This window comes from Capricornis sumatraensis, chromosome 3 (genome assembly GCF_032405125.1).
Source record: "Capricornis sumatraensis isolate serow.1 chromosome 3, serow.2, whole genome shotgun sequence".
In the NCBI taxonomy this organism is placed as follows: domain Eukaryota; kingdom Metazoa; phylum Chordata; class Mammalia; order Artiodactyla; family Bovidae; genus Capricornis; species Capricornis sumatraensis.
In genome coordinates this window covers 15222700-15360057 of record NC_091071.1, presented here as the reverse complement: position 1 = coordinate 15360057, position 137358 = coordinate 15222700, and the positions used below count along the sequence as shown (strand labels likewise).

The 137358-nt window shown below is 47.5% G+C and overlaps 8 protein-coding genes and 2 non-coding genes across 11 annotated transcripts in view; 7 read left to right on the top strand and 3 right to left on the bottom strand.

Moving 5' to 3' along the window:
• Positions 1-7154: 7154 nt before the first annotated feature.
• LOC138075937 (zinc finger protein 689) lies at positions 7155-12427 on the bottom strand. Its single transcript, XM_068968051.1, has 3 exons — positions 12223-12427; positions 11899-12012; positions 7155-9993 (listed from the first exon to the last, which is right to left on the bottom strand). The coding sequence occupies exons 1-3, from the start codon at positions 12425-12427 to the stop codon at positions 8810-8812; spliced, it is 1503 nt and encodes a 500-aa protein (XP_068824152.1). The 3' UTR covers positions 7155-8809.
• A 16458-nt stretch (positions 12428-28885) lies between these two features.
• PRR14 (proline rich 14) lies at positions 28886-33713 on the top strand. The gene is made up of 12 exons (XM_068968151.1): positions 28886-28969; positions 29733-29805; positions 29930-30098; positions 30666-30787; positions 30859-31048; positions 31334-31377; positions 31579-31688; positions 31989-32577; positions 32734-32803; positions 32887-32978; positions 33238-33309; positions 33400-33713. The coding sequence occupies exons 2-12, from the start codon at positions 29783-29785 to the stop codon at positions 33680-33682; spliced, it is 1764 nt and encodes a 587-aa protein (XP_068824252.1). The 5' UTR covers positions 28886-28969; positions 29733-29782; the 3' UTR covers positions 33683-33713.
• Positions 33714-36325: 2612 nt separating this feature from the next.
• On the top strand, positions 36326-47044 carry FBRS (fibrosin). Its single transcript, XM_068967773.1, has 18 exons — positions 36326-36781; positions 37073-37252; positions 37991-38026; positions 38145-38174; positions 39237-39285; positions 39377-39677; positions 41041-41342; positions 41548-41753; positions 41867-41911; positions 42130-42225; positions 42461-42529; positions 43310-43339; positions 43714-43785; positions 44096-44216; positions 44313-44393; positions 45246-45329; positions 45471-45678; positions 45773-47044. The coding sequence occupies exons 1-18, from the start codon at positions 36326-36328 to the stop codon at positions 46347-46349; spliced, it is 2943 nt and encodes a 980-aa protein (XP_068823874.1). The 3' UTR covers positions 46350-47044.
• Positions 47045-81146: 34102 nt separating this feature from the next.
• SRCAP (Snf2 related CREBBP activator protein) lies at positions 81147-111560 on the top strand. The gene is made up of 34 exons (XM_068967226.1): positions 81147-81242; positions 82675-82748; positions 83306-83568; positions 84742-84993; positions 87056-87241; positions 87479-87619; positions 88391-88613; positions 88729-89006; positions 89640-89730; positions 89871-89960; positions 90449-90637; positions 90728-91056; positions 91160-91337; positions 92205-92341; positions 92561-92730; positions 92986-93178; positions 94681-94817; positions 94906-95092; positions 96111-96280; positions 96650-96915; positions 97131-97418; positions 97963-98127; positions 98402-98587; positions 98806-99072; positions 99407-100911; positions 103802-104067; positions 104204-104406; positions 106181-106350; positions 106509-106705; positions 106802-106916; positions 107125-107244; positions 108329-108523; positions 108674-108757; positions 108866-111560. Exons 3-34 carry the CDS (start codon positions 83515-83517, stop codon positions 111554-111556), a joined length of 9723 nt encoding a protein of 3240 aa, XP_068823327.1. The 5' UTR covers positions 81147-81242; positions 82675-82748; positions 83306-83514; the 3' UTR covers positions 111557-111560.
• On the top strand, positions 89423-89553 carry LOC138077313 (small nucleolar RNA SNORA30/SNORA37 family). The gene has a single exon (XR_011144761.1). It is a non-coding gene; the product is annotated as a small nucleolar RNA SNORA30/SNORA37 family (small nucleolar RNA).
• An 863-nt stretch (positions 111561-112423) lies between the features above and the next one.
• Positions 112424-115577, top strand: TMEM265 (transmembrane protein 265). Its single transcript, XM_068967227.1, has 3 exons — positions 112424-112536; positions 113574-113744; positions 115157-115577. The coding sequence occupies exons 2-3, from the start codon at positions 113577-113579 to the stop codon at positions 115316-115318; spliced, it is 330 nt and encodes a 109-aa protein (XP_068823328.1). The 5' UTR covers positions 112424-112536; positions 113574-113576; the 3' UTR covers positions 115319-115577.
• Positions 115578-118994: 3417 nt separating this feature from the next.
• On the bottom strand, positions 118995-119101 carry LOC138077365 (U6 spliceosomal RNA). Its single transcript, XR_011144802.1, has one exon. It is a non-coding gene; the product is annotated as a U6 spliceosomal RNA (small nuclear RNA).
• Positions 119102-120838: 1737 nt separating this feature from the next.
• Positions 120839-130061, top strand: PHKG2 (phosphorylase kinase catalytic subunit gamma 2). Of its 2 annotated transcripts, none has more exons than XM_068966955.1 (10): positions 120839-120923; positions 121254-121366; positions 124777-124925; positions 125207-125261; positions 126419-126484; positions 126568-126731; positions 128888-128978; positions 129079-129232; positions 129305-129430; positions 129528-130061. In XM_068966955.1, the coding sequence occupies exons 2-10, from the start codon at positions 121272-121274 to the stop codon at positions 129819-129821; spliced, it is 1194 nt and encodes a 397-aa protein (XP_068823056.1). In that variant the 5' UTR covers positions 120839-120923; positions 121254-121271; the 3' UTR covers positions 129822-130061. The 2 variants fall into 2 exon arrangements, with proteins under 2 accessions (XP_068823056.1, XP_068823055.1); XM_068966954.1 differs by having other exon boundaries at positions 124777-124952.
• A 145-nt stretch (positions 130062-130206) lies between these two features.
• CFAP119 (cilia and flagella associated protein 119) lies at positions 130207-133910 on the bottom strand. The gene is made up of 9 exons (XM_068969212.1): positions 133707-133910; positions 133346-133377; positions 132707-132772; positions 132359-132528; positions 131766-131836; positions 131455-131571; positions 131305-131374; positions 131138-131227; positions 130207-130385 (listed from the first exon to the last, which is right to left on the bottom strand). The coding sequence occupies exons 1-9, from the start codon at positions 133908-133910 to the stop codon at positions 130207-130209; spliced, it is 999 nt and encodes a 332-aa protein (XP_068825313.1).
• A 542-nt stretch (positions 133911-134452) lies between these two features.
• The window catches only part of RNF40 (ring finger protein 40), a 12542-nt gene continuing 9636 nt past the window's right edge, over positions 134453-137358 (top strand). Inside the window, exons 1-6 of the mRNA XM_068967270.1 lie at positions 134453-134487; positions 134596-134799; positions 135214-135381; positions 135800-135941; positions 136584-136790; positions 137316-137358. The exon at positions 137316-137358 is cut by the window's right edge and continues 79 nt beyond it. Of these exons, the coding sequence (XP_068823371.1) occupies positions 134668-134799; positions 135214-135381; positions 135800-135941; positions 136584-136790; positions 137316-137358 (692 nt within the window). The 5' untranslated portion in view covers positions 134453-134487; positions 134596-134667. The remainder of the gene's footprint in view (positions 134488-134595; positions 134800-135213; positions 135382-135799; positions 135942-136583; positions 136791-137315) is intronic.

The window sequence follows — 137358 nt, the reverse complement described above, 5'->3', positions numbered from 1 at the left end:
TTTTTGCTTTCTGCCATAAGGGTGGTGTCATCTGCATATCTGAGGTTATTAATATTTCTCCCAGCAATTTTGATTCCAGCTTGTGCTTCCTCCAGCCCAGCGTTTCTCATGATGTACTCTGCATATAAGTTAAATAAGCAGGGTGACAATATACAGCCTTGACATACTCCTTTTCTTATTTGGAACCAGTCTGTTGTTCCATGTCCAGTTCTAACTGTTGCTTCTTGACCTGCATACAGATTTCTCAGGAGGCAGGTCAGGTGGTCTGGTATGCCCATCTCTTTCAGAATTTTCCAGTTTACTGTGATCCACATAGTCAAAGGCTTTGGCATAGTCAATAAAGCAGAAATAGATGTTTTTCTGGAACTCTCTTACTTTTTTGATGAATCCAGCGGAAGTTGGCAATTTGATCTCTGGTTCCTCTGCCTTTTCTAAATCCAGCTTGAACATCTGGAAGTTCACGGTTCATGTATTGCTGAAGCCTGGCTTGGAGAGTTTTGAACATTAATTTACTAGTGTGTGAGATGAGTGTAATTGTCCAGTAGTTTGAGCATTCTTGGCATTGCCTTTCTTTGGGATTGGAATAAAAACTGACCTTTTCCAGGCCTGTGGCCACTGCTGAGTTTTCCAAATTTGCTGGCATATTGACTGCAGCACTTTCACAGCATCATCTTTCAGGATTTGAAGTAGCTCAACTGGAATTCCATCACCTCCACTAGCTTTGTTCGTAGTGATGCTTCCTAAGGCCCACTTGACTTCACATTCAGGATGTCTGGCTCTAGGTGAGTGATCACACCATCGTGATTATCTAGGTCGTGAAGATTCTTCTTTGTACAGTTCTTCTGTGTATTCTTGCCGCTGCCTCTTAATATCGTCTGCTTTTGTTAGGTCCATACCATTTCTGTCCTTCATTGTGCCCATCTTTGCATGAAATGTTCCCTTGGTATCTCTAATTTTTTTGAAGAGATCTCTAGTCTTTCCCATTCTGTTGTTTTCCTCTATTTCTTTGCATTGGTCACTGAGGAAGGCTTTCTTATCTCTCCTTGCTATTCTTTGGAACCCTGCATTCAAATGGGTATATATTTCTTTTTCTCCTTTGCTTTTCATTTCTATTCTTTTCTCAGCTATTTGTAAGGTCTCCTCAGACAGCCATTTGCTTTTTTGCATTTCTTTTTCTTGGGGATGGTCTTGATCCCTGTCTCCAGTACAATGTCACGAACCTCCACCCATAGCCGTGTTGGTGCATATATATTTATAATTGGATTTATATATATATTTATAATTGAACTCTTGATCGTTACATGTAGTGTCGTTATTCCTCTTGAAATCTTAAGAAATCTAAGTGATAAAAGCAATCCTATCTTTAAAATTAGTGTGAGAATGTTGTTCAAAATTTGATTAGGTTATATTTATCATTTTTGCAGTATCATTGGGTTGTATTTTTCATGGAACATAAGGATAGAAGGAGGCTTAATGGTTTTTTAGTGTAATTGTGCTTCTGCTTTGCTCTTTTTTTTACCATTGTTGATGAGGTAGTGTTTTTCCTCTTGGTGGAGATAGTTTAGTACTTCAGTTACAGTATGTTGTGCTTGTAGTATATTGTTTATATTATATATCATCAGTAAATGTATATGTGTAAGTACACTATGATAATAGGGTTTTACAGTTATGTATCTTGTCATTTATGGCAAATTATGTTCCAAGGTGACTCATTTGCTACTGCTTCCTAGGTCAGGAACACCCTTACTGGTGATAGCATTTTTCTTGTGACAAAATGAGAGCAAGTCATTTTATGAGTTCAATGCATTAAATTCCATTCAATGAACATTTTTTGCATAGTGGCAAATTTGGATGTGGCATTTCTTCTGTAAATGTCAAGGGCTAGATATTAGTAAACTCCCCTGGTAGGAAAATTTGTGTTAGAGAAACTTAAGACTGGATAGAGTGTAGAGGGGGCTTCCCAGATAGCTCAGTTGGTAAAGAATCCACCCGCAATGCAGGAGACCCTGGTTCAATTCCTGGGTCGGGAAGATCCCCTGGAGAAGCGATAGGCTACCCCCTCCAGTATTCCTGCCTGGAGAACCCCCACGGACAGAGGAGCCACAGGGTTGCAAAGAATCAGACACAACTGAGTGACTAAGCACATCCTGTTAAGGAAAACTTGCCTCTAAATTTCAAGCTGGAAAGTCACTGGAATAACTGTTCAGAAAATAATCACAACTAAATGATTTTTTTAGATTTTTAGTATGTACCTTAAGAATTGTGTACAAATTGAAACATCTGTGTATTGATCCTCAAAACAACCAGTAAAATCTCAATTATAGAAGAAAAGGAAACAAAACAAAAATGAGGATAGTTTAAGGGACCATTGAAGGAACATCAAGCAGATGAACATTTGCATTAGAGAGGTCCCAGAAGGAGGAGAGAGAGAGAAAGGGACAGAAAACCTATTTGAAGAGATAACGGCTTAAAACATCCCTAGTTTGGCAAAGAAACCAGACAACCAGGTCCAGAAAGCAGTGAGTCCCAAACACGATGTCCCCAAAGAGACCCACACCAAGACACAGTTAAAATGTCAGAAGATCCCACATGCTTCATGGCCAAAAAACCAGAGTATAAACAACAGAAGTGGGCTTCTTGGTGGCTCAGTGTAAAGAATCCGCCTTCCAATGCAAGAGTCACGGGTTTAGTCCCTGGACCAGGAAGATCCCACGTACCTTGGAGCAACTAAGCCCACAACTATTCAGCTTGTGCTCCAGAGCCTGAGAGCTGCAACTACTGGAGCCCGCATGCCCTGAAACCTGTGCTCTGCAACAAGGGAGGCCACTCCAGTGAGAGAGCTGAGCGCGGCAAGTAGAGAGTGGCCCCTATACCGCACAGCTAGAGAAATCCCACAGAGCATGGAAGACCCAGCATAGCCCCCCGCCCCACCCCCCCACGAAAGAATTGTGATAGAGGGTTGTCTTTTGTTTCTAGAGTGCTGACAGATTGATTCCTGTTTTAAGTGCTGGATACTCAGATGTATTCAGTTTGTGAAAACTGAGCTGTACACCTGTGATATGTGAACTTATTTGTATGTGTATTATGCTTCAGTTTTTCACCAAAAAAATCTCTTCTCTAGTGTTTTTCCCATCCCTTGAGGCAACTTCTATAACCGGTTTCTTGTGTCCCTCCTGAGTTATTTTAAGCATATAAAAGCTGACATCTTTTTTTTTTTTCACAAGTACCATATGAATCACACTTCACTGCTTTTTTCCCCCTTTCACTTTATATCTGTTTTGAATTGCTCAATTTCAGCACATATAGTTTTGCCTTTTTTAATGGGTCTGGGAGCATCCTCCTAGCTCTGAATTCAAAAATTGGAGGTTTAAAAGAGAAGCACTTCTCAAAGATATCATGCTGAATGACAGAAGCCTTAGACAAAAGAATACATGTTCTGTGATACCAGCTATATGAAGTTTTATATAATGGAAAATGAATGTATGGTCAGGACAAAATTACAAGAGTAGTTGTCTCTGGTGGGATGTGGTTGGGATTGACTAAGCAAGGGCCTGAGGGAAATTTCTAGGATGATGATAATGTTCTGTATCTTGATAGGGGGTTGGGTTAGACAGATGGGTGCATTTGTCGACACTCAGCAAAATACACTTAAAGTTTGTGCATTTTATGTAAGTTTGACTCAAAAATATGTAAAACAGATACTCAGCTCTAGTTGACGACATGCATGCTGAAATGTTTAGGGGCGAAGTGTACTGATGATGACAATGTCTTTGAAATGCATCAGAAAATAAAATGGACTGGTAGATGGGTAGTTATGTGATAAAGAATAGTAAAGAATAGAATAGTAAAATGCTAATGGGTAGAGAATAGTTGATGAGTATATGGGTGTTCACTGAAAAATTCTAAAAGTAAAATGTTGGGAGGAAAAGAGAAAGAGAAAGAGAAGCAAGCTGGGTATTGTCTGGACAAAACATGATTAACCATTTTAAAGTGTACAATCAGGTAGCATTTAGTGCGTTCACAATGTTGTATAACCACCACCTCTCTTGTTTCAAAGCTTCATCACCACTGAGACTTTGATTCAGGGTTACATTTATTCCTAAGTATTCTTTTTATGCTATTGTAAATGGAGTTGTTTTCTTATCTTTTTGGATTGTTCATTGCAACTGATTTTTGTGTGTTGATTTTGTATCTCGAAACTTTGCTGAATTCATTTATTAGCTCTTAGTGTGTGTAATCTTTAGGTTTTCTAGATATAAGATCATGTTGTCAGTGAATAGAGATAATTTTACTTCTTCCTTTCTAATCTGAATGCCTATTTCTTCTTCTTGCCTACTTGCTTTGCCTGGAACCTCTAATATAATATTTACTAGAAGTGGCAAAAGCAGACATTGTTCCTAATTTTAGGAGGAAAACTTTTAGTCTTTCACCACTGAGTGTGTTATTAGCTATGGGTTTTTCATGTATGGTTTTTATCATAGTGAGTTTCCTTCTGTTTCTTGTTCATTAAGTGTTTTTATTGTGCAAAGATGTGGAATTTTGTCATTCTTTTATTGCATTGAGATGATCTGGGTTTTTTTTCCCTTCATTCTATTAAGGTGACATATCACATTGATTTTTTGTCTGTTGACGCATTCTCAAATTCCAGGAATAAATCCCACTTGGTCATGGTATATAAACCTTTTAATGTATTGCTTTGGTTTGCTCATATTTTGTTCAAGATTTCTATGTCAATATTCACAAAGGATATTTGTAATTTTTTCGTAGTGTCTTTGCCTGTCTTTGGTATCAGTGTAAAAGTTTTCAAAATATATGCTGGATGCAAATTCCATTTCAGATCTGTGATTTGCAAATACTTTCTCCCAGTCTGTGATGGATTTTCATTCTCTTCAAGGTGTCATTTGAAGCACAAAGTGGTTTTTAAAATTTTGGGGTTTTTCGGCTGTGCTGCATGGCTTACGGGATCTTAGTTCCCCAACCAGTGATTGAACCCAGGCCACAGCAGTGAAAGCACTAAAGTCCTAACCACTGGACTACCAGGAAACTCCCCCCAAATTTTGATTTTGATGATCAGTTAATCAGTTTTTTCTTTTATCACTTGTGCTTTTGGTGTCATAGCTTAGTATCCATTTCCTAATCCAGAATCACAAACATACTTATGTTTCCTTTGAAGTTTTATATAGCTTTTACGTTTAGTTCTGGGGTTCATTTTGAGTTAATTTTTGTATATGATTAGAGGTCCAACTTCTTTCTTATGATGTCCCAAGACCATTTGTTGAAAAGATTGAGACTTGAATTGTTTTGGCACCTTTGTTGAAAATCAATTAATCGTAACTATTAGGGTTAACTTCTGGAAGAACATTTTCTCTGATTTAATAAAATTTCTCTCATTTGGCTCTCAAGCATTAGAACCCTGAAAATTCTAGTTACTTTCCTTCTCCCATGCCCAGCCATCCTGGTAAATGGGTGCAGGTATATTTGGTAAAGAGTAGGAAGACAGCATGTCTTTGCCAATGTAACAAGGTCCTTCATCACGGGGACCCAACCTCCTATCAAAAGGCTCCAGCTCTGGAATTGACACAAATCTGACAGGACCTTGCATTTTTGCATACTCAACAAGATGTGTTGCAACATGAGAGTCCCAAGGAGGAGCATTTCCTAACACTGGCTTTATGGAGTTCTTTTAAGAACTACAGACAGGAATGTATATAAAGTGCTTAACACAGTACACAGCACATCATAGATGCTCAACAAAGTGGCTAGAACACTATTGCAATGGGCCAAAGAACAAACAGAGTAGATACAGTGAATGTAGACTACTGTTTCAAGAAATTTAGCTGAAAATAGGAGATCAGGACAGAGGCCAAGGGAAATTTATTGTTTTTAAAGACAGATTTTAGCATGTTTATAGGTTGATATGTATGTTTCAAAAAAGACTCTGAAACTAGGACTTCCTGGTGGTCCAGGGGTCAAGACTCCACTCCCAGTGTAGAGGCCCCAGGTTCAACCCCTGGTCAGGGAACTAGAGCCTGCATGCACAACTAAAACCTGGTATAGCCAAATAAATAATGAATTTTTTTTTAAGGTATGTTTGTACCTTTAAAAAAAAAAACAAGACTCTGAAACTATAAAACCTAGAGAATAATAGATGGAGCAAAGTCCACGAGGGGGCAGAAGTAGAGGAAATCCAGGCATACCTGTACTGGGAAGCACTGTATGAGGGGCCTCCCCTGACATCAACTAGGAACAAGTGATCACACAGAACTTTTGGAGTGACAATATAGTGGAATGTTAAGCAAGTTCTTATTTGACACCCTGTTTTCTTAGTGAAAGAGAAGGCAGTCAGTGGTTTGGGACCTATGAAAGACAGTGATGTTGAAAGTTCAGCTGAGGATAAAGTGGAAAGGCTGGCTCCTCTCAGCAGCATTGTAATTGTCTTCCTTCCTAGCCCACACATAGGCATAAAGACAGATGGGAGACAGACCCATAATGGCGTTGTAGATTATTTCATTCTTTTAGTCACAAGTAACAGACTCTTAACTATCAGAAGCAGAAGAGAGAATTACTTGGAAGAATACTGGGAGCAACAACTGACTACAGGGACTTCCCTGACGGTCCAGTGATTAAGAATCCAAGCTTCCACTGCAAGGGTTATGGGTTCGGTTCCTGGTCAGGGAACTAAGATCCCACAAGCTATATGGCACAGCCAAAAACAAAAACTCTCCCACTGGCTAGATCAACCAGCTCAAGTTGGGATCCTGGGACTGATGAGGTAAACCTAAGAACTTGTCTCCTCTCAGCCCTCTACAGACCACATACTGGGACTGCCTACCAACAGCTCTGAAATTTTATGAGTTACAATTGAGGTCCAAAGAAATTTCTAAAATTCCTAGGAAAGGAAATAGTTGGGTTAGCCTGGTGATAAAAGCAGGGAAAATAATCAGTTCTACAACAGAAGGTGAGGCAGAATTCTAGTAGGTCTCTGCTAGGGAAGGGCAAGGTTTCTATTAGAACTATAAAAATGTCTCCTCAGTCAAGGAACTAGATTTATATTTTATAAACAATAATTCCACAGGGAACATAGTCACTCATCAGACATTTTAATGAATCCCAATCTGATATGACCTCTGCTTTGGGGTAGCCCATCAATCCAAGAAGAAACAGTTACAATGCAACTTGCTAAAAACCAGAACAGAGGTAATTACAAACACTCTGCCCCAGCCACACACCCTTGGGGCTGATGGCAGAAGAAATGAGGGAAGAAGCAATGGATAGGAGGATGAAAGACTCCAAGGGTTGGACTATACATCATGTTTGGAAATTCCAATTTGGTGCAGTTCCCCAAGGCCAGGTGGTAGGCCTTGTTTAATTAATTCAGTAAAGCTTTACTGAGCACCTACTTAGGGATGGGTGCCATGAAGGCATATCAAAGGTTAAAACATGTTGCTGCTGCCATATGGAGCTTCTGTGAGGGAGGCAGGCATGAACACAACTTGATGACTAGACTTCTGCTTCATATTCAATTATCTAACTTTCTAACTTTCCTGAATGGCGTCGCCTCATTTCACGAAAGATGCTGACAGAGGAATCGACAGAAGGTTCTGTACTAGTGTTTCCTTATTCTCATGAGAATCAGGGAGTGAAACCCAGTTCCCAAGAAATTCAGATCCACCAGATAAAGTACAAGCTGGTCCTGGTTTTACTTCTTGCTGCTAGACCACAGCTCCCCCACCCTGCTTTTCCTTAAAATCAGTCTCCCAAAGCTCACCTGTGCTTATGTCCCAGACCTACCTTGAACCAAACTTCCAAACACAGGGTGCAGAAGACTTAAGCATGTGGTTTAAAAAAACAAGCTTAGATATATAGGTGTCTGCAACCCAATAAAGCCCTGGTACACTGTCACCACCTCCAATCCAGTACAATCTAGACCTCTTCAAACAAGTCCAGACCAAGGAGGTATAGTGCACACTATGATGCTGGCTTATTTTGTATGACTCTTTTAAAAAGACATCGAAAAACCAGGACCTGCCTGGGAGAGATCACGTGTGGGAACTGAAAGCCTGTCTTTTAGGAATGATTGACCAAATTAATGCTATTTAACCTGAAAACAAGGAGGCCTGGCGTGCTGCAATTCATGGGGTTGCAAAGAGTCAGACACCACTGAGCAACTGAACTGAACCTGAAAACATGGAAACATATCTGTGATTAAGTTTTCTGAAGGGCTGCCACGTAGATTAAGTTTTAAACATATTCTGGGCAAGGCTTCCAGGGAAGGAGAATGTAGTACCTAAAGGCCTTCTAAAGGTCAGAGCTATGCCACAGTGAAAGGACCCGCCTTGTGAGGTAGTGAGCTGCATTAAGGGAGGTTTTAAAGGGCAGATCACTTGGCAGGAATACTGTCAAAAGGGGGCTAAACCAAGTTTGTTTTAAACCTAGCAAGGAAGAAGAGGCAGAGGAGGGGGAAGATCTTGCACCCCATGAATGGGATCCTCCTGACTGCATGCACAAACTAGAAAACACAGCCCCTAAATGAGATGGGGAGAACCTTTAGCCTGATACCCCACACAGAGCAAGTCCTTTAGGACAGGGCAGGTTGGAAAATTTTTACCGCATAATGTCCCCTCTCCTTCCTGAGGCTGTCTGTTCTAGATACATGTATTAAGGCAGCCAGCATGGTAGAATACACTAAACTTCAGCTCTGTATAGCAACAGGGTTTAGTTCTGACTCTGATCTGTATGATCAGGGGGCTCCTACCCTTTTCTGGGCCCCCTCCATGAAGTGAAATGAACTTACACAGTCCCTCCCCTTCTAAAGGGCCTGGCCTTTCTGGCTAGGCACCCCTATGGCAGATCTAGGGCCACAGTTCTGGACGCTGGGGCTACACTTGTGGACCGCCAGAGACCACCTCTGGCGGAAGCAGCGGCCACACTCCAGGCAGGGGAAGGGCTTCTCCCCCGTGTGCAGGAGCTGATGCTGAGCCAAGTGGCTCCACTGGGCAAAGCGCTTGGAGCACAGGTCGCAGGCGTAGGGCCGCTCGCCCGAGTGGACGCGCCGGTGACTGGCTAGCAGTGAGGGGTAGGCGAATCGGCGACCACAGTCATCACACGCGTGCAGCTTCTCCTTCTCCTTCGTGTGTGTGCTGCGGTGGATGGCGAGGGAGCCGCTCCGTCGGAAGGCGCGGCCGCAGTCCGGGCAGGGGTACGGCTTCTCTCCCGTGTGCAAGAGCTGGTGCTGGAGCAGTGTGCTGCGCTGGGAGAAGCGGGCTTCGCAGTGCTCGCAGGCATAGGGACGTTCCCCAGAGTGCACCCGCTGGTGACTGACCAGGCGAGAGGAGGACGAGAAGCGCCGCTCGCAGTCCGGGCACGGGTAGGGCTTCTCGCCCGTGTGGATGCGCTGGTGGATGACCAGGGCAGTGCGCTGGCGGAAGCGCCGGTTGCATTCCAGGCAGGGGTAGGGCTTCTCTCCGGTGTGTGTACGCTGGTGGATGGCGAGCAGGGAGGGGTAGGCGAAGCGACGCCCGCAGCTCGGGCACTGGTGGGGTTTTTCACCCGTGTGCGTGGTCCGGTGATTGGCCAAGGACCGACTCCTCCGGAAGCAGCGGCCACAGTCAGGACAGTGGTAGGGCTTCTCGCCTGTGTGGATGACCTGGTGCTGGGAGAGGTTCTTGCGCTGGGAGAACCGCTTGCCGCACTGGTCACAAACGTAGGGACATTCCCCAGAGTGTGCCCGCCGATGACTGACCAGCAGGGACGGGTAGGAAAAGCGGCGCCCACAGTCCGGGCAAGGGTAAGGCTTTTTCAGATTCTGGGCACACTTGTGGCTCTGCAGGGCTGGGTGATCGGGAAAGGTACAACCACAGTCAGGGCAGATGGGACTTCCTGAGGTCTGCCGGGGAATCAGGCGGGGTTTGCTGGGCCGCCGACCACGCTTCCCCTTTCGGGGCGCTTCCTTAGGTGGGAATACTTCCTTCTCTTCATTCTTCTTTCTGGTTTCTACAGGGACACAAAGGAGAAATTAACAAATACTGGGCTTCTACTCTTTCCTATTAGTGTTACAGGTTATAAAACAGACTCAACACCATCTTCAAGGAGTGTTAGTGACACAGACAACCAACCAAGTGAGACATACCACTCCAGAATATGGAGGGTACTACTGAAGCCCCTAATCCAGCTTGGAGAAGTCAGGGAAGGTTTCTTGGAAAGATTAACCTGACTATAAAAACTAAAAAATTTTTGAAGAGGTTAAATTTAAGGCAGGAAATGAAAACAAATGAGGTATGATCTGGCAGTAACTAGGTCATAAGGCCCTCTAAGTCCATGCTTCTCAAATTTTATTGTGATCCTAATCATTTGGAGGGTTTAATGAAACACATTAGGGCTTCGCAGGTGACGCAGTGGTAAAGCTGCCTATTAATGCAGGAAACTCAGGAGATGAGGGTTCAATTCCCAGGTTGGGAAGAACCCCTTAGAGGAGGAAAGGGCAACCGAATCCAGTATTCTTGTCTGGAGGATCCCATGGACAGAGTAGCTTTGCGAGCTACAGTCCATGGAGTCGCAGAGTTGGACACGACCCAGCGACTGAGCATGCGGGTATGAAACAGACTGTGGGGCCCTACTCCCAGTTTGGGATTCAGCAGGTCTAAGGTGGGGCCTGGGATTCTGCATTTTCCCATACACTCCCAAGTGATGCTGCTGCTGCTGCTGCTGGTTGTCTGAGACCACACTCTGGGAACCAAACCTAAATATACAGCCAAATCAACTGGGGCTATTGAAAATACACACACACACATGCACACACATCTATATGAGTAAATGAATAGTTCTGGGATAGGGTCCAGAAATGTGTATTTTCACCAAATTCCCCAATTGAGTTACATATAACTGCCAACCATTTGACAACTGCCTTGGCAAAAACTGAAAAGTTTTAAGCAAGGAAGTATGTCAAAACTTAGAAAAAATCCCTGCTCTTAGAGAACCTGGCAAAGAAACTCCAGTTACCTGAATGGCCTTAATCAGAGCCTTACTTCATCCTGAGGGCTAAAGATTCCTGCACTGATCAGGGTCACTTGGCCAGAAGGGCAAAAAGAGGCCAGTGCATGCCAGACCACTCTTCCCTCATCCTTTCAATCCAAACCTGGAAAACTCAAGAGGTATAGGTACTCTCAGTGTTAGCTGCTCAGTCCTGTCTGACCTTGCGACTCCATGAACCACAGTCCACCAGGCTCTTCTGTCCACTGAATTCTCCAAGCAAAAATACTGGAGTGGGGTGCCATGCCCTTCTCAAGGGAATTTTCCTGACCCAGGGATTGAACCTGGGTCTCCTGCATTGCAGGCAGATTCTTTACCTTCAGAGCTTCCAGGGAAGCCCTATAGGCTGTCTTAGAGCCCAATTTAAAACAGGCTGGAGGCAGAGTCCTGGGAAGGAGGCAAGAGGGTGTTGGAAGTGGAGGTTTAGTTGCTCAGTCATGTCTGACTCTTTGGGACCCCATGGACTGTTGCCGACCAGGCTCCTCTGTCCATAGGATTCTCCAGGCAAGAATACTGGAATGGAGAGCCTTTTCCTTCTCCAGGTGATCTTCCTGACCCAGGGATCCAACCAGGGTCTCCTGCGTTGGCAGATGGATTCTTTACCACTGAGCCACCTGGGAAGCCCCAAGAGGATGGTAACTCTTATTAAAAGTTCACTGATCCATTTACACAACAGACAACTGCATGTGGTCAGTTCAGAAATTGACAACAGGGATTGGACACCATCACAGAGAAAAAAACTCTGAAGTTGTGAAAATAAATACAGTAAATGGAGCATTCCAGCTTGGGTCATAGCTACCCCTCGGCACCGAAAAACTCTGGACTGAGTCATTAGAGGCTGCAAGCCCTCCAGAGGCATTTTCCACTCACTTCTTTGGACTGCTACCCCTTTTGGGCACTCCTGTGGATCCAGGGCAGCCGTTTCCCAATCATCAGTATTTCGTTCCAACCAGGAGATGAGGGCTGGTTTGGGACCTGCGCAGCCTGAGGGAAGGAGAACCAGTCAGGCCCAGCTCATACACAATCCTGGGTAGATTGATCTACCCGGTGGCATCATCTGCCCAGCTCCCGTCCTCCTCCCCTGACACAACGTGGTCGCAGGCCAGGACCCTGGACCTCTAGACTCCCTGCTTTCTCCCACCCCCAGCTCCTCCATCCCTTCGGGCCGCGGAAGCAGACTGGGTCGGGCCTCACCGAGCGCGCCCAGGTGGCCGTAGGTCTCCTGCATCACGTCCCGGTATAGGGCCCTCTGCGCGGGCCGCAGACACCCCCATTCCTCCCGGGAGAAGTACAAGGCCACGTCCCCGAACTTCACCGCCCTCGGTCTCCTTCCCCTTCTCCGGCCGGGTCTGGCCTCTCCTGGTCCCCGCACAGGAAGCGGAGGCGAAGGCCGCGCCATTGGACCCGAGAAGCCGGCACCACGGCCTTGCCCGTCCCAGCGTCGGCCCCTGGGCGCTGGAGGGGCCGGGGATTTGGGAGCCCCCGCCGGACCCGTGCGGAGCGTGCCGGGGAGGCCCGGCGGGAACCGGAATCAGCCGCCTGCGGGGCTAACGGAAACCTTTCGCTGTTATTCAGGAAACTCCTGCCCGAACTTGGGTGAAAGGCACCGGAAGATGCCTTCGGGGAAAATGGCGGCGCCGCTACTGCACCGCCTTTGCCTGAAACACAGGCAGCTTCCAGCTATCGATTTTATTGACCGGAGCGCCATGCCGGCTGCCTAACCTCTTTGCCCTCAAGTGTGATGGCGCTGCGATTGGGCTTCACGCCCTTTTTTCCCCCGTTCCACGCGCTCATTGGGCAGCGGCCGAAGATCGACCATTCTGATTGGATGATGCCGAAAGCGGCCTGTTTAAACGAAGCCAAGGGAAGCGTAAGGGCAGATAAGCTGGACCCTCGGGTCGGGTGACTGCCAGGAGTCTTGAGGTGGAAAGGGGCGAACCCGTCGGGGTCAGGAACGGTCCCCTGTTCCCTAGAGGTGCAGCCCAGCCGAGGCAGGGAAGGATTTCAGCGACGGAGCCACTCTGGCCAACCGGGGCCCGCGATTTCCCTGGGTTGTTTTTCCTGGCTTTCTCTTCTGATAGTGGGTTAGTTCCTTATTGCCCTTTGGGGAAGGGAATTAATATTCGTGTTTCCTGTACGCAGGTACCACGCCCAACATATTACACATTTCAACATTTATTTTTTGCTACTTCTGTGTAAAGTGATGCTTATCATCCTGGTTCTACCGATGAGGAAAAAGTCAGAGGGTACTTGCTAGTAAGCAGAAGGAACAAAGATTTTGTGATACTGAAGAAAAACGCACCAGCCTGAAACTTGCGAGTTGAGTTTTATTCAGGGACCTTAACTGAGGACTATATTCTCTCCGATAGCTCTGAGGAACTGCTCCGAGGAAGGAGCCAGTATATATAGCAGATTTTGTTGGAAATAATATTTCCACAAAAAATATGTGTTGGAAATAATCAAAAGATTTTTGCTGATCACAAAAAACCCCGACATTTCAAATTAATGATACTGTACTTTTCTCTGTTGGAAGAGCATCGGAACGTGTTGAAAATGTTCTTTAGATATGCAACTTATTGTAACTATAGCCCAGTATCTAAAGAATAGAATGTTTCCTGTATTTTTCCGTCTTGAATTCACCTCAGGGTGCCCATTAGGACAGGGACAGGGGGACTTGGCGGTTTTAGTGGCTGATGGCGGGCAACATTTGCGGTTTATTAATTCATTAATTCATTATTCATTTATTCATGCCAACATTATAGCATGAATAGCAGGATATCTTCCCTCTCCATAGGGCCCCGCCCTCTTGGTGTGCGGGGGTACCCCCCTAGGCTTGTAAGATCTCAGTTCCCCCATCAGGAATTGAACCCTAGCCACAGAAGCGAGAGCCTGGAATCCTAACCCCTTGGCCACAGGGATCTCTCATACAGGGTCTACCCCACCCCCCATACAGGGGCCCCTCTTGGTCATAAATTCAAGTTAGGTTTAAGAGGCATTTCATAATCAATTTGTCCCATGGCACCAGGAATTTTCATTTCTAGGTCAGAGGAGGATTTTATTGATCAGCCACCCAATGTGCTATTTTTGGATTAGGACCAGGAAATGTTTTCCCCTGTTGCTTCTTCATACCTAGAGTCACACTGTTAGAATTATTTAATATAGAGTTATATATATGATCAATTGCCTCAAGACATTTAGACACCATTAATTCTGTTGGAGGCCTGGTTATACATTAGGTAATGCAAGAAGTGAAGTGAAGTCGCTCAGTCGTGTCCGACTCTTTGTGACCCCATGGACTGTAGCCCACCAGGCTCCTCCATCCATGGGGTTCTCCAGGCAAGAACACTGGAGTGGGTTGCCATTTCCTTCTCCAGGGGATCTTCCTGACCCAGGGATCGAACCCAGATCTCCTGCAATGCAGGCAGACACTTTAACCTCTGAGCCACCAGGGAAGCTGGTTATACATTAGGTAATGCAAGAGGCAACAATCTTATAAAATAAATAGGCTATAAGTAATACAGCTAGTAATATTAATAAGATTATAGTACAGCAGAGAGACACAGGGCTTCCCTTGTGGCTCTGTCAGGAAAGAATCTGCCTGCAATGAGGGAGACCTGGGTTCGATCCCTGGTTTGGGAAGATCTGCTTGAAGAGGGCATGGCAACCCACTCCAGTATTCTTGCCTGGAGAATCCCCATGGACAGAGGAACCTGATGGGCTGCAGTCCATGGGGTTGCAAAGAGTCGAACATGACTAAGCGACTAAGCACAGCACAGCAGAGAGACACAGAGCATACATAATTTGAAAACAACAAAAAGCGAACAAATTTCAATGATTAGTATAGCTAGTTGTGATTTGGTTATAAGAAGCCATCAAGTCCAGAGGTGAACTAGCTATGCTCAGTCATTCAGTGTGTCCAACTCTTGTGACCCCATGGACTGCAGCCTGACAGGCTCCTCTGTTCATGGAATTCTCCAAGCAGGAATACTGGAGTGGGTTGCCATTTCCTATTCCATGGGATCTTCCCGACCCAGGAATCAAGCCCCCATCTTGTGCATCTCCTGCATTGGCAGGCAGATTCTTAACCACTGTGCCACCAAAAACAGTATAGCTGTTCCTCTGAAATTGAAAAATATAATTTATTACCCAGCAACTCCTCTTTGAGTATATACTCCAAAGAAGTCAAAGCAGGGTCTTAAGGAGATATTTATGCACACACATGTTTATAACAGCATTATCCACAATAGTCAAGAGGTGGTAGCAACCCAAGTATCTGTGGACCAATGAATGGATAATGAAAATGTGGTGTTTACAAACAATGGAATATTAACCAGTCAAAAAATTAAGAAATTCTGCAACATGCTACAATTGAGATGAAACTTGAGGACATTATACTAAGTGAAATAAACCAGTCACAAAATGATAAATACTGTATGGCTGCACTTATATGAAGTATCTAAAGTAGCCAGTTTCATAGAAACAAAGTAGCATGGTGGTTGGGTGATTATCATGGGCTGAGGAGAGAGGAATAGGAAGGTGTTTTTTTTTCTTTTTTTTTTTTCCTCTTGTTTTCTTTTTTGTTGTTATTCTAGTGGGGTTATAGAAAGGATTATATACCATGATTGGATGGGAGTTAACCCAGGGGTGCAAGGTTGGCATGACATCTGAAAATTAATTCATGTAATACATCATGTGTCAATAAAATAAAGACAAAGACCACAGAATCATCTTAACAGATGTGCAAAAAGAATTTGACAAAATCTTTTACATTTCCTTTACATGCAGTGTCCAGAAAAGGCACATCTACAGAGACCGAAAGCAGATTAGGGTTGCCAGGAGCTGAGGGAGGAGAGAATGAGGAGTGATAGCTGAGGAGTTTCTTTCTGGGGTTATGAAAATGTGCTTAGTTGATTGTGGTGATGGTTTCATAACTCTAAATATACTAAAAAAAAAAAATAAAACCCACAACCATTGAATTGTACAGTTTAAACGGGTGAATTATATGGTGTGTGAATAATATCTCAATAAAGCCGTTAAAAAACAAAACTATGTCTTGCCTGGAGAATCCCAGGGACGGGGGAGCCTGGTGGGCTGCCCTCTCTGGGGTAGCACAGAGTTGGACACGACTAAACCGACTTAGCAGTAGCAGCAGCAGTCATAGACATAGCAAGATGATCGTGGTAAATAATTATAAAAGGCTTCGTAGACACTCTAGGACAGCCCCTCCCCAAGCTTCAGCTCACTACGCCCTCTGTTCCTCTCCCCTTCAGGCATTTTGCCCGGTTTGAGTAATCCGCTTCTGCGGCTCCCGTCTAAGAACTCGCTTAATTAGGTACGCTGTGAATAGACGAATAAAGGGAGGAGACCACGAAAGGCCCTCACAGAGTGCCCCCAGGTGGCCATAGGTCTCTACATCACTTTCGGTAAAGAGCCTTCTGCGCCTCAGATTTCACTTCTCCAAGAAGAAATACTCGGCCGCGGCGGTAAAGCTAAACAGCTCACAGCCTCCTTGGCGGGATCCAGGCTCTGGGCTTCAACTGCGGAACGGTGCTGGTGCGGCGCTTGAATTCTTCCAGTCCCCAAGTCCTGGATGCCCCAAACCAAGGGCCACTCTCTTTTCCGAGCCAAGGAGCACTGCCCTGCTAGACCCGGCGTCTGAGTCGGCCCGGATCTGGCTACACGTGGGGCCAAGCTGCGGCCAAAACAGAGGAATCATAGCGTCGTGAGTCACTCTAGGACTCAAGAGTGAACAAAGGCATCGGAAAATGCCCTAAGAGAATATGGCGGCGACTGCCTTCACAACCATCATTCAAATACAGTCGGAAGCTAGTCATTCGTTTCCTTCAGATGATCTTATCAAATAAGAGCCAGCTCCAAATATTTAGCTCCAGCTCTTAATACTCCTAACCCCTCATTGGTGCTTGCGGAGATTAGCTTGAGGACGTGTCTTCTGACAATGCCCAGTGATTGGAATGTTTACATCACTGAAATAACGAAGTCCACGCTGATTGGCCTCCTGGGCCAGACTCCAGGACGCTGTTGCTAGGTAACGCCTGACAGAGGGCCAGGTTCGCAGGTCTGCAGCAGGAGTCCCCAGGAGGTTACTAATGCAGGGAGCCCGAACTGATCAGCGCCCTCTGGGAGATTCTACGTCAACTCTTTCTGTTCTGCTGACCCCCAAGGCCTCAGAGAGTGCGTCCTGACAGCAAAATGAACTGGGTTCATGTCCTGAGATATGCCGGTTTTATGGAACTGAGCACCTTTATGGAATTTCTACATTGTTCCAGGTGCAAAACAGTCTTCTCATTGGAATCATCTAACTCTGAGCAACGCTCCATGTGAGGTCAGGGAGTGTGGTCCCTATTAAAGACTCTTTGCAACCCCAAGGACTGTAGCCTGCCAGGCCCCTCCGTCCATGGGATTTTCCAGGCACGAGTACTGGAGTGGGTTGCCATTTCCTTCTCCAGGGGATCTTCCCAACCCAGGGGTCGAACCCAGGTCTCCCGCATTGCAAGTGGACGCTTTACCGTCTGAGCCACCACGGAAGCCCTATTTAAGAATAAGATTTTTTTTAAAAAAAAGAACATTGAGACTGGGTGACTGGTACCCAGGTCTATCTGGCTCCAAGTCCAGTGCTCTTTCTGACCTAATCACTAGGGCTTTTCCTTCTGAGACATCTTGGCCCTGAGACTGTCCATTTCTTGACAGTCTTGTCATAAAGTCCCTGACAGATTAGCTGGACTTCAGTGACTTACAGAAGAGCCCCCTTCCCTTTTCTCCACCGCTCTGACAGCTGAGTGGGCAAAGTCAGAATTTAACCTGAGCATCTAATAACTATAGTGAAACAAGAAAAACAACCCACACCATGTGCCAGCAGTTGTGCGGTTTGGTGGTTTAGTCGCTAAGTTGTGTCCGACTCTTGCGACCCCATGGACTTTCCGAATGGGGGCGCTCAAGCGCAGTCGAGTTAGAACCTCTTTACTGTAACATTTGTGTGTGCTATGTCGCTTCAGTTGTGTCTGACTCTTTGCGACCCCATGGACTATATAGCCCACCAGGCTCCTCTATCCATAGGATTCTCCAGGCAAGAATACTAGAGTGGGTTGCCATTTCCCTCTCCAGGGGATCTTCCCGACCTAGGGATTAAACCTACGCTTCATGCGGCTCCTGCCTTGCAGGCAGATTCTCTACCGCTGAGGCACCAGGGAAGCCCAACACTGCTAAATTAAGGAACAGCAATAGAATCCAATGTATCTGATTTTGAAGCCCATGTATCCTAACCATTCTGCTGTACAGCTACTCCTGGCACAGCAATTTCTCAAAAATATTGAAATAATGGGGAAAAAATTTGTTTGCTTTCCCCTTCTTACTGGCTACTGGGCTACATTTTCATCACCTGTCCACCTAGGACAAATTCATGCCAACCAGGTTGTTGTCCTACTGATTTGCTAAAGGAATTCTCTCCAAGTCCTGCCAACCTCTTTGTTAAAACACTCTGCCACTTTCCTCCAGTGGCTTCTGAATCCCTTTTTGTTTTGTTGGTTTTATTTTTCAGTTCATCTTTCTGTTTTCTTTGTTACATCCCTTATTTTTAATGTAAATTTCCCGAAGTTTCAGGCATCCAACTGCAGTTGAGAAATCCGCCTCTAGGCCTGCACATCTAACTGGCTGCTAAATATTTTCACATATTTGTTGAGTCGAAAGAGCTTGTTGTTTTTCCTAAACATTTTAGTTGATTATTCAACTATACTTCATTCACGTTGCTAGTATATCAGACCTAAAACCCTGTTATCCTAGTCCTGCCTTCTCATGGCTTTTCCCTGCCAGTTCCAGTCTATTCTGTATCCTATAGTTTAGGATAAATCTGTGGAAAAAAACAGGCAAAGGTCCTCTCAAGATGCTTACATTCCACAGTGGGAGAATGGTCCATTTCTAATAAACATAGATAAGGGTGGGCCCAAGGGTATCAGTTGTCTTGCTCAGAACCAGATAGTCCTGCTCAGTGAAAAACTGTCCTTTGTTCCCCATCATTATCAGAATGCTCCATGGACATTCATGTAGGTAAAAACAGGTTTGTGATTGTCTGAGTACAGAACCTGAATCTACTTTATGTAGAAGCACAAACTTACAAGTACAGTTTTAATCCTGACATTTCCAGGAAAGCCTGTGTATATGGAGGGAAGATTTTATTTTGTTTAGTTTGGAATTTTGCTGAGAATTGTTTGCCATTTTGGAAAATCACAGCATAAATGGCTACACTTGAATCTGAATCAGCAACAGAACCCATCTGTGACAGCCTGAGTTTGTAGCTACTCAGTTTAGTTCAGTTCAGTTGCTCGGTCGTGTCCAACTCTTCGACCCCATGGACCTCAGCATGCCAGGCCTCCCTGTCCATCACCTACTCCCAGAGTTTACCCAAACTCGTGTCCATTGAGTCGGTGATGCCATGCAACCATCTCATCCTCTGTCATTCCCTTCTCCTCCTGCCTTCAATCTTTCCCAGCATCAGGGTCTTTTCCAATGAGTCAGCTCTTTGCATCAGATGGCCAAAGTATTAGAGTTTCAGCTTCAACATCAGTCCTTCCAATGAACACTTAGGATCGATCTCCTTTAGGATGGACTAGTGAGGTCTCGTTGCAGTTCAAGGAACTCTCAAGAGTCTTCTCCAACACCACAGTTCAAAGGCATCAATTCTTTGGCACTCAGCTTTCTTTATAGTCCAGCTCTCACATCCATACATGACTACTGGAGAAACCACAGCTTTGACTAGAGGGACCTTTGTCAGCAAAGCAATGTCTCTGCTTTTTAATATGCTGTCTAGGTTGGTCATAACCTTGCTTCCAAGGAGTAAGCATCTTTTCATTTCATGACTGCAGTCACTATCTGCAGTGATTTTGGAGACCAAAAAAATAAAGTCAGCCACTGTTTCCCCATCTATTTGCCATGAAGTGATGGGGCCAGAAGCCATGATCTTAGTTTTCTGAATGTTGAGATTTAAGTCAACATTTTCACTCTCCTCTTTCAGTTTCATCAAGAGGCTCTTTAGTTCTTCTTCACTTTCTGCCATAAGGGTGGTATCATCTGTGTATTTGAGGTTATTGATATTTCTCTCAGCAATCTTGATTCCAGCTTGTGCTTCATCCAGCCCAGCGTCTCTCATAATGTACTTTGCTGCTGCTGCTGCTGCTGCTGCTAAGTCACGTCAGTCGTGTCCGACTCTGTGCGACCCCATAGACAGCAGCCCACCAGGCTCCTCCATCCATGGGGTTCTCCAGGCAAGAACACTGGAGTGGGTAATGTACTCTGCATGTCAGTTAAATAAGCAGGGTGACAATATACAGCCTTGACGTACTCCTTTTCCTATTTGGAACCAGTCTGTTGTTCCAGGTCCAGTTCTAACTGTTGCTTCCTGACCTGCATACAGATTTCTCAAGAGCCAGGTCAGGTGGTCTGGTATTCCCATCGCTTTCAGAATTTTCCACAGTTTATTGTGATCCACACAGTCAAAGGTTTGTAGCTGCTGTGTTCATAGAAATTCTAGGGAATTCCTTGGCAGTACAATGCTTAGGAATTTCACTGCTGAGGGTGCTGGTTCAATCCCTTATTGGGGAACTAAGATCTTGCAAGCCACTCAGCACAGCCTAAATAACTAAATAGCATTTTTTTTTTAATTTTTAAAAATTAAAAAAGTTAAACAAAAAATCCTATATGTGAAGTGTTAGTCACTCAGTCATGTCTGACCCTTTGCAACCCCATGGACTGTAGCCCACCAGGCTCCTCTGTCTGTGGAATTCTCCAGGCAAGAATACTTGAGTGGGTCGCCATTCCTTCCTCCAGGAGATCTTCCCAATCCAGGGATTGAACCCAGGTTTTCCCACATTGCAGGCAGATTCTTCACCATCTGAACCAGCAGGGAAGCCTTTTGTGTAGGTGCAAGCATATTTCTATATGAACACTTCACTAAATCCTTTGGCAAAGCCTTACCCAAGCATTTACATATTGAGATGTACATTTTTTTTTTAAATTTAAAGCATAATATACACAAAGGTGCACAAATCTTAAGTGTAAGCTCAATGAATTTTCATAAAATGAACACACCCACACAACCAGTATCCAGATCAAGAAACCAAAGCATTTCCTAGAAACCTCTTATGCACCTTCTAGTCGCCACTTTTCCCAAAGATAACCACTAGTCCAATTTCTAACATTACAGATTAGTTTTGCCTCTTTTCGAACATAATACAAATGGAATCTTTTTGTATACACACACACACATTTTAACATCTACCTTCTTCTGCTTCAAAATTCACTCATTGTTGCCTATAGCTGTAATTTTTATTCTAAGTTATGTATAGGTTACCACTGGATACATATTTTTAAGTTAATGATTTTGTCCTTTAAATTGTATTAAGGGTTAGTGATTTTCAGAAAATAGGATTGTAGATGGGTTATTTCTCTACTCATTTATTTTGTCACAGTAAAAGGAGCATATATTCAACACATTTATTCTAAAAGGTGTGCATTAGTTCTTTTTAAGACATCTTTTATACATTTATATTTTTTAAAGATTTATTTATGCTATTTTTGTCTGTGTTGCTTCTTCATTGCCATATGCAGACTTTCTCCAGTTGCCATGAACAAGGGTTATGAGGTTTATTGTGGTGCACAGGCTTCTCATTGCAGTGGCTTCTCTTGTTGCGGAGCTCGAGCTTTAGAACTCAGGTTTATTAGTTGTGGCACATGGGCTTAGTTACTCCTCAGCACGTGGGATCTTCCTGGACCAGGGATCAAACCCATGTCCCCGGCGTTGGCAGGCAGATTCTTAACCACTGGACTGCCAGGGAAGCCCGTGTGCGTTAGTTATGGAAGGCTGACACTCAAAAATTATTTGCAGCCTTCTGAGTTTACCCTCTGCCCCTCTGCACAGTTGTACTGACCCATGTACAATCTTCTCCTTCCCCCAAACCCTTTTCCTTCAGTTCTTAGATGATTCATCACTTTTTCTGAGAATTGCTCTAGCTCTGCTTATGTCCTTTTTGGGAATCTGTATATAAGCTGAGTTTAGCATTTATGTCACTATTCACCATTCTCTTTGCTTCTCTCTGTGGACAAGGACTCTCATTGTCTTGCTTGCCACAGTATTTTTTGTGTGTCTGGCATGTGGTTGGCGTTTTAAAAATGTGTTGAACAAATAGATGGACATGTCATCTCATATTTAGAGCCTTTTTGACAAGCCTTGGCCCTTGCCTCCTTCACCTAGGCCTCTTTCTCTAGGGCAAAGGTCTTGGCATATGAGTGTGGTTTTCTTTTTTTTCAATATGTACTTATTTATTTGGCTGCGCTGGGTCTTAGTTGTGGCTTTTGATCTTCATTTTGGCATGCAAACTCTTAGTTGCACCATATGGGATCTAGTTCCCTGACCAGGGAATGAATCCAGGGCCCCTGCATTGGGAGCATGGAATCATAGCTACTGGACCACCAGGGAAGTCCCCGTGAATGTGTTTTCTGCGTGTCATGGACCTTCCTGCCCCAGCACTGCTACTGATACCACTATCTCTCTTTCTTCCCACCTATAATGTTGGGTGCACCCATTTCTAGACTTGTATTCTGAGTGTTGTCTAGAGCTGGCGGTCACCTGAAACCACAGAAGGCCAGGAATGGCTTTGAGACAACAGGGCAGCTGTCCAGCACAACATCCTCCACTGCGGTTGAGTCAGCTTCCTCACAGGCACCATCTGTTCTCATTTTTGATTCTTTTTCAGGTGTGATAGGAGTATTTAAAATGCCTTTAAGGAATATGTCCGCAATGAAGATTTTAAACCTCTGTCAAAAATGGCCTACTCTCTCTGAAATATTTTCCTATTAATTGCAGTAGGAACTTTCAAGATTTGGATATTCCATTTTCTTTAGTACAAAAACACTGGTATTTTTGTTAGTGATGGTGCAAGTCTGGGTGCAATTGGGAGAAAGAATCCACACAGCAATTTCAACAAGGATGAATTAATTATCAGGAATTCCTTGGTTGCCTGGTGGTTAGGATTCTGGGCTTTCACTGCTGTGGCCCAGGTTCAATCCCTGTTCAGGGAACTGAGATTCTACACAGCCAAAGGGGCAAAAAAAAAAAAAAAGAAAGAAAGAAAGAAAATCAACTATAAAAGTGAAGTGAAAGTCACTCAGTCGTGTCTGACTCTTTGCGACCCCATGGATTGTTATAGTCCATGGAATTCTCTATACCAGAATACTGGAATGGGTAGTCTTTCCCTTCTCCAGGGATCTTCCCAGCCTATGGATGGAGTGAACCCAGGTCTCCTGTGTTGCAGACGGATTCTTTGCCAGCTGAGCCACAAGGGTAGCCCCAACTATAAAAGGGAGTTAGAGAAATGAGGAATTGGATTATATATTAGTTTCCTAGGGCTGCCATGACAAATGACCACAAACTGAGTGCCTTAAGACAACACAAGGACTTTCCTGGTGGTCCAGTGGTGAAGAATCCGCCTGCCAATGCAGGGGACGTGGGTTCGATCCCTGGTCCAGAAAGATTCCGCATGCTATGGGGCAACTAAGCCTGTGTGCCATAACTACTGAAGCCTGTGTGCCCTAGAGCCCGTGTTCCCCAACAAGAAAAGTCACTGCAATGAGAAGCTCTCCCATCACAACGGAAGACTAGCCCCTGCTCTCCACAACAAGAGAAAGCCTGTGGGCAGCAATGGAGACTCAGTGCAGCCAAAACTAAAAATAAATAAATAAAAATTTAAAAAGACAACACAAATCTATTCTCTTCTAGTTCTGGAGACTGGAATTCTGAAATCAAGGCATCAGCAGGCCTATGCCTGCTTGGAGATCCGAAGTAGAATCTTCCCTTGCCTCTTCCTAGCTTCAGGGTCTGCTGGCAGTCTCTGGCCTTTCTTGGATTTGCAAATGCGTCACTCCAGTCTCTGCCTCTGTTACCACGTGACATTCTTCCTACGTGTCTCTCTGCCTATCTTCACATGGCCTTCTCCTTTCCGTGTGTCTCTGTTCAAATTTCCTTCTTCTTACAAGGACACCAGTCATTGGAGTGAGCCCCTCCCCCTGCCCCAAATCCAGTATGACCTCATTGATTATATCGGCAAAGAGTCTTTTTCCAAACAAGGTCACAGTCAAAGGAACTAGGGGTCATTTGGCAGCGCTAGATCTTAATCTCAGCTCGTGGGATCTTCCAGTTGCAGCACACAGGATCTTTAGTTGGGGCACATGGGATCTAGTTCCCTAACCAGGGACTGAAGCCAGAGCCCCTGCATTGGGAGTTCAGAGTCTTAGCCACTGGACTACCAGGGAAGTCTCTTGAACATATCTTTTTGAAGGACACAATTCTGCCCACTAGAGATAGTAAGATGTAAAGAGAATTCTAAAGAATACAGGAAGAGTGGGTCTGAGAGCAGCCACTAGGGCTTCCCTGGTGATTGAGTGATTAAGAGTCTGCCCTCCAAGGAAGTGGACTCGGGTTTGATCCTGGTCATGGAACCAAGATCCCACCTGCTGTGGAGCAACTAAGCTCATGCACCACAACTGCAGAGTCCAGGCACCTTAGAGCTGGCATACCACAACTAAAGAGAAGCCAAGCATGGCAACTAAGACCCGACATAGCCAAGTAAATACATAAATAATCCTTTTTTTTAAGAGTAGCCATTGTCCCTCAGCTGGAGATATTGCACCCAAGAAAGAGCCTCTATCTGGGCCTCCCAGGGGCTGAGATCCAGGATTTTAAAAAAATATTTATTTATCCTCCTATGGCTGCATTGGGTCTTCACTGCTGCATGCCAGCTTTCTCTAGTTGCAGTGACTGGGGACCACTCTCTTGTTGTAGTGTGCTGGTTTCTCATCCTGGTGGTTTCTCTTGTCGCAGACCTGGGGCTCTAGGGTGTGCAGCCTCAATAGTTGTGGCGGACAGGCTTTGTTGTCCCTCAGCATGTGGGATCTTCCTTGAGGGATCAAACCCACATCCCCTGCATTGGCAGGCAGATTCTTTACCACTGAGCCACCAGGGAAGCCTGGAGATCCAGAATTTTTTGGAGAGAACACAGAAGTCACTGGAGTGCCACTCTGGTGGAACTTGCTGGAAATCTTCCCTCTAGGGTACCAGGGAAAACTGTTCATGGGAATGTGTCTCACAGAGGCACTCCACTACAAACTACCCCGGGGTGTACCAGGGGAAGTTGCTGGTCACTGGTTGCTGCTGGCTGCTATTCTCAGCGGGAACCCAGAAGCAAAGCCCTTTCTTCCTGCAATGTTTCCCCAGCTCTCTACTGATAAAATTTAGTAAGATGCCAGCTGGCAAAGAAAAAGTAGTTCTAGGGTCCAGCTCCATTTTCATAGAGCAGGCCAAAAGAGTGACATTTTTTTTCTGAGATGTAATAAATGAATAACTGTCACAGTGTTATATGTCTGTTTCAGATACGAATAAGCAGCTTCCTTCACCCTTTTTTTTTAAATTGGAGTATAATTGCTTTACAATGTTGTGTTAGTTTCTGCTGTACAATGAAGTGAATCAGCTGTATGTATACATCTATCCCCTCCATCTTGGACCCCCCTCCCACCCAGCCCCCATTTCACCCCTCTAGGTCATCCCAGAGCATCAAGCCAAGCTCCCTATGCCATACAGCAGTCCCACTGTCTACTTTATACACGGTAGTGTGTATCAGACTTAATCTCCCAATTCATCCCACCCTCCCCTTCCCTCTGTGTTCAAATGTCTGTTCTCTATGTCTGCGTCCCTACTCCTACCCAGCAAATAGGTTCATCTGTACCATTTTTCTAGATTCCACTTATATGCATTAATGTGATATTTCTTTTCTTTCTGACTTACTTCACTCTGTATTACAGACTCTAGATCCATCCCATCTCTATAAATAACTCAATTTTGTTCCTTTTTATGGCTGAATAATTTTCCACTGTAAATATGTACATCTTCTTTCCCTTCCCCCTTCCTGACTCTCTCCAATCCTCCCAACCATCTCCCCTCCCCTGACATCTTCCTCATAAGCCCCCTCACTTCATCATTCAGTTCCTCCAAACTTGACACCTGTCTATCATACCCTCCCCCCACACAATAGGAGGCAAGGTTAGAAGTGGTGGCAGGTGGTTCTCTAACCTGGGGAAGAGGAGTTAGACCATAGGTAGGACCAACTTCCCCAGGTAAATAAAAATTCTAGGAAGTAGCTGACCAGAGTGAAAGAGCCCCCAGAGGTGGTCTAAAAAGCTCCTCACTAGGGGAATTAAATTGGTGCTGGTATCTGGCTGGACTAAGTACTTCCCGGTGGAGGGGACTGAGGCTGATGGAAGCAATGGAGCCAATGGTCACCTTATATACAGGCATATAAACTCCAAACTCCTCGGGACAGGCACTTGTCTGTTGCCACAGCATGGCACATAGACATTGCAATTTTGCTGAATAGTTGATGTGAACCAGAGTAACAACCCAAACTCAAAAGCTTCCTATCATTTCTCACAGGTGGTTCTTTTTGCTTCTTAATTAAATATTCTTCTTGGCTGTGCTGGGTCTTCATTGCTGTGTGCAGGCTTTCTCTAATTGCAGTGAACGGGCTCCTCATTGCAATGGCTTCTCTTGTTGTGGAGCACGGGCTCTAGAGAGTGGGCTCAGTAGTTATGGCACATGAGTTTAGTTGCCCCACAGTATTTGGAATCTTCGTAGAGCAGGGATCGAACTCGTGTCCCCTGCATTGGCAGGCAAATTCTTAACCACTAGACCACAGGGGAAGTCCACAGGGGTGGTTCTTGGCAAAGGGTTGTAAGTGCATTCCTCTCATCTCAACACCCTGTGGCCACAACCCAACCTAACCCACCCTGGGTGATCTAGAGCTCAGGCTAGATGCTTCTGCAAACAAAGATACCGAGCAGAGCAGCTGGCTTGAGGACCAGAAGAGATAGGGTACTCTGTGAGAAGGAAGAGGCAGTTTATTTATCATCCTCTTTTTACCTGCAGCCTGAGACTTATTTATCAGGCACATTCAGATGTGCCTTCTCACTTGATCTTCTCATTCTGTTTTGGGACAAGTATTGCAGGGTTTATTGTTTCCATTTTACAGTTGAGACCACTAAGGCCAGGACCAGTTAAGCAGATGTGAGACCCAGAGTCTAACTGGGTCCAGGGATTCTGAAGAATAGATACATGGATGTGCCAATCTCCAGCCACATCACCTGCCCCAGTGAAGGCTGGGAGGAGCCTCTAATCACTGATCAGCACACACTGGCCTTGCCTGGGGTATGTACACAGATAGTGATAAGGTAAGAGTTGTTGAAAGGGTAGTCACAAAGAGGGGTGAGGCAGGACTGTGAGGGTACGAAAGCTCATCACTGCTGGCCTGGGTTGAGGGCCAAGCCCTTCCCAACCAGATTCTCAGAAACCAGGCCCTTTCTTTAGGTTACTTCCTTTACCCTTGGCATTGACTTCTTCAGCAGACTTAAGAGAATCAAAACTCAGATCAGGTTTGCTCTGCCCTTGAAAGCGTTTCATTAACCTGCAGTCTGGGAAATACCTCCGTGTTTAAGCAGGCAAGTGAAAGCCTACAGGAGGCCTCTCAATTTACCAAGATGGAGAGGGATCTCTACTTACAGCTGGATGCATCGCCATACCAGCAGGGACCCTCCTCATGCACCTGTGTAGCCAGCCCTGCTCCAGGGGAAGAGAGAACACTTCTAGTTGAACCAGTTGTTGCTTATTCTCAGCAGAAGTCTCATGATGGATTTCCAGAGGACCCAGCAGGCCTTGTACTACAGAGAGTGGCTGTAGTCCTAGGACGCCTCTCTGGCTGAGTCTCTCGTTACAGAGTTGGGGAGACTTCACGTTCCACACCAACACTTCCCAGTGCTGCTCTTTTTACATCATCCTTTCTGGGTCATTACTCTTATCACTCATCCCATAGAAGAGAATTATATTGCGCCGAGTAGGTCACTCTTCATCTTCATTCAGACCCGATTTTAGGCTTTAGTCTTTTTTGTTGTATCAGGAAAAATAAGTACTAGTTTGTACCAGCGAATCCTGGGCACCTAGAACTAGTGAAGGCATGGGCTTTGGTAAAGCAGTGAGGGCGCGTTCACAGTCCAGAAGCCAGTACAAGCCCCCACGTTACCTACCCCCAACAGCAGGCTCCTGGTTTAAAAGTTTCACGAAGCAGCCTCTCTAAGCAGCAGGATCCCTGATCCCTTACTGCTCAGGATTATTTACACACCCCATCAGCCAGGCTCCTCTTCAGAGTGCTCGTGGGAACCCGTCCTCTATAGAAACCTCCTCTCCTGCAGGAAGAGGTACACAACAGTCGGGTGAAGTGAACGCCCAAGCCTCCTCCTCACTTTGACTCAGCCCAGTCTCTCCGGTACACCGTGCGAGCAAAGAAGCCTGAGTCGGCACCAGCGCTAATCTCTGGCCCCGACCACCCCCTGCCAAACTTTTCCCTCGCAACCTGGTTACGCGATTCAGGAACCTAGACTAGAACTGGAAACCGACTCAATGGGGCCTCTCTAGGAAACTTTCACAAATCGTTAGCACTCAGTTCACGTTTATTGGTCTAAGAATGAAAGAACCGGAAGATGCCCTTAAAAAACGTGGCGGTAGCCTAGCTTCACCAGAGTTGCCTCAGTAGCTCTAGAAACTTGCCCTAGACTTCGGCCACCCATCGGCCAGAAAAGACGATCGAGCACAGCACAATCTGCCCTCAACTATAATGGCGGCACTCCCCAATTGGCTTCTTACCCTTAGGCATGATGGCCGCCAGGCGGCTTCACTTAGTTTCTCACCACCCCGGAAGACCAGGACCGGCGATTGGGCGGTGCCCAAAGGCTCCGAGAAGAAGGCCCTCGGCGGTTGGGCAGTGCTGGCCAAGGCTAGTTTTAAAGGAGCCGGAGGTGGGAGCCGTCGAAGACCCGGGATCCACGGGAGGCGGCGGTGAGCGGCGCGCGGGGGAGGGCACCGAGCGGCTGGAGAGAGGGCAGGCGGAGGGAGGGAAAGAAACTTTTGGACCATCTGGTCCCGGGCTGGGGAGAGCGCTGGGCGGGGATCAGGGGAGGGCGGAGGGAGGGGGTCTGTGGGCGGGACCTCCCGGGATTGGAGTGAAGGGGGTATCTGCTTGACAGTGGATCCCCGGGGATCCGGACTGAGTTCGTGATGCTCAAGCTCGGGCCGTCTCTCTTTGAGTGTAGCTTTGCGAAGCCGAAGCTCACAGGGAGAGGAGGATACTCGCGCGGCGTCTGTTTGGAGGAACCGCGCTGGAGCATTGTGTTCGCGGGGATCCAGTCTAGGGGATCAGGTGGGAGGGAGGGCCGCCGGTGTGTGCGAGTATTGCTTCAGAGTGCTCGGCCACTCCCCGTGGAGAGATCCGGCGGAAACTGAGCCTCCGAGGACTGGGATCCCAGCTGATCCCGGGGATCTCAGGGCGGAATCTGCAGGGACAAAGGCCCCAGGAAGCTCGGGCCGTGGGAGAACTGGGACCGCTGCAACCCAGATTCTCGCGGCTCAGGCAGGGCGATCGCCGATCGCCGCGGCGGCAGAGGGGAGATACCCGTTCCCGGTAGCCAGGCGAGGGCGCCCTTACGCGCCCCAGGGCTCCGAACCGTGGGCTACCGGGAGCCGCGGGCGGACCATGAAGGGTGGAGCCCCACGGGAGGGGCTGGCCCTCACTCCCCGCTCCCCCGCTCCCCCCCTACCCCAGGCTGGAACCTGGGATCCCCCAGGGACTCCCCGGAGCCGCCGCTTCCCCCCATGGACTTGCCCGGGGACTCCAGGTGAGAGCGCACCCCGCCCGCCTGTCTTGAGCCCGGGAAACGGGGAGCCTGGTGGCCGTACCGGGGAAACCACAGGGCCAACAACAGGCTCAGGCGATCGTCTTCTGCTTTTCTCATCCTTCAGCACGCCTGGCCGGCAGCGTCTGTGCCGCCAACCCCTTGCTGGAGCATTATGGGGAGCCAAGAGCCCCAAACGGCCGAAACTGCAGCCTCTCGGGGCCCCTTCGCCCTTGGAAAAAGCCTCTCGGCGGGTCCTGGCCGTGGTCCTGGAAGATGTCATGGCTGCCCGCATGGTGAGCCTCTTGAACTGAGAGGCCCCCTTCTTCATCAGGTCCCCTCAGTAGCAAAGTCAAACTGGGTCAAGTGAGGATCACTGAGGTCCAGACACCTCATTCTCACACTCATCAGTCAGTCTCCCTAATATTTTTTTTTTTTTTTGCTTGACTTTCACTTACTCCAACCTGGAATTGGGCAGGATCTCTGGTGCCAAAACCACATCCCCACAATTCTTAAGTGTGAGAAACTCCCCTGCTTTCTTCCCAGCCCAATTTCTAGGCAATCCTTGGGCTGAGGTCTTTGGCTCCACTGCACAGATTAGAAAAACTGAGGCCCCAACTAGGGCAATGACTCACTTCAGGTCACCCTGTCCTTTTCATTTATGCAAATAGCCTGGGTAACATTACCCAGGCCCCATATCAAACAGCTCGGGCCATAACTGACCTCTTCTTTGGGGATTGCAAATGAATTCTAGCCACTATTTCTGTCATCTTGATGACACAGGGCACTGTTAGGCATGGGGAGGCCCCGTTTCATCCAGCCTCATTCCATCACCTTCCTCTTGACATCTCCTCCTCTCTGAGGTCCCCCTGGCACCCCAAGAAGAGAGTTCCGCCCCACGACACCACAGCAACCGTCGGGATTCTGTTCGCAGCCAGCTGCCTGCCTTGCCACCCCGGCAGGCCACGTGGTCCCCACAAGCCAGGTGAGCATGGCAGAATTGGGAGGAGCTGGGAACACAGCTGAGCCCCACTGATCTTCCTGTTCCCTCTCTAGGCCTCCCGACCCACTGCACCTATGTCGAGAGCCCTTGAGCCGTGTCCGTCGGCCCCCTTCCACCCCAAGGCGGCAATCAAGGACAACACCTGGCCCAGAGGAGGGCCCTTCACAAAAGGTGGACCAGGTGCACCAGCCCACCCTGGTGGTGATGCTACAGGACATTGCCAGCTCCAGACCCCGAGCTGAGGTATGGGAACTCCAGGGAATGATGTCAGGGGTTTGGCTGGGCACAGCCATGTCACTGGGCATAGAAGAAAGTTGTGGGAGGACTGTGTCTGGGGTGGATTTTGCTCAGAGCGAGGAGGATAGCATTTTAGATTGGAAGACACTGCCTGAGCAAAGACCTATATGAAAAAGTCTTTAGTGTGAACCCAGGTAGGCATCTGGAGACTGACAGAGTGGGGATAGGGGAGCTATGGAGGCCACAGGGGGCTTCCCTGCCTCCCCATGAACACCCCCTGTTTATATCCAGGGCTTTGCTGATGAGGCTCCCAACTTCATCGTCCCAGCGAGAAGGTGAGAGGGTTGGGAAGGGATTATGAAGACGTGTAGGTGGCAGCTCTTATCCAGGCAGCCAAAGCTAGGGGCATCAGACTTTACATGTCCAGTGCTTCCCTGTAGCACCTTCAGAAGCATTAAGGGACAGGGGAGGTCCTGGCTTAGGTGGGATCTGAATCTGAAAGGTTCCTCTGCCTTTAACTTGCCCCTTCACCCCAGAGCTGAGCCCAAGGTGATGGTTCACCAGCCAAAGCCTCCGTCCAGGGACCTGCCAGCCCCATCCCATCCATCTGCCCTGTCTGCAAACCCTCTGGCGAGCCCACCACCAGGTAAGGACTCAGATGGATGAGAAGGAAGGTTCTGGAAAATTCTAGCTGAGCTTAGAAGTGTCAGGTGCAGAGGTGGGGATGGGGCTTAACCCCTTCTCAGGGCGGAGCTTGGTGTGTGAAGATGGAGTTTAGAGTTCAGAGACTGAAGCTTAACTTCTGAATTTAAGGCTTGGTATTTTAGGGCTGGGCTTATTCCTCAGTGGGCAAAGGTTAGTGTTTGGGGGAGGGACTAAGACTCCTGAAGTGGGGCTTAGACACCTGCAGCTAAGGAATATGCACCTGACCCTCTCCTTTCCTCAGCCCCAGATCCTGTTCTGGAGCCCCCATCGACCCCACCGCCGTCCAGCCTTTTACGCCCCCGCCTCAGTCCCTGGGGCTTGGCCCCCCTCTTCCATTCCGTCCGCTCCAAGCTGGAGAGCTTTGCTGACATCTTCCTCACACCCAACAAAGCCCCGCGACCCCCACCCCCATCACCCCCCATGAAGTTGGAGTTGAAGATTGCCATCTCAGAGGCTGGGCAGTCCGGGGCTTCTGAGGGCACTGTGGCAATCAGTCCCCGGCCCCCTATCCGCCAATGGCGGACCCAAGACCAGAACCCCCCAGCATCTCTCACTAAGCCCTCTCTGGGCCGAAGCCACTCCTGCCCTGACCTGGGGCCTCCTGGCCCAGATCCCTGCAGCTGGCCCCCTGTTCCGGCCCCCTCAAGCCGGCCTCGGCCTCGGCGGCACACAGTGGGTGGTGGAGAGATGGCCAAAGCCCCACCACCCCCTCGGCCCTGTCTCCGGAAAGAGGTCTTCCCTCTTGGAGGAGTGGGAGGCTCTCCTCCCCTCGTCACATCTTGCTCGTCTACTGCATCCACCTCTTCCTTCTCTGAACCTGCAGAACCCAGGTAGTGCTCTTGATAAACCCTCCTTAAAGCTCTGGCCACAGGAGGGGGCACAGCCTCCTACCCTAGTATCCAGTGGGCAGGAGAGGGGGAGGCAGCTGGGAATGAGCTTAGCAGCTGCCAAGGCTCAATGGCTCTGAGCCTTGACCTTCTCTACAGGTTGAGCTCAACCAAGAGAAAGGAGCCAAGGGCCCCAGAAGACCAGGTGCTTTCAGACTCTGAGACCAAGGTAGGGGTACAGGTGAACGGGGAGGAGACAAGCGGGAGCCTGAGTCCACGCTGCACTTTTTACCCTCTGCCCCATCTCTGCAGACCATTGGGAAAGTCTCTCGATTCAGAATACGCAGGACACCGGCCCGTTCTCAAATAAACCTCACACCCATGGGGCTGCCTCGGCCAGTCAGGTGAGAAGCTTGTCATGCATGGATCTGAAGCAGGTGTAGGCTCAGGTCCCCTGAGTGTGGCTCCCCTTCCTCTCGGTCAAGCTTGGAGGAGTTCGTTTGTTCTGGATGTGGTTTGCATGTAGAACCATCTGTCTGCCTCAGGCAGCACTCCCGGCTCCTGGCAGATCCTAGAAACTGAAATATAGACCAGGCCTTACTTATCCCTTCTCTAGGCCCACTGGCCCCAGGTTTCTCAGTGACCTCTGCTCTTGGCTCGTAGGTTGAACAAGAAAGAGTTCAGCTTGGAAGAAATTTACACCAACAAGAATTACCAGTCACCCACAACCAGGAGGTGAGAAACTTTGAAGGCTTAGGGGTGACAGAGGGAAAACTGGAATCAGGGGGCATGCTGGTAACCTGGACTCCTCCCTGCCTGGTTCAGGACCTTTGAGACCATCTTTGAGGAACCCCGGGAGCGCAATGGGACTCTGATTTTCACCAGCTCAAGGAAGCTCCGGCGGACTGTAGAATTTCGGGACAGCAGTCTTCCTCGATCCCGGCGGCCATCTCGAGGGGCCCGGGCTGCAGCTGGCAGGACCCTTCCTCCCAATCTGGGCCCCAGCCCAGATGTAGAACCCCTGCTGCAGCAGCGACTCCAGGAGCTGGATGCCTCACTCCTGGAGGAGGAGGAGGAAGGGGATCAAGATCGGCCCCCTCGGACTTAGAAGCTCCATTTGTTTGTCTGTCCATGCATCCTGAGGGGGCGGGGGGGAAGTCTCTGAGGCAGTTATAATTTTTTCTCTATATTTCTAGTAAAGTTTTCGATATGTTTCTGATTCTTCTGTATGTCGCTAGTGGAGTTTGAGATTCACTGCCAGTCCTGGCTGATGTTTCTACTTTGGCCTGTAAAACTGGGAAATGAGGGTGGTACCAGGAAAGACCATGAAGTGGGATATAGGGAACGGGGTAGAGGAATGGTCATTGGCGATACCTTCTTGGGTTGAGAATTTTCCTATGCAGAGGGATACTTCTGAATCTGCTCCAGAAGATACTGTGATACTGGACCCTGGTCAGGGACTGAGGGAATGCCCTGGTGGTCTAGGGGTTAGCATTCCATGTTTCCACTGCAGGGGCTGCAGGTTCCATTCCTGGTTGGAGGACTAAGAGCCTGCACACTGTGTGGCACAGCAAAAAAAAAAAAAAGGAAGAGGCTGAAAGTCCTAGAGTGGACTAAAGCCCTGTTCTAGATAGCCCTGAGTTCCTTCTAACACACAGGCCAAGAATCTGTTGTTGGATTCAAGAACTAATAATAATTAGCTATAAGTAAGCACCTACAACAATCTGTCACAGGTACTTGACCTACAAATAGCCCTATGAGAATTACATCCATTTTATCCACGAGAAAGCAAACTGTCAGTGTAATGTCCACATTAAAAAGGAAACCCAGGCAACCGGAGAACACAAGTGCCACACTACAACTTCATAACTTAAAGGTAGAATAGTGGCCAGGAGCATAGACTGGAGCTAAGCCTCCTGAGTAAATCCTGCTTAGGAAACTGAAAGTGTATCAATTCCTCTCTCCTGTAAAATGGGGCTGATGGTAGTACCTTCCGAAGAGACTTCTGTCAAATGAGTTCATATGTGAGAAAGTGTCCGGCACATAATGCAAACTTTTTCTTGTTAGCACGCAGACCTCAGGCCAGCACTCCTCCTGCACCGAGCAGTAACTGGACGCGAAAGCTTCCTTTACGCTCGACTGGCGCTCTCAAGCCGCGTGCTCTAACCACCCGGCACGGCGGAGGATCCCGCTGAGCTGCCAGCGTGATGGTTGTAGCATCACGCGCGTGCGCGAGGAGCCAGACAGCCTGTGGAGTAAGCCAAGTGGCAGAAAGGGAGAGAACACATAACTGGCAGTGGACAGTGTCCTTCCGCGGCCGCGCGCCACCCAGCGGCCAACTGTCCCCAACGACTCGCACTCTAGATCCAGATCCTCGGCTAGACGCCGTCAGGAGACTAGCCAATAAACGAAGAGCAGGAAGAGGCGGGATCATCTGGAGGACCGCCCCAAGCACCTACTTCTAACCAGTTGAGTCACAAGACTTGATGAGGGGCGGAGCTAATCTGACGTATACCAAATCCAAGATTTGAGGGCGGTTACATATTACTCCCTCCCTCCCGCGTTTGACTCCGCCCCTTCGACTTGACGTACACGTCTCAGCCTATCAACGGCTAAGCCTGCAGAGGGGTGAGGGGAAGGGGGCGGAAAGTGGGAGGAGACAGAGAGAGGAAGGAGGCGTAGGCTGAGGAGGAAGAGGGAGGAGGGGTAGGGAAGTCCTGGCGGAGAAGAGGCCCAAGACTCCAAAGGAGACGACAGGAGGGTGAGCTGGAGCTCCCCAGCTGCTCAGCAGCTGTTCCGGATTCTTTAAGGAGAACGTCAGACAGAGACGGAGGAAAGAAGGAAGAGACTTTTATGTCGGCAGACAGACAAGCTCTACCCGTCACCGTTGCCTCACATCCGGGGCTTTGGAGGGCTGGCCCCCTCGGCCCCGCCCCCCACCTCGCGCCTTTCATGGCGACCGGAGGCGGAGGCTGGAAGAGCTGGGCCTGGAAGAGGCCCCTTTAAATCTCCTTAAAGGGGTGGCCACCGATCTCGGCGGACTACAACGCCAGCCTTTAAAGGGGAAGCCGCCGAACAGACGCTGACAAATTGAGAACTGTGCTGTTGGGAGAATTGGAGCGAGCAGGGGATTCTCATCGCCACTTCTCAAAGCTAGAAGTCCTTTAAATTCAACTTAAAGGGGAAGTGGCCGTTTTTGGAGGACTAGAAACTAACTCCCGAGCCCTTAAAGGGGCGGCCTGCTGTTTGGAGAACCCGGGACTCCTTAAAGGGGTGGCCTCTTTTAGCCGGAGGACTTGAGGCACTTTTAAAGGGGAGGTCGACGTTTCGGGGCGAGCTCTCGGCCCCTTTTAAAGGGGTGGCCCTTCCTCTTCCTCGGGGAGACTTGTCTCGACCCCTGGTAGGGGGCGGCCACCGAACTAGGCCGGTCGGACACCGTCGGGTCGTCTTAAAGGAGTCAGGGACTGGACAACTTGAGGCCTTGCCTTAAAGGGAAGGCCGCCCCGTTTTCGCTGTCTCGGCCCCGCCGGCCCCACAGGGGGGGCTCTCGGGCTTGTCGCCCCGGGGGCGGCGCCGGCTCCCTGGGCCTTGGCCTTGGGGCACGCTCGGGGCGAGCAGATCCTGCTTTAAAGGGAAAGCCGTGGCCCTCTCGTCCCTGTGCAGCCGCCAGCGCCGCGCCTGCGACCCCGGGCCTGCGGACAGGCCGCTCCGGGGCCCGCCGCCTCCGGATGCGGCGGTGAGGGCGGTCGCCATGGAGACGGCAGCGGCCGCGGCTCCTGGCCCGGGCTGGGCCGCTGAGGGGGAGCGGCGGCGGCGGCGCTGCTCGCGCCGAGACCGAGACCGGGAGCAGCGGCGCCGCCGAGGTCCCGGCGGCGACGCGCCCCGGGCCCTGTTGGTCGCCCCGCGCGGCTCCTCGTCCTCGTCGTCGCCGCCGCCGCCGGCCAGGCCGTGGTCGTCAGCTTCGTCTGGAGAGCGGCCCGGAGGCCCGAGACGGCGGCGGCCGCGTCCCAGGCCTCGGCCCCCGCGACCCCGAGCTCGGAAGCGGCCTGCTGGCTCGGGCAGCCGCGGGGAGGAAGAGGAGGAGGAGGAGGAGGGGGGCGCAGACGATGGGGAGGCTGAGGAAGAGCCTGAGGAGGAGGAGGAAGAGGAGGAGGACTTGATCGATGGTTTCGCCATCGCCAGCTTCGCCAGCCTCGAGGCCTTGCAGGTGAGGCCTGTTGGGGCCGGGGACCTTTGGGGGGCTTCAGAGGGCCAGAGAGAAGGGTACGGTGTCTGGAGTGGGTGGAGTTGAGGGGGGAATGCTGGCACCCCAAACCAGAGCAACCGGCTCCTCTGGCCAGGCCTCTGCCCCACCCTGGGGTGGGAGGAGGTAGAGCTAGTCTCCAGGGACCAACCAGGTTACCGGGCCGAGAGCCACTTTGGTAGCTTGGTCACCCCAGAGAGGTGGGGAGCTTTCCTTTCTCCACCATGTACTTTAGTCCCACCTCCTCCTCCACAGAAGGATGCGTCTCTTCAGCCCCCAGAGCGACTGGAGCATCGGCTGAAGCATTCTGGGAAACGGAAGAGGGGTGGCTCCAGTGGGGCAACTGGGGAACCAGGGGACAGCTCTGATCGAGAGCCTGGCCGGCCCTCTGGGGATCGGGCCCGAAAATGGCCCAATAAGAGGAGAAGGAAAGAGGTGAGCTTGTCCTAGATCCCTGTCCTTTGAAACTCTGAGCCGAATGTTCTTCATATGGACACATTTTCCGTCAGTAGTGCTGCTACCCATGGTGAAGTGACCCCAGTCTCTAAGGGCAAAGAGAAAGGCAGAGCATATTTGAGTTCCCACTGCCCCGTCCCGGACTGATAAAGACATGTTCACAGTCAGACTTGCCCGCTTTTGGCTGATACTGGGTCTGCCTCGAACATACTGATAATTCAGAGATGTATCAAAAGGATGTTGTTGAATTGTAAATTAGATGTGGTGGCCTCTGCACTCCTTTTCAAATCAGTGTCAGTCTAGTAGGAAAGAAATAATCTTTGAGCAAACACCTAGACCAAAACTTGAGAGGCACCAGAAGGTAGAGATCTGGGAGAGATGCTGCAGAAACCCACATGAGGAAGCCACTCATTCTGCCTGGGGGATGGGAGGAGGGTTGTGGTTAGGGAAAGCCCCCTGGGATGTCTTAGTCAGGCCTTGAAGGATAGTCATAAGTTTGCTGAGAAGAGAAATAGGGCTAAGTTGTTTTGGGCAAAAGCGCAGAGATGTGAGAATCTGGTAGATTTGAAAAGCTGCCAGAGCATTGGGAACTGGGTGGGGAGTAGAAGACTGAGAATAGGTCGTGAGGGGCCTTCAGTGCCTTGCCAGGGAGCTTAGACTTTATCCAAAGGCCTCGCCAGCCAGCCTCCCTTACCTCTGGACTCTGGTCTTTCTCAGGCCTCCTCCCGTCATTCTCTGGAAGCTGGATACATAGTAAGTGCTCTCCACCTGTACGGGCCCCTCCCTGTTCATTCCCTGTCTGAAACACCCCTTGACCTTGGGCCCCCCTTCTCTTCCCTGTTGTGACACCCCTGTCTTTCCTTCTCCCCAGTGTGATGCAGAAAGTGATCTGGACGAGAGGGTGAGTGGGGCTAGAGCTTGTTGGGTGGGCAGTATTACAGCTCATGAACTGTGCCTTAAAGGTCTCCTTGTACAGCAGACAGAGCCTTCCCTTAAGTGGGGAAAGTGGGTTAAGTTGAGCCAGAAATAGATGTTTGGGGAGGATGCGTGGGGCAAGTGGGCAGGTTGGGGGGTGGGGGGGATTGAGAAAGTAAATGACAAGTTTTATTTGGTAATGGGAGCCAACTGACCAAAGAGTCAAAGGCCTATGCCTTCCTGTGCTATACTTTCCAAAGCGCTTGGAGATACCAGTGGTTCTCCACAGAAACCCAGGGTGGCTCTGGAACCCAGTTGGTTTTTCCTGCTGGTTATTAGTCTGCTCCTGTAGATTAGAGTGTGTAGACAATAGTCGTGGCAGTGAGGACACTGAACTATTGTACACAATGTAAGAACATATGCTATGAAGGTGCGTTTCACTTTGTTTTTAGGGCTGATGTGCTAGCTTTGAAAGTGTGTTCTAGCAGTTGATGCTCTTTTGTCACTAACTAAATGTGTGTTCCCTGATGTGTGTCTGGCTGTGGTTTAAAAAGTTGACTGGACAGGGACTTCTGTAGTGAAGCAAATAGTCCTTGTCCATCTGATCAGGGCACTAGTGGGAGACAGGGAGCCTATTGTCAAGAAAACCTGAATCTGAGTTTTTATGAAGAATCTCTAGATTTCTAAGTATTTGCAGTTAGTTTAAAACTTTTGGTGACATTTATGGACCAAATAGATCTATAGGTAGACAGTCTGTGCCAGCAGTTAGTGATATCTGACATTTTTGCCTTGATTTGTCTGTTTCTCTGTTACTTCTGTACTGCCTCAATTCAGTCTTCCTGGCCTATCAGATGCTCAGGCTTAGTTGCTGTACTCTTTTCCCCGAGCATTGGGCCTCCTAGAGCCCCCAATCTTCAGTGGATTTCAGCTAAGCTGATGGAATAGACTTGTCACCACTACCAGTGCCTAGCCAACTGCAGAGGCTGTTGGCCTTCCTGGGTGAAGGCCTGACCTGACCAGAACCTGTGTCCCTATCCTTCTTCCTCAGGTCTCCGATGATGACCTCGACCCGTCCTTTACTGTCTCAACCAGCAAAGGTTGGTCCCAAGGGCTGGGGCTGGAGACAAGGGAGGGAAATTGGGTAAGCATGGTCCTTAACTGAGTATGTCTGCCGTCCTGCCCTCACAGCCTCGGGCCCCCACGGCGCCTTCAATGGGAACTGTGAAGCAAAACTCTCCGTAGTCCCTAAAGTGTCGGGCCTGGAGCGGAGCCAGGAACAGCCCCCAGGGCCCGACCCGCTGCTAGTGCCTTTCCCCCCGAAGGAACCACCGCCTCCACCGGCCCCTCGGCCTCCTGTCTCACCCCCTGCACCCCTGCCGGCCACCCCCAGTCTGCCACCCCCACCCCAGCCCCAGCTGCAGCTTCGGGTTTCGCCTTTTGGCCTCCGCACTTCCCCCTATGGCAGCAGCCTGGACCTCAGCACTGGCAGGTGAGTGATTGGGAGGTCTGGCCAGGTCTGGAAAGACCTGGTCATTTTGGTGCCAACCCCTGCATTCTGTGTCTGGGGACATGGGTTGGTTCCTGTGGGATATCACTTGAAAAGGGATTTGGGGGCTAAAAAGTTTGAGAGATACTGTGGGACAAATTTAAAGAGATTACTACAGGACTTCTCAAAACCCTTTATACCTTGACTTGCAGAGGAATCCAGTTTATGCCGTTTCCCAATTTTATTTCCCAAGGTTTTTTTTTTTTTGTAAGGCACATCTCTTAGGAATAGTGTTGTTTGGAACATACTTTGGGAAATGCTGACATGATGACTAATAGTGCTGACTTTGGTGTTATTCAGACCTGGATTCAAATTCTTACTCTGCCACTTAATGGCTGTGTGATTTTTGACAAGTCACTTAACCTCTCTGAGCCTCAATTTTTTCTTTCTGTAAAATGAAATAATAATAGTACCTTCATTGTAAAGCTGTCGGGAGGATTAATTTTGAGTTAATGCAGTGTTTCCCAAAGTGTGTACACACTTTTGTTAGTGGTGTGTGAGAGAATTTTAGATGGTACATGAGTAAAATTTTTTCAGTTTTGATGTGTTTTTAAAAAAAATACAAGTAGTACCTCAGCCCCTTAATTTTACACATTGCTGTTTTGTGAGGCCAAGTGGAAAAAAAACTGAGTTAAGTTTAAAGAAGTAAAAGGTACAAGGGGTCCCAGGGATGCGGCAGCAGTTGGGAAGGTGATGTGAAATGTTGGAGACTTGGATTAGCATATAAAGCAGATGACAGCACTTGGCATACAGTAAGTGCTCACGAAAGGATAAGAATTAATGACACTGCAACGATTGATGCAATTTTTGTTGTTATTGTTATCATCATTATCATTTTTTCCCTTACTGAGAAAACTAAGGCTCAGAGAGAGGCAGTGACTTGCTCAAGGTCACCCAGGGTGTTAATGGTAAGATGGGCCTCGAATTCAGGCCTCCTGACTCCTACACCAGGCCAGCGCAGTGCTGCTTCCACTGTCTTCGGGTGGGAACCCAGGTGGCCTGTTGTAATTAAGCGTCAAAATGAATGATATGTTTTGTGCTGTGATTGAGTCAGAAAAGGGAAAGACCAGAGGCATCAGAAGCAGCTGTGCAGAAGAAGAGACAGGAGGAGGGGGATTGTTGGGTGTGGGAGGTACCTCCGTCTGAGGATGGGTTCCCTGGGTGGGGGGTAGGGGTCCTGGGGGCCGGGTTCTACCACCTTCCATGTTGGAGAACCAGGGTCAAGGTATCTCCCAGGCTTCTGACCCCCTCCCGTCAGAGCTGGCACCTCCCAGCCCCTCACTCATCTCCCCACTTCTCTCCCCAGCTCTTCACGGCCGCCCCCCAAGGCCCCGGCCCCTCCCGTGGCTCAACCTCCCCCCTCATCATCCTCTTCGTCCTCTTCCTCCTCATCTGCCTCCTCCTCGTCCGCGCAGCTCACCCACCGGCCCCCGACGCCCTCACTGCCCCTGCCTTTATCCACCCACAGCTTCCCCCCTCCTGGGCTTCGGCCCCCCCCACCACCCCACCACCCCTCCTTGTTCTCCCCTGGCCCCACCCTGCCCCCACCCCCACCCCTGCTGCAGGTGCCAGGGCACCCTGGGGCCTCAGCCGCTAACGCCCTTTCTGGTGAGTTTGGGATCCTGGCCGGGGGGCGGGGGGCCATGGCCCCGGGCTTGGGCCCATTTGACTTCGGGGCTTCTGGACCTTAGCAGGCAGCAGGGCTTGAGGAGGGAGTGGCCCACGGCCAGAAGGGAAGGCCAGTCACCCGGGCCCAAGGAGGCTGCCATGGTGGCTACAGATGTTAAAGCCTTCTCCCCCTCCCCTCCCACAGAGCAGGACCTGATCGGCCAGGACCTGAACTCTCGCTACCTGAATGCCCAGGGTGGCCCCGAGGTGGTGGGGGCAGGGGGCTCGGCCCGGCCCCTGGCCTTCCAGTTCCACCAGCACAACCACCAGCACCAGCACACCCACCAGCACACCCACCAGCACTTCACCCCTTACCCCCCGGGCCTGCTGCCACCCCACGGCCCCCACATGGTGAGCTCATTGGGCCAGTGATGAGACTCAGAGACCTGGGGGGGAGGGTGTGGCTTCCAGGGGAAAGCCCTGGGTTCCTGGCTGGCAGCTTACTCTTCCCTTCTCTTCCCTAGTTTGAGAAATATCCAGGAAAGATGGAAGGCCTTTTCCGGCATAATGTGAGTGTGTGTGTGTGGTGCGTGGGCATGGATATATCAGTGCGTGTGGCCCTGACTGGGGGGGTCCAGTCTTCAGCTTCCAAAGCAAGAGCCTTGAGCCTGGGAGAGCTCCCTGGGGGAGGGTGGGGGGTCTAGGGTGGAGGCCAGTGGACCGATGAGCAGACCAGCCCTGGACTGCACCTCCACCCCCAGTTGGACTAGTCCCCTTCTCTCCACAGCCGTATACGGCCTTCCCTCCCGCAGTGCCCGGCCTCCCTCCGGGCCTCCCGCCGGCTGTCTCCTTTGGCTCCCTGCAGGGGGCCTTCCAGCCCAAGGTGAGCTCCCAACCCAGCACCACCACCACCTCACACTCCTTACAAACCCAGGCACCCCTGGAACCATGTACCTTCTCATTCCCCCGAAGCACGCCCCTCCTCCTGCCCTCACCCTGTGGATCCAGGTTTTTTCAAAGCCGTACTCCCTCCCAGTCCCAGCCCCGAGCTTGATTCTAGCCCCCTTTTATGCCTGGCATCAGCTCCTCTGACTGATCCCTCCACTCCCCTTTCTCAGAGCACGAACCCCGAGCTGCCACCACGACTGGGGCCAGTGCCGAGCGGGCTTCCCCAAAAGGGGACACAGGTGAGGGGGGTCAAGGCAGGTCCTCGGGGAGCTCGAAGATCTGTTGAGGGAGAGCAGTGCTGACTTGAGAGTGACCTCCTGATCCCTCTCTTTAATATGTGATCAGGGGTATCCCTGAGAATCTGAGGAGAGGGAATTTCTGTTGGTGAATGCTTTCTCAGGCATAAGGGATAGGAATTTTGTGAAGTTGCCCCAGAAATAAGATTACTAGGACGGTAGTTTTTATAAGGGTTTTCAGGGTTGTTTTTTTTTTAAGTCACAGCATTCTTTTTTTTCAAATGACATCATACCAGGAAGTTCTGTCCTTAATGAAAAGATAAGCTGCCCCTTTGTGACGAGACATGAGCAATAGCCTTAAAGCCCAGGGCTCTGGGAACATCATGAAAAGCATAGGATATAGTTGCTAAAGAGACTAGACCAGAGGTTTTCTAGCTGCTTTTAACCATTGTAAAGGTATTTTTCTAAAAAAATCTTAAGCAGATCCTCATTATACATGAAACTGTCAATCAGAGAGCTGCTGTTTTCTGAGAAACCTGCTGCCCACTAACCCATTCTACAGCCTTCTAGGCAGGGCACCTCCTTGGGGCCAGGTTCAATAACTTGGTGCTGGAAGGGAGATGCCTGGAGTGGGAGAAACGGGGAAAAGGAAAGGTTTGAGGGCGCCACACAAGGTCTTAGGGAGGTGCTTGGGTGGGCGGGGTACTGGGGACTATGGAGATGAGGTGCCCAGGTCAGTAAATGGGTTTGAACTGCCGCCAATCTCTGCTTTGCCCTTCCCAGATCCCTGACCATTTCCGGCCACCTTTGAGGGTGAGTTTGGTGAGGACCTCAGGCTGCATGAGGCTGGGGGCTGGCGTCAGCGTGTTTGTCTGAGGGGTGGGTCTTGCGTGGGAATAAGCCAGAAGCCCAAGACGTGGAGGCAGCCAGATGGAACAGCAGGAAACAAAAGGCTTGCAAAGGTTCACACATAGCAGGCCGTGGGACCTTGGGCAAGACTGTTTCTCTCTCTGAGCCTCAAAAGTTTCCTAGGCTGTGAAATGAACCTAGTCCTAACCTCTCACTTGTGGGAGTTGACAAGTGGGGATGTTGTATGGCGATGCTGGGCCCAGGGCCAGGTCTGGAGTGGGTGATGAGTGAACGTTCTTTCCTTCCCTTTCCCTTTGGTCATCCTTCTGGGGCGGCAGAAACCAGGGAAGTGGTGTGCCATGCACGTGCGTGTGGCTTACATGATCCTGAGACACCAGGAAAAGATGAAGGTACTGGGGCCGGAGGGCTGGGGAGAGCGGGCCTGCCTGAGCTCTGGGTGTCTACCTTCAGTGGAGCTTGGCAGAATCTTGGCCAGAAACGTCCTCTCCTATCCCTGGTCACTGCCTGAGCAATTCCACAGTCAGTACTAGGTTCTCTAGCTAACTGGGGGGTGGTCAGAGAAGGTTTGGAGAGAGGCTGAGGCCCACCCTAGCCCTCCCTTGGCACCAGCCAGCTCTCGGAGGGGGCCTCAGGGTGGAAAAGCAAGAGCAGGACCACACCTGCCTCCCCACTCACTGCCCCTTTCCCTGTCCCATGCAGGGCGACTCCCACAAGCTTGACTTTCGGAACGACCTCCTGCCCTGCCTTCCGGGGCCCTATGGGGCCCTGCCCCCTGGGCAGGAGCTCTCCCACCCGGCCGCCTCCCTCTTCACTGCGACTGGTGAGTCTGGCCAGCCCTCTCTGGGCCTGAGGGTGCCCACCTGTAGCCCGAGGCCCACCTTGCACACACTCAGCCTCATCCGCCTCTCTGCCCCAGGTGCCGTCCATGCTGCAGCCAACCCTTTCACGGCAGCTCCCGGGGCCCACGGACCCTTTCTGAGTCCCAGCACCCACATTGGTAAGAGCCAGGGGCATGTTGGGGCAACCCAGGCCTTGACCCTGACTTCTTGGAGGTGTTAAGCGGGAGATTGAAATTAAACCTGATAGGCAGCTGGAATGGAGGGTAAACCAGGGTCCGCTTGCTTTGTGACCTCGAGCAAGTTACTCTCCCTGCTTTGAGCCTTGATTTTACAATCTGTAAAATGGGATAACGAAGGGCAGAGTTATCACGAGTCCTCGCCAGCTCACTGTCTGCAATAGCCAGGGGTAGGGGGAAGAGGCATGTAGAGGAAGGCTGTGTAACATGGTCCCTGGCTCCCAGTGGTCTCGGCCAGCTTCTTGGGGAGATTTATCCTAGTTTGGATGAACAAGGAGGAATTGAGCCGGCTGGCCCAGGGAAAGGTGTTCCAGAAGAGGCAATTGTGAGATTTCCCCAGCTGGCAAGTTAGGTGTTCTCACTGGCCATGTGACATACACACAAAGTCAAGGTTCAGTTGCATACAGGTGGGAGGCAGCTAGCAGAGGTTCCTCAGGCGAGTGGCTGGCTCTTGAGCTGGCCTGGGTGGCGGGTATAGGGGAATGTGGGGTAAGAGCCTGACCTTGGAGTCAGAGGCCTGGATTAGGGATACCGCTCGCTGGTTAGATGACCACTGATGGGCAAGTCACTTCGCCTCTCTGAGCCTGTTTGATCTTCCTTAAGTGGGAATGATCCCGCCTCCCTCATGGAACTTATGCCATTAAACAACACATTGCACATTAAACCTCAGTACCTTTCCAGGGCCTGCTTGCTGACCAGCCTCTTTGCCAGTCCATGATGCCTATTCGGAGCCGGCTGCCCAGTGCTCTGACCGTCCCCCCCTTTCTCCCACAGATCCCTTTGGGCGTCCCACAAGCTTCGCCTCCTTGGCTGCCCTCTCCAACGGGGCCTTTGGAGGCCTGGGCAGCCCCACATTCAGTGAGTGCTGGAGGGGATGGGGAGGGGTGGGGTGGGGACTAGGGCAGTGGGTTGCTGTGCTCAGGCAGGGGGCCGGGAGGGTGCCTGAGTGGGCCCTGCCACGCCTGGCTCCCACCATCTTTTGCTCTGTCCTCTGTCTAGACTCCGGCGCCGTCTTTGCCCAGAAAGAAAGTCCAGGGGCCCCACCAGCCTTCGCCTCCCCCCCAGACCCATGGGGCCGCCTGCATCGCAGTCCTCTGGCCTTTCCTGCCTGGGTCCGGCCCCCTGAGGCTGCCCGGACCCCGGGCTCAGACAAGGAGCGGCCGGTAGAGCGGAGGGAGCCCTCTCTCACCAAGGAGGAGAAGGACAGGTGTGGTTTCACGTGCTCCCCACCTGCCCAGCCCTCTGCCTGCCGCCCGCCATCCATCTAAGCTCCTTCATCCTCTCTTTCCTCACCTCCCCAGGGACCTCCCCTTTTCCCGGCCCCAGCTCCGAGTTTCTCCTGCTACTCCCAAGGCCCGGGCTGGCGAGGAAGGGGCCCGGCCCACCAAGGAGTCTGTGCGGGTAAAGGAGGAGCGGAAGGAAGAGGCCGCTGCTGCTGCCGCCGCCGCCGCTGCTGCCGCTGCCGCCGCCGCCGCTGCCACCACCGGGCCCCAAGGCCTTCACCTGCTGTTTGAGAGGCCCCGGCCACCCCCATTTCTGGGCCCTAGTCCTCCAGAGCGCTGTGCTGGCTTCCTAGAGCCAACCTGGTTGGCTGGGCCCCCTCGCCTCGCTAGGCCGCCCCGCTTCTACGAGGCGGGAGAGGAGCTGACTGGACCTGGGGCCGTGGCTGCCGCCCGCCTCTACGGTCTGGAGCCTGCCCATCCCCTACTCTACAGCCGCTTGGCTCCGCCGCCACCACCGACTGCGGCCCCAGGAACCCCTCACCTTCTCAGCAAGACCCCACCAGGAGCCCTTTTGGGGGCACCACCTCCACTTGTGCCCGCCCCCCGGCCTAGTTCCCCTCCTCGGGCCCCTGGCCCAGCCCGGGCTGACAGGTGAGGGAAGGTGAGGGGCAGGGGCATAGCTCCATCCCCCCTTTCTTCTGACAAGGTCCTAGAGCTGAGGTTTTCAAGCCAGGGCTGGAGGGCAGAGGTCATGACCTCACCAGCCACCTCTGAGGTCATGGAATCTGGGAGCAGAAGTCTCAACCCCCATGAGATCACGCATCAGTTGGACCTTGGGGTCACTGGGAGGGCAGAGGTCACAAGCCTCTAGAGAGGTTTGTGTGTGTGTCTGTGAGAGAGAGTGTGTGTGTGTGTGTGTGTGTGTGTACGTACTTGAGAGTGGGGGTCATTTCAGAGGTCACATCTCATGATCTCCTGAGGTGCACCATTGCCCCTTCTGAGGGCCCCTAGGCCCTTGGTCCGCCTCCCCAAGGGCTCACTAAGCCAGAGGCCAAAGTGCCCCCCTCCTCGTCACCTACCACCCAAGTCCTCATGCCCTTTCAGGGCTGGGGGAGGAGGGGCTAAAGGAAGGGGGGTTCCATGTACATATTTATCTCCCCTTCCACATAGCCCCCCAGACCTTTTGTACATTTTTACAGGGGTGCCCCTCCGAATAATCCCCCTTCCTGGTTAATTAAATCCTAAGACTGGTGCTGTGTTCCTAGCCTCTGGCCTCTCTGTGGGGGGAGGGGGAATTAAGAGGGAAGAGCTGGGAGGGGACAGGCAGGAACCCAGGGGTTATTCCTGGGAATACGGGGACCAGCAGGAGGGGGACCAACAGGGGAAAGGACCTGGGTACCTAGGCCAGAAAGAAGGGCAGATGCGTCCTGCTTGACTGACAGCCCGGGTTCCCCCCACCTGCTCCTGTTACCTCTGTGCCCTGCCTCCCCAAAGGTGCAACCTCTAAGCTTCATACTCCACCTCTTAGTGGCTTGGTCCCAACCCCCCACTCTTATTCCAAGTGCCCCCAGGATTCCTGGGCCCTGCTCTCCAGAACCCTGTCCCCCAGAACCCTGCCCCAGGCTGAGGGGGGAGCCAGAGAAGGTCACCATGTACCACACACCAAAGAAGGGGGTCGGCCTGGGGGTGGGCCACATAGGCAGCTTCTTCAGCAGCCTCTTGGCAGCAGCCCCAGCCTTCCCAAAGCAGCAGGTGCCCCCAGGCTGGGGCCCAACCTAGAAGGCAGGGGTCGGTTTAATGAAAACAACGTTGACTTTTTTTCCCCAGTGGGGCTTATTCTGTAACATGATGCGGATATTTATATAAAAACCGAGTGTTACAATGAGGCCCCTTGGCTCCTCTTTGTGTTTGGATCACCTGGCGGGGTATTGGGCTGGGTCCTGGGGTCAGGGAGGGATGAGGACAATACTGCCCGTGTCCTGATGAAGGCTTTACCCTCCTTCCCACCTGGGCAGTCTGTTCTCCGTCTGGAGGGGTTGGATTTGAGTGTTGGGCAATGAAGTTTTTTATACTTTTTGGCCGTGAGGACTACATATTCCAGTTGACCTTGAACACAGGTTTGAGCTGCACAGGTCCACTTATGTGTGGACTTTTGTCAACAAATACCTCTTACAGTACCGCGCGATCAATGGTTGGTTGACTCCACGGATGCGGGACCACTGTCAGGGAGGGCCAACTATAGCACCTGAGCATCTTATCAACACCCAAGCCGCATACCCTTCAGAGGCAAACGCTGTCGATCACTTGGTGTTGGTGTTCACCTGCACATGTATATGGACATGCGTAGTAACTAGTGTTAGATAAGATGTGTAATTTTTTACATTGATTTTTTACGTGGTCATTATAAAACAGTATAAATACACAAATACTTAGTACAAAGAAAAAATGCTTTATAATCCCATTCCTCAGAGATGGCCACTGTTAACTGTTGGGCATATTCCTCCAGTTACTTGGTATGCTTAAAATATTATGAAAAAATGGGATCCTGTGAAATGTACTATTTTACAACTCTCATTTTACAGTTAACATTCTTTGGTATAATCATTTAAAAAGCAAGTGACTACTAAACTAAGCTACAAAAGCTGGCTCTCACCCAAACTACCCAGAATTGACTTGTTCCAAGTGTACCCATCGATCACCTTAGGAAAGACAGATCCAGCGTTCTCTGCCACCACCACACATACCTGACTTCTCGGGAGGACTCAAGCCTAGTTCATGCTGACAAGTCAGAAATGGATTGGCCCGGAGAAACTTGGCTTGCATACAAGGTTTCACCTGGCAGTTCTTGTTCTCAGCGTCTCTTGAAAACTCATCTGTTGACACTGTACCTACTTCCCCTATGACTGTCCTTTGAGATGGGGCGTATTCTCTCCAGATTGCCACTGTCATTTCCAATCCATTGTTTAGGAACAGGCCATTGTCATGATTCCTGGCACCTCCCTGGTCCCCGTAAGCATTTGAGTGTGGAATTCTTAGGGAAGTGCTTTCTAGACACGTATATCCAATGTCTCCTAGATCTCTCCCACAAGTACCTCAGATCTCTGATGCTGTGCACCACCTCACCCCTACTCCATTTCTACCTCTGAGAGTTTTAACAGAGCCAAAGTCAGAAACCTCCTCTGTCTGCCTTTTATTCCTTCAGTGGCTATTCGCTGCATCCATCATGCTAGGTGCTGAGCTAGTACCTGGAGACACAGGAGTAAACAACAAAAGCCCAGCATTCCTAGAGTGTACATGCTACAGTGAGAGAGGAACAGTAAACTCATACGAGATGAAAGAATGAAATGAAAGGGTCCTGATAACTATTATCTTCCATTGACCCATCTCCTACTCTGACCTAACTCGGGCAGCTCTTCAGGCAGAGGTAAAGGGGGAGTCCAGAAAAGACTGTCAACATTGGGGGAGAACAAAACAAAACCATGATCCTTTACCATCGAGATGCTGCTATTTGGAAGTGTGTATCTTGCCCTGAGTGAACTCAGGAGAGTAGCTGTGTAATCTTAAAGAATGTGCTCATTTTTGTGCCATGGTTTCCTTATTAAATGGAGGGTTTTAAAAACAACAAATTTTGTTGTTATCATTGTTCCCTCGCTGAGTCATGTCGAACTCTTTGCAACCCCATGGACTGCAGCACACTAGTCTCCTCTGCCCTCCACAATCTCCTGGAGTTTGTTCAAATTCACATCCACTGAGTCAGTGATGCCAACGAACCTTCTCATCCTCTGTCACCCTCTTCTCCTGCTGCCTTCAATCTTTCCCAGCATCAGGGCCTTTTCCAATGATTTGGTTCTTCAAATCAGGTGGCCAAAGTATTGGAGCTTCAGATTCAGCATCAATCCTTCCAATGAATATATAGGGTTGATTTCCTTTAGGACTGACTGGTTTAATCTCCTTGCAGTCCAAGGGATGCTCAAGAGTCTTCTCCAGCACCACAATTTCAAAGCATCAATTCTTTGACATTCTTCTTTATGGTCCAACTCTCACATCTATACATAACTACCAGAAAAAAACATAGCTTAGACTATATGAACCTTTATTGGCCAAATGATGTCTCTGCTTTTTAATATGCTGTCTAGGTTTATCACAGCTTTCCTTCCAAGGAGCAAGCATCTTTTAATTTCATGGCTGCAATCACCATCTACAAATGATTTTGGAACCCAAGAAAATAAAGTCTGTCACTGTTTCCACTTTTTTCCTTTGTATTTGCCATGAAGTGATGAGACCAGACTAGGAAAGGTCCGTTTTCATTCCAATCCCAAAGAAAGGCAATGCCAAAGAATGCTCAGACTACCACACAATTGCACTCATCTCACATGCTAGTAAAGTAATGTTCAAAATTCTCCAAGCCAGGCTTCAACAGTAGGTGAACTGTGAACTTCCAGATGTTCAAGCTGGATTTAGAAAAGGCAGAAGAACCAGAGATCAAATTGCCAACATCCACTGGATCATCGAAAAAGCAAGAGAGTTCCAGAAAAACATCTGCTTCTGCTTTATTGACTATGCCAAAGCGTTTGACTGTGTGAATCACCACAAACTGGAAAATTCTTCAAGAGATGGGAATACCAGGCCACCTGACCTGCCTCTTGAGAAATCTATATGCAGGTCAGGAAGCAACAGTTAGAACTGGACATGTAGCAACAGACTGGTTCCAAATAGGGAAAGGAGTACATCAAAGCTGTACATTGTCACCCTGTTTATTTAACTTATATGCAGAGTACATCATGAGAAACACGGGGCTGGATGAAGCACAAGCTGGAATCAAGATTGCTGGGAGAAATATCAATAACCTCAGATATGCAGATGACACCACCCTTATGGCAGAAAGTGAAGAAGAAAAAAGTAAAGAGCCTCTTGATGAAAGTGAAAGAGGAGAGTGAAAAAACTGGCTTAAAGCTCAACATTCAGAAAACTAAGATCATGGCATCTGGTCCCATCACTTCATGGCAAATAGATGGGGAAACAGTGGAAACAGTGACAGACTATCTTTTTGGAGTTCAAAATCACTGTCCTTGGAAGAAAAGTTATGACCAACCTAGACAGCATATTAAAAAGCAGAGACATTACTTTGCCAACAAAGGTCCCTCTAGTCAAAGCTGTGGTTTCTCCAGTAGTCATGTATGGATGTGAGAGTTGGACTATAAAGAAAGCTGAGTGCCAAAGAATTAATACCTTTGAACTGTGGTGTTGTAGAAGACTCTTGAGAGTTCCTTGGACTGCAACGAGATCCAACCAGGCAATCCTAAAGGAAACCAATCCTGAATATTCATTGAAAGGACTTATGCTAAAGGTGAAATTCCAGTACTTTGGCACCTGATTGAAGAACTGACTCATGTGAAAAGACCCTGATGCTAGGAAAGATTGAAGGCGAGAGGAGAAGGGGACGACAGAGGATGAGATGGTTGGATGGCATCACCAACTCAATGGACAAGAGTTTGAGTAAACTCCAGGATTTGGTGATAGACAGGGAGGCCTGGGGTGCTGCAGTCCATAGGGTCGCAAAGAGTCTGAACTGATGGGACCAGATGCTATGACCTTAGTTTTTTGATGTTGAGTTTCAAGTCAGCTTCTTCACTCTCCTCTTTAACCTTCATCAAGAGGCTCTTTCGTTCCTCTTCACTTTCTGTCATTGGCGTGGTGTCATCTGCATATCTGAGGTTGTTGATATTTCTTCCAGCAATATTGATTCCAGCTTGTGCTTCATCCAGCCTTGCATTTCCAATGATCTACTCTGCATATAAGTTAAATAAGCAGGGTAACAATATACAGCCTTGATGTACTCCTTTCCCAATTTTGAACTGTCTGTTGTTCCATGTCCGGTTCTAACTGTTGATTCTTGACCTGTATACAGATTTCTCAGGAGACAGTGAAGGTAATCTGGTATTCCAATCTCTTTGAAGAATTTACTACAGTTTGTTGTGATCCACAGTCAAAGGTTTTCACGTAGTCAATGAAGCAGAAGTAAATGTTTTTCTGGAATTCCCTTGTTTTCTCTATGATCCAAAGAATGTTGGCAATTTGATCTCTGGTTCCTCTGCTTTTTCTAAACCCATCTTGTACATCTGGAAGTTCTCAGTTCATGCACCACTGAAGCCTAGCTTGAAGGATTTGAATATAACCTTGCTAACATATGAAATGAGCACTGTTATATGGTAGTTTGAACATTCTTTGGCATTGTTCTTTTTTGAGATTGGAATGAAAATTGGCCTTTTGCAGTCCTGTGGCCACTGCTGACAAATTTTCCAAATTTCCTGACATGTTGAGTGCAGCACTTTAACAGTATCGTCTTCTAGGATGTGAAATAGCTCAGATGGAATTCCATCACCTCCACTAGCTTTGTTCATTGTAATGCTTCCTAAGGCACACTTGACTTCACACTCTAAGATGTCTGGCTCTAGGTGAGTGAGCACACCATCGTGGTTATCTGGGTCATTAAGACCTTTTTTGCATAGTTCACCAGTTCCTAAGATGTTGATGTTTCATCTTGCCATCTCCTGGTTGACATGTCCAATTTACCATGATTCATGGAGCTAACACTCCATGTTCCTTTGCAATATTGTTCTTTACAGCATCAGATTTTACTTTCATCACCAGACACATCCATAGTTGAGCATCATTTCCACTTAGGCCCAGCCACTTCGTTCTTTGTAGAGCCATTTGTAACCGTCCTCCACTCTTCCCGGCAGCATATTGTACACCTTTGGACCTGGGGGCTCCTCTTCCGGTGTCATATCTTTTTGCCTTTTCATACTGTCCATGTGGTTCTCCAGGCAAGAATACTAGAGTGGGTTGTCATTTCCTCCTCCAACGGACCATCTTTTGTCTGAATTCTTCACTATGACCTGTCCTTCTTGGGTAGTCCTATGCGGCATGGCTCATAGCTTCACTGAGTTATGCAAGCCCCTTTGCTGTGACAAGGCTGTGATCCATGAAGGGGAAAAACAAACTTACTAATATATAGTTCACATACCATACAAGTCACCTTGTCTTTTATGACTGGCTTCTTTCACTTAGTATTGTGGTCTCAAGGTTCGTTCATGTTCTAGCATGTGCTGGTATTTCATTCCTTTTTATTGCCAGGTAATATTCTCTGTTGTATGAAAATGCCACATTGTGTTATCCATTCTTCAGCTGATGGATATTTGAGTTGTTTATTTATACTATTATGAATAATCCTGCTGTGAATATCTGTGTACAAGTTTTTGTGTGAATGCCTGTTTTCAATTTTCTTGAGCTGAGCTCAGTTGCTTCAGTCATTCCAACTCTGCAACCTTATGGACTGCAGCCCACCAGGGTCCTCTGTCCATGGGATTCTCCAGGAAAGAATACTGGAGTGGGTTGCCGTGTCCTCCTCCAGGGGATCTTCCCTACCCAGGGACTGAACCTGGGTCTCCTGCATTGCAGGTGAAGGCTTTACCACTGTGCCACCAGGGAAGCCCTTTCAATTTTCTTAGGTATATCCTTTTTTGGGGGGGATTTTTTGGCTATATATGCTGGAGTTTTCACTGCTTTGCATGGTCTTTCTCTAGCTGTGGTGAGCAGAGGCTACTCTCTAGTTGTATTGCATGGGCTTCTCATTGCAGTAGCTTCTCTTGTTGCAGAGCATGGGCTGTAGGTACTCAAGCTCAGTAGTTATGGTGCATGGGCTTGGTTGCTGGGATTGGTTGCTTCAAGGTGTGAGGGATCTTCCCAGACCAGAAGTCAAACCTGTGTCCCCTGCACTGGCAGGTGGATTCTTAGCCCCTGGACCACCAGGGAAGTCCTATGTATATAATTTGCATGGAATTGCTGGATCATACTGTGGTTTTATGTTTAATATTTTGGGGAACTGCCAAACTAGTTTCCAAAGTGGCTGAACTATTTTACATTTCCACCAACAATACATGAAACTGGAGTCTTAATGGGTTTTTTTAAACATTACTCTATGAATTCTTCATATTAATAAGCACCAAGTTCTGTGCCTGGAACAGGGTACTTGCAGAACGATTGCTGGTGATGGCTTTCTGGTCAGGAACCATAAGAAAGAACTTAAAAATATTTGCATAACAAAGGAGACCATAAACAAAACAACGAAAAGAAGATCCTCAGAATGGGAGAAAATATTTTCAAACAAAGCAACCAACAAGGGACTAATTTCCAAAATATACAAACCAATCATGCAGCTCAATTGAAAAAACAAACAACCCAATCAAAAAAAAAAAAAAAAACCAGGACAAATGACGTAAAGAGACATTTCTCCAAAGAAGACATACAGATGGCTAGAAAGCACATGAAAAGATGTTCAACATCAGTAACTATTAGAGAAATGCAGACCAAAACTACAATGAGGTATCACCTCACACCAATCAGAATGTCCATCATTAAAAAATCTACAAACAGCCATGCTCTCTTTTGAAATAGCTCACATTCTGTCTGTAGAGTGTGTTTCTCTCTAAATAAATCCATTTCTTGTCTATCACTTTGTCTTTCACTGAATTATTTCTGCGCAAAACACAAAGAATCTGATCCTCAGTAAGTCCAGACAACAGTAGGAACTGAGGCCCCCAACCAGGTGGAGGATGGTAACTTCAGGCTGAGCACAAGATCCCTGAAACATCACCCTGTTACCTCACCACCAACCAGCCAGAAGAAAATCTTCGCACAGAGGAAAATAATAAAAACTCTGACCTCCTCCCCAAATGATCTTCCCTTTTAAAACTTTCCAAAGATTTTGGTTGAACAGAATCTTGTGGAGTTGGCTTCTGGACATGAGTTCACATTCTCCCTGGGTTGCTGGCTTCCTGAATAAATAAACTTTTCCTTTCCATTAATACACACACACACACACACACACACACACACACACACACACACTAAATTCTGGAGACAATGTGGAGAAAAGGGGACCCTCCTACACATTGTTGGTAGAAATGTAAATTGGTACAGCCACTATGGAGAGCAATATGGGAGTTCCTTAAAACACTAAAAATAGAGCCACCATATGATCCAGCAATCCCATTCCTGGGCATATATCTGGAGAAAACTACAATTCAAAAAGATCCATGCATCTCCGTGTTCATTGGAGAACTATTTACAATAGCCAGGACACGGAAGCAACCTAAATGGCCATCAGCAGAGGAATGGATAAGGAAGATGTGGTGCACATAGACAATAGAATATTACCCTGCCCTGAAAAGAGTGAAATAATGCCATTTGCAGCAACACAGATGGACTAGAGATTATTATACTGAGTGAAGTAAATCAGGCAGAGAAAGACAAATATCATATATTGTTTATTCAAGGAGGCTATAAGGGTACAAATGAACTTATCCGCAAAACAGAAATAGAGTTACAGATGTAGAAAACAAACTTATGGTTACTGAGGGTAAGAAGGGCGAGGGATGAATTGGGAAATTGGGATGGATACACATACATATTAGCATATATAAAACAGATAACTAATAAAGACCTACCGTATAGCACAGGGAACTGGGAAAAGAATCTAAAAAAGAGTGGTTATATGTATATACCTGATTCACTTTGCTGTACAGCATAAACTAACACAACAGTGTAAACAAACATGCTCTACTCCAATAAAAATGAAGAAACTGTAAGAAAGAGATTTTTAGAGATCGATGAAGGAGAATGCTTACTTATAAGCAGTTTTTCTGGAAAGGTATGTCTTTCAAAATAGGCTTTGGGATGGGCAGCATCTATTGACAGGCATAAAAGAGTGAAGGAGGGGTCTGAGCCAGTGAAGAACACAAGTTCAGAGCCTTTTACATCAGACACATTAGAGTTTGAATCTGGCTTCCACCAACCAAAGCTCTGTGACTTTGGTCTAGTTGCAGCCTCTTTCCGTGAAGAACAAATAAGAAAAGTGACAGTCTCAGCCCACAGTTTCATTGTGATGGTTACACGGGGAGAATTCACGTAAAGGGTGCCCAGCATAGTATTTAGCACACAGTGAACACCACTACTAAATGAGAGTGTTATTGTTCTTTTTTGTTAAGTATTTATTTATCTTGCTGTATTGGGAAGGAAATGGCAACCCACTCTAGTACTCTTGCCTAGAAAATCCCAGGGACAGAGGAGCCTGGTGTCCATGGGGTTGCAAAGAATCGGACACAACTGAGCAACTTCACGTTCGTTCATTCATACTGGGCCTTAGTTGCCATACAGGAGATCTAGTTCCCTGACCAGGAATTGAACCTGGGCCCCATGCATTTGAGAGTGATGAGTCTTAGCCATTGGACCACCAGGGAAGTCCCCAAGACTGTTGTTCTTGATTGTATAATAGTTGGAAAGATTAAAAATAATTTCCCTATTTCAAGATGAGTAAATTGAAGTTGAGAGAAGTTATATGACTTACAGAGTTGGGAAAAGGAAGGAGACATACTTATTCGGGGAGGTTAAAAAAGAAACTTTATTATTTAGAACAGTTTTATTTTAACAGAAAAATTGCAAAGATCATGTAGAGGGGTCCTATATGGCCCTCCCTATTCACTCTCCTCTATTAACATCTTACATTTGTTATGGTTCATGAATCAGTATCGATACATTATTAAGTCTATACTTAATTTAGATTTCTTTAGTTTTTACCTAATGTCCTTTATCTGTCCCAGAATCATTAGGTCTCCTTAGGCTCCTTTTGAATGTGAGTTTTCTAGGTGTCTTGTTTTTGATGATCTTGACAACTTTGAGAAGTATTGGTCAGGGATTTTATAAAATGTCCCTTAACTGAGATTTATATATTAGACTAAAAGTTATGGGTTTGGGGAGGAGGCAAAGTGCCATTTTCATCTCATCATATCAAGGGTACCTGCCTTCAGGATGATATCACTTTTTTTTTTTTTTTTTTAGATTTACAGTCTTTTTCAGGTTGCATTTATTTATTTATTGGCCATACCTCTCAGCATGTGGGATCTAAGTTTCCCAAGCAGGGATCCAACTTGTGCCTCCTGCAGAATCCTAACTACTGGACCCCCCGGGGAAGTCCCAAGATTATTTATCATTGTTGATGGGGAAACTTAATCACGCGAATGAGGTAGTGCTTGTCAGATTTCACTGTGAAATTACACTTTTCCTCCTTCTTTCCATATTCTACTCTTAAGAAGGAAGTTACTTGCACAGCCCATACTACAGGAGTTAAAAAATTATGTTCAGCTTCTTTGAGGGCAAAATATCTACAGAAATTATTGAAATCCTTCTGTAGGGGAAGAACTTATTTATTCGATCATTTATATATATTACATTATGATGGATTCATGGATATTTAATATTTTAGGTTAAATTTCAGTACTACTGTAATTATTACTCTCCAGTTCTCCTTTGGCTCTTGAGTCTCTTTCATGCGTTTTCATCACTGTGTTTTTTGTTTTGTGGTGGGGAGTGGGGAGAGGGGGTGGCAGTTTAGCAGACTTACTTCTTGTCTTTTAGTATCTTTGGATTTTGGTTTCAAGTGTGTGTAAATACTGCTGCTGCTGCTGCTAAGTCGCTTCAGTCGTGTCTGACTCTGTGCGACCCCATGGACGGCAGCCCACCAGGCTCCTCCATCCATGGTATTTTCCAGGCAAGAGTACTGGAGTGGGGTCCCATTGCCTTCTCTATACTATCCACTTCTAAAAGTTGAAAACAATGCCTAGGGTAATTAACATTAAAAGTTAGTAGCTTAATTAAAAAGATAGAATACAAAGTCTTCTTCATTCTCCTGATCACTCCTCCCTGGCTCCATTTCCCCTTCCCAGAGACATCATGTTGATTTCTTGTTTGTTTCTGCATAACAATTCCTTTTTTCCCCCTTCTTTAAAACAAATATTTACATACAGTACACACTGTTCAGCATAATACTGTTTTCATGTAGTAATCTCATGTAGGTTATTCCATTTCAGCACATAGAGATCCATCTCCATTTTAGCCTCTATACAGTATTCCACTGTAAAGCTACACCATATATAGCTTTACTTAACCAGTCTCATGTATTCATACACTTAACCAGTCTCCATCAATGGACATTTATGCTCTTTCTCATCTTTTACTAGAACAAGGAGTGCTGCAGTGAATGTTCACATCTTTGTATCCTTGACCAAATAAATCTGCAGGATCAATTTCTAGACAAGGAATTGCCACATCAAAGAGTATTTCAGTTCAGTTCAGTTCAGTTGCTCAGTCGTGTCCGACTCTTTGCGACCCCATGAGTCACAGCACGCCAAACCTCCTTGTCCATCACCAACACCCGGAGTTCCCTCAGACTCACGTCCATCGAGTCAGTGATGCCATCCAGCCATCTCATCTTCTGTTGTCCCCTTCTCCTCCCGCCCCCAATCTCTCCCAGCATCAGAGTCTTTTCCAATGAGTCAACTCTTCGCATGAGGTGGCCAAAGTACTGGAGTTTCAGCTTTAGCATCATTCTTTCCAAAGAAATCCCAGGGCTAATCTCCTTCAGAATGGACTGGTTGGATCTCCTTGCAGTCCAAGGGACTCTCAAGAGTCTTCTCCAACACCACAGTTCAAAAGAGTATTTAGATGCTGCTAAATCTCCCCCCACATACTTCTGACGAACTTTCATCTCACCAACAGTGTATGAGAGGACCTGTTATTCCACACCCTTGGTAACATGGAGAAGTAACAAGTTTTTTGACCTTTGCTAATCTGATAGGTGAAAGATGGTGACTCATTGAAATTTTAATTTGCATTTCCTTTGTTATGAGTGAAGCTGAACATCTTGCCAGTCATTTACAAATCACTTGTGTTCTCCTTTTCTGTGGATTGTCTCTTCAGATTCTCTGCCCATTCCGCCTTCCCCTGCCCTTTAGACTTGTTCTGATCTTTGTTTTGTGCCTCAGTGAAATCTACTCATCTGTTTAATCCATCAGTAAATATTTATTGATTACCTACCGTGTTTCAGCAAAATGGCAGTGAATAGAAAGGACAAAGGTATTTTTCTCTGGATGATTAACATTCTAGAGGGGGCAGACAGAGTAAAGAAATAAATTTATGAAATTTATGTCAGTTGGTGTTAACTGTTATGGATAAAGAGTAGGATATGGCCTATAAAGTTCTGAGGGGCTCTTCTTTTCTAAAAAATAATTTTATTTATTTATTTTTCTGGCTGCCCTCGGTCTTTATTGCTGTGCGGGTTTTTCTCCAATTGTGGTTAGTGAGGGCTACTCTCTAGCTGCAGTGCAGGGACGTCTTACGGCAGCAGCTTCTCTTTTTCAGAGCTCAGGCTCTAGGGCACTCGGGCTTCAGTAGTAGGGCACGTAGTAGGGCACGTGGGCTCAATAGTTGTGGCTCCCAGGCTCTAGGGCACAGGCTCAACAGTTGTGGCGCTCGGGCTTAGTTGTTCCGCAGCATGTGGGATCTTCCCAGACCAGGGATCGAACCCAGGTCTTGCATTGGCAGGCAGATTTTCTTTCTTTCTTTTTTTTTAACCACTGAGCCACTAGGGAGGCCATGCATAGAGTATTTCTAGAAAGATATTTGAGAATTTCTCAAGAGGAAAGTCTAGGCAGTGGAGACAGTTTCACCTTTAAGGATCATGTTCTACTTTCTCTACTTAAAAAAACCCACAAATATTTATATGTATAACTTTAATAAAAACATAAAGTATTTATATGTATAGCTTTTATAAAAACATAAAATGTAATTACCACAACAAAAATTAAAAATACAAAAAATTGGGAGAGGAATGCTTTAGGCAGAAGGAGCAGGGGTGCCCAGTCCTAGAGGTGAGAACAGGCTGGGGAAGCTGGAGTCCTCAGCCAGGGGCCCTGTGTGGCGGCTGCCGGCTCCCGAATGAAGAAGAGCCTGGGAGGGTTGTTTGTGGAGCACTTTCCACATGCCAGGCATTTCGTTGTGGGGTTGTGTGTGGGCAGTGGTGGGTAAGACTGACAAATGCCTTCCCCAAGCTCCTGGCTCCTCCCTCCTCCGCCCACAGTTGGTGGGAGGCCCTGCCCTGGCTCTAGCAGAGCATCCTCGCTTGCCTTCCACCCCCTCCCCCTGCTTCTCCCACCTTTTCTTTAGGACCCATCAAATCCAGAGGAGGCAGGAACCTTGAGTGGACTGACCTTGACTTTACCTTTCTGAACCTTAGTTCCCGCATCTACAAAATGAAAGCCATAATAAAGCGTATCTCAATGGAGCGGTTGTGAGAATTACTGGTGTTCTAAAAATGGTTAGGATCGTTACTAATGTTAGGCTGCCTCTAGCACCAACTTGCTGGAGCTGGTTATTTAATACTAAGAATATAATGCCCACAAAACTTGCTTGCAAGGCAGAGAAGACTGGTCTGAGTGTCCCCGTTTTATACTGCAACCCAAAGATGAAAAGGGCCTATCCAAACTCAGTGAAAAGTTCAAGATGCACAGACTTTAGGATCAGACAAAATATGAGCTTGAATTTCTGGTTTGTTAGCTGTTTGCTTTGTGATTTTAGGTTAGTTACCCCTCTGAAGCTGAGCTTTAACCACTCCTACCAAAAAAGGGACAAGGCCTGGAACCTCAAAAGACTGGAGGACTAAAAATTGCTGCAAAAGGAAAAGGCCTCCGGCAGCTCTGGGAAAGCAGTCAATGCCCAGGAAATGGCAGCCATTAGGGTAATTATTCTGTAAATATCCTGAATGATAATAACATTTATGGAAGCAGGTGTCAGACTCTATGTTAGGTGCCTAGATCAGATGAACTAGAGACGGGGGTCCTGTGGTCTCTAACTCCCTAATACCAGCTCCTGTCCTCCTACCCCCCACTGTGAAAGAAGAGAAGTCTTCAGTGATGCAAATGAGTGTTGACTTTTTTCACTAGCAAAACAAAGAGCCCTTGATCGAAAAGTTTAGTACTTTGAAAAAGGAGAAATACTGGTTAATAAGTGTTTGTTGATATAATCAGAGCCAGCTTTACTGTCAATAAACATTTCCCGAGGCTGGCTGGGACAACCCCCGTGTGAAAGCCAGTCGAGGTCTCTAAACTGCTGGGTGAACTAGGGCCTCAGTGTCTCAGAATAAAGTAGGAACAGCGAGGTAGTGATGCTCACCTGTCAGGGCTGGGCCAGAGTGGGGCAGTGATGAAATGAGCAGGAAGCACTTGGCACCCCTTAGAAATGAAGCAATTTTTCTTATCTATCAAAATCACTTTAACTCCAGATCCCCCCAGCTCACCCCTAGTTTCAGGGGAAGCAATTGTAGACTCTCTAGAGGACCCTGACCCCAATACTTGGGGATCACAAAGCCTCTCTTTGTCTCCTGGGAAGACACAGGGGGAAGAAGATGGAGATAAACAGAGCCATCATGCTGGGTGCAGAACAGGTTAAATATAGTTAGTAATAGACAGAGACTGAAAACAAAACTGAACACTTGTTCTTTATGTACCTGAAGATATTCACTACAAGTTTGTTCACCAAAATATTATTTCTAGAGCTAAAGAAAAAATACCTGGAGTGTCCAAATTAGGAGATTGATGAGATATATCATTCAACATTCACACATGGTCTTTAAAAATATAAAGTAGATCCCAAATCTGGGATACTCTTCAAGACTTTATTATTAATAGGCCAGTGGGGTTATCTTGTGTTCACAGATAGGAAGATGATAAGGATACAGGTCTCTCGAAACGGATCTGTAACCATCAAGGCAATGTTAATAAAGCTTACAACAGAGTTTTTCCATGAAACTCAACAAGCCAGTTAAAAGAGATATACAGAGGAGCAAAGGGCTAAGAACAGATAGAAATTTCTAAAGAAGAATAAGAGAAGAGACTTGTTCTACCAGAATTGTTAAAAAGCTGTGGCGATGAAGGCAAGATGGTGTTGGCAGTGATAGAAATTCAGCAAAATGAACTCATGAATATAAAAAAATTTGATAAATGACAGGGGTGGCATGGCAGACCTAACAAAGCACTATTTAATAAATGGAGCTGGAAAAAATGTCATCCTTATGGGGAAAATGAAGTTAAATCATTGCCTCACACTATACACAAAAATCAATTCCAGATATAGGGATTCAATTATCAAAGGCAAAACTTTAAAAGTTTTAGAAGAAAATTTCATTCTGCCCTTGTTTGAGTAATAAAGAATCTCAAACAACATACAAAAAGGTTAGTAATAAAAGAAAACATTAATAAATAGAACTATATTAAAATTAAAACAAAATTCTAAGCTACAAATTTGAAGATATGTGTAAACCCAAATAACCATTCAAAGATATATGTTGAGATGATTTAAAGACCATCTATAAGCCAAGAAAGGATAATAAGCCAACAGAAAAATGGGTGAAAGACTTGAACATGCATTTCAAAGAAGAGGAAGCATGGCTAAAAAGCTCTTGAAGAGATTTTCAACATCCTTCAAGTAAATACAAATCAAGATCATAATGAGATACCCAGTCTACGGCATGAATTAAAACGCCAAGTATTGGATAAGTAGGTCTTCGATGCGTTGCTGATGGGTATATATACCCATACAATCATTTTAGAAAACAATTTATCATTTCTTTCTTATAAAATTGAACATTTACACACCTTGCTGCTGCTAAGTCGCTTCAGTTGTGTCCGACTCTGTGCGACCCCATAGACGGCAGCCCATCAGGCTCTGCTGTCCCTGGGATTCTCCAGGCAAGAACACTGGAGTGGGTTGCCATTTCCTTCTCCAATTCATACGCCTTAAAAACTTAGCAATTCCACTCTTGGGCAAATATCCAGGAAAAGTCTTGCACAAGTGTTCCAGGAGACATGGAGATGAATATTCATAACAGGAGTGAATCAATAGCCATTAACCAGAAAGAACCCAAAAGCTCTTCAATAAGAGAATGGATAAAAACATGAGAGCAGTTTGATAAAAATGAAATATTACACAAGAGTGAAATTGGAATTAACCACAGCTACACAGTATGGACATTATGAACGAACCATCGAGTGTAAAAACAGAAAGTGAGACTCTGAGGACTACCTACAGGAGGGTCAGTTCAGTTCAGTTGCTCAGTCGTGTCCCACCCTTTGTAACCCCATGGACTGCAGCACCCCAGGCTTCCCCGTTCATCACCAACTCCCAGAGCTTGCTCAAATTCATGTCCATCGAGTCGGTGATGCCATCTAACCATCTCATCCTCTGTTGTCCCCTTCTCCTGCCTTCAATCTTTCCCAGCATCAGGGTCTTTTCCAAAGAGTCAGTTCTTCGCATCAGGTGGCCAAAGTATTGGAGTTTCACCTCCTACATCAGTCCTTCCAATGAACATTCAGGACCAATTTCCTTTAGGATGGACTGGTTGGATCTCCTTTCAGTCCAAGGGACTCTCAAGAGTCTTCTCCAACACCACAGTTCAAAAACATCAATTCTCCAGCACTTAGCTTTCTTTATAGTCCAATTCTCACATCCATACATGACTACTGGAAAAACCATAGCTTTGACGAGACAGACCTTTGTTGGCAAAGTAATGTCTCTGCTTTTTATATGCTATCTGGGTGGATCATAGCTTTTTTCCCAGGGAGCAAGTATCTTAATTTCATGGCTACAGTCACCATCTGCAGTGATTTTGGAGCCCAAGAAAATAAAGTCTGTCACTATTTCCATTGTTTCCCCATCTATTTGCCATGAAGTGATGTGACCAGATGCCATGATCTTAGTTTTCTGAATGTTTAGTTTTAAGCCAACTTTTTCACTCTCCTCTTTCACTTTCATCAAGAGGCTCTTTAGTTCTTCTTCACTTTCTGCCATAAGGGTGGTGTCATCTGCGTATCTGAGATTATTGATATTTCTCCCGGCAATCTTGATTCCAGCTTGTGCTTCATCCATCCCAGTGTTTCTCATGATGTACTCTGCATAGAAGTTAAATAAGCAGGGTAACAATATACAGCCTTGATGTACTCCTTTCCCTATTTGGAACCAGTCTGTTGCTACATGTCCAGTTCTAACTGTTGCTTCTTGACCTGCATACAGATTTCTCAAGAGGCAGATCAGGTGGTCTGGTATTCCCATCTCTTTAAGAATTTTCCACTGTTTGTTGCAATCCACACAGTCAAAGGCTTTAGAATAGTCAATAAAGCAGAAGCAGATGTTTTTCTGGAACTCTCTTGCTTTTTCGATGATCCAGAGGATGTTGGCAGTTAGATCTCTGGTTCCTCTGCCTTTTCTAAAACCAGCTTGAATATCTGGAAGGTCACGGTTCACATACTGTTGAAGCCTGGCTTGGAGAATTTTGAGCATTACTTTACTAGCGTGTGAGATGAGTGCAATTGTGTGGTAGTTTGAGCATTCATTGGCATTGCCTTTCTTTGGGATTGGAGTGAAAACTGCCCTTTCCAAGTCCTGTGGCAGCTGCTGAGTTCTTTTAGGATTTGAAATAGCTCAACTGGAATTCCATCACCTCCTCTAGCTTCGTTTGTAGTAATTCTCCCTATAGCCCACTTGACTTCAAGCCCAGGTTCAGTCCCTGGTCAGGGAACTAGATCCCATATGCTGCAACTAAGACCCAGCATAGCCAAGTAAATTAATGAAAGAAATAGATGGCTAAAATTAAACAGTGTATTGTTTAATCATCATAGAAAGGACCAAACTATAAAACTAAAAGCAAGGAAACAATAAACCCAAAGTTCTAGATAATGGTTTCCTGCTTTGGGGAGGGTGTTGCTGTATGAACAGGACAAAGGCGGGAGCCCATTAGAAGATGTGAATTATTGTAATATGAATAAGTAAATATATACTTGTATGATAATAAACAAATAAAACCATAAAACAACAAGTAAATAAATAGAAGAGGGCTACAAACAGATAATAACCATATGTCACAGATTGTGGATTTTAATTAATCCAATTCTTTGTATCTGAAGTCTTTTTCTGGGCTTCCCCCATAGCTCAGTGGTAAAGAAACCACCTGCAATGCAGGAGCTGCTGGAGAAGTAGGTTCGACACCTGGGTTGGGAAGATCCCCTGGAGGAGGCCATGGCAACCCACTCCAGTATTCTTGCGTGGAGAATCCCATGGATAGAGGAACTTGGTGGGCTACAGTCCAGTGGGTCGCAAAGAGCCAGACACGACTGAAGCGACCTAGCATGCAGGCATAAAGTCTTTTCTAAACAAACAAACAAACAAACCCATGTACCATATACCACTGTTTGTGTAAGAAACATTAGTGATGGAAATATTATCTATGCCTAGAAAATTTTACTTTATTTTTGATATTTTTAAAATGTGTTTATTGTTTTGGCCACTTGTGCCCCAACCAGGGATCAAACTGATGCCCTGCAGCTGAAGCTTGGAGTCTTAACCACTGGACCACTAGGGAGTTCCCCAGAATTTCACTCTCATACAGCAGGCTTTCACAGGGTAACTAGATTGGATTGGGTAATGGGCTAGGAGGTCATATAGGGAGACTCTCTTTTTATTGTATACCGTTTGGAATGTTTGTTTTATCTTGTGCATAGAATATCTTTCAAATAAGGGTTTGTGTCAAGATTAAAAAATTAAACTAAAATCAAAGGTTTTTATTCATTAGAATTGATACTTCACAGCAGATGTTTTTAAAACTTGACAACTAGTGATATTGATGAGGGGGCGGCAAACAGGCACCCTTCGTACACTGTTGGTGGCACTAGCAATTGGTGTAGCACCTTAGGAGGGTAATATTTAGCTATCTACGGAAATCTTACATTCACATTCACATATTCTCACATATTCTTTGACCCAGCAATTCTTTTACACTTTGAGAGTTTACTTGTACAACTCAAGATATAAATGAACAAGATTGTTCATCACAGCATGATACAAAGTTATTACTTTTACCAAGTTAGTAATATACACCAACAGCATCATTTGTTTCCAAAACCATAGATAATGGTACTTTTTCTTCTGATTGTAAAAGCATGATTCACAAAGGAAATCTCTCTGTAACTTTGTTGGTAAATAAGAAATGTAGGTTGTAGAACAACATGTACAGGATCCTCTCATTTCTTAATAGCCATTAAGTTCTGTTTAGAGTGGTTTTGTGTGGGGAGAGATTGGATTGAGGTGGTATGGATTTTTACAGCATGTTGCTTTTATAATAATGATACATGCCTGGGACCAAATCTTTTTAAAAGTTCAGACAAGCTCAAAAAAAGTTGAAATGATTCCAGATTCTACCACCCAGAGATAATCTCAGTTAACATACTGGTGAGCAAGCTCACATTTCCTTCTCTGCCCATAAGAATATATTCATCCTCTAAATTTTTAAATTACGATTATACAAAATACTCTACTCTGTACCCTGCTGTTTTCAATATGTTCCATGTCAGTACTTCATTTTAATGACTGCACATTATGCCACATAACTGCTACACTGTAACTTAATCAACCAATCCCTTGCTGTTAAATTTTTTTAAATTGTAAAATGCAACATATACCAGAAGAATATAAAAAGCATGTGCACTGCGTAAGAAGTAATTATAAAGCAAACATTTGTGTTACCTCTATCCTAGACACACTTAAAAATTGTTTTAAAATTAAAAACAGAAAAGTATAATAAATACCTGTGTACCATCTCTTAGAATTAACAAACACAGACTCTGTTCATTTTTAGCTTCCATTTAAATTTCTTTTTTCACTAACAAGACAACAAAATAGGATATATTTTATTTTATTTACCTTTTTAAAAAGATTACAGTACTCTGTTCACTATTCTGTGACTACTTTAGTGCAACAAGCCGAACATTTTCCTTCGGAGGTTTTAATGGTCTTAGCGTCAGCCAGTGGGAGCCCTATTTCCAAAATTCTCATGTCTTTCCAGCAAGACTGCGTTAATCTTTGAAAACTTTCTTTCTTCCTGGCTCTATAGGATGTTCCAAGCTTGCCTTGTACCTTTCAGTCCTAGACATAGACTTGGCCTTTTCTGCAATCAGCCCTTGTTAGAAACCATAATCTGGGTTCTAAGGTGCACTGTTGGTGTGCAGAATTGTTAAATAAAGTGTAACTTTACAGATAATGAAATGGTAATGTTATCACTTTTACCTTTCCCTGATTATTTAGGAGGGTGACCATTTTTTCAGTATATTTATTGATGACTTGAGTTTCTTATCTCCCAACTACTTCTTCATATACTTGTCTTTTGTGTGCATGTATGCGTGGGGCGGGTGGGGTGGGGTGGAGTGGGAATCTTAGTTCCTTGATCAGGGATTGAACCCCAGGCAGCGAAAGTGCCAAATCCTAACCACTGGACTGCCAGGGAATTCTCTATTTCCTCTTGTTGAGACTTTAGGTCATGCCTTTTTTTTTTTTTTTGCCTTTATAAACAGTGCTGTGCCGGACATCTTTGTCCATGCATATTTGCTCATTTTTCTGACTGATTCCTTAAATAAACTTCTAAAAGCATAATTTCCAGAGGAAAGAATATTTTAAAAATTAATACTTAAAAAAAAGTCTTTTAAAAGATCCAAGTCAAAAAGACTGTGCCCATGTACACTCCCCTCCACCCTGGGGCAGCATGTGTGTGCCTGTCTTCCCATGCCTTTCCTAGAATTGGGCATCATTTTAGATTCCATCTTTTAGGGTTTTATTTTATTTTATTTTATTGGAGTATAGTGGCTTTACAATGTTGTGTTACTTTCTGCTGTGTTGCTAAGTGAATCAGCTATATACATACACATACTCCCTCTTTTTTGGATTTCCTTCCCATTCAGGTCTCCACACAGCATTAAGTAGAGTTCCCTGCACTATACAGCAGGTTCTCCTTAGTTACCTGTTTTATACATAGCAGTGTATATATGGGGTTTACCAGGTGGTCCTAGTGGTAAAGAACCTGCTGGCCAGTGCAGAAGACCTAAGAGACACAGGTTCGATCCCTGGGTCGGGAAGATCCCCGGAGGAGGAAATGGCAACCCACTCCAGTACTCTTGCCTGGAGAATTCCACCGACAGAGGAGCCTGATGGGCTACAGTCCATAGAGTCACAAAGAGTCGGACACGACTGAAGCAACTTAGCACAGTGTGTATATGTCAATCCCAATCTCCCAATTCATCCTACCCACGTTGGGGATGTTTTTGATCGCTGTGTTAAGATGTGCTGGAATCAATCCGTAAAGCCTCTGTGCTTGGCTGTGTTCTCATAATTTTCCAGTCCCCCCAGAGAGGAGAGAGGCAGCTCACTACCTTCTCCTAGCCTCCTGGGACCTCAACCACTATACAATTGACTTCTGGAGGCTCCTCTGGGAGGTCCTCCCAGAAGAGTTATTTGTTAAATATGGCAATCCTATCCCCAGGTTCCTGTTCTATCTAAAAATTTTGATCTCCATTAACCTCTCACTGAGGTTACAGCAATCAGCTTCTCATCTCACACCCACAGTTCTTTCTCAACACTGGCTTCTGCTCAGAGCCCTCCTGCCACACTTAGAACTCCATCTAAACTCCTTCAAAAAGATCCGAGCTTGACCCTCCTCTTTGGTCTCATCTCCTGCTGCTGTCCCGTGCAGCCTCCAGAGCCTCTTGGTTGCTTCCTTTCAGGATAAGCTGGGCAGCCTCTTTGTACTAATTACCTCTGCTTAGAATGTTCTTCCCCCAAAGCATCCTCTGTTCAAATGTCTGCACTGCAGAAAGGCCTTACCAGACTGCCTTGTTCAAAAGAGCACCTTCCTGCCCCTCACTCTCTCTATCCAACCCTGCTTTATTTTTTCATAACACATTTTACCCATCTTTACTATATACTTTTATTTACTTATATATTTGTTCCTTGTCTTTCTCCATCAGGAATATCAGCTCAATAAGAACCTGACTGTTGAGTTTTCTACTGGTTTTCCCAATACCATCTCCCTGGTGCCTAGAATGGTGCCTGGAGCCTCATAGACCTGGCTTCGATAGGCTGTGTTGCACAGCAGTTGAGGGCACATGTGTGAATCAGTCTCTCTGGGTTCGAGTGCCTGCTCTGCTGCGTTCCAGCTGTGTCATGTGGGACAAGTTATGTAACCATCTTTAAAAAACATTTTTTATTTTATAGTGGAGTATAGCTGATTAACAGTGTTGTAATAGTTTCAGGTGGACAGCAACAGGACCTATACATATACAAGTATCCTTTCTCCCGCAAACTCCCCTTCCCATCCAACAATGCCACATAGCACAGAGCAGAGTTCCCTGTGCTCTATCATAGGTCCTTGTTGGTAACCATCTTTTTCTTTTACCATCTGTAAAAGCGGGAATGATGATCTGCTCGATAAGGTTATTGTGAGAAATAGGTGAATTAACGTGTAAAAACAAAGGTTGGTGCTTATAGTGGTTGTTACTGTTATAATTTTTTAATTATTTGGCTGTACCAGGTCATAATTTTGGCACATGGGATCTTCGATCTTTGTTGTGGCATGTGAGATCTAGTTCCCTGACCAGGAATTGAACTCAGGCCCCTGAATTGGGAGCATGGAGTCCTAGCCAATGGATCACCAGGGAAGTCCTGTCACTGTTATAATTTGAGTGAATTTTATGCATCTGGGTCATGGCCATCATGTACCCATGTAGACATCAACCAGTCCCTATCTTTTGATATTTAGTTTATGTCTGTCTAAGGTCTGTCTAGTCAAGGCTATGGTTTTTCCAGTAGTCATGTATGGATGTGAGAATTGGACTGTGAAGAAGGCTGAGCGCCGAAGAATTGATGCTTTTGAACTGTGGTGTTGGAGAAGCCTCTTGAGAGTCCCTTGGACTGCAAGGAGATCCAACCAGTCCATTCTGAAGGAGATCAACCCTGGGTGTTCTTTGGAAGGAATGATGCTAAAGCTGAAACTCCAGTACTTTGGCCATCTCATGCGAAGAGTTGACTCACTGGAAAAGACTTTGATGCTGGGAGGGATTGGGGGCAGGAGGAGAAGAGGACGACAGAGGATGAGATGGCTGGATGGCATCACTGACTCGATGGACATGAATCTGAGTGGACTCCGGGAGTTGGTGATGGACAGGGAGGCTTGGCATGCTGAGATTCATGGGGTCGCAAAGAGTTGGACACAACTGAGCAACTGAACTGAACTGAACTGAACTGATATGTCTGTCACTTTCCAGACAATGGGCATAGACAAGTGCAGGTAAGTGAACAAGGCCTATGTGGCTCCAGTCTTACCATGACCCTTCAGGAAATCAAGTAATTGTTTTAACGTTAAAGTGCCTAGAGGCAAAAAAAAAAAAAAAAAGAAAAAAAAAAAAGGCACAGAATGTTCAAGAGATATAATGTAGTCAGAGAACCAGGGAAGGATTCCGGAGGCAGTGATGTACTCTGTGGGTTTGGTTTTGTTTGTATCTATTTTGGGGGTTGTGCCTGTCCTTGCTGTGTAGGCTTTTCTCTAGTTGCAGCGAGCAGGGGCTACTCTTGTTGTGGAGCACAGACCCTAGAAGAGTGTAAGCTTCAGTAGTTGTGGCACATGGGCTCAACAGCTGTGGCTCCTGGGCTCTAGAGCACAGGCTCGATAGTTGTGGCACACGGGCTTCGTTGCTCTGCAACATGTGGGATCATCCCGGATCAGGGATTGATCCTGTGACTTCCGCAATGGCAGGCGGATACTTTACCACTGAGCCACCAGAGAAGCCCCCTCCCCTGTGGGTTTTGAGTAGGTGGAAAGGAAAGAACCGTATGTGAGAAAGCCCAGCGTGGAGAAAGAGCCTATAAAGGGACATGAGTGGGAAGACCGGTGTGGCTGGAGTGTGGAGGGCTGGGAGAGATGAGGCTGGAGAATTTGCCAAAAGCCACCAAACAGGGCATTGTGGAACTCAGAAAGGAATATCATGGGAACCATAAAAGGACTTGCAATAGTGACTCTGTCAGCTTTGCAGTTAAGAGAAGTTTTCCCTAGCTGCTGTGTTGAGGAGAAACCTCTATAGGTCCCTGTTCCAGTTGCCACCTCACCGGAGACCAAAATGGCACCTTTCCAGGCCCCCATCTCTGACCCCTCCACCTGCTACACCACGTTAGGAGACCCTGACATCGTCCTACACTCTCCCATGCTTCTCCTTGGTTTGCCCCCACTGGAACAGAAACCCTGCAGGAGCTGGGTCTCCAGTGTGAGGAGAGACCAGCCACAGATACAGACTGCTTAGGAGGCTGGTGCAGACAGCCCAAGCCCTGGAATGTTCCCTCGCCAGGAAAGTTAACAGCAGCTGTCTGGCTGGTAGAGGGCAGGAGAGCAGGGGGCTCTTCTCATCTAGAAGCTTGATTTGCATACAACTTTACATAAGACTGAGAAAACAGTCACTGTCCGCATCAGAGAATAGGGTGGGGAGGCAGCTAGAGATAGTGGTAGTGGTGGGGGAGGGCTAAAGGCCCAGCAGTGGGACTTCCCTGGCGGTCCAGCGGCGAAGAATCTGCCTCTGGACTTGTCTGGTAGCCCAGTGGTTAAGACTCTGTGCTCCCAGTGCAGGGGGCTCAGGTTTGATCCCTGTGAGGGAACTAGATCTCACATGCTGCAGCTAAGACCCAGCACAGCCAAATGGATATATAAGTAAAGTAAAAAATAAAATTCACCCTCCAATGCCGGGTGTGTGTGTGTTTCATCCCTGGTCCAGGAGTTAAGACCCCACATGCCTCGTGGCCAAAAATCCAAAACGTAAAATGAAAACAATATTGTTATAACAAATTCAATAAAGATTTTAAAAACTGGTCCACACCCAAAAAAGTCTTAAAAAAAAAAAAAGTCCTAGAAGTCTCAACAAGCCAGTTCTTGGTACTGTCACTGATTATGTCATCAAGGGCTAAGAGTCGGGTGTGGGGCTGAAGGGAAATGGATAGAACTATCCATTAGAGAGAAATATCTCTGATGTAATGGAAAAAGAATTGGTGGCTGGATGTGAGGTGTGAGGGAAAGAGAAAGTGATTGCTCTGGTTTGAGCAACTGGGTGGATAATGGTGTACCTCAGAGCAGATTTTGTGGTTCAGATCATGCGTGCAGTCACTGAGTCATGTCCAACTCTTTGTGACCTCATGGGCTGTATGTAGCCCACCAGGCTCTCTGTCCATGGGATTTCCCCATTGGAGTGGGTTGCCATGCCCTCCTCCTGGGCATCTTCCCAGCCCAGGGGGATCAAATCTGCATCTCCTGCATTGGCAGAGGATTCTTTACCATTGAGCCACCAGGTCTTCCCATCAGATCACAAGTTCAGTTTTAAATGTATGCATCCAAGGTGCCTGGGATGCCTGCACGAAGAATCCAGGAGTTCAGACCCAAGGATAGTCCTCCCAAGTCCTTGGTATAAAAGCCGAGGTGGTCATTGGACTGCAGAATGAAATCACAGCAAATGACTGGAGCCTCAGGGATTACTGTCTTTTTCTTCTGAGATCTCTCTAGGCAAATTAGCAGGGGTGCTTACATGTCAATGCTTTCTGGTTGCCACCTGGCTTTCCCACCTAGATTGTTCTGTATAACCCCTAGATACTTTGAACAATGAAGGGTTCCCTATAAGGGAGGGGTCCTGAAGCTTCAAGGGTCATTACCTTTGGGATACCCACTTCTGCCCTTGAAAACGTGTTGGATGAGAGAAGACAACTGAGGAAAGAATGTTGAGGACCCCCTACAGTTGATGGAGGTGTCCAGGAGAAGTGGCCAGTAAGAAAGACTGAGAAGGAGCATCCAGGGAGGTAGGAGGAGACTGGGAAAGGCTAGCTTCACAGAAGGCTAGAGGAACGGCTGTTTCGAGTATCCGTATCACTAGCAATCAACCGTCTTGCCAAGTTCTGCGAATTTTCTCTGCAGTCTCTCCCTCCATCTCTACTGCCACCTGCTGGCTAGTAGCCCCCATTACAACCGGGTCACTTCCCCTGCCTCTATCTCCGGTCTTACAGCTATTAATATCTTTACAGCTATCCTATTCATTCTGTTGGTTTTTCTGGTGGCTCAGCGGCGAAGAATCCACCTGAAGTTCAGGAGACTCGGGTTCGATCCCTCAGTCAGGAAAATCACCTAGAGAATGAAATGACGACCCCCTCCACTATTCTTGCCTGGGAAATCCCATGGACAGAGGAGGAACAAAACTCATTTTGTTAGACTGTCCTTTCAAAAGTGGTGGATGAACCATGTCAATTCCTGCTCAACGACTTTCAGTAGTTCCCTGTAACCTCTGAACGAATCCCCTATTACCTAGCCTGGTATGCTGGGCCTTTGACAGCCTGGCCCCAGTTGACCTATCTATCTCAATCTGCTCTGTCATAAAGAAGATAAGCTGATCAATTCTCCTTTAACCCTCAACCTCACTGAGGCCATGTCATTTTCCTGAAGTACCTACTCTTTGTGAATAAATTTTTTCAATGTCAGACTCAAATAGCAACTTCTCTAGGAAGTCTTCCCCATGGGATCTGACAAGACTCTTGACCACTGTGGCATCAAAACACTTTGCCCTGACTTTAACAAGCTCACAAACTCATTCCCCAATGAGACTAAGTTCTTGAGAGCAAGGACTGTGTCATCTTCGTTCTTGTTTCTCCCACTCACGTGTAAGAACAAGCGGTCACAGATTCAGCTGCCTTCAGCAGCCAGGCATATATAACAAATGTGTGAAATTGCCCAGGAAAAGACAATTAAAAATGGGCGGCAGGGCTTCCCTGGTGGCTCAGTAGTAAAGAATCCACCTGCCGATGCAGGAGACACGGGTTCGATCCCTGGTCCAGGAAGATCCCACATGCTGTGGGACAACTAATCCTGTGCGCCACAACTGCTGAACCTGTGTTCTATGGGGCCCGGGAGCTGCAACTACCCAGCCCACGTGCAGCAACTACCGAAGCCCGTGTGCCCTACAGCCTGTCCTCCACAACAAGAGAAGCCACTGCGTTGAGAAGCCCTCGAACTGCAACTAGAGAGTAGTCCGCAGTTGCCACAACTAGAGAAAGCCCACAAGAATCCAAGCCCGTGGCAGTGAACTCACCAAATTCTAGCCATTGGACGGCCAGGAAATTCCCCAAGACTTTATTTTTTAGAACAATTTTAGGTTCACAGCTTCCCTGGCGGCTCAGAGTTTAAAGCATCTGCCTGGAATGCTGGAGACCCGGGTTCAATCCCTGGGTTGGGAAGATCCCCTGGAGAAGGAAATGGCCACCCACTCCAGGACTCTTGCCCGGAGAATCCCATGGAGGGAGGAGCCTGGTAGGCTACAGTCCATGGGGTCGCAAAGAGTCGGACACGACTGAGCGACTTCACACACACACTTAGGTTCACAGCACAGCCAAAACTAAATAAATAATTATACATAAAAAGAAATGGCAGGGCTTATGGCAAGTGAGAGCCTTCATTCTCCTGCCTAAAGTATTAATGATAATACTCAGAATATTAAAATATTATGTAAGGCACATTTGGAGACTAAACCTGAAAATCATGAGTTTGAGACTCTGAAACAGAGGTTTTAAACACACCCTTGCATTTAGCTGGTTTTTTGGAGGTTTCAAGCCAATTTCGCATCAGCAAGTCTATCCCCACTGTATGGATGAAGAGAGTGAGGCTCAGAAAGTTGAGCTGAGTTGACTCATATAGATTCAACCCATTCAGACTCTGGCCTGGCCTGAGAATGATGGGGGAGGGTCTAAAAAGATGGGCATCACTCACCATTTTCTTTTTAATAACATGAAGAACAATACTTTGACAGTTTTGTGCTTTATTTGTTTCTGTCTTTGGCTGTGCTGGGTCTTCATTGCTGCACAGGCTTTTCTCTAGTTGTGGAGAATGGGGGCTACTCTTCATTGCGGTGCACAGGCTTCTCGTTGTGGTGGCTTTTCCTGTGGTGGTGCGTGGGCTCAGTAGTTGTGGTCTCTGGACTTAGTTGCCCCAAGGCATGTGAGATCTTCTCCAACAAAGGATTGAGCCACCAGGGAAGCCCAATCATTCTCCTTTTTAAAAATTAAGATTTTTTTCCTTCCTTCCCTCCCTCTTTCTTCCTTTTTTTCTTTCTGCTTGTGGGTTCTTAGTTCCCCGAACAGGGATCAGATCCAAGCCCATGGCTGTGAACTCACCAAGTTCTAACTACTGGACTGCCAGGAAATTCCCCAAGACTTTATTTTCTAGAACAATTTTAAGTTCACAGCATTGAGGGGAAGTTACAGAGATTTCCTATATAGCCCCCTGCCCCCACCCCTCATCTTTAACATCTCTCATGGGAGTGGTACATCTGTTATCACTGATGGACCTACACTGATGCATTACTATCACCCAAAGTCCATAGATTACATTATGGCTCACTCTTGGTGTTGTCCATTTTATGGCTTTGGACTAATGTATAATGACATGTATCCACCATTATGGACTTCCCTGGTGGCTCAGTGGTAAAGAACCCACTTGCTGATGCAGGAGACATGGGCTCAATCCCTGAGTCAGGAAGACCCCTGAAGAAAGAAATGGCAACCCACTCCAGTATTCTTGCTTGGAAAATCTCAGAGGAGCCTGATGGGCTATAGTCCATAGGGAGGTGAAAGAGTCGGACATGACTTTGACAGTTAACAACAACAACCACCATTACAGTATCATACAAAAATCCTCTGTGCTCCAATTCGTCCCATCTCCCCACCCTCAGTCTCTAACAACCACTGATCTTTTGACTGTCTCCATGGTGTTGCCTTTTCCAAAATGTTATATAGTTGGAACCACACAGTATGTAGTCTTTTCAGATCGACTTTTTTCACTTAGTACTATGGGTTTAAGATTCCTTCCATGTCTTTTCCTAGCTTGATAGCTCACTTCCTTTCAGTATCCACTGTCCGAATGTACCACAGCTTATTTATCCACTCATCTATTGAAAGACATTTTGGTTGCTTCCAAATTCTGGCAATTATAAATAAAGCTGCTATAAACATCCATGTGCAGTTTTTGTGTTGACATAGGTTTTCAACTCCTTTGGGTGTTTAAAGTGATCCTTTGGGCAGTACTGGTTCATATTGTAGGAGTATGCTTGCATTTGTAGAAAAGAAAGAAAGTGAAGTCACTCCCATGGACTGTAGTCTACCAGGCTTCTCTGTCCATGGGATTTTCCAGGCAAGAGTACTGGAGTGGGTTGCCATTGCCTTCTCCAGGGAATCTTCCTGACCCAGGGATTGAACCCAGGTCTCCTGTATTGCAGGCAGACGCTTTACCCTCTGAGCCACCAGAGAAGCCCAAAGAAACCATCAGATTGTCTTCTACAGTGGCTGTACCATTTCACATCCCAGAGTGCGTAAGAGTTCCCACTGCTCCATATTCTCGTCAGTATTTCGTGTTGTCAATGTTCTAGATCTGGTGCATTCTGATAGATATCTAGTGGAATCTCACTGTTGTTTTAATTTGCATTTCCCTGATGACATATGATGTGGACATACACTTATTTGTAATCTGTTTATCTTTTTTGGTGAGGTGTTTTTCTTTGACCCAGAAAGATCGTTGACTTATTTTTTTTTAATCGGGTTGTTTTCTTATTTTCGAGTTTTAAGAGTTTTTTGTATATTTTGAACAACAGTCCTTTCCTAGATGGGTCTTTTGCAAACATCTCCCCTCTCTGTGGTTTATGCTCTCCTTCCCTTGACGTTGTCTTCCCAGAGCAGTTTTTTCATTTCAGTGATACCAAGTTTACCATTTATTTCCTTCATGGATCCTACCTTTGCTGTTGCATCTAAAAAGTCATCATTGCCACATACAAAGTCGCCTGGCTTTCCTCCTATGTTATCTTCTAGGAGTTTCATGGTTTTGTGCTTTATATGTAAGTGTGTGATCCATTTTGAGTTAATTTTTGTGAACTGCATAGGAACTGTGTCTAAATTCTTTTTTGCATGTGGATGTCCAGTTGTTTCAGCACCATTTGTTGAAAAGACTATCTTTGTTCTATAGAACTGCTTTTGCTCTGTTGTCAAAGATCAGTAGACTGTATTTATGTGGGTCGATTTCTCGGCTGTCTATTCTGTTCCACTGACCTGTCCATTCTCTTGCCAGTACTACACCATCTTGATGGCTGTGGCTTTATAATGAGGTCTGAAGTCTGGTAGTGTCAGTCTTCCAACGTTGTTCTCAATACTGTTTTGGCTATTCTGTTCTTTTGACTCTCCATACAAACCTTAGATTCAGCTTGTTGATATGCACACAACAACTTGCTGAGATTTTGACTGGGACTGCATTGAACCTATAGTTCAAGTTAGGCAGAACTGACATCTTGACAATATTAAATCTTGAAACATTTACTTTTCATTCAACCAAAATCTCATTTGTCTAACAGAACAAAAATCTCTTCATCACAGGGTTGTTTGAAATATTTTTCATAGATTAATTATCTAGAGACTATGAACCCTGTTGACAATGTCCCTGCTCTCAAGGAGTTCATCTTTAAGTGGGAACGGGGCAGACAATAAACAAGCATACAAATACATTAATAATTTCAGTAAGGGTTGTGAAAAAGGCATGTGATAGAGTGACTGGCAGGGAAAGAGCTACTTAATGTCAGGGAATTTCTCTAAGGAGGCAACATTTGGACTAAGACCTTCATGAAAAGGGAGAGCTGGCCATGAGAAAGATTTTTAATTTTTATTTACCTTTATTATTATTATCATCATTACTTTTTGGCTGAGCCACATGGTTTGTGGGATCTTGGTTCCCCGACTCGGGATTGAACTTGCACTCATGGCAGTGAAAGCACTGTGTTTTAACCGGTGGATCGTCACAGAACTCTGAGAAAAGGTTTTAGACAGAGGGAACAATGGAGATGAAGGCTCTGAAAGCAGAAGTGATGGATGTTTTGGAGAAGAGTGTGGTGGCTATACTACAGTGAAGGAGAGGTATATGAGGTTAAAAAAAATAGAAGGGATCATATCCTTTAGGGTTACTTTATTGAAAAAGAAAGTAAAAAAATACACGTTGTGAGATATATACAATGTACAATTTTAAAAATTATCTCTTTTTGGCTGTGCTGGGTCTTTGTTGCTGTGCAGGCCTTTCTCTAGTTGTGGTGAGTGGGGGATACTCTGTAGTTGTGGTGTACAGGCTTCTCAGTGCCATGGCTCTCAGGCACGTGGGTTCAGGAATGGTGGCTCCCAGGATCTAGAGCACAGGCTCAGTACTTGTGGCCCATGGGCTTTGTTGCGCCACCGTATGTGGGATCTTCCTGGATCAGCGATTGACCCCATGTCTCCTGCGCTGGCAGGTGGATTCTTTATCACTGAACCACCAGGGAAGTCCTACAATTTTTTTTTTTAGATATATTTTTCAAGATGTATTTATTTTTGGCTGTGCTGGGTCTTCGTTGCTGCGTGAGAGCTCTCTCCAGTTTCAGCGAGGGGGCTACTCTCTAGTGGTGGTGCTCAGGCTTCTCATTGTGTGGTTTCTCTTGTTACTTTGGGCTTCAGTAGCTGTGGTTCATGGGCTCTGGAGCACTGGCTCAGTAGTTGTGGTGCATTAGTTGCAAGTATACAATTTTTACATGGACATTTTAGTGAAGGTTTACATCTGTATTCACCCATGGATGTGACCTTATCTAGATCGAGATATAAAACAGGAGTCAGCAAACATTTTTGGTAAGGTGCCAGACAGAAAAGAGTTTAGGCTTTGTAGGCCTATGGTCTCTGGTGCAACTACTCAGCTCCACTATTACAGGAAGGCAGCCCTAGTTGCTATGTAATGAATGGGCATGGTCTGATTCCCATAAATCTTTAGTTACAGACACTGAAATTTGAATTACATGTAATTTTAACATATTACAAAATATTTTCCTTCTTTTTTCTTCAACCATTTGAAAATATAAAAGCCTTTCCTAGGACTTCCCTGGTGGTCTGGTGGTTAAAAATCCATCTGCCAATGCAGGGGACATGGGTTCAATCCCTGGTCCAGAAAGATCCCATAAGCTGTGGAGCAACTAAGCCTATGCATCACAACTACTGAGCCTGTGCCCTAGAGCCTGGGAGCCACAAATACTGAGCAACTACTGAAGCCTGAGAACCTAGAGCCCATGCTCTACAACCAGAGAAGCCTCCACAATAAGAAGCCCACAAAGTGCAATGAAAGGTAGCCCCTGCTCGCCACAACTAGAGAAAGCCTTCACAGCAATGGAGACCCAGTGCAGCCAAAAATAAAAATATTTAAGAAAACACTTAGCTTGTCAGCTGTACAAAAAACAGGTGGTGTGCAGGACCTGCTCTTTGGGCCATAGTTTACCAACCTCTGATACATTTCTAGTATCCCCTTTGTGCATCTTTCCAGTTAAAACCTTTCTCCCCTACTGGTTATTGTTCTGATTTTTGTTAATTTTTGTTGCTCTTAAACCTTATATAATCTGAATCACATGTATTTATTCTTCAACTCCACATGTCTGTCCTATGGGAATGTTAAGCCATGATACATAATTTTCATGTAAGAGGACTAAGATGCCATTTGGGGATTTCAAGTGTGAGAGCATCATGATCTGATTGATATATATGAAAAGGTCACTCTGGTGGCTGTGTGGAGAACAGAGTAATGGAAAACAGGGGTGGAACTGGGAGGCCCGGGAGTAATCCAAGCCACGAGATGATGGCGTCTGGACCACAGTTACAGTCATGGAAATGGAAGACAAATTTTAGACTTGAGCTCACATAACCAATATTAGTTATTTATTTTTAAAATAAGGTGTGATAATACTAACAAATTTCCTGAATAATCTGAGACTGGCATCGAGAATTGTCATGTATACACCGTGGCCCTACCTTCAAGGAGTTGACAACAGTTTGGGGGGTGGGGTGCACAGACTGTGAATCCAGATACAATTCAATCAGTGTTTTAAGAAGCCCAGGAGGCTGTGGGAACCAGAAGGGGTATTAAACCAGCCTGATGGTGGTCAAGAGAGATCACCTGAGGGTTGTGGCCTTTGAGCTAAATTCTGAAGGAAAAGTCTTGAAAAAGGATTAAAAAAAATTATATGGCAAGGGTAAGAAATCTGAGACTCTTGGAAGCTCAATGCAGTTCTATGATGGTGTCTCAGAGAATACGTAATCCTGGCTTAGAAAAAACACTTTGAACTGGGTCTAAATAGATGGGCATTTATCTACATTTTCAATCAATCCATCCTGTATGCTTCTGTGTGCCCTGAGGCTCCAGCAAAGAACAGAGGTAGCAAACTGACAGCCTGAATCTGATGTATTTTGGCCTACATTCCTGTAGGGCGACCACAGGAACAGTGGTTTGAACAGAGGTTATTACTTTTGGACAGAGCATATGGTCTCCTGTTCCTGGTATTCCTTATTTGCTCTCTTTGCTTTTACATTACCTTCTTGGCCCTTCTAGGTTTTTGTTTTCAACTCACGGTCTTTACTGTAAGAAAAATAGTACTTTAAATCACTTACACAGAGAGAATCATCAACTCTTCGAGTAGAATGGGGAAGACCTAAACTGAGTGAATGAAGAGAAGCTGAATGAGAGCTTTACCCTGGATTTCTAACCTGGCTTCTAGGGTAGGCTTTAGGTGGTAAATTTTGAGTGTTTGTATCCTTGTGACTTAGGCTGGTTGGCTATGAACTGGGTGAAGATATCAGATTCTCAAAGGGGGTACTCAACCTAGAAAACATAAATGCTTAGGAGTTATTGGGAATACTATCATAAAGAAGGCTGAGCGCCTAAGAATTGATGCTTTTGAACTGTGATGCCGGAGAAGACTCTTGAGAGTCCCTAGGACTGCAAGGATATCAAACCAGTCAATCCTAAAGGAAATCAATGCTGAATATTCATTAGAAGGACTGATGCTGAAGCTCCAATACTTTGGCCGCCTGATGGCAAGAGCCAACTCATTAGAAAAGACCCTGATGCTGGGAAAGATTGAGGGACGGGGGATAAGAGGGAAGACAGAGGATGAGATGGTTGGATAGCATCACTGACTCAATGAACGTAAGTCTGAGCAAACTCTGGGAAATAGCGAAAGGCGAGGAAACCGGGCGTCCTGCAGTCCATGGGGTTGTATTGAGTCGGTGACAACTTAAGAGACTAAACAACCCTTGTGTAAAATGAAGCAGGTCTACATAAGTGGACTGCCATATGAATCCAGAAGCCCATGCTCCACTGCTAACTAACTAAAAGTACCTGAGAAATTGCTTTGCACTCCGGGTGATCTATTAAAGTGAGGCGGACTCATCCGAGTTGGCAGCCGCAATGCAGCTCCAGAAGCAGGTTCCGTAGTGGATAAAAACGCTTCGTCGCGGGCAAGCGCTTTCTCCGCGCGGACTACATCTCCCAGCCGGCCTTGCGCTTCGGGCAGCGCCCTACGCTAGCACGCGAGCTTCCTCGCTCCCCCAACCTCCAGTTACTGTTTCTCGCGAGAGGACGGGCCGCGCCGGCGGTAGCGATAGTGAGCTGTGGTGGTGGCGGTGGTGTTGGTGGTGGCGGCCGAGACGGCGGCGGCCATTTTGGTGAGGCCTCAGAAGCGGCGGCGGCGGTTCGCTGCGAGTAGCGTCTTCCACTTTTCCCACCGCCCGCCCGCATCACTGTGCCGCGAGAGGAAGCAGTGGAAGCAAGGCGGTGGTAGTAGCCGCGGGCCCCAGGGGAATTTAAAGGCCGCCAAGGCGGCGGCCAAGAGGGGGCCCTCCCCCCTCCTCGGCGGGAGGGGGGGTGGTGCGCACGCCCCCGAGGACGCAGGTAAGGAGAGGGAGACAAGATGGCGGACGCCTCACAGTTCCCCCTCCCCTGACGGGTGATTGCGCGCGCATCTTTCCGCCACCGCCTCCCCTCCCACCTTCCCGGGATGCTGCGCGCGCACCTTCGGCCGGGGCCCCGGGGCCGGTGCGCGAGGCTGTCGGCGCGCGCCCATAGAGACAGGCTCAGGGGGGCCAGGCTGGCCGGCGCTGGGCCCGGGCGCGTCTCCTCTCCCCTCCCGCCGGTCTGCGCACGCGTACCTGAGCGAGCGAGCGAGCCCTGAGAGGACGGACCCAGGTGCGCTCCTGCCCGCCCACCAACCTCAGCCCCCTCTCAGGGGCGCGCGGGAAGAGGAAGGGGGGCGTGGGGCGAGTAGTCGGGGCGCGCGCCCACCATATCCAGTCAGGAGCTAGGACCTGGCGGCACTAGCCCTCCTTTATCTCAGCTTTTCGCGGTCTGGTGGTGGTGGGGGGTTGCTCCCTGACCGGCAGGGATGAAAGACTGCCTAGCTTTGCGACCCTTGTGTGCGTGGGTTTGGGTTCTGGCGGGAGCCCCCGGGCGGTGCGCGCAGCCGGCTCTCTCCGCCTCCAGGCGCGCACGCGCGGGCCCCTCCCCCAGTCGCTCACGTTGGGTGGGGTGGGAGTCTAGGAGGGGGCGGGGCCATCTTAGGGCTAGTGGCAAGTTGGGGCAGAGGTCAGGGGTCACGCCGGGTCAGGCTGTTGGGACACGCTGGGAGACGGTAATGCAGCCGGGGGTCGGGAGTTCATATTTCTTGATTCTGGTTGTTAGCGCGATTCCAGTGACTTGTGGAACAGCGAGTGAATCAAAGGCTGCGCCGTGGTTAAGGAATTTCCTTAAACACTGGGGAAACACTTCCGGGACTTTTGTGGGTTTACCCTGCCTATTTCCGGAGTATGGTTCTTTGCTTTTAGGCTTTCCTTACCTCTGAGTGCTACTCTAAGGCAGCTCTAGTTCTGGTGTTTGAGGAAGTGTCTTATGGGGCAGGTGTAGGAGTCAAAGGGCTCCCCTGAGGAAGGGTAGATTCTCCTGTGTTCAGCCCTCACTGGAAAGGAGAGCAGGCTGCCAGACAGCCAGCATCTTTTGAGCTTCTGGATGTGACAGCTTTTTTGGCTTTGTTAATTTCAGCGGTTGGAGCCTTTTATCCTTCAGCTTTTTAAACTTGTTGTCGAGGCTTCACTTGCCAGCTTCTCTTCCCCAGCCAGAATCTAATATCCCTAAGAAATTCTGTTTTCACAGCACATGGTTTGTTTTCAATTTTTGGAAATGTGATCTTTTTCTACTACTGTTAATTCTCTTCAGCCTTTCAACTGACTTGGGTTTATTAAAAAACTTCAAAAGTTGGTGTAAAGAAGGCTTTGATGGGTGTTGGTAGATGTGAATTAGTTCCTCACTGCTGTTTTCCTCCCTGTTTCAGGCCTGATTCCCCTCAGTACGGCGGCACCGTGGAAGTGCAGACTTTCACAGGGGGTGTGGTCTCAGCTCACACAGGTGAGGGCTCAAATACCACTTCCATATACTGATGCTAATGGAGAGATGTTTAAGACAATGATTGTGGTGCAACACAGTACTGAGTCTATGGATAGAGAGAGATCTGAATCACAGCCTGCCTCCACCAAGGAGAGTAGCACATTCTTGGGTTTTGACATCAGACTGTCTTAGTCTGTTCTCCTCCTCCTACTTCTTTACTGTGTGACCTTGTGCAAGTCATTTGCTCTATTTGCATTATGATTTCCTAACTTAGAAATACTAGAATGTAAGCTCCATTTAAGTCAGCCATCTTTTCTGCATAGCTCTTTTTTTCAGCATGTAGAGGGAACTAAATAAACATTTATCATGGCTTGAAAAGTATCTGGTTTGTAAGGAAGATGTGAGAATTATAGAACACATCAAGTAAGTACTAAGTAAAGAATTCGACACATAATAGATGCTCAAGAAACTTAAGCTGTAATCACTGTTCAGTTATCTTTGTTAGTGTTATTCCTGGGTTTTAAAAAGATTATTTAATCTTTCTAAATCCACTTTCTACTGTTTTTACCCTACTTTAGGTGCTCCAGAGGCCGGTGGACCTGAGCGGAGGCTGGGACGCCCTAGTGGGCCCCGGGCCCTGGAAGGCGGGTCCCGGTGGCCTGTGGCCCAGAATGAGGCCAGCTCCCAGCATGCCCTGCAGCCGGACGCCAGCCCCTCGGCCAGCAGCAGTGGTGACAACGACCCAGTCGTTCTTCAGGCATCCAAAGAGGAGCCTGGGAGTGGGACCATGCAGAGCTGCCCCTCCCCTGCTCACCCTCAGCTCCCAATCTTGCAAACACAGGTTAGAAAGTGGGGTAGATTCCTTCTCTGCTGCTGCTTTGGGCTGCTGGCTTTGAGGCACAAGGAATGTGGCAGGTTTTAGCCATGTTTCCATGATCCTCGATAGCTAGGTAGCTGAGTTTGGAGAGTTTTTGATACTCAGGTGGGCTGTCAAGCCTGTTGGATACACATATTCCTCTTTACATTAGTGTTTTGTTGATCGGTAAGAGCATGGAAACTCCTTATTACCTGCAAAAGTTTGAATTAGGCCAGGTTGGAAATGAGTTTTGTGACAAAATGCTTTCAAGACTGTGCTTTGAGAATAGCTCAGTTTCTTTTGGAACTGAAAGGAGGTAAGCTTTATAGATGGGGTGTATTGATCTTTTCTTACATTGAGGGAGTGTTGGAGATTGGGGAAAAAAATCATGACTTTAAAAACTGGACAGACCTAGATTTCTATACAGTAGACTTTTGATGGTTATGGGTTTGATATTTATAATTTGCCTGGGAAATTCTGTGGCATGATATCTTTCATAGTTCAGGTAGGAATTTGAGTGGCATACTGTGAAGCTTGTGTGCCAGAGAGAATTTCATGAGTTCCCTCACTATCCGCAATTTAAGTCGGACTTTGTTCTCTACTTATTATTGTTTGTGCAGTACCTTGTAATAGGTAGATGTTTGAGAACAGTGACCAACCCTCTCTTTCCCTTCCCACCTCTCCAGTAAAGGAAACTTTAACAAGACTAGTGATGAACATATAGAGGTTTGGGTGATGTGGGGCTTTTTTGTTGCCCTTTAAATTTGGTGGTAGCTCAGATTTATTTGCATTGATGAATCTGCCATACTTGCTGTGAAAAGGAGGGAAGAATAGGGAGTTGTTTATTTGAGCGGAACTCATGGAGGTTCTGAAAAAATCATTAAGATTTGAAGTCATGTGCTATCTTAGAATTTTTGAATTGAGGAATTATGTAAATGTCAGGCTATAATTCCTCTTGCATGATAAGTGTTTACTGGAAACTTGGACTTGCCATCTTGAATACCTTATTAAAACTATCCCAAATGCTGTGTTTATAAAAATAAGGTTGATACCCTACTCCAGAGTTTTTTCATGGGAAGATAGAATGAAGTAATGTGCTTAAAACCCCTTAGAGTGCTACTAAGCATTCATTTTATTTCTCATTTCTGTCTTTTCTAGATGGTGTCGGACGGCATGACAGGCAGCAATCCCGTGTCCCCTGCCTCATCCAGTTCCCCAGCCTCTAGTGGGGCAGGCGGCATCTCCCCCCAGCATATAGCTCAAGATTCCTCTTTGGATGGACCTCCAGGGCCCCCAGATGGTGCCACAGTGCCCTTGGAGGGGCTCAGCTTACCCCAGCCTACTGACCTGGCTAACAGGGGCCCAAAGTGGGAGAAGAGCCATGCCGAAATTGCAGAGCAGGCCAAGCATGTACGTATTGGAAAGGCCTGTGAAGCTTCTTGGGAGTCGTCTTCCCTGAACTCCTGTGTCCCATGAGTACCTAACACTTCTTTCCTTGTTTTTGATTTAGAATATAGGCTCTGCTTTGACTTACATGATTTTGAGCAAGTTGCTTGAACTCTGAGCTGCTTTTCTTTTCTGTAAAATAAGGGTGGTGTAATAGCCAATGGGCTACTTAAAAGTTTAAGTTGGCACTTCCCTGGGGGTCCAGTGGTTAAGACTCCAAGCTTCCAGTGCAGGGGGTGATCCCTGGTCAAGGAACTTTGTTCCTGTATGCTGCATAGCCAAATTAAAAAAAAAAAGACTCCACACTCCCAGTGTGGGGGCCCCAAGTTAGATTCCTGTTCAGGGAACTAGGTCCCACATACCACAACTAAAGATCCTGCATGTGGCAGCTGAGACCCAGTGCAGCCAAGTAAATAAATAAAAGTAATTTAAAAACATTTATTTTTAATTTTAAAAAAAGGAGTTAAAAGAGAAAATAGACATGAAAGTGCTTTGTAAGCTAAAAAAAAATTTAGCTGGTTTCTAAAATTTACTAGTTTCCACTTTATGTTTGTCTCCTATAATCTCTGTTATACTTAGCAGAGGTAAATGTGATCTCTGGGCCAGCAATATCAGCCTTATTACCTGGAAACATACTAGAAATGCAAATTCTTCACATCTCTTTTCTTCCTACCCATTTAAAACTCTAGGCATGGGGTCCAATACTCTTAAAAGCAGTACAGATGATTTTGATGCATGCTCAGCTTTGAGAGTTGTTGGTCTAATATCCATGTCTTTCTTGGTGTTTCCTTGGTGAACATCAGGCCATTTAATTCCCTGTCTCATATATTGCTGTTAGTTCCTTTGCTTTAACTTTGTCAGGAGAGGACAAAAATAATGAGGGCAGTTGTCCTGAGTTGTCCTAGGTCACTTCTATTAAAGAAAAATTTCAAGTGCTTTCATTTTTCTTAGAAGATATAATCAGTGTAGAAAGTGTCATAATTTTGTTACACTAATCACTGTTAATCTTTTTGTGTATAATTTTGCAGTAATCTCTACAAAATAAAAATGTTTTTAAAAAACAGAATCATGTCAATTGGACTCTTAGCATAAGTATGATTACTCTTGTGTAAGAATTTACCAGCCTTGAAAAGCCCTTGTAGCTAGAGTTAGTAAGGAAGCTTGCTGTCCTGGGTTCTCTGGGAACCTCCCCTTGGGTTTTGTTTTCCCAAGTCTTGCCTATATTCATAAAGTGTGAAGTGTGAATTAACGGAAAGAGCATGAAATCTGGTGTTTGGAGTCATTGGCTGCTGCTGCTAAGTTGCTTCAGTCTGACTCTGTGCGACCCCATAGACAGCAGCCCACCAGGCTCCCCCGTCCCTGGGATTCTCCAGGCAAGAATACTGGAGTGGGTTGCCATTGCCTTTTCCAATGCATGAAAATGAAAAGTGAAAGTGAAGTCGCTCAGTTGTGTCTGATTCTTAGTGACCCCATGTACTGCAGCCTACCAGGCTCCTCCATCCATGGGATTTTCCATGCAAGAGTACTGGAGTGGGGTTGGAGTCACTGGACCTATTTTTAATTCTCAGTCCTTATCACTTCCTACCTGTGTGAAAGTGAAGTCGCTCAGTCGTGTCCGACTCTTTGCAGACCTGTGGACTGTAGCCCACCAAGCTCTTCTGTCCATGGGATTCTCCAGGCAAGAATACTGGAGTGGGTTGCCATTTCCGTCTCCAGGGGATCTTCCCCACCCAGGGATCGAACCCAGGTCTCCCATGTTGCAGGCAGACGCTTTAACCTCTGCACCACCAGGGAAGCCCTGTGTAGTCTCAAGTAAATCACTTCATCTTTCTGAAATTTTTTTTAGTCACCTGAAGAGCATATAAGATCAACTCTTAGAGGTGGTATTGATAATGTTGACTCAAGACAAGCATATAATACTCAGTCCAGTCAGTGCTTATATGTAGTCATAGCCCAAGGATTCAGCCATGGTCATGAGATGAAGTATATGTCCAGTAACTTGACTGATCTAACTCTCCCTTGTTAGGAGGCTGAGATTGAGACTCGAATTGCTGAGCTGCGGAAGGAGGGTTTCTGGTCACTGAAGAGGCTGCCTAAGGTGCCGGAGCCTCCCCGCCCCAAGGGCCACTGGGACTATCTGTGTGAGGAGATGCAGTGGCTCTCTGCTGACTTCGCTCAGGAGCGCCGTTGGAAACGGGGTGTTGCCCGTAAGGTACGTCTTCAACTGGGCCTACTACCTTCCACTTTTGTTTCAGGGTTGCTTTTCCTTGATGGTTAGGTTTGTTGGAAGGGAACCAAACATAATAGTGTAGGGTGCTTAAAAATGCCTCTAGTCTCAAGAGGCAAGGTCTGAATCCACTGGATTCTTGGCTTTGATTTTTCTGTTTGCTCTTGACTTGGGGAGAGGCCAGGGGTCTGGCCTTGGAGTGTTTTCACTTCATTCCCACAGGTGGTGCGAATGGTGATCCGGCACCATGAGGAGCAGCGGCAGAAAGAGGAACGGGCCCGGAGGGAGGAGCAGGCCAAACTGCGCCGAATCGCCTCTGCCATGGCCAAGGATGTTAGGCAGTTTTGGAGCAATGTGGAGAAGGTGGGCAGCAGAGACTGGGAAAGGGAAATGCATTGGGTTTAATGGGTGGATAGCATGGTAACAGGAATGATCAGAAATTCTCCTTGAGAGAGTAATTATGATTTCCTGCAACGCTAATGATGTTTCTGTTGTGTGTTGGACCTTTCAAGCATTGAGTGCTATGAGAAAGAGAATTACAGTGGAAAAATACAGGCCCTGCCTTTGGCTATTGTTAATAGGACTTTTTGACTTCTCTAGGCCATCTGTCCTTTGCAGGGCATTCAGCATGCTTTTTCTAAAACCTGTCTGTGCCATTTAGCTGCTTAAATAACATCTAAGTTCTCATTAATTGAATTGCTCCCATATATCAACATTAAGTTGTAATTGTTCCTTAAGTATTATCTGGCTTCTGTCCATATTTTCATTCTTGTGTCTTGCCAGTTCCTTTCCTTTCCACTTCAAACGTTGTTTTGTGTATCTATGGCCATTTACACATGCTTTTCCTGCTGCTAGGAGTGTCTGTCTCCTCATTTTCACTTAGGGAACACCTACTTAATGTTTATGATTCAGCTCCAGATACATTTGTAAGTCTTTCCCCATTGCCTGAGACTAAGGTGGCTCTTCTCTCTCCTGTACCTCCTTTCTGCTTTCCTTGGAAGCATCCTTAAGGTCGTTTAGCTCTTCCCTCCTGAAAAGCCAGGGCCTAGCATACAGGAGGCTTCTCTAAATGTTAAGTAATAGTACAAAGTAAAAGGTTATTTTGGTGATCCCTCCATTTCCTGTTTATGGCAGGTGGTGCAATTCAAGCAACAGTCCCGGCTTGAGGAAAAGAGGAAAAAAGCCCTGGACCTGCACCTGGACTTCATTGTGGGGCAAACTGAAAAGTACTCAGACCTTCTGTCACAGAGCCTCAACCAGCCGCTAGCCTCCAGCAAGGCTGGTTCTTCCCCTTGCCTTGGCTCTTCCTCGGCTGCCTCTAGTCCTCCACCCCCAGGTGCCCGGATGGATGATGAAGGTGTGTGTCCTCTTTAGCTCTGTTACTCTTCCTCATGTACCCTTTCTGGAGCTGAAAACCCACCCTGTGGCTTGCAGGGCCCCGTGGACTTTGTGACCTTGTTCTCCTGCTATAGATGGGGACTTCCAACCCCAAGAGGAGGAGGAAGAGGATGATGAGGAGACAATTGAGGTTGAAGAACAGCAGGAAGGCAATGATGCAGAGACCCAGAGGCGTGAGATTGAGCTACTTCGTCGTGAGGGTGAACTGCCACTGGAAGAGCTGCTCCGTTCCCTCCCCCCTCAGCTGCTAGGAGGGCCTTCCAGCCCCTCAGGAACTCCCTCATCTCACGAGAGTGACTCCCGAGATGGTCCTGAAGAAGGGGGTGAAGAAGAACCCTCTCAGGTGTTGAAGGTATGGCCTAAGGAGATAGAAGGTGGATTCAGAGTAGGCGCAGAGGGAGAGCCTCAAAAGGACTGAGTTCTTCTGGTCTGTAAAGTTCGTGGTGGTTTTCAGGCGTTCTCCCTGGTCTGAGCAATTGGGCTCTCATTTGAGGATGGATAGGAAAGAATCTGGGTTTGGGCAAGTTACAGCCTGAGATGGGCATATTTCTGATGTGTGGAAGAATATATGCACTCTGCACTCTTCGGATTGCTGTGTGACCTTGAAAAAATACATACCTTGGCCCTTGTCACTTCTGTGAAATGTCCCTAATACTCACTTGCTGGTTTGGACCTGGGATGGTAACCTTGAAGTCTCTTTTGGACCTAAGCTCTGTTTTTCCATATGTCTGAGTGCACGGGGTTGTTGTTGGGGCCTGTATTTCTTTTCTAGCACTTTCACAGGTCCTCCCCCAGGTCGTGGGGCCAGGATTTGGTAGCTGGTGCTAAAATTGAAAACCCTTGATGATATCTTTGCCCTGAGATTGTGTCAGTGGCAACTGTCAGTTGATGGGACAGAGAGTATTCTGACATTTTACTCAGTGTTGGGTCTTTCTCTTGCTACTCTAACCATAGACTTTTTCTTTTCTTACCCTTTGCTATTCAGGTAAAGCCCCCACCCTCTGTCACACAGCGCAACAAACAGCCTTGGCATCCAGATGAGGATGATGAAGAGTTTACTGCCAATGAGGATGAAGGTCAGACCTGTTCTCAGTCCTGTTGCTTCTTATCCCTTGAATCATCTGAACCTGATGTTTCAGGCTTTTTCACCTCTTCTACTTGGACTGTATGACCTGAACTTCTGTCCCACTTGATCTTGTTTCATTCTCTTTCCTAGCGGAGGATGAAGAGGATACCATAGCAGCTGAAGAGCAGTTGGAAGGGGAGGTGGATCATGCCATGGAGCTGAGCGAATTGGCTCGAGAAGGTGACACCAGATGTTTTACTGAGTATCCACTTGGTCTTTCTGTGCAGAATGCCAGAGATAAAGAGATGAATAAGACACTTTTATCCCTCCTGGAGGAACTCCAGATCTAATGACAGATTTATAAGTGAATAGCTATAAATAGAAAATTATGACTGGTTATAGTGGAAATTTGAACATAGTGATGTGAGAGCAAGTGAAGGGAAGAACTATGGGAATATGGTAGTGGCCTTGTTTAACCTGAACCTTAAAAGGGAGGTTCATCAGATTGATACCATCCTTCCCAGTGAAGGCAGTGCCATCCATTGTTTTGGCCCATGTTAAGGGACTTAGCTGAAAGTAGCTGGTGCTGAAAGTAAACTCTTTTGCCTCTCCTCTGACCTGGGCCTAGCAGTGTCTGCAGAGCCTGAAGTAAAATGAACTAGCGCCACTCAGACCTCCTGTTTTTCCTCATGAAGCACCTGAAGGCTTACTGTTCACTTCTCTTCCAGGTGAGCTGTCTATGGAGGAGTTACTGCAGCGGTATGCAGGAGCCTATGCGTCTGATGCCTCTGCCCCAGGTTCTGGGAGCAGTGAAGAGGAAGATGAGGATGAAGTTGAGGCTAACAGCTCTGACTGTGAACCAGAGGGGGCCGCAGAAGCTGAAGAGGCTCCTCAGGAGGATAGTAGCAGTCAATCAGGTGAATGTGTGGTCATGAGGGACGAACTGGGAAGGGCAAGGACTTGAGGAGCAGGTATGGTGAACACTAAGCCTTGGTCTTGTGCTTCAGACTCTGCTGAGGAACAGAGTGAGGATGAGGATGAGGAACATTCGGAAGAGGAAGAAACAAGTGAGAGCTCGGAATCAGAGGAATCCGAGTCTGAGGAATCTGAGGAGTCCCAATCACAGAGCCAAGCAGATGAGGAAGAGGAGGAAGATGATGACTTTGGGGTGGAGTACTTGCTTGCCCGGGATGAAGACCAGAGTGAGGCAGATGGGGGCAGTGGACCTCCCACCCCAGGGCCCACCACCACTCTAGGCCCTAAGAAAGAAATTACTGACATCGCTGCAGCAGCTGAAAGTCTCCAGCCCAAGGGTTATACCTTGGCCACTACCCAGGTATATCCAGGCCCAAGCTTCTGCCTTCTCGAATCTTCACTTTCCTGTTTCTCAGTGACAGATGCCTCAGTTCTGTTGTGATACCTCTCTTCCTCCCCACCAGGTGAAGACACCCATCCCCTTGCTCCTGCGGGGCCAGCTCCGAGAGTACCAACACATTGGGCTGGACTGGCTGGTTACTATGTATGAGAAGAAGCTTAATGGCATTCTTGCTGATGAGATGGGGTTAGGCAAGACCATCCAGACTATTTCCCTGCTTGCCCACTTGGCCTGTGAGAAAGGTAATTAGGCAGGGCCCTTCTTCTTGGGTCTCCCTGGCCAATTTCCTGAGAAGCTCGTTTAATGACTTCAGCTGTAGCACCATGAAACCCTCTTGCTGCTAAGTAGCTTTATGGAATCTAATCAGTAATTGTATAGAGAGGTTAGTGTGGGCACTGGGATTCTTTTTTATTTTCTCCTTCGATTTTGATTTAGTTGATTTACAATTTTGCGTTAGTTTCAGGTGTACAGCAAAGTGATTTAGTTATACATATATACATAATTCTTTTTCAGATGCTTTTCCTTTTAGATTATTGTAAGACTGAGTGTAATTCCCTGTGCTATATAGTAAATCCTTTTAATATGTTTTACTTGTAGTAGTGCATATCTGTTAATTCCATACTCTTAATTTATCCCTCCTCCTGTTTCCCTTTCAGTAAACATAATTTTGTTTTTTGTGTCTGAGTCTGTTTCTGTTTTGTGAGTGGGTTTATTTATATTATGGTGCTATGATTCTTAGGAAGGAACATTGGGACAGAATGTTCACAGTTTATATGTGAGAACCAGAACTCCAAAGTTTGTATTTCTTAACCATCTTTCATCATTTAAAAAATTCCTTTGCCCCAAATTTCTTCAAGTCTTTATTTTTTAATGAGGTGTAATTAACATAACATTATATTAGTTTCAGGTGTACAACATAATGACTGAATATGTATATTCAGTGTAAAATGACAATCTTGTAAGACTAGTTAACATCCATCATCATACATAGTTACAAAACATTTTGGTTTTTCTTGTGATGAGCACTTTTAAGATCTAGTCTCTTGGCAGTACAGTATTATTAACTGAAGTCACTGTGCTGTACATCTCTTAATTCTTTTGCTAAACAGGTAACTGGGGTCCCCATTTGATCATTGTCCCCACCAGCGTGATGTTGAACTGGGAGATGGAGCTGAAACGTTGGTGCCCCAGCTTTAAAATCCTCACTTACTATGGAGCCCAGAAAGAGAGGAAGCTCAAGCGGCAGGTTTGCTCCCCCATGTGATCACTCCCCTCCACTGTTGATGCCTCCTATACTTTTAGGTCCTGTCCTCAAATGAATTTCTTTTCCTTCCTTTTCTGTTACCCTATTCTGCTCCTGGGACTCTTTTCCCAGCCTGACTGCTGTCCCTTGAAGACCTTAGGATGTCTTCTTTTTGTTCGTTCTTTTCACCCTACTTTCTGCTACTTTCTCTTCGTACTACAGGGCTGGACCAAGCCCAATGCCTTCCATGTGTGTATCACATCTTACAAGCTGGTGCTGCAGGACCACCAGGCCTTCCGCCGCAAGAACTGGCGCTATCTTATATTGGATGAGGCTCAGAACATCAAGAACTTTAAGTCACAGCGCTGGCAGTCATTGCTCAACTTCAACAGGTGAAGAAGGAGATGTCCAGAATTTGTGGGAGAGTAGACTTGTTCTAAACCTACTCCAGTGTTCTTGCCTGGAGAATCCCAGGGACGGGGGAGCCTGGTGGGCTACCATCTGTCGGGTGGCACAGAGTCGGACATGACTGAAGCGACTTAGCAGCAGCAGCAGACTTGTCCTGAAGGGTGGGATGCTTGGAAGGTGAACGCTTGGAGAATGTTTTGCTGATCATCCTCCTCCTCATTCCATTTTCCTCTTTGCAGCCAGAGACGCCTGCTCCTGACAGGAACACCCTTGCAAAACAGCCTCATGGAACTGTGGTCCTTGATGCACTTTTTGATGCCCCATGTCTTCCAGTCTCATCGCGAGTTCAAAGAATGGTTCTCTAACCCCCTAACTGGCATGATTGAGGGCAGCCAAGAGTACAATGAAGGTCTAGTCAAACGCCTTCACAAGGTAGGGTCTATACCAGTTTGTCGAGGGCATAGGGAATAATGAACTAAGGTTAACAGCCGGAAAACCCTTAGGGAGAGGGACGGCAGTGCTGGGCTGAATATACTCAGTTGTCTGCAGTGTTCCAGTGTCTAACCCACGGCCAGATTGAGTGACCTCATCTTATGCATCATTCTGCTTGTTTTTTTTTTAATGGTCGCATTTCTCTTTTTATTCCTTGAGTAGAATAATGCTGAACAGTTTCTGGCTTGGATTTCTCTTTACATGACTTATCACAACTTCATATTTTTGTGGTGTTCCTTTTTTCCTTTTTGGTCTTTTCTGGCTCTTCTCCCTTTGTCCAGTGTCCAGCTTTTAAATAACACTTCTCAGCATTCTGATCTTCAGACTTTTTTTTGTCTCTCAATTTACTTATCTCCTTTGCATACTCGTAATTCCTTGACTCTCTAGACCACTTAACCTGCATTTAAATTTCTAATGACGTTTTTAATTGAAAGTTCCTCGTTTTTAAAATTTGTATTTTTGTTATCTGCCCCCAACCCCTTGATGATCCCCGTCTCGTGGACATTTTTTCAGAAAACAATAAATGTTTCCATCTCAGCTTGGTGCCATTAGTCTGATATTTTTGGAGTGCAAGAGGGATTTCCCTCTCTCCTTGGCCCCCAGGGCTCACCACCCTGCCCCTCGCCTGGGTAGCTCTTGCCACCCTGCCTGAAAGTTCCTCTTGAACTCACTCCATTATAAGCCAAATATCTTAAGCTTTATAGCCTGTTATTTCTGTTCATTTTGGTCAGTCATACCGTTATTTTGGTAAATCAAAAAACCACAAAGTTTTTCCTTAACTGTACCTCCTCCTTTTTAAAATCTTGGAATATTTCAAAAACTATTCTTGTTTTATTGAGTTATAATTGATAGACAGCACTGTATAAGTTTAGGCTGTACAACATAATGATTTGACGTATATATATCATGAAATGGTTACCACACTAGGTTTAGTGACACTATCACTCTTCACTTCTTTTCATCTCTCTCTGAACTTCTTCCATGTCAACTTGATGACTATATCCTAGTCACATTTTCCCTCCTGAGGTCTCAGGCTTGCCTTTTGTTTTCTGTGCTTCCATCAGTGTCACAGATTTATTCTCAGCTTCTCGGCTGGATTTACTTCCATAATCTTGTGAATTTACAGTTACTCCTTTGGAACGTAGTTTGACTTATCCCTTCTGCGTAGTTAGTTGCTCTGTCCTTGGTGCTTCCTTTGTCACGTATATTGTGATTATCATCTTTATGTCTGTTTCTTTCATTATAGTAAATTCCTTGAGAGGAGGGCTTACATCTGACTCATTTTGGGTGGCTGGTTCCCGCTTGCTGCATGGCTGCATGGATGTTTACTAACGGGCTAAGCCAGCGCTCTGCTGGTCATCAGGCCAAGACCCAGGGAGAGGGTTCAGCTGGGACACAGTGCCCGCTCTTCTCCTGTCAGCCTCCTGCTTATTTGCTTTTAGGTTTTGCGGCCTTTTTTGCTGCGCCGAGTTAAGGTGGATGTTGAGAAGCAGATGCCTAAAAAGTATGAGCATGTTATCCGCTGCCGGCTCTCCAAGCGCCAGCGCTGTCTTTATGATGACTTCATGGCCCAGACCACGTAAGGCAGGACTGAGGGTGGGCTTGGGACCCCAGACTGGAGCAGGGGTGACTGCTAAGGTGCCCAGTTTATTTCTCCTTTCTCTCAGAACTAAGGAGACGCTAGCCACAGGCCACTTCATGAGTGTCATCAACATTCTGATGCAGCTGCGAAAAGTCTGTAATCATCCAAACCTATTTGATCCTCGACCTGTTACCTCCCCCTTCATCACTCCAGGCATCTGTTTCAGCACCGCCTCTCTGGTGCTAAGGGCCACTGATGTCCACCCGCTCCAGGTGAGCAGTTGTCCCCAAGATTATTGGCCCTACCCAACCCTGCACCTCTTTTCTTTAGGCTGGAGTCTGACCTTTAGCATCCTTACTTCCCCTGCCACCTCAGCACTGTTCCAGCTTCATTGTTTTCTAATAACGGTGTCTCTTTGGGCAAGGTAACTATTAACTTTCAACCCTGAGTTTGCTTGCCCTTCAAAATTGGTGTTGTAAGGCCTATTCTGCAGTATATGTGAGAGAATTGTGTTAGTATTTTTTAGAAGTGCTTTGCATAATAATTAATACTTAAATATTAGTTTGTTTTCCTGCTCCTTCCCTCTTTTGGACCACTTCCCCCCAAATTTTTGTTTTTATTACAGTAGAATACACAAAAAGTTTTACCATTTTAACCTTTTCTAAGCATATGGTACAATTTCATTAATACATTCACATAGTTATATAGTCATCACTATCATCCATCTTCAGAAATTTTTTCATCTTCCTAAACTGAAACTCCATATTCATTAAATTATAACTCCTCATTCTTCCTCTAGTCCCAGCACCTGGCAGTCACCATTCTACTTTCTGTCTCTATAAATTTGCTATTCTAGTATTTCATGTTTCACGGAATCACAAAGTATTTGTCCTTTTGTTGCTGGATATTTCACTTAGTAGAATGTCTTCAAGCATGTGTTACAATTTCCTTCCTTTTTAAAGTTGGGTAATATTCTTTTGTACATGTTTTTGTGTATATGCCTGTGTATGTTCACATTTATGCACGTTGTTATTTTGTTGTGTTGTAGGACTTTGTGTGTTCTGGTTGTTAAGCTCTTATCAGACACATGATTTGCAAATACTGTAATTTTGGTCCCATTCTATAGGTTGCCATTTACTCTGTTAATAGTGTCCTTTGGTGCAGTCCAGTTTATCAGGTCTTTGCTTTTGCTGTCTGGTATGATATCCAAGAAATAGTTACCAAGTTTCCAAATCGTTGCCAAATCATTGATCCTTTGACACTGTGCTTTTGTATTCCTTCTTATGTCAGCGGATAGACATGGGTCGGTTTGACCTCATTGGCCTGGAGGGTCGTGTCTCTAGATATGAGGCTGACACATTTCTACCCCAATACCGCCTTTCCCGTCGGGTTCTTCTAGAAGTGGCTACTGCTCCTGACCCCCCACCCCGGCCCAAGCCAGTCAAGATGAAAGTCAACAGGTACTAAGGCTGAGGAATAAGGGATGGGTTCCTAAAAAAAAAGTGGCTACAGCTGGCTGGGTGGGTGGGGGTGGAAAGTTGGAGGCTAGGCTCAACTGTTTACATGGATGGATGAAAAATGGGGGAGAGAATAACTAGAAGGTGGTCCTGGGAGAGGCCCTTGTGTTTGTCACTGATCATTTCCCGCCCTCCCTCTGCTTGGTGCCTTTTGGTTATCGGATTTCTTTCTCTTTTCTCCTTTGGGTCTTACCTTTCCCTTTTTTGCTTTTATAATCTGTCGGTTTTTCTGCCTCATCTTCCTTATTTATTTCTTTTCCTATTCCTTACTCTCCCTTCTTCCCTACCCATCCCCTTGTTTTTTCCTCATAGGATGCTGCAACCAGTGCCCAAGCAAGAAGGCCGGACAGTGGTGGTTGTGAACAGTCCACGGACCCCCCTGGGCCCTGTCCCAGTCCGACCCCCTCCAGGCCCTGAACTCTCAGCCCAGCCCACCCCTGGCCCAACACCCCCAGTGCTGCCAGCACCACTGATGGTGTCAGCCTCGCCTTCTGGGCCCCCACTTATTCCAGCATCCCGGCCTCCTGGCCCTGTTCTTTTGCCCCCACTGCAGCCAAACAGTGGGCCTCTCCCCCAGGGTGAGTTGCAAGGGAGCCAGGATGCTGGGGGGTACTTCAGGCAGATTGTTCGGATTGGGGGAGAAGTAATGAAATTTAGTGTTTGAGGAGCTGGGTTGGAGACAGGGGTGTAGCGTTTGATGGGCTACAAGGGATTATGTATGGAGGCTTCTAGGAGCAGGCTAAAGCTTAATTGGTCAGGTTGTATCTGACAGGCGTTTGCTTTGTGTTTACAGTGTTACCATCCCCTCTGGGGGTCTTAAGTGGGACCTCACGGCCTCCCACACCAACCCTGTCCTTGAAGCCGGCCCCACCTGCCCCTGTTCGCCTGAGCCCTGCCCCACCACCAGGCTCCTCCAACCTGTTGAAGCCGCTTACAGTGCCCCCAGGCTATGCCTTCCCGAACGCTGCTGCCACCACCACCTCCTCCAGCACAGTCACTGCTCCCACTACGGCAGTGCCAGCTCCTGCTCCTGCGCCACAGCGCCTCATCCTGTCTCCTGACATGCAAGCCCGCCTGCCCTGTAAGTCCCCAGGGTTCTGTGAGGGTAAAGGACTTGAGCTGGGAGGAAGGCCTGTCTGTGTACCATGGAGCAAGACAAGAAAAGCTGGGGGCCAGGCATGTGTCAGATTCTAGGTAGCTAACGTATATTATGTATTTTGCCAGGCATTGATAATTCATAATCAAATAAGAACCCTGAAGTAATTCACAGTCTCTAGCTGGGGAGGTGACCCATAGATGAGTAAATAATGGTCAGCCTGATAGTAGATAATTATTTGGGGTAAAAGGGCAGCACAGTGGGCAGGTGTGTATGTGTGTGTGATGAGCTCAGGATGGTGGAAGGCTGTTAGAGGATGTAAAGGAGATTGCAGATTAAACAAGCAGGATTGGAAGGAGTAGCATGTCAAAAGCTCAGAGGCTGTAGGTGGAGGCTGAGGTTCTGAGAACATGGTGAATTGAGTGGGGGACGGGTTGGAGAAACTGGAGACTTGCACCTCATGGAGGTGTGTGAAATGACGTTGAGCAGAATGAGCCCCATGTACATTAAGCCTCTTCTTTATTTGTAGCAGGTGAAGTGGTCAGCATTGGGCAGTTGGCCTCACTAACACAACGTCCAGTGGCTAGTACAGGGGGAAGCAAACCTCTCACCTTCCAAATCCAGGGCAACAAGCTGACTTTGACTGGTGCCCAGGTGCGCCAGCTTGCTGTGGGGCAGCCCCGCCCGCTGCAAAGTAGGTAAAACCCACCCCCTGTCCTGCCTTTTTCTTCCTCTTCCTTGTCCCTTTGTTTTTGTGGCTCTTTCCAGATGTCAGCCTTTATGTTTTTTTCCCCCTAGCTTTTGGTGGGTGTGGCCAAGGGGAATGGTTGAAGGGTTCTTTAGATCAAGATAGGTATGAGATTATTCTGGAGAAGTTACTCCCTTTCTGTTCTTTCTCTTTTCTCTGGCCCCTGCCCCCTCCGGCTGATAGCTGCTTCTTTCTCTCTTTCTCTCTTCCGTTAACCCAGGGAATGTGGTGCACCTGGTGTCAGCAGGGGGGCAGCACCACCTCATCAGCCAGCCTGCCCATGTGGCCCTCATCCAGGCCGTGGCCCCGACCCCTGGCCCCACCCCTGTCTCTGTGCTGCCTTCTTCGACCCCCAGCACCACCCCTGCCCCCACTGGCCTCAGCCTTCCGCTTGCTGCTAACCAGGGTGAGGCTTCTGGCCTTCCTACTTACTTAGCCCTTGCTGGCCTTGGTCCTTCCAGGCATGCCCTGGGCTACTGTCTGTCTAGCCTTCCCCCAGTGTTGTTTTCCCTTGCCAGTAACTCTGATATCTGTCTGCGACCCTCTCCTGCCCTTGGACTTCTTCCATCCTTTGGGTTTCTTGTTTCTTTTCTACCTTCCCCTCAATGTAGCTTCCTCTTGCAGTGCCACCAACCATGGTGAATAATACAGGCGTGGTGAAGATTGTAGTGAGACAGGCCCCTCGGGATGGACTGACTCCTGTTCCTCCACTGGCCCCAGCACCCCGGCCTCCAAGCTCTGGGCTTCCAGCTGTGTTGACTCCACGCCCCACATTACCCCCTGGCCGTCTACCCACACCTAGTCTGGCTACTGCCCGGGCTCCCATACCCACATCCACTCTCGTGAGGCCACTTCTCAAGCTGGTCCACGGTCCTTCGCCTGAAGTCAGTGGTGAGTCAGGGTGGCTGATGCCAGAAACTTTTGCTGGGAATGGAGATAGGGTGGCCCAGAGGGTATCTTAAGTCACAGTAGATGCTTTCATTATCAGCATACTGGTTTGCAGTGGCCCCCGCTGAGCCCTTGTCTGATTCTAAGATACATTGGTTGGAATCTGGAAGGAAAAGAACTGTTAAATTGTTCGATTCCTTGAATCTTTGACCTCATGGTGTGGGAGTGAAGGTCTTCTGGGAAAAGGTGAACCTTGGGGGTAGGGGAATGGGTGGGACAGGGTAATAGAAGGAGCAAGAAAAGAATGTGGGGGCTAACTTCCCTTCTGTCTCCACAGCTTCAGCACCCGGAGCTGCTCCCTTGACCATCTCTTCTCCTCTTCCTGTGCCATCCTCACTTCCTGGACCAGCCTCTTCTCCAGTGCCAGTTCCCAACTCCTCTCCCCTTGCTAGTCCTGTGTCCTCTACAGTCTCAGTTCCAGTGTCATCTTCACTCCCCATCTCTGTCTCCACAACTCTTCCTTCCCCAGCCTCAGCTCCACTCACCATTCCCATCTCAGCCCCCTTGCCTGTTTCGGCTTCGGGCCCAACTCTTTTGACTAATGTGACTCCAACACTGGCACCTGTTGTCTCAGCAGCCCCTGGACCTCCTTCTTTGGCACCAGTTGGGGCTTCTCCATCAGCGTCAGCCTTGACTCTAGGTTTGGCCTCAACTCCATCCCTGTCCCCATCTCAGGCACCTGGTCACCCTCTATTGTTGGCTCCGGCCTCTTCACATGTTTCAGGGTTGAACTCAGCCGTAGCCCCAGCATGTTCACCTGTCCTGGTGCCAGCTTCTGCTCTGGCCAATCCTTTTCCGGCAACACCAAATCCAGCTCCAGCTCAGGCTTCCCTTTTGGCTCCAGCACCTACTGCATCTCAGGCTCTGGCCACCTCTCTGGCTCCCATGGTGGCTCCACAGACAGCAATCCTGGCTCCTTCTCCGGCTCCTCTGGCTCCTCTTCCAGTCCTGGCTCCATCACCAGGTCCTACTTCTGTCCTGGCTTCATCGCAGACTTCGGTTCCAGTCCTGGCTTCATCGTCTACTCCAGGAACACCTTTAGCCTCAGCCTCCTCATTGGGGCCAGGCCCAGCTGCTGCGTTGGCTCCATCATCAGCTCAAACTATGGTACCAGCCCCAGTTCCATCACCTCTTCCGAGTCCGGCTTCTACGCAGACACTGGCTTTACCCCCTGCTTTAGCATCCACTCTTGGCGGCTCATCTCCATCTCAGACACTCTCTTTGGGCACTGGGAACCCTCAAAGTCCCTTTCCAGCTCAGACGTTGTCATTGACTCCAGCATCATCCCTAGTACCAGCTCCAGCCCAAACACTGTCTTTGGCACCAGGACCACCATTGGGTCCATCTCAGACACTGTCTTTGGCTCCAGCACCCACTCTGGCTCCAGTTTCTCCGATGGGCCCAGCCCCAGCTCACACGCTGACTTTGGCTCCGGTATCATCATCTGCTTCACTCCTGGCCCCAGCTTCAGTGCAGACACTGACTTTGAGCCCTGCCCAAGTTCCAGTGCCCACCTTGGGCCCAGTAGCAGCTCAGACTCTGGCGTTGGCCCCAGCCTCAACACAGAGCCCAGCTTCCCAGGCATCTTCCCTTGTGGTTTCGTCATCTGGCGCCGCTCCCTTGCCTGTCACCATGGTATCCCGGCTACCTGTTTCCAAGGATGAGCCCGAGACACTGACATTACGCTCTGGTCCCCCCAGCCCTCCCTCCACTGCTACCTCGTTCAGTGGTCCCCGACCTCGACGCCAGCCCCCACCACCACCTCGTTCCCCTTTCTATCTGGTAAGTTTTACTGCCTCAAAGGAGAGGGGACAGGAAACTGAATTCTTTTGGAGTGTTGCTATAGAGTGGATGGAACAAAATAATGTCACTTTTATCTTGGTAAATTACAAAGCCTGTTTTTTTTGGACCTAATACTTGAGGGCCACTGGACAGAGCCCTCCCCTGGGCCTTTGCTCTTATCTGTAAAATGGGAATAATAATTCAGATCCTACTTTTCACAGAGGAATAGTTGAGGACATAATGTGCTTTTAAAACTATTACTCACTGATGTGTTCAAGGCTTTTTTGTTACATTTGGTCTCTTTGGTTCTTGTTTACTCGAGTTAGTGTTGGCATATAATTGCCCCATTTTACAGATGAAACTAGCTCATTAAATGGTGTTTTAAAATTTACACAACTTGTGAGAATACAGATGTGCTGACTCTACTACTGCTTTCTCTTCTGCACAAGAGGCAGTCTCAGAGACAGGAAAATTTTTCTCAGTTGATCACCATAGATATTTGAACTTGTAAGGGATAAAGGACACCATGGAATATAGTTCCCTAAAGATCATGAGCCTTGCTGTAGTGCTTTACCTTCATGGTGATTAAGTGGGCAATAAAAATGACTTTTTTCTATCCCTTCATGAGCTTTCTGGTAGCCATTTTTTTTCTGTCATGTGTATAGTTCTATGTATGTTTGGTTAAGTTAAAGTTGCAACACAGAGTAAGTAACCCAGGACCTAATAAGGAGAAAGATCTAGGGAGTCTTTCCAGGTCCTCTTGTCTTTTTCTCCCGCTGATAGTAGAGCTGCTACTTATTCTTGGCCTCAGCCCTAGTCCCCCACCCTCCATCAGTGCCACTGACTCTGCCTTTGGTCTTTCTCTAATGCGGCCAGGTTGGTCTGGCTTTTTGGAAGTAGAGAGGAAAGCCTAGATCCTGGCCCAAGAGTGCAACCCCATAATCTGTGTTTTGCTTTCATTGCTCTGCAAGTATTAATAGGTAGCAGCTTCTTGACACTTTTTTAAAGAAGTTTGAGGTATAACTCACATACCATACAGTTCACCTGTTTAAACCATACAGTTTATTGACTTGTAGTATATTCACAGAGTTGTGCCGCTGTGACCATGGTCAACTCTAGAACCATTTGCATGTTCTGTAAAGAAAACCCCACACTTGCCATCATCCTTAATACTTTCTTTTTCTCCTAAATAACCACTAGCCTACTTAATGTCCTACTTACTGAGTCATATAATATATAGTCTTTTGTGACTGGCTTCTTTCACTTATTTTAATGTTTTTGAGGTTCATCCATGTTATGCTATAACTGAGTTATATGTGTATATACAACAGTACTTCATTTAAAGAAAAATTGTTGAATAATATTCTGTTGTATGGGTATACCATATTTTATATATCTGTTCATCAGTTGATTGGGGGACATTTGGTTTGTTTCTTCTTTTTGGCTGTTATGAATAATGCTGCTATGAACATTCATGTATAAGATTTTGTATCTTTTCATGTGTTTTCATTTATATTGGATGTAACTTTAGAAGTGGAATTGCTGGGGTATGGTAACTGTGTTTGACTGAAGAATTGACAAATTTGTTTTCCAAAGTGGCTGTACCATTTTACATTCCCTAGCACTTGTGGGGGTTCGAGATTCTCTACATCTTTGCCAAAAACTTGTTGTCTGTCTTTTTGATTATATCCATCCTAGTGGGTTTGAAGTGGTGCCTTGTGGTTTTGATTTGCATTTTCCTGATCGTTAATGATATTGAGCATCTTTTCAGAGGTTGTTAGCCATTTGTATATTCTTCTTCAAAGAAATGTCTATTCAGATCCTTTCCCTTTTTTATTTGGGTTATTTTGTTTCTTTCTGTTACCGATATGTAAGATTTCTTTATGTATTCTGGATACAAGTCCTTTTTCAGATAGATGATTTGCAAATACTGTTTCCTTTGCTACTACTGTTGAAAGCTGGCCTTAATGATTTTTCCCTCTAAGATGCTTTCCTTCCTCACTTAGACCACCAGAAGCCAAGAGGTCAAGCTTAAGATAGCAGTCAGGAAGGGAAATGTGGGACACTGCTTTTTTTCAGGACCATCTTGTAGATTCTAGTCGTCTTCATTATTTGTGCATTCCAGTAGCAGATATTTATTGAGAGCCTACTTTGTGCCAGATAACAAGCTGAATATCAGATGAATACGGTGAGCAAGATCAGATATTTTTCGTGTTATATAGGTCTTACAGTTTAGTGGATAGAAGATGTTAAAGAATCATGGCCATGTAAAACTTCCAAGAGTGATAAGTGCTACAAGAGTTAGGTGACTTGATAGCCTGTGAAACTGGAAGCACAAAAGATGGGAAAGGATTGGGTCAGAATCATATAGATTTTCTGCCACCAGGAAAAATCTCCCCTCCCCTTTTCTCTCTCAGGGTGATGGTACCTAGATGTCTGGTTAGCTGTTCCTATCCCACCCCATTCCAGTCTAACCTTTAACAGAGACCTGCCATGGATTTGGTTAGCATCCCTGCATCCTGCTCAGTGCTTTGAGGAGGGATTTTAGTCATTGTTTTGGATCTACCACAAGAAAATAAATTAGGGTATTCTGGAGTTAAGTGTTCTATGGGAAAATCCACATATCCATTCTATAAGTTGATCAAATATATGGATCTTAATTTTGAGTATTCAGACATTTGCTTTGGTAGCATACAGGGAAGATCAGTTTTCTTTTTCAGAGAAGTCATTTCATTCAATCTGATGAAAAGAATAATTCCCATATTGACAACTTGGGAAAGCTAAAATAGTGTGTTCTTGAATCTTTGGGTTTCCATAAATTATGTTTTAATTCTGGGAGTTACTGCCAGGTTTTCTGTAAGGATGCTGATGACTTTTTCTATGTTTTTAGGACTCTCTGGAGGAAAAGAGGAAGCGGCAGCGGTCTGAACGCCTGGAACGGATTTTCCAACTTAGTGAGGCTCATGGGGCCCTGGCACCTGTGTATGGGACTGAAGTCTTGGATTTCTGTACCCTGCCCCAACCTGTTGCCAGCCCGATCGGCCCTCGTTCTCCTGGCCCCAGCCACCCCACCTTTTGGACTTATACCGAGGCTGCCCGCCAGGCTGTACTGTTTCCCCAGCAACGACTAGACCAGCTGTCAGAAATCATTGAGAGGTTGGCAGGGCTAAGTGCTAATGGGAAATGGGTCTTGGGGCCTCTAAGTGGATATAGTGGTTAGGGCTGTTAAAGGTGCTGACTTCTGGGGCCATTTAGAGTTCCATATTTTCTACAGCTTGGCTTCTTTTTACAGGTTCATCTTTGTCATGCCTCCTGTGGAGGCACCTCCCCCTTCCTTGCATGCCTGCCACCCACCTCCTTGGCTGGCCCCACGTCAGGCAGCCTTCCAAGAGCAATTGGCTCGTGAGCTCTGGCCTCGGGCTCGTCCTCTGCACCGTATTGTGTGTAACATGCGTACCCAGTTTCCTGACTTGAGGCTCATCCAGTATGATTGTGGTGAGTTCACTGGCCAGTGAGGGTCCCTTGATCTCTTTTCTTGTCTTAGTCTCAAGACGGTTATATCAGAGGGATGCTATACATAAAGTTTCCGTGGGTTTCATTAAACATTAGCTGGTCTGTTAGGTGATGTTTATGGGTGAGATGAAATGTAGGCCTTATGATGGATTCTTGGCATTTGTAAATTTAATTTTGATGAAAGTTGAAAGTGTTTGCTAACTCATTTATTCAGTGATTATTTTGTGACTATCTACTATATTGTGTATCATTTAGGATACAATGGCAGATGAGATAGTACAGCATGGAGTTTTTAGATTTATGGGGAAAGGTGTGTGCTAGTACAGGACTGCACAGTAAATAGTAGATTTAGGGGAATTCCCTGATGGTCCAGTGATGAGGACTCTTTTTACTTTTTTATGGCTTTTACTGCCAAGGGCATGTTCAGTCGGTCAGGGAACTAAGATTTTGTAAGCCACATGGCCAAAAAAAAATGTAAATAGTAGATTTTATTTTGGGAAAGTAGTTGGATGAGGATCCTTTTCTTTGGGTTAGAATCTTATTGTTTAGAAGGAATTTGGCTGCAGGTAATAAAACCAACCAAAGGTGGCTTCAAAATCATTTATTGTTTACCAAGTCAGAAATGCTGAGAAAGATGGTATATAACTGGTTTAGCAGTTTACTGGTGTCTTCATGGACCCAAGACTTTGCCTACTATCCTTAGCTTGTATCTTTTTATTCTCATGGTTATTTCCTTGTGGTATTAAGATGATGTTCCAGGGAGCACACTAGTAATCTAAGCAGAGAGCAAGGGGTTGAGACAAAATACTCCTAGCAACACTTTGATATTTTTTTTCTTCTGGGAAAAAAAAGCCCACCCAGTTGACTTTGATTCAGAATTCATTGACTCAGATAGAACCATATGCCGATCCCTAGAGTAATCACTGACACAGGAAAGTCAAAGAGGAACTGTGGCTTATTTATAATGATTCATCTTCTGGAGTTGGTTTGAGGCATGCCTTCCCTGGGAATCAAGGGATCTCTGCCAGGTGTTCATAGGATTAGTTGGGTTCTGTTAGTCATGAATGATAATAGTGAATAGTTTCTGCTGCAGTTGTGCACAGATACTTCTATAGTAACATAAAATTTGGAGATTTCATAAATGTTTTAGAACATAAAGGCAGCAGAATTTTTAATAATATGTATTTAGTAGCTATTTTAGTAAAAAAAAATTATAATTTTATAACATTTGAAACCATTCAGAATAGGTAAAATGAAAGTCTTTGTTGAAAATGTTTAAACTGACTGAATCAGAAATGTTACAGAAGTTATTTTCTGCTTGGTAGGTTGAACCAGATAACCTCATAAGATCCTGCCTCGGTGGTCTGATCTTAGTGACCTTCCATTCCCTGTACCCCTTCATGACATCAGCGGATTTGTTATCTTGTGAATTGCTTTTTTTGTGTTTCAGTTGGTATAACTCAGTGTAGTGCTTGAAGGTCTCTTGCTCATACACCACTAAGGATTTCTTTTTTTACCCCGAGGGGTCTGTATTACCCTTCCCCTAGACTGAAAGAAGTCAGGTCCAAGACAAGAGCAGACTTAAGAGGAAGAACCCTTAAGGGAAGAAAATATATGTTAAATATTTTTGATCCTCTGGGTTAACCAAAACCCTGGCGTAAAACGTTTATCTCTCAAGTACATAGGCTTCCAGTGCTAAGTGTTCTCCTCACTCCAGCTTATAGCTCGTTCCTTGTACCCCTTCATATCTCTTCAGGAAAGTTGCAAACGTTGGCAGTGCTTTTGCGACAGCTCAAGGCAGAGGGCCACCGGGTGCTCATTTTCACCCAGATGACCCGAATGCTGGATGTATTGGAGCAGTTTCTCACCTACCATGGCCACCTCTACTTGCGTCTGGATGGGTCAACTAGAGTTGAACAGAGACAGGTAACCGAGGCACCTGCAACCCTTAGAGGCTCGCCTCAGCTCAGTCTCCTTTTCTAGGGCTCGAGAGTCTCATGAGGGGGTCCTACTAAGCCTTGGTCTGTTTTTGGAGATATGTCTCCCAATACTGTTCTTTTTTTTTTTTTCCCTTTTTTCTCTAGGCTTTGATGGAACGATTCAATGCAGACAAACGCATATTCTGCTTCATCCTTTCAACTCGGAGTGGGGGTGTGGGCGTGAACCTGACGGGGGCAGACACTGTTGTTTTTTATGACAGCGACTGGAATCCTACCATGGATGCTCAGGCCCAGGATCGCTGTCACCGAATTGGCCAGACCCGAGATGTCCACATATATAGGTGTTGCCTTGTCTCCCCTTACCTTACTTTTCCTTTGCTAATAGGGTTTTATTGATGTATTTGACTGTTTATACATGTCCTTCATCACCTGCCTAGGCTTATCAGTGAACGGACAGTGGAAGAGAACATCCTAAAAAAGGCAAATCAGAAGAGAATGTTGGGAGATATGGCTATTGAGGGAGGCAACTTCACCACAGCCTATTTTAAACAGGTACTAAGATCTTCCAGTCTGTGTAGGAGAGAACTGCTATGCGTATGGGGATTACTGCTGCTTATTAGAAAGGATGTTTTGACCCCCACATACCTGCCTTTTCGACCAGTGATGCTTCTGATAACACTGATAGCTACCAGCTTCATAGCTATAGACCTGAGACCAGCATTCCTTTGGCTCTGACACTCTGTGTATGTTCTTTCCAAAGCAGACCATCCGAGAGCTGTTTGATATGCCTCTGGAGGAGCCGTCTGGCTCATCTGTACCCTCTGCCCCTGATGAGGAGGAGGAGACTGTGGCCAGCAAGCAGACCCATATCCTGGAGCAGGTGAAAAAAAGAGTGGGCAGGGACTTCCCTGGCAGTCCAGTGATTAAGACTCTACGCTTCCACTGCAGAAGTTCCGTCCCTGGTCAGGGAACTGAGATCCTGCCCTGCAGAAAAAGAGTTGACAGTCCGTAGAGTAGAGCTAATGGTTATAGTGTGTGTCATCTTTCAGTCTCTTGAGCCTGTCCAAGGGGAAGGAACTCTTATTACTGCTTGCCAGATTACAGTTCACCTTTGACACTTGTGAGAAGATTGCTTATTGGTTCACCTGATTTCATAGAAAGAACCACGGTTCTAGGTTTGAATTCCAGCAGTGGTTCTTAATAGTGTCTGTTAAGCTACATCCATTTAATCCTCTGAGCCTCAATTCCCACTTCTCTGAAATGCTAAATTAGAAGGAAGTAACTGAGGATTAAATGGCATAGCGGATTAAAAAGTGCTTTGTATATAGTGTAAAACTCTTTTTCCAAACATTAAAGTATACTAGAATCATTTGGAAGGTTTTGAAAAAGATTGATTCCTGGGCCCTGTTTCACAGTCTTTCTACTTAAATCATTTTTTTTTTTTTTTAATCATGATTTTTAAAGGTGAGGCATTTATAGTTATTTGGAAGTAGACAGATGTTTAGAAACTACAGGTGTGGATTATCATGGAGAAAATTTTCCCTACCAAGTGCATTCCTCTCATGCTCTAGGCTACTTCCCTCAGTGAGTTTGGTGTGATCTCTCTGGATATTCATCTCAGGGGAATGATCAGATATTAGTCTGTTGTCCTGAGGCATCTCAGTGCAAAAAAGAATTGTGGATTATTTGTATTAAAAAAAACTACTGCTTTAAAACGATATGAGGCTGACTTGAATGGAAAGTAAGTAGAACTTGAGTTCTCAAAAACAGTTATTTTGTCCCTGCTGGGACTCCTGGTTGAATCTGTTCTATCCTATGTGGACTACTGTGTTGCTTTGGTAATTTGGGTGATCCAGAAGAGAGTTGAGTTATGGTGTAAATCTGGCCTCAAACATTTGCCAGAATCAAATCACAGGATGTAAAGAAAGAACTTCTCGTGGTGTTTCTTCCCCACACCCTTGTAGGCATTGTGTCGAGCAGAGGATGAAGAGGATATTCGTGCGGCCACCCAGGCCAAGGCTGAGCAGGTGGCTGAGCTTGCAGAATTCAATGAGAATGATGGGTTTCCTGCTGGTGAGGGAGAGGAGTCTGGTCGGCCTGGGGCTGAAGATGAGGAAATGTCCCGGGCTGAGCAGGAAATTGCTGCCCTTGTAGAACAGGTTGGTGTTGGATCCACTAGTTCTCAGCCTTACCCTCCATAGCCCTTTCCTCTGGACTCTGTGAATTGTCTGTCTTTGGTGAAAATAATCACGAGTGATGGGCCCTGGGCACCAGGTTGCTATTTTCATCACCACTGCTCTTTCCCACAGCTGACCCCCATTGAGCGCTATGCCATGAAATTCCTGGAAGCCTCCCTGGAGGAGGTGAGCCGAGAGGAGCTCAAGCAGGCGGAAGTGAGTATTTCTTCAGGGTGGGGATAGAAGTGGAAAGTGACTACTTTCCACCTATTCTACGTGCTGCTTGCCTCCCTATGACCAGTCCTTGGGCTCTGTTTTTGATAGGAGCAAGTGGAAGCTGCCCGCAAGGACCTGGACCAAGCCAAGGAGGAGGTGTTCCGCCTACCCCAAGAGGAGGAGGAGGGGCCAGGGGCTGGGGATGAGGTTTCCTGTGGGACTGGTGGAGGCAGCCACCGGCGCAGTAAGAAGGCCAAGGCCCCTGAAAGGCCAGGGACTCGCGTCAGTGAGCGTCTTCGTGGAGCCCGGGCTGAAACTCAAGGGGCAAACCACACTCCTGTCACATCCACCCATCATACCCGCAACACCTCCACACCCCCTCGCTGTAGCCCTGCCAGGGAACGAGTTCCCCGGCCAGCACCTAGGCCTCGACCCCCTCCAGCTTCAGCTCCTGCTGCAATTCCTGCCCCAATCCCTGTTCCAATCTCTGCCCCAATCCCCATTTCCACCCCAAACCCAGTAACCATGCTTCCTGTCCATATCTTGCCTTCTCCCCCTCTCCCTTCTGCACAGATTCCTCCCTCTTGTTCTTCTGCCTGTACCCCGCCTCCTGCCTGTACTCCTCCACCAGCTCAAACCCCACCTCCGGCCCAAACTTCTCTCTCAACTCCTTCCTCGCCTCTTCTGCTTGGCCTACCTTCTGTGCCCATTTCGCCGCCAGTCACCAACCTCCCCTTGGGCCTGGGGCCTGAGGCAGAGCTGTGTGCACAAGCAATGGCATCTACTGAGTCCCTGGAGCTGGCTGATATGGCCAGTTCCGAGACTTCCCCAGTTACTCTTGTGCCCCCTAAGGATCTGTTGCCAGTTGCTGTTGAGATCCTGCCTGTGTCAGAGAAGAACCTTTCTCTCACCTCTTCTGCACCTAGCCCAACCCTGGCGGCTGGCAGCGTCCCCAACGGTCAAGAGCAGGAGGTGCCCGAGCCTGCCGAGGCGACCATCCTCTCAGTGCTGCCTGATGGTGAGGAAATGCCCACGTGTCTGAGTGAGAGCCGTAGGCTGGAGCTCCCACCCTCAGCAGCATCTGATGAGCTACTTCCAGAGCCACTGGAGACTGATAAGAACTCAGAAGAGCTGGTGGAGGCCCAGACCCCAACCTCTACTCCAGAGAAACCACAGGAACTTGTTTCGGCTGAGGCCACAGCCCCATCAACTTCATCCTCGGCCACTTCCACACCTGAGGGTTCTTCACCAGCCCGGCCCCCTCGGCGTCGCACCAGTGCAGATGTAGAAATTAGGGGTCAAGGGGCTGGTCGGCCAGGGCAGCCTCCAGGTCCCAAAGTGCTTCGCAAGCTGCCAGGACGGCTAGTGACTGTGGTAGAGGAAAAGGAACTGGTGAGGCGACGGCGACAGCAGCGGGGTACTGCCAGCACCCTTGTGCCTGGGGTCTCTGAGACTGGTACCAGCCCGGGAAGCCCATCAGCCCCCAGCATTTCGGGGCCAGAATCCTCACCTCCCACCAGCGGTCCCTGTGAAGTTGCTCCCCCATCCACACTGCCCACTCCAACCCAGCAGCCCTTCATAGCTCGCCGTCGCATTGAGCTGGGGGTAACTGGTGGGGGCAGCTCAGAAAATGGAGAAGGGGCATTGCTTGCCATCACCCCTCCTGCTGTGAAACGTCGGAGGGGGAGGCCCCCCAAGAAGAACAGATCTCCAGTGGATGCTGGGCGAGGGGTGGATGAGGCACCTTCCTCCACCTCTAAGGGAAAAACCAATGGGGCTGACCCAGTCCCTGGGGCTGAGACCCTTATTGTTGCGGAGCCTGTCCTTGCACCCCAGCTTATTCCTGGGCCCCAGCCTCTCGGACCCCAGCCAGTTCACAGACCCGAGCCCATCGTCCTATCACCTGTGGAGAAAAGAAGGCGTGGGCGGCCCCCTAAGGCCCGAGATCTGCCCCTTCCTGGGACCACTTCCTCTCCAGGGGATGGCAACTTAGAGAGCCGGACGCAGTCACTCCCGCCGCCACCACCCCTGCCGCCACTCCCGTCACTCCTGTCCTGTCCCGCTGCTGCGGTCGCCAGCACTGTCACCACTCTCACCATTTCAACGTCCCCACCCAAGCGGAAGCGGGGCCGACCTCCCAAGAATCCACCATCACCTCGGCCCAGCCAGCTCCCTGTCTTGGACCGCGACAGCTCTTCTGTCCTCGAGAGCTGTGGATTGGGGAAGCAGCGGCAAACCCAGGGCCAGGGGGAAAGTGAGGGTAGTTCATCTGATGAGGATGGAAGCCGCCCCCTCACCCGCCTGGCCCGCTTACGTCTTGAAGCAGAGGGAATGCGGGGACGAAAGAGTGAAGGGTCCATGGTGGTGGCTGTAATTCAGGATGACCTGGATTTAGCGGATAGTGGGCCAGGCGGGTTAGAATTGACATCTCCCGTGGTCTCATTAGCTCCAAAACTGCGCTCGACTCGGCTGCGTCCAGGGTCTCTAGTTCCCCCTCTAGAGACTGAGAAGGTGCCTCGCAAACGGGCAGGGGCCCCAGTCGGCAGTGGTCCTGGGCTGGCAAAGCGGACCCGCCTACAACCCCCAAGTCCCCTGGGGCCTGAGGGTTCAGTAGAGGAGTCTGAGGCCGAAGCCTCAGGTGAGGAGGAGGAAGGGGATGGGACCCCACGGCGCCGGCCTGGCCCCCGCCGGCTTGTTGGGGCCACCACCCAAGGGGACCACCGTATCTTGCGCAGCAGCGCCCCTCCCCACTTGGCTGGTCCTACCATTAGTCACAGAGGCCGCAAGGCCAAGACGTGAGTGGGCTGCCCTCTTCACCTAGGCTTTCTGCCACAGCCCCTCTCTCTCCATGACCAGGCCTGACTCTGTTAACCACTACTTGAAGTCTTTTGAGGGGGAAATCCTCCAGGGAGACATAGGGGCCTTCTCCCTTCTTTCCACCAAAGTAGGGGGTAGGCATCTGGTTGTCATGGAAATGGGGCTCCACACATCCCCTTCCCTTCCACCCCACATGGCTGGGCAGTGTTAAGGGTGGCAAGATAGTCTCTGTCCCCACCCCTTTGTACTTGATGTCCCCAGCTATCTTTCATGGCCACCCCCACCCTTAGGGGAAGGGGGAGGGGCTTCTCTACAATGAGTTTTTTCTTTTTTTTTTTTTTTAAGAAGAAAAAAATAATAAACTTAGTTTCTGTATGAGCATCCGCGTAAGGAGGCTTCTGATTTTCTGGTCTGGTGGAGGGTTGGGTGGGAACTTGGGTATCGTTTTTCTCCTCTCTTGCTAAGACCCTAGTACTTGATCTCTAACCCAGAATTGTGTGTCTTTGAGGCAGAAGTCGCCACCCAAGAAGAGGGAAGAATGGCAAATCTGATCTGGTAGGGTACCTTTCCCTAAGGTTTCTGTTTTAAGTCATTCAGATTCGTACTTCTCTTCCTTCTGTTCCCTTGGTTCCTGGCCTTCCTTTGGGGCTCTCTGATGCCTCAGACTTTCCCCTGCTTTAATCCCTCTTGCTCAGGTGCTTTCTCTCCCTCTTCAGAAGGCAGGCACCCTATCTCCAGTTACTCCATCCTTTGCCTTCCCTTGCCTTTCCTCCATCTAGCCAGACTGGTTTGAATCAGCCACACCCCCTTCCAGCTTCTGGGGATCTTCAGATGGTGGCTGGCCACCCAGCCCCACCCCTGGGCTTGGCTTGGAGCACTGAGTCAGCTCCATCTCCACCCAAGCCAAACCAAACCTGAAGCAGAGGCCGAAACTCAAACAGTTCCTCAAGGTCTATAGCCAGGTAAGAGACCCAGTTCATTGTTAAATTTTCTCTGCTCTCAATTCACTGGACCGTCTCTCTGTGTTTTTTGATGACTATCTGTGTATACTGAGTCTGAGTTCTTCCCTCACATCCATTCTGCAGCTTTGTGGTATGTGGCATTCTTGGCTCTTTGCTTGTCTTCCCTCTCATTCATCCTTCCTATCCTTTGTTACTTGTGTTCAGAGAACTCCAAATGGTTTCATTCTGTCTAGGGTGTGGGGAATAGTTGGGGGTGAAGTAGAAAGGGGGTTTGATGCCAGAGCTCTGAGAGCTGGGGAAATAGGGAGATGAGAAATGATTAAGTAGGGCATCATTATGCAGGTTTCTGTGTGGGTTATGAGGTCATTTGGACTCAGTGTTTAACTGATTGTGTTGTGTAACCTGGGTTAAAATGGGGAGAGGAGGTGGAAGGGAGGCTGCATAGCAAGGGAGGCTCTGATTTGGGGAGGTGAGGTCTTTCTGGTGTTGAGTTTCCTTAGCTATAAAGACAGCTTAAATGATGTTTTTCCTCTCCTTTCCCCCAACGTCAGGATAATTTCATGTGAAATGACTGATTTCCTTGAGGTGGAGTACAGGGTTTAGGGTGCCATTCTCTGATTCCTCCTTAATATTTGAGGGCAGCCTCTAAGGAACTTCAGGGCCCTTTGAAATACAGTTTAAAATCACTGACTGGGGTAGACTTAGATACCTAGCAGTCTTTTGAGATACTGTGTTTCTCTGCTGCCTCTCAGTGTGTACCTGTCATTTTGCTTTTCCCCACTTGTCAAAACAGTAAGTAATACAGATAATGCTATGTTGACACCACTTTGCCTTCGAAGGCTGGGAACCTTAGGCTGAGGGAAAGATTCCAGACACACATTTCCTCTCTTGGTCACTAGGGGAATTCCCCAGTAAGGCAGTATTCCTGAGAGTTTGGCTAGGCTACAACATGATCAGGGAGAGGGGAAGAGTCTGAGCAAGGCAGGCCAAGAGTTCAGTTGTTGGGCTTACAAGGATCTTGACTGTATCGCCCACAGGTGATGGAGGACGAGGAGAATGCAGCAGAGAGCCTGGTGTGCAACACGGAAGCTGCTTGTTCTCCATCCCCCATTCGCTGCTGCTGGCTCCGCCTCCGCTGCTTAGCAGCTACTAGCATTATATGTGGCTGCTCTTGCCTGGGAATAGTGGCCCTTGTGTTTGCCATCAAGGTGAGGAATGCAATTCCTGTGGGAGCAGGGGTGTGGATGTAGAAAGGCAGTGGTTCTGTATACCTGATCTGTCTACACTGATGAGTTAATAAGTACCTGCCAGAGCTTGGCTGTGGGCCTGGTGCCAGAAATAAGAATAAGACATGGTTCCTGCCATCAAAGGGCCCACAGTCTAGCGAAAGAGATGGCTGTGAAAATGGGTAATCATTAATAGCATGCAGCTCATCTGTATTATGATAGAGGAAGCACAGGGTATTCTGGGCACCAGGAGGATATATGTGTGTGATTGCATGTACGTGTATAAGAGAGAATAGGTGACAGAAAGGCATCCTACAGGTGTGAAAAGAAAGTAATGTTAAAGGATGAGTGAATAAGGATAAAAGGACATCCTATAAAAAGGCAACCTGGATGGTTAGTTCAGTATGACTGAACCAGTAAGGAATAGTAAGAGACGAAGCCAGAGGACCCGGATTCCCAGGAGTCTCCAGTGCTGTGTTTGGCAGTTTTAGTTTTATCTGTGAAGTACTAGGGAGAAATGGCAACCCACTCCAGTGTTCTTGCCTGGAGAATCCCAGGGATGGGGGAGCCTGGTGGGCTCCCGTCTATGGGGTCGCACAGAGTCGGACACGACTGAAGTGACTTAGCAGCAGCAGCAGCAGCAGGGAGCCTCTCAAGGATTCTTGCAAAAGAAAATGATATGATCAGATTTGTGTTGCAGTAAGATCCACTCTCAAGGCCTATAAGAGAATGAATTGGAAGGGGCAAGACTCAGGGCCGCTGAGCAGTAATTGGAACAATCTGTAGGTATTCAGAAGAAGCTGTGAAGTTTTAGAATGAGCCTCGCCATTCAAAAACATCTGACAGAAACCGCATATGTACTTTTTGAAAGGCCACACAGGCTAACTTAAATGTCATACTGGCATTTCCTCTATCCCACTTGTATTTTTATCAGAAATTGTTTTCTTATCATCAGAATAATTTGTGGGTTTCATTAGGGCAAAATCATAAAAAGAATCCTTAATGAAAAGATGAGATTAGCCTTTGGGCTAGTGAGAATGGAGTGTTTGTTTGGACATGAGTGAAATACTCATAAGATTGCTCACTGTTTCTTGCCAAGAATTCCAAATTCTGAATGAAACTGAGATGAGTAGAAAAGGATGAGGAATAAAATGATTAAAAAGTACTTCCCCGTATGTGATCTGAGCTAACAACAGCCATCCTGAAAAGGAGGCAGAGTAAAGTTGGGTACCTTACTTTGCAGCTGAGACATGAGGGAGAGAAACTGGAAAGGAAGGTGGAGTGCATGGGTGTGAGATTCTGAGCCATAATGAGGAGGTAGGATTGGAATGGGGCAGTGGGCATTCTGCGGGGAGAAGCAGGGGGAGAACCTAACCAAAAACCTGCCCCCACAGGCGGAAGAGCGGCATAAGGCAGGCCGGTTGGAGGAGGCAGTGCACTGGGGGGCCCGGGCCCGGAGGTTCATCCTGGCCAGCTTTGCCGTCTGGCTCACTGTCCTCGTTCTGGGCCCCCTGCTCCTATGGCTGGTCTCCTACGCCATCGCACAGGCTGAGTGACCCTGGGTGGCCTTTGCTGAGAGTCAGCCGAGACATCCTGGATCCTCCAATGCAGTATTGTGAGGGTCTGGTGCCAACGGTGGTTACTTCCTGGCTGGAAGGATGGTGCCTCTCTCAAAGGGCTTTGGAAGAGCTCTTTAGCCTTTTCTAAAAGGCAGCAGCTGAGACTGATGAGGGGAGGTCAGCCTGCTCTGTTCTTTCAGTGCCCACCAACCCCTATTCCCCCCAATCTACTCCATCCTAGGGGCCTCTAGGAGGGGAGGTTGAAGACCAGGCCTGATTTTATTAGTATTTGTTTTGTAATAAAAATCTTTTTAGTGGTGAAATGTTCCTGTCTAATTGTTGTTCCCCTGCTTTTCCCTGGGCCCTTGGTGAGAGCCAGACTGAACATGTGATCATGGTGGAAGCCTGCATCTCCCCTTACCTAGGAGTTTCAAGACGAGGAAAGGATCCTCCCACCTCCCCCAACTTTTTCCTTCTTCTAGAAGTCTCCCTTCTTGGAAAGCCCCACACTTCTCTCTTACCTATCAACAGACTGTGAGGCCAGAAAGCAAGAGTTGTAGCAGCAGCTGCTGTTTATCAAGTGCTAACTATATTCCAGGCTGTGTTCTACGCATTTTATATTTCTTCACACCTCAAAATCACTCAATGGTAGGTACTCTTGTTCTTACTTTATAGTTGAAACAGGCATGGATTTTCCAAGGTCACACAGCTAGTAAGTGGCATAATTGGAATTCAACGTAGACAGTTTAGTTCCAGAGCTGAGAGAGGCGTGAAAGGATTGGATAACAGCAACCACCACCCAGTATGTGGAGACCTGTATGATTATAATGAATTTTCATACCCTTTATCTTGGGTCTCATGATAATATTTTAAACATTTTTAAAATTGTGAGGTACATAAAAGATCCAAAACAAATACACAACTTCGTAAGTTAACACAAAACATCTGAAAAAACCACTATTCAGTCAAGAAATTAAACTCCAAAATCTCCTTTCTACCCCTCCCCATCACTCTGCCTTCCTTTCTTTCCATAGGTAACTTTGTATTTGTTATCCACAGGTATTCTGACTTCTAACAATATCATTTGCTTTTGCCTGCATTTGAATAGGATATAAATGAAATTAAATGTATTCTTTTTATGTCTTCTTTTACTTAACACTGCTTGTGAGATTCATCCATATTTGGTGTAACTGTAGTGTTTATTACTCTATAGTATTCCGTTATATGACTCCCTGGTAGCTCAGTGGTAAAGAGTCCATCTGCAATGCAGGAGACCCAGGTTCAGTCCCTGGGTCAAGGAGATCCCCTGGAAGAAGGAATGGCAACCCACTCCAGTGTTCTGGAGGATTCCATGGACAGAGAGGAGCCTGGTAGGTTACAGTCTATGGGGTCGCATAGAGTCGGACATGACTGAGCAACTAACACACACATTCCATTATATGACTATATTACAATTAACACATTTTCTGTAAGTGAACTTTCAGAACATTTCCCATTTTAGGATATTATGAATCATGCTGGTATAGACAATTTTATACATGTCTTTTGAAGTACATATACCCTGGAAATGGAATTTATTTCACCAATAGAGACCAGCAGAACACCTACAGGAATTATTGATGTTGTACACTGAAGATTAAAGGGGAAAGAGGGGCACATGATTGTGTTTCTCAGTGTTCCAAAGTGTTTCAGGAAAGAAAAGGAACTCCATTGTCCAGAGATTAGGACTGTAACAATGGGTAGAAGCTATATAGACAAGCAGTGGTTCTGAACCTTGCTTTCAAAATGTAATCTGGGCAGCCTTCAAAAGTAACTTATTCCTGAGCTTTACCACCTGCTCCCTTCCCCCATGTCCCCCCCCCCCCCTGCACACACACACACACCAGCCCCAGTCCTGAGTTTCTGAATTAATTCATGTGAGGCACTGCCTGGGCATCAGGAGAACTCATTTTAAGGAGATTTTTCACACACAAAAATTTAAATCTAGTATTTGATTAATCACAGCTTCAGTTTACTAGAATATCCCATTCCCCCAAACTGATTACATGAGATCTTGCTACTTTTAACTCTTTATTTTGAAAAAATTTCAAGTCTATAGAACAATAAAAGAATAGTACAATGAACTCTTGTGTAGCCTTAACCTAGATTTATAATTTTTAACAACTCAACCACATTTGCTTTGTATCTTTCTAAATTTCTTGTTCAGTCACTAAGTCATGTCCAACTCTTATGACCCCATGGACACAGGCGCCTCTGTCCAAGGGGATTCCCCAGGCAAGAATACTGGAGTGGGTTGCCATTTCCTCCTCCAAGGGATCTTCCCAACCCAGAGATTGAATGTGCATCTCCAGCACTGCAGGCAGATTCTTTACCCAAGTGCCACCTGGGAAGCCTCTTTCTAAATACTCATTATTGCTGAACTACTGAAGGAAATACCTTGTGATCTGTATCATACTTTTTCACACAACTATAGTACAATTATATTTAATTCAGAGAAGTTTAACATCAGTACAATATTATCTTCTAATAGTCTATATTCAAACTTGCCAGATGTCCCAGTAACATACTTTATAGCAGTTTCTACTTTAGAGTCCAGTGCGGGAACGTGGATTGCATTTAGTTTGTCAGCTCTTCAGCATTCAATTTTTAGTAGGTTCTCATCCTTTTCTTTCATTTTTCATAACATTTTTGAGGTGAGGCCAGTGTGTAGAATGGCTCTTAATTTGGGTTCTTGTGATTGAATTCAGGCTTACACATTTTTGGCTGAAATATTGCATAAGTTGTAAGCCCTGAATACATCACATCAAGAGGCATGTGTCAGTTGGCTCTTTTATAGCAGATGTGACACTTAACAACTTGGTTCTAAGGTAGTGTCAGATTTCTGCAAGGTAAAGATAATTTTTTTCTTTGTAATTAAAGTTATCTGTTTAAATACCTCACCAAATTTTTCCCAGTAACTTTAATGCCTGTTTTGCCCAAGTCATTTATTACAAAGCTTACAAAATGTTGGTTTAACTTTATCATTCTTTCTATACTTATTAGTTGGCATTTTATTCAGTTCAGTTCAGTCCCTCAGTCGTGTCCGACTCTTTGCAACCCCATGAATTGCAGCACACCAGGCCTCCCTGTCCATCACCATCTCCCGGAGTTCACTCAGACACGTCCATTGAGTCCGTGATGCCATCCAGCCATCTCATCCTCGGTCGTCCCCTTCTCCTCCTGCCCCCAATCCCTCCCAGCATTAGAGTCTTTTCCAATGAGTCAACTCTTCTCATGAGGTGGCCAAAGTATTGGAGTTTCAGCTTTAGCATCATTCCTTCCAAAGAAATCCCAGGGTTGATCTCCTTCAGAATGGACTGGTTGGATCTCTTTGCAGTCCAAGGGACTCTCAAGAGTCTTCTCCAACACCACAGTTCAAAAGCATCAATTCTTCGGTGCTCAGCCTTCTTCATAGTCCCGTCATTTTTAGTGTTAGTATGGCCTCAGGTTTGTTTTTAAATTCAATTTATTATACCCATTACTACCATTAAACTTTTAAAATAGTTTTGTTGAGGTATAATGGCATGATTTACTTACAGTACACAGATCTTACTGTGCCAATAGGTGAATGTATTTTTTTCTTTCTAATTAATTTTTTTATTGAAGGATAATTGCTTTACTGAATTTTGTTGTTAAAAATATGGAACGCTTCACGAATTTGCATGTCATCCTTGCACAGGGGCCATGCTAATGTTCTCTGTATCGTTCCAATTTTAGTATATGTGCTGCTGAAGCAAGCACTAGGTGAATGAACATGCCTGTGTAATCAGGTGAATAGAACATTTCTAGCATGTGAGAAGGCTCCCTTATAGCTCTCTCAGTGTCATTATCCTTTTTGTCCCTGATTTCAACCTGGTTCTTGTGTTTAAGTTCCCATCTTTCTTCACTTAGTTTCTGGCACAAATTGTTCCAAGCTCATCTTGTACGTTCTCTGCTTTAGCTTTGAAATCAATATTTAAACACTAGCTGTGCTCAATACTGGACAGGCTCTATTGGTCCTTGACCCTTTCACAGATTAGAGCTAGAAAATAGCTAATGTTATCTAACTTAAATCATTCTTAAAATCTAACCTCCAATTTCAGTCATAAGGTTCTCTCCCCATTCCAAATATTCCCACAGTAAGAACCTAGACTGCCAACTACATCAATGTGTTTATTCTCTTGCTCAGTTTCAAAATAATCGTCCCATTATACTACCAAGCAAATCTACCGAGTTAAATACAAGATTTCTTTGAGTTATCTGTCTTTAAATGCTATAAGGTCAAAGTACTCCATTAAAAAGTTACTTGGATTCGCTTTTCTCTTCATTTGGTTGCAATCCGAAAGTTATATTTCTCTTAATAAGATAGGTGTTAAAAAATTAAATGAGTTAATTCTCTGCCTCTATCTGGAATATAACTTCCACGAGAGTAGGGACCTAATTTTTTTCTGTTGCTGTTGTCTAACGCTTAGATGCTCAACAAATATTTATTGAATGACTAAGTGAATGCCAGGGTTGAGCTGCACTAAGAAAACTTGTGGAGCAAGTCGCTCCTGGCAAAGTGATCACCTGGTAAGCTTAGAACAGAGAGCGAGGGACTTCCTTGGTGGTCCAGTGGCTAAGGCTTCATACTCCCAATGCAGGGGGCTCAAATTCATTCCCTGGTCAGGTAACTAGATCCCACATGCCCCAGAACAAAGATCTCACATGCTGCAAAGACCAAGGATCCGACGTGCCACAACTAGGATCTAGCGGAGTCAAATAAAAAAATATATTTTAAAGGGTGATATTCCTCAAGACTTTGGGGCGGGGTTGGTGGGAAACCGGAAAAAATGGTCTTCCAGATAGCACTAGTGTTTTGGAATCACCGACTGAAGAAATGAGTGAAGGATAGGGAAGCCTAGTGTGCTGCAGTCCATGGGATCGCAGAGTCGGACACGACTGAGACCCTGAACAAGGGATTTGGAGGTATCCGAGTCAGAGCATCCACAGGATGAGAAAGCTTCTTCTGGCTGAAAGGCCGTGGCTCATACAAGCAGCCAAGTTCAGCACCAGGCTGCATGCTTAAAGCAGGCGCTTTGGACAAGGCTGCTAATATTTTTAACACCCAAGTTCAGACAGTGATTTTGAGCGACTGAGGAGACCATGCCCAAGTCCGGGTGGGAATCGGAAGGCCAAAAAGGCCAACGTACCAGGTACCAGGAGGTGACACTTACCGGTAAACCTAACTTCCGGGTCTGTTTTCTGGCCACTAGGCCCGTTGCTGAACAAGCTGGTCCCGGCAGATACAGTGCCCTGACTGGCCGTATCTGAAGCCCCGCCCCAGCGTCGCAGCCTTAGGTAACTCAGAGCTCGACCTCCGGGGCCAGCCTCGGGACTCTCGGCTTCCTATTGGACTACCAGTTTCCAATCCGAAGGATTTTTGAACCTCAGTCTTTGGGTGGCTATATCCATTGGCGGACAGAATGGGGGCGGGGCCTGAGGTATTCGCCGGCACAGCCTGTGGGTAAGGTAGGAGGCTAGGGGCGAACCCCGCGACAGGGCGGCCTCTGATCGACTCTGGCTTCTCTCTCCGCCCCCGCTGGTGAGCCCGCGCGAGACCCTGCGCCCCCTCCCAGCGCCCGCCCAAGTGCGCCTGCGCAGCAACAGCCTCCCGTCTGGGTGCCCCTTCCCCTCTTCCTCCGTACCTTTTCCCTCCCCCTCCCCCGTCCCCTCCCTGCCTTGCCATCCCATCCCAATCCCTAAGGCCCTTTCTTGGGGTCTCCTCTATCCCAATCCTTCCCCCACCCCTTCCCCATCCCCCAGGATCCTGGCTCCCCAGCCACAAGGGCTGCGCCTCCGCGAGCCGCGATGTGCGTCCTTTCAGAGCCTGTGGGCTTCCTTGCCCTCACTGCCCTCCGTTTCCTCCTCACAGGCCCCCACCTCTTTCAGAATGACATTGGACGTGGGGCCAGAGGATGAGCTGCCCGACTGGGCTGCGGCCAAAGAATTTTATCAGAAGTACGACCCTAAAGACGTCATTGGCAGGTAAGGCCACGTCTAGGGAAACAGAGGTCCAGAAAGATCAGGTCCTAGCCAGGATACACATTTCCCATGCTTGCTTGCTTACTTTAGTCACTAAGTCGTGTACGACTCTTGCGACTCCATGGAGTATAGCCTGCCAGGCTCCTCTGTCCATGGGATTCTCCAGGCAAGAATACTGGAGTGGGTTGCCATTTCCTGCTCCAACACATTTCCCTTGAAAGTTCTAAATGGGAAAGTTCAGTAGTGAGTGGAGAAACATTTGGTGACTAGACTCTTCTTCTGAGTCAGCCCCTATTTTTTCACCAGTTCATTCATGTATGTGTTCAACAAACATAATTCAAGCACCTACTGTTTGCCAGACACAAAGATAAACATGGGGAGGTTAGAAGAGATATTTATGCCCTGGAAAGTGAAACTAAAAGTCTCTTAGTGCTGTCTGACTTTTTGTGACCCCATGGACCATATATGCCCTGGAGGTACTCCAAGTAAAGTGATGGAAAGAGACACAGGAACATTCAAGTAGCATTAGGCTGCGTAAAAAGTACTGTTGGGTCTTAGAAAATCACAGCTTCCCAGAAGGAGTGATATTTGGGTCTTGAAGGATGACTAGGAGTTCGGCAGGCATCACATAGAAGGAAAGCTTCACCTGTAAAGGCAGTGGCTAATACGTTTATTCATCAAGATTTCCAAAGCATGTACAGTGTGCTGGGTGCCCTGGAGATGTGAGACCCACATCCTACATCTTATAAAATTTCTGTTCTCCTGGAGTTTATATTCGAGTGGTGGAGAGAGACAATAAACATGAAAACAAGTTAAAGTTCAGTGTAAGTGCTAGGGAGAAAATAATAAATAAGGTGATGGAACAAGAGTAATTAATGGAGCTGAGATTTGAAGAATGAGAATGAACAGATGATACACTGAGGCAGGATATATTCCAGGCAGAGGGAAGGGTAGTGCAAAGGCTCAGCACAGCAAAGAGCCAATTAAAGCAATAGATAGAAGATTATAGTGGCCAGAGTGTGTTAAGAGTGGGAAAAGTTGGAAGAAGGACTACCCACCTGGCAGTTCAGTGGTTAAGACTATACTCACAAGGTCATGATGACAGAGGGATGTCTCTAGGACCTTGGGAAGCAATTCATTCAGCAAGATATGTTGGCCTGATTTAGGGAGTCATGGTGGTCTAGTGGTTATGATTCTGGACTTTCACTGCCATGGCCCAGGTTCAATCCCTGGTTGAGGAACTGAGATCCCACAAGCGGTGTGATGTAGCTAAAGAAAAGGAGGGGAGGGTAGCATCTGGGTATGAATGTTGAAGTCATGGAAGTGGATAAGATTACTGAGAGTGTATGTAGCCTGAGAACAGGAGGGCCAAGGGATCTTGGGGAAGTCTTTACATTTAAGGCGTGGGCAGGGCTTCCCTGGTGGTTCAGATGGTAAGGAATCTGCCTGTAATGCAGGAGACCCAGCTTCAATCCCTGAGTCAGGAAGACCCTCAGGAGAAGGAAGTAGCTGCCCACACCAGGATTCTTGCCTGGAGAATTCCATGGACAGGAGCCTAGAGGGCTGCAGTCCGTGGGGTTGCAAGGAGTTGAACATAACTCAGTGACTAACACTTTCACTTTCAGAGAACAAGATACTAGGCTGTATCAGTAGGAAAAGTTTGGAGTTTGAGTCCAAAGACTCAGGTTTTCCAAGTTGGCGGTCATGACATATAATAGGAAGGCTTAATTAAAAGGGAATGCTCCTACAGGTAAAATACTGTAGGATACCAGAGAAGGGAGTGCTCCCTTCTTCCTGGAGAATAAATGAAGAATTGGTTGACATTGCATTTACTTTGAGTCTTAAAGCAGAGATTCTTCGAGGAATGGCTTCAGAGGATCTTTGACTCATCCCCTGAAATTATAAAAATGTTGGGTATGTGTGGCAGAGGTCTGCAGCTTTTCACAAATTCTCAGAGGTTCATTGAAAGATGAATAATAACTAGACCAAGGACCTGAAACTCCAATGCCCTTACTGTTTGGGCAGGAAATTAAAACTGTGAAGTGGCCAAGAGTAAAAGAGTAGAAAGTGGTTGAGCCTTGTGGCAGCTGGAGGGTTCTCAGCCGCCTAAGAGATGTGAATTCAGATTTGTAGAGAACAGTGCCCTTGCCACAGTGTAATGTATCTGTGTTAAGCTGGAGGACCAATAGTTTGTATCCATTGATTGAAGCAGAGAGGTAGGTGAGAGGCATTTCAAGCAAAAGAGTTCCGTAAATGCAAGGAGGCCCTGGGAACACAGAAATGAGGTTATGTGAAGGGCAGCCAGGGAACCAGAATGTGAAATGTGGTATGAGGACAGATTCTGGAGAGATTTGCACCTTAGCCTGAAGTACTTGTAGGGTCATACGGAGTTGGTAACAGAGCCCAAGCCAGGAAATCCCTGTCTAGGACTTCGTCTCTTCTCTTTTCTTTTGTTTGTGCTATCCGGTTTCCAGGATCTTAGTACCCTGACCAGGGATGGAACCTGAGTCCCCTGCAGTGGATGTGTGGAGTCCTAACCACTGGACCACCATTGAATTTCCTAGGACTTTGTCTATTTTTTTTGACTGCTCTGGCTCTTCATTGCTGCACCCAGACTTTCTCTTGTGGCAGAGCACAGCCTCTGGAGCATGAACTCAGTGGTTGTGGCACCTGGGCTTAGTTGCCCCTTGGCATGAGGGATCTTCTCAGAGCAGAATCGAACCTGTGTCCCCAGCTGTAGCAGGTGGATTCTTAACCACTGGACCACCAAGAAAGTCTCCTAGGGCTTTGTCTTTACAAAGCCAAATGGGCTTTCCTGTCTGTGCTTCATTAATGCCTTTCAGCATCCCTTAAGGATGCTGTTGACTACATTTCAGAGCTGATGAAGTGGGAGCCCAGAGACCTTATGTCAGGGAGTCACTTAGAGGTTAATTAGTGGCAATTTGTGGCCTAAACCCAAGATCTTCTTCTCAACTTTGGTCTTCCAGTCAATGGCCCAATGTTTATTTCACCTGAGGTATTGTAGGGGAAGTTTGGGATTTAGATGGGGTAACCATGGAAGTGGGTAAAATCTGGAGGGGGCCTTAGGTCACTTCTTCCTGCCTTCTCCTTGTGGGGTTCAGGGGCATGGGGCAGGTTTAGGGGCTCAGTGTCTGGGCTCACCTCCAGAGGGAGTGGCAGAGCCTAGACCCCTGCCTCCCTGCCCTGTGAGTTCGATGTTGCTCCTTGTGCCCAGGTCTCTAACTGAGGCTGCTGTGAAGCTCCAGTAGGCCAAGGTGAGCTCCTCAGGAAGTCACCTTGTCTAGCTGGGTCTCCGGAGTCTGGTGCAGAGGATGTGAGGCTGCCGAGGCTCCACTCTGCATGGAAACGAGAGGGCAGGAGGCCCTGACTCGTGCATTGTCCAACTCTGGCAGAGGAGTGAGCTCTGTGGTCCGCCGCTGTGTTCATCGGGCTACTGGCCAGGAGTTTGCGGTGAAGATCATGGAGGTGACAGCCGAGCGGTTGAGTCCTGAGCAGCTGGAGGAGGTGCGAGAGGCCACGCGGCGGGAGACGCATATCCTTCGCCAGGTCGCCGGCCACCCCCACATCAGTGAGGCTGCTTTCCCCACTCCTGTTAGCCCAGCCCACCGCCCACCTGCCCCAGCACTGCCTCCACACTCTGCTCCCTTGCTCCTGGCTCTGCTGCACCTCATCAAAGTGTGGCCAGCCTTTGGGCCCCTCCTGCCTCCTCCAGTTCTTCCTTCCCAGGAACGGCCCCCTGCTGCCTCAGGGTGGAAGAGGCCCTCTGGTGTGCAGCTGCTCCTTTCCATCTCTGTCTCTCTGCCTCTCTGCCTCTTTCCCCAGTCACTCTCATCGATTCCTACGAGTCTTCTAGCTTCATGTTCCTGGTGTTTGACCTGTGAGTATCCCCCTCCCTGACCAAAAAGCCTCTTCCTCTCCTCCTCACATTTCCCCAGCCTTACAGCGCAGTGGGCTGAAGACCACCCTGCTCACACCTTCCTCTGCTCCGGCTCAGACCTGCCAGCCCAGGGTGCGGGCCCTTTTTCCTGGGTGCCCTGATTGAGGCAAGTTCTTCAAGAGTCTTAGTGACCAACTAAATATAAAGGGTCTTCATGAGACTCTGTTTTAAGAGGAAGGTGTTCATTCATGAACTGACCATGTATAAACAGACTTTTCCCTCACCCGTCTTTCAATCTTTAACACTCACCACTGGAATCTCTCTGCCCATTGATTCTTTTTCTGGTTGGTCTGAATCTGAATGTCAGATATTATACGGTGTTATAATGCAAACCAGTTACAAAGGAAATTCAAAAGAGAATGGTTCGGATACCAGATGTTTAAGAAAGGCACTTGGGAGAAATTTACAAAGTCTTCAGACAGAAATGACCTCTGCAAAAGTGGAGGGCAAGTAGGAAGTGTCTGCTTCACCACCATGCAACAGTGTTGCAGAATCTGATGTGTTCTTTATTTCAAGAATTGATACAGAGTTGCAATTATAACCTCAGTTTTTAAAGAGACATAAAGTAAGCAAAATTCAAAGTAAAGTCCTATTCAACTTTTTTGCTACTATTAACTGTGAAATTTTGGCCCATGGTCTAAACAGGTTCACTTCAAAAGGCTTTTTTTTTTTTTAATGTATTGTCAGATAACAGGGACTTCCTGTAAATGATCATTTATTGCTAAAATAGCCCCCTTCTGGCACAATGCAGTTTTTTTTTTTTTTTTTGTAATGTAGCCACGCTATGCAGCTTGTGAGATTTTGGTTCCTTGACCAGGGATCAGACCTGCAGCCATTGCACTGGAAGCACAGTTTCTGAACCGCTGAACTGCTAGGGACATCCCACAGTGCAGAGATTATGACTGCTGGCACATTGGACCAAACTGCCCCTGACATCTGGTTCACTCTTGGAGTGCTTTGTCTCGAGGCCCTCTCATTTGCTTACAGAGGGATCTTCCTTGACTGGCCTCTTCCGTGGTATTTGTTGTGAGCACTGGCTTATTTTCTCAGCCTCCACTGTGAGCTGCACCCATCTCCCAACCCCTCCTGTCCCTTAGGATGCGGAAGGGAGAGCTGTTTGACTATCTCACAGAGAAGGTGGCCCTCTCAGAAAAAGAAACCAGGTAATGGCTGAGCCTGCAGCCCGTGGGATGAGCAGGGGGTGGGGCGGGGCAGGGAGAAGCAGAGGAGACTGCGCCTCCCCCAGGTCCATCATGAGGTCTCTGCTGGAAGCAGTGAGTTTTCTCCACAACAACAACATCGTACACCGAGACCTGAAGCCTGAGAATATTCTCCTAGATGATGATATGCAGATCCGACTTTCAGATTTTGGGTTCTCCTGCCACCTGGAACCAGGCGAGAAGCTTCGAGGTGAAGGGACCTGGTGCTCTGAGAGGCTTGGGAGGGATGGAGGCTTAGGCTTGGGACTGGTTGGCTGGGTCTGAGAACTGGGTCCCATGGAAAGTCAGTGAGCGCTTGCCAGTTACCCACTGGGTGCAAAGCCTAGTGTGCAAATGGAAGTGGGTTCCCTGCCCTGGGGAGGATGGAGTGAATAGATCATGGCACACAGCAGGCAGGGGGCCATGCCGGAGAGCCAGGAGGAAGGAGCACCGATTCAGATGTAGGGACCCACAGAGGAAGGGGCTCAGACCTGGACCTGGGGAGGCTGGGCTTGTCATAGGAAGAAAAAGATGGGGAGAGAGGAACAGTGGGGCTTCCCAGGTGACTCCAGTGGTGAAGAACCCACCTGCCAATGCAGGAGGCATGGGTTTGATCCCTGGGTTGGGAAGATCCCCTGGAGGAAGGCACGGCAACCTACTCCAGTATTCTTGCCTGGAGAATCCATGGACAGAGGAGTCTGGTGGGCTGCAGTCCATAGGGTTGCAAAGAGTGGAACACAACTGAAGTGACTTAGCACACACTCAGTGACAGAAGGGCTCAGCTGCACCTTTGGGGTCTGGCAGAGGCAGGGCCACGGTGTGCTGCTCAAATGCCATGAGGAGCCTGATGTGGCCCGACAGTGCTGCTCACTTGATCCCTTGGGACTCAGGGTCCCCTCACATTAACACATTTGTTGTGACAACCATGTCTAAGGCAAGTGGCGAACTAGACAAAATTCAACTGCGGGACTCCCCAGAGCCTTTAATAGGCCACTTCTCTCTTTCAGTGGCTCTGCCCTGGGCTTCTTAACAGCTAACCTTCACTGGTTAACCTTCATGAGTTTGAGCAAGCTCTGGGAGATTGTGAAGGACAGGAAGCCTGGTGTGCTTCAGTCCATAGGATCACAGAGTCGGACTCGACTGAGCAACTGAACCACCACCTTCACTGGGCACTTGCTCTGAATCAGGCAGCACATGGAGTCTTTATATGGCTTGTTTCTCTAGATCCTCTTAACAACTCTGAAATCGTATCTCTGTCTCTCTTTTATAAATGGGCTTAATGAGGTGAAGTGACGTGCCCAAGGTCATGTGTGATTTGAACTTGGGCAGTATGACTCCAGAGCTCATGCTCTTACTCTGTGGACTTACTCTTCCACGTGCAGGTATTTTTCTCCCTTTGGGCTCCCACACACGCTTCTCCATTCTGAATCATTTTTGCCCCTTCCCACTCCACCATCTCCCATGGCTTGGATAATTCAGTTTTTTTACTTGAAAGCTTCAGGTCAGGGTAGAGCCGCTGCTTTTTGCTCTTAGATCTCCCCCCCTTCATGATACACGTCTTACGCTGTTTATGTGCTTCCTGGTAGATGGTGAGCTTACTAAGGGCACGTTGAATTTGCCATTGTGTCTAGTATGGTGCTTGGCACACAGGAGGTGTTCAGTAAATAGTCTATCCAGGAAGGAATTTGCCAAGAGAAAGTCAGTTTCTCAGTTCAGGCCTCTTAAGACCTCTTGGAAGTGTGCCACGGATCACAGTGTACCTGCTAGAGTGGAAGAACTGGTGCCAGAAGTGGTAGAAGAAAGTAAAATACCGGCTTTGATCAAGTCATGCAAGGCTTTGTGCTTTAGGAATCTAGACTTGACCCTGAGGCCATGATGGAAAGCCAGAGAAGGGTTTTCAACAAAGGACACACCCAGAATGTGCCTTAAGAAATCCCATATTCCTACACACTCCCCTGAGTTGAGTGGTGGTTCCACTAACCGCAGTAGAGATTCTAGGAGGAGGATTAGATTTGGGCAGAAAGGAATGCAAAAAAGATTTAATTTCTGTTTTCTATGTGTGTATGTATATAAAACATGGTAATAAGTTGTGTGAGGTGAGGGTTGGTGGAGGAGGCAAATGATACAGTTGGATAGTGCTTTGAAGTCAACCTAAACACCAGGTTTTCCCAGGAAGGCCACCAGGAGCCTTGGTAGGTACTTGTTCATCAAAGTGAGGCTCTAACACTGAGACTTGGCAGAAGGCTGGCAGGTGCAGGATGGAAACACCTGTGGCCCTGGTGGTGGTGAGGCTTGAGCAGAAGTCTGGTGTGAAGGGTCCTTGAGGGGGCTGGTGACACCCCATCCATTTCAGGCCTCTCTCCCCAGAGTTGTGTGGGACTCCAGGGTATCTAGCACCAGAGATCCTTAAGTGCTCCATGGATGAAACTCACCCAGGCTACGGCAAGGAGGTCGATCTGTGAGTTTCCCATTCCCCGCCCTTCCCTCCTCCTTTGTTTACTGTTCTTCAACACCTTTGCTTATCACCTGGTCCCCACCTCCCCACTCCTCTTTCCCAGCTGGGCCTGCGGGGTGATCTTGTTCACACTCCTGGCGGGCTCCCCACCATTCTGGCACCGACGCCAGATCCTGATGTTACGTATGATCATGGAGGGCCAGTACCAGTTTAGTTCACCCGAGTGGGACGACCGTTCAGACACTGTGAAAGACCTGGTGAGCTGGGGCTGCAAGTGGGCGAGGAGAGAGGCCCAAGAGCTGCCCCTCATGCTCTGGGGTTTCCCCTAGATCTCCAGGCTGCTGCAGGTGGATCCTGTGGAGCGCCTGACAGCTGAGCAAGCCCTACAGCACCCATTCTTTGAGCGCTGTGAAGGCAGCCAAGCCTGGAACCTCACCCCCCGCCAGCGGTTTCGGGTAAGCCTGAGCGTGTCAGGGTCTAGGCCTGCTCCTCGTCCCAGGATTTTTCTTATGGTGACTGTGCCAGGGAAGCTCACACCACCCCCCTTCCTAGGTGGCAGTGTGGACCGTGCTGGCCGCTGGACGGGTGGCCTTAAGTGCCCACCGTATCCGGCCACTGACCAAGAGTGCGCTGTTGAGGGACCCTTACGCGCTGCGGCCAGTGCGGCGCCTGATCGACAACTGTGCCTTCCGGCTCTACGGACACTGGGTGAAGAAGGGTGAGCAGCAGAACCGGGCAGCCCTCTTCCAGCACCGGCCCCCAGGGCCTTTTCCCATGATGGGCCCTGAAGAGGAGGGGGACTCGGCTGCTATCGCCGAGGATGAGGCCATGCTAGTGCTGGGCTAGCACGTCATCCCGGAGGATGCAGAACTCTCCAGGAGAAGGTTCTTTATCATTCCAGCCCCTCTGGGCTCTGGCCACAGGCCACCATTGGCCAGGCCCACCACCAATCATATTATCATAGAGACCAGTGTGGTACACCTGTCCCCGCCAGCCAGGGCTTTGAGATCAGAGCTGGGGTGGAAGAGAGCCACCAGGGTGCCACGCCTGGCCTTATCTGTGCTGCCTGCACCACGTATGCAATAAAACCTGCTACATGCCAGAGAGAGCCAGTCCCCTGTGTCTGGTGTCTGGCTTCAGCAGGGAAGCTCAGAAGGTGCTCAGGAGGGGGTGGAGTGGGGCGTGGTGGGGCCACTTTGGCCCAGGCCTTTATTGGGGAAAACGCAGGGAGTCACTTGGTCCTGTTCTTGCCTTTGCCTGGAGGTAGCTGGAGGGGCCGCTCGAGGGTGGTCAGCTTGCTGCTGAGCCTTTCCTCACTGGCTTTGAGTCGCTCCTCTACCAGTTGTTGGAGCTGCCGCAGCTCCTTGTTCATCTGGGTCTTGATGTAGGCTCGGAGGATGGAGACCTGGCCTGCAGGGGCGGGGAAGAAGGGGCGGGTCAGGGGAGTGGCCATGGGGCTGAGGGACTGCCCCCTAGCCAGGCATGCACGACCTTCAAGGGGGACTACCCCAGGAGTGACCCAGCTGGCAGTGTTTCTTCAATTTAGGAAATGTCAGCCAGCCCTTCTAGAAGAGAAAGATGGGCAGAGGGTTTGTGTATGCTGCATTTCCCAATTGCTCCTTTAGCAGCTGTGTGACCTCAAGCAGGTGATTGAACATTTTTATGCCTCAGTTTCCTCCTGTGTAAAATCCAGTGGTAACACTTAGCGACTAGGATTGAGAGAGGAGTAAACGGGTTAATATGTGTAAAATGCAGGAATTCCTTGGTGGTCCAGTGATTAGGATTCCATGCTTCCACTTGGGCCACAGGTTCAATTCCTGACTGGGGAATTAAGATTCCACAGGCCACTTGGCACAGGCAATATATGTATATAAAATGCTTAAAACAAGGCCTGCCTAGCACATAGTATTGCCAGATGTGTGCTGGCTGTTACTGTCATTGGTTTTATAATCCTTTTCTGGAGCTTCTGCCTCACTCCCAGCAGCTGTGCTTTTATTTTGTCGCATCTTGGAACATCTTGGAACATGCATTCTCCATAAGGAATCATTTGGAGAAAGGACACCATGACTAAAACGAAAAAGCTGAAGTCCTGATGTGATCTAAACCCTTCATTTCACACCTGCCCAAAGTCACAGGGAGCCCCAACCCCTCCAGGTCCTCACTTGGCTCTGGCTCTGGCTGGACCACTGTTTCTGGTTCCACCTCCTGTGTGATGACTGCCTGCTGTTCCACTTCTCCTCCCTTTTCTTTCTCTGTAAGCCAGAAGCAGGAGGAGGCTTCAGCCCCAGCCCCAGTGCAGTCCAGCTCTCGCCCCAGCATTCTCCCTTACCTGTCTCATCCTCTGACCAGAGGCTGGGTGGCTTTAGCCCCATGTAAGTCAAAGAGAGATCCAGCCGCACCTGGGAAGAGGGAGGAAATCAACTGCACTGGGGAAAGAGGAGAGACGAGGAGCGGCCTCTTGTAGCCCCTAGCCCAGTACCTGGGGTGTGAAGACATATTTGTAGAGCTTGAAATGGCGGAAGTAGGTATTCACCACATAATCCGCCAGGGCCAGCAGCTGTTCCTCCTTAAAGAGGTCGATACTGAAAGGGGGGCGCTGTGGAGATGATTGGGAGTTAGAGGACTGACCACCTCCCGAAACCATCACCTTTTCTCCAAGTGCCTGGCGGTCCAGGAGCAGGAAGAGCCCACTGGGGCCTTCAGAGGAAGATAAGGGTAATGAGTTTGAGAGAGGGTGGGAGGCTGGGCTGGACCTTATGGGGGTGGGGGGATGGGGAGAGTGAAACTGACCCTGACTCCGTGGCAAAAAAGAACACTGGTGAAGTAGCGGTAACATTCCTCCACGTTGCCCAAGGGGGTTTCTGGGAGGGAAAGCAAGATATGACATTGAGTCCCCTCCCTGATAATCACATTTTACTCACGCAGCAGCTACTTACTGATCTTAAGCTTTAGGATCTAGGCAACAAATATTGAGTACCCACTCTGCACTGTTCTAGGCACTAAACAAGACAGACAAGGTCCTGCCCTTAAGAGGTGTATATTCCAGTGGAAGTGACAGGAAAGCATAATTTAGCTCTCATTAAACATTCTGTAGAAAATGGGTTTCAGGAATAAAGAGCTGTTTTATTGAGCACTGTGCATATATTTACACATATTACACATAACATTTCTCGGAACAGTTTAATAACTTTAGTGTCATAGCCTGATTACAGATAAGGAGATAGAGGATTTCAAAGGTGAAGTAACTTGTTGGGTGATAACTTCTGTGATGACAGAACAAAGATTCCAGGTGGTAATCCTGCTGTTACTTCCCCTGATCACTTGTGCCAGCCTCCTCCTACTCTGCCCTGGACTCAGGCCCTCGGGGAGCCCCCTCCTCTTACCAATACAGGCCTTGTGAAGATCTTGGAGCAGGGCACAAGCTGTTGAGGTCTGCTCCAGGGAGAAGCCCTGCTGGCGGCAGAAGATGAGTGCATGGGAGAAGAGGTCCAGAGTGATGGCATCCCGCAGGCTCTTCTCAGGGGAACCTAGTCCCAACAGCTCAGCCAGCACCCTTGGGAGAGAGAGACAGAATCAGTGACAACTAGAGTCTCCCTTCCCTGCTCCACACTAGTGCACAACAGGCTTTGAAGCCAGGCATTCCTCATGCCTTCCCAGCCCACCTCCCCCTCAGCTGTCCCCCAAAGCTAGCTCTTCCCCTCCCTACTCCCCGCCACCCCCCGCCCCCATACTCCCTCATCTCCTCAGTGCTGGCTGTCTTCTCCAGCATGTGCATGGAATGGATGTCCAGGTACTTCCTGTCATAGGAAAAGAGGGAAAAACGTGTTGGTGTCCATCATGCATTAGTTTGATGATACGACTGTGGTGGTGAGTGCATTGGACTGGGAACCAAGAGACCTGAGTTAGAGGTTTGGCCCTTCCACTGACTTGCTGTGTCACTTTAAGTAGGTCACTTTCCTCTCTGGGCCTCACTTTTTCCATCTGTAAATGGCTTAAATGAACTTTTAGAATCCTCTTCATTTATAAAACCTAGAGTTAGGAAACTTGAGTTCTGGGTTCTGCCTCTCCCGTGCTGTTTAACTGGGCAAATTTCCCTCTGTGAGCCTCGCTGTCCCCATTTGTACAATGCTCCATAGAGGCAATGATACATTTACATTCTCAGTCTTTGGCTACCTTCTTCTCACACTCTATCTTTGGACTGGGACAGCAGGAGACCTGGCTTATAGTCATCTTAGGTAATTGCATCTCTGGGCCTCAGTTTCCTCATCTGTAAAATGGGGATACCAGTGCTGTTTGACAGGATTGTTGGGAAGCCCTAAAGTAATAATACAAGTGTGAAGGGTAACTTTCCCCCAAAACTTTATACTCACCATATACAGATCCGGGGCTGGGGCAGCGGTGGCTGCGGAGAGAAAGCGAATTGGGAAAGGCAGGGCTGTGTTGTTTCTGGCCCCTAGTTATTGGCAAGTTGCGAATCTCTTATCGGCCTAAGAACGTGCTAAGTTGCTTTCTCATCTTGAGGACTAGATAGGAGCAATGCTGGCGGGCTGGGCTTCAGCGATCCCTAAGTACTATTCACGAGCATATTAACAAGCGGGGTCACACACCTCTGCCTCCTCACCAAAGCAGCCCGGGGAAACTTCTTAAACTTTAGTAAACATAACGTCGGGTGGCGCCCAGATGGGGAACCCTCTTTAAACATCCATGATCGGATCACTGTCCCGTCCTCACCGGGAACAAGTTGGCTGCAGGATCGATATCGACATCCACCGAAGCCACGGTCCCGGATTCGGTCCGCACACCTGTTCCCATACGCGTGGCCGATTCATCCAATGAGCTGAGGTCTTTTTCGGGTTCTCGCCGCAGTTCGTAGTGCTGTACAAGCTCCGACTGCATTTTTAGTCCCTGGAGTTGGCTGGACTTCCGGCGGATCATCTTGTCGCTCTTTTGTGCTGGGGGTCACCACAGAATCTGTCTTGTCTCGGTTCTGGGACAGCCGATTCTCAGGCAGCCACTGCCAAGGCCTGGCCCTCTATCGACGCTCCAGCCAATTTGCGATGCAGAGATGCCCGGGGCAGCCAATCCGCTGGCGGCGTCTCCCTCGTCTCAACGGTGACCGTTGCTAAGGGAATTCCTGGGGCCAGGGAAAAGTATATGGCTCTCTCCAATCAGTGAGAAGAGAGTGCGCGTGCGTAATAAGATGCAAGCCCCGCCCTCATAGCCTCCTTTCAAAGTTGCTAATCTGGGGCAGGCGTTGTCTTTAGGACTGGAAAGTAAACCTGTGTTATCGGTTACCATGGGAACTGTTTACTGGCCAATCACGGAGAGAAGAGGGTTCGGAAAGAAACCCAAACAGACCCGAGAGGCGGGACAAAGCGAGACCAATAGAAACAGGAAATTAAGACTATTTCGCCACATCCGGGACTGCCCCTGGCGCCTGCGCTCTGTGCTGGCGAGGCTAGTGACGTCCGGTGGGGTCCAAGATGGCGCCCGTGGGCTGATCCTGCTGCCGGTGAGGGGCTTAGGGCCGGCGGGGCGGGGACCCTCTGGTAGGTGAGGGGGAGTTGCGTGATTGCGGAGCTCCGGCCGCCTCCACATCTTTGCGCTCTGTCTTCTGCAGGTGATAGGAGTGCAGCCTCCACCTGCCTGACGTCCCTCGGGAGACCCTGCTCCTCTCTTCGCTGCCGCGGCCATGTCTGGACCCGGCAACAAACGCGCCGCTGGGGATGGGGGTTCGGGGCCCCCGGAGAAGAAGTTGAGCCGCGAGGAGAAGACCACCACCACGCTCATAGAGCCCATTCGCCTGGGAGGCATCTCTTCCACGGTTCGTGGGTTCCTGCCTCAAAACTTGCTAGAACTCTCATCTGTTTTCCCTCCACATCGTCCTGAACTTAACTCCCAATTCCCCAAGCTTAGCAAGATCCACTTTACAGAACACTCTGCTGAAGGAAACCGAGGACACAACGTCAGCCTTCCCTTTACAGATAAGAAAACAGGTTCCCACAGGGCGTGTGGTTTGTCAAAAACTTCAGTAGGAAGAGGCAGAAGCAGAACATGATCCGCCTCACAATCGAGACGCTTTCTCTGTGGGTGACTGAGCTTCGTTAAATCCTAATGGCAGTTCATCTGGGGAAGCTCTCTACTCCTGTCCGTTGCATTTGCTTTTCTTCTCTTTCTCTGTGATTGGGTCCTTGGGCCCTGCTTGACCCTCTTCTTGGCCCCTTTATTTCCTTGGTAGGAGGAGATGGACCTCAAGGTTCTGCAGTTCAAGAACAAGAAACTTGCAGAGCGGCTGGAACAGAGACAGGCATGTGAAGACGAACTCCGAGAACGAATTGAGAAGCTGGAGAAGCGGCAGGCCACAGATGACGCCACCCTCCTCATTGTCAATCGCTACTGGGCCCAGGTGGATGCCGCTCTTCTTTCGAAGACCTGGCCTTGATCCAGCTGCCAATCCTCAGACCCCTCTACTAGGAATGGAGAAGGCAATGGCGACCCACTCCAGTACTCTTGCCTGGAAAATCCCATGGGTGGAGGAGCCTGATAGGCTGCAGTCCATGGGGTCGCTAAGAGTCGACACGACTGAGCGACTTCACTTTTACTCTTCACTTTCATGTATTGGAGAAGGACATGGCAACCCACTCCACTGTTCTTGCCTGGAGAATCTCAGGGACGGAGGAGCCTGGTGGGCTCCCGTCTATGGGGTCGCACAGAGTCGGATACGACTGAAGCGACTTAGCAGCAGCAGCAGCTACTAGGAAAGGACTATCAGGCTGGGAAGCACCTGAGGGATTCATAACATTTTTGGTGCTTTCTCCCTTCAGCTGGATGAAACTGTGGAAGCCCTTCTCCGACACCATGAGAGCCAGGGGGAGCTGTCTTCAGGGACAGAGGCACCTGGGACCCAGGAGGGGCCGACACGTGATGAGACCCCTCTCACAGAGCCAGGGACTTCGGAACTGAGGGGTAGGGCCAGAGCCCTAGGATCTGGGAAGCTTAATTAAGGTCTGGGAAAGGTCCTGGAGAGGAGGGGACTTTGATATTATTAGGCTGCTGAATTCCCTGCCTGCTAACACACACAATTGATTTCATATCTAGGCCACAAAGGGCAGTGGGTAAGAACACAGGCTTTGAAATTTGAGTGATATGGTTAAGAGTGCAATTCACATCTTGACACCTGTAGTTCAGAAAAGTATTAAATGTTGACTGTGTATTTGGCATTGCTGTAGATTTGGAGGAGACAAAAATAACAAGAAAGAGATAACTTACTGCCCCAACCATTAGCGAAGGAAGAGATTAAAACCACAAGAAAGAAGTGGGGGAGCGGGGAAGCTGAAAGGGAGTTAGTGTGTGTGCACTTTAGTTTAGATAGGCGAAGGCAGAGAAGGCTTCCCTGAGGAAGTGATGTGGTAGCTCTCTGGCCTTAGGGACATTGCCTCCCTGAACTTCCGTTATTTCACTTTTGAGGTGGGGATCACACAGTCCTGCAGGTGTTGGTTGTGTTGCTTTAGTAAGCTGTAGAGTGCTGAAGGGTTCAGTCTGGAACTTGGTACAGAGCAGTGGTGACTGTTGCTGTTGTCCTCACGAGGGTCTGTCCGTCCCTCCCAGAACCCCTGCCAATGCAGCTGCGGCCCCCTCTCAGTGAGCCAGCCTTGGCTTTTGTGGTAGCCCTTGGTGCAAGCAGTAGTGAGGAGGTGGAGCTGCAGCTGCAGGGCCGCATGGAGTTCTCCAAGGCAGCTGTGTCCCGTGTTGTGGAGGCCTCTGACCGCCTGCAGCGCCGGGTGGAAGAACTGTGTCAGCGAGTATACAGCCGAGGTTAGTTCTTTATGCCCCCACCCCCGAGGTGCCCATGGTATCCCCTCTTCAGTGCTCCTAGCCCAGAGGCAGCCACAGTTCCCCAAGGGATAAATCAGCCACGTTCTCAGGAGAAGGGTTAATCTGTCAGTGGGGGATCTGGCTTTGATTTCTGGAGTTGAGATCTAGAGAGATGGGTGGAAGGAGTTGTTGATACTGGGGGAGGGGGTCCTCCTCCCTTAGGGCTGGAGACCTCTTGGGAGCACTTTTCACAAATCTTAGTGGCAGTTACTGATCCATCCAAGGCATAGCATCAAGGGCCCAGCCTTAGTTCTGTCAGTCCTGCCCGGGTGTCCTGGGCAGATGGCTCTCCTCTCTGAGCTGGTTTCCTCCTTTGTACAGTGGGGATAAAGACTCCTGGCTTTGTCATGAGAAAGTGGCAAGACAGCTGGTGGATCACACTGGGCATATAGCAGACTCCAGAATGAGTTAGTGCTTTGACCCACTGCCCTGGACTTGGCTCTTACCTGAGCCCTGCCTTCCCAGGGGACAGTGAGCCCCCCGGTGAGGCGGCTTGGGCACGCACCCG

Bases quoted from the DNA above. Each gene is read 5' to 3' on its own strand.
- LOC138075937 (XM_068968051.1), bottom strand. From the start codon at position 12,427: ATGGCGCGGCCTTCGCCTCCGCTTCCTGTGCGGGGACCAGGAGAGGCC. The intron at 12,013-12,222 runs GTGAGGCCCGAC...TCCTTCCCTCAG, and splicing joins CGGCCACCTGGGCGCGCTCG to GCTGCGCAGGTCCCAAACCA. The intron at 9,994-11,898 runs GTGAGTGGAAAA...GTGTCCCTGTAG, and splicing joins AGGGGTAGCAGTCCAAAGAA to AAACCAGAAAGAAGAATGAA.
- PRR14 (XM_068968151.1), top strand. From the start codon at position 29,783: ATGGACTTGCCCGGGGACTCCAG. The intron at 32,578-32,733 runs GTAGTGCTCTTG...CCTTCTCTACAG, and splicing joins TCTGAACCTGCAGAACCCAG to GTTGAGCTCAACCAAGAGAA. The intron at 33,310-33,399 runs GTGAGAAACTTT...TGCCTGGTTCAG, and splicing joins CAGTCACCCACAACCAGGAG to GACCTTTGAGACCATCTTTG.
- FBRS (XM_068967773.1), top strand. From the start codon at position 36,326: ATGGAGACGGCAGCGGCCGCGGCTCCTGGCCCGGGCTGGGCCGCTGAG. The intron at 38,027-38,144 runs GTAAGTGCTCTC...CCTTCTCCCCAG, and splicing joins CTCTGGAAGCTGGATACATA to TGTGATGCAGAAAGTGATCT. The intron at 43,786-44,095 runs GTACTGGGGCCG...TGTCCCATGCAG, and splicing joins GACACCAGGAAAAGATGAAG to GGCGACTCCCACAAGCTTGA.
- SRCAP (XM_068967226.1), top strand. From the start codon at position 83,515: ATGCAGAGCTGCCCCTCCCCTGCTCACCCTCAGCTCCCAATCTTGCAA. The intron at 87,242-87,478 runs GTACGTCTTCAA...TCATTCCCACAG, and splicing joins AACGGGGTGTTGCCCGTAAG to GTGGTGCGAATGGTGATCCG. The intron at 104,407-106,180 runs GTGAGTTCACTG...ATATCTCTTCAG, and splicing joins GCTCATCCAGTATGATTGTG to GAAAGTTGCAAACGTTGGCA.
- TMEM265 (XM_068967227.1), top strand. From the start codon at position 113,577: ATGGAGGACGAGGAGAATGCAGCAGAGAGCCTGGTGTGCAACACGGAA. The intron at 113,745-115,156 runs GTGAGGAATGCA...CTGCCCCCACAG, and splicing joins CCCTTGTGTTTGCCATCAAG to GCGGAAGAGCGGCATAAGGC.
- PHKG2 (XM_068966954.1), top strand. From the start codon at position 121,272: ATGACATTGGACGTGGGGCCAGAGGATGAGCTGCCCGACTGGGCTGCG. The intron at 126,732-128,887 runs GTGAAGGGACCT...CTCTCTCCCCAG, and splicing joins ACCAGGCGAGAAGCTTCGAG to AGTTGTGTGGGACTCCAGGG. The intron at 129,431-129,527 runs GTAAGCCTGAGC...CCCCCTTCCTAG, and splicing joins CCCCCCGCCAGCGGTTTCGG to GTGGCAGTGTGGACCGTGCT.
- CFAP119 (XM_068969212.1), bottom strand. From the start codon at position 133,910: ATGATCCGCCGGAAGTCCAGCCAACTCCAGGGACTAAAAATGCAGTCG. The intron at 131,837-132,358 runs GTAAGAGGAGGG...TTTCCCTCCCAG, and splicing joins TCTTCACAAGGCCTGTATTG to AAACCCCCTTGGGCAACGTG. The intron at 131,375-131,454 runs GTACTGGGCTAG...CCCTCTTCCCAG, and splicing joins AATATGTCTTCACACCCCAG to GTGCGGCTGGATCTCTCTTT.